At 42.9% G+C, this 132,694-nt stretch overlaps 8 protein-coding genes across 14 annotated transcripts; 4 read left to right on the top strand and 4 right to left on the bottom strand.

Annotated features, from left to right (window-relative positions):
* Window positions 1–18,744: 18,744 nt before the first annotated feature.
* LOC139365552 (bromodomain-containing protein 2-like) lies at window positions 18,745–27,513 on the bottom strand. Of its 2 annotated transcripts, none has more exons than XM_071102818.1 (12): window positions 27,377–27,513; window positions 25,363–25,654; window positions 25,011–25,148; window positions 24,706–24,847; window positions 24,335–24,492; window positions 23,656–24,165; window positions 23,309–23,437; window positions 22,715–22,966; window positions 22,005–22,279; window positions 21,151–21,476; window positions 20,766–20,891; window positions 18,745–20,669 (listed from the first exon to the last, which is right to left on the bottom strand). In XM_071102818.1, exons 1-12 carry the CDS (start codon window positions 27,406–27,408, stop codon window positions 20,542–20,544), a joined length of 2,508 nt encoding a protein of 835 aa, XP_070958919.1. In that variant the 5' UTR covers window positions 27,409–27,513; the 3' UTR covers window positions 18,745–20,541. The 2 variants fall into 2 exon arrangements, with proteins under 2 accessions (XP_070958919.1, XP_070958920.1); XM_071102819.1 differs by having other exon boundaries at window positions 22,727–22,966.
* A 4,404-nt stretch (window positions 27,514–31,917) lies between these two features.
* Window positions 31,918–39,727, bottom strand: LOC139365536 (transporter 1, ATP-binding cassette, sub-family B (MDR/TAP)). Its single transcript, XM_071102817.1, has 12 exons — window positions 39,332–39,727; window positions 38,557–38,886; window positions 38,148–38,455; window positions 37,829–37,959; window positions 35,187–35,392; window positions 34,662–34,859; window positions 34,251–34,379; window positions 33,816–34,004; window positions 33,545–33,718; window positions 33,222–33,381; window positions 32,855–32,991; window positions 31,918–32,633 (listed from the first exon to the last, which is right to left on the bottom strand). The coding sequence occupies exons 2-12, from the start codon at window positions 38,872–38,874 to the stop codon at window positions 32,406–32,408; spliced, it is 2,178 nt and encodes a 725-aa protein (XP_070958918.1). The 5' UTR covers window positions 38,875–38,886; window positions 39,332–39,727; the 3' UTR covers window positions 31,918–32,405.
* Window positions 39,728–40,711: 984 nt separating this feature from the next.
* On the top strand, window positions 40,712–46,819 carry LOC139365484 (neurogenic locus notch homolog protein 1-like). 3 transcript variants are annotated; one of them, XM_071102814.1, is made up of 11 exons: window positions 40,712–41,056; window positions 42,068–42,218; window positions 42,526–42,858; window positions 42,968–43,197; window positions 43,380–43,713; window positions 43,959–44,107; window positions 44,249–44,322; window positions 44,436–44,565; window positions 45,284–45,381; window positions 45,568–45,899; window positions 46,015–46,819. In XM_071102814.1, the coding sequence occupies exons 1-11, from the start codon at window positions 41,002–41,004 to the stop codon at window positions 46,535–46,537; spliced, it is 2,409 nt and encodes an 802-aa protein (XP_070958915.1). In that variant the 5' UTR covers window positions 40,712–41,001; the 3' UTR covers window positions 46,538–46,819. The 3 variants fall into 3 exon arrangements, with proteins under 3 accessions (XP_070958915.1, XP_070958914.1, XP_070958916.1); XM_071102813.1 differs by having other exon boundaries at window positions 40,757–41,056; window positions 42,065–42,218; window positions 46,015–46,734; XM_071102815.1 differs by having other exon boundaries at window positions 40,786–41,056; window positions 42,065–42,218; window positions 44,261–44,322; window positions 46,015–46,734.
* Window positions 46,812–53,189, bottom strand: LOC139365520 (pre-B-cell leukemia transcription factor 1-like). Its single transcript, XM_071102816.1, has 8 exons — window positions 52,663–53,189; window positions 51,788–51,861; window positions 50,194–50,438; window positions 49,565–49,755; window positions 48,683–48,818; window positions 48,441–48,582; window positions 47,659–47,747; window positions 46,812–47,477 (listed from the first exon to the last, which is right to left on the bottom strand). The coding sequence occupies exons 1-8, from the start codon at window positions 52,899–52,901 to the stop codon at window positions 47,397–47,399; spliced, it is 1,197 nt and encodes a 398-aa protein (XP_070958917.1). The 5' UTR covers window positions 52,902–53,189; the 3' UTR covers window positions 46,812–47,396.
* A 4,184-nt stretch (window positions 53,190–57,373) lies between these two features.
* Window positions 57,374–60,738, top strand: LOC139380610 (uncharacterized). Its single transcript, XM_071123471.1, has 5 exons — window positions 57,374–57,573; window positions 57,914–58,445; window positions 58,760–58,919; window positions 59,247–59,473; window positions 60,122–60,738. The coding sequence occupies exons 2-5, from the start codon at window positions 57,936–57,938 to the stop codon at window positions 60,260–60,262; spliced, it is 1,038 nt and encodes a 345-aa protein (XP_070979572.1). The 5' UTR covers window positions 57,374–57,573; window positions 57,914–57,935; the 3' UTR covers window positions 60,263–60,738.
* Window positions 60,739–66,058: 5,320 nt separating this feature from the next.
* Window positions 66,059–77,806, top strand: LOC139365458 (deoxyribonuclease-2-alpha-like). Of its 2 annotated transcripts, none has more exons than XM_071102810.1 (7): window positions 66,059–66,333; window positions 66,882–66,976; window positions 67,155–67,323; window positions 70,236–70,335; window positions 70,525–70,689; window positions 75,144–75,368; window positions 75,527–77,806. In XM_071102810.1, the coding sequence occupies exons 2-7, from the start codon at window positions 66,882–66,884 to the stop codon at window positions 75,943–75,945; spliced, it is 1,173 nt and encodes a 390-aa protein (XP_070958911.1). In that variant the 5' UTR covers window positions 66,059–66,333; the 3' UTR covers window positions 75,946–77,806. The 2 variants fall into 2 exon arrangements, with proteins under 2 accessions (XP_070958911.1, XP_070958912.1); XM_071102811.1 differs by having other exon boundaries at window positions 66,224–66,333; window positions 70,525–72,409; window positions 75,527–76,419.
* LOC139365432 (ral guanine nucleotide dissociation stimulator-like 2) lies at window positions 76,492–101,213 on the bottom strand. Of its 2 annotated transcripts, XM_071102808.1 has the most exons (20): window positions 100,928–101,213; window positions 99,051–99,220; window positions 87,533–87,580; window positions 87,317–87,400; window positions 87,026–87,189; window positions 86,755–86,811; window positions 86,361–86,554; window positions 85,944–86,050; window positions 85,366–85,581; window positions 84,500–84,603; window positions 83,728–83,812; window positions 82,412–82,471; window positions 81,983–82,069; window positions 81,828–81,860; window positions 81,407–81,528; window positions 81,187–81,276; window positions 79,747–79,840; window positions 79,180–79,404; window positions 78,834–78,948; window positions 76,492–78,738 (listed from the first exon to the last, which is right to left on the bottom strand). In XM_071102808.1, exons 2-20 carry the CDS (start codon window positions 99,207–99,209, stop codon window positions 78,560–78,562), a joined length of 2,223 nt encoding a protein of 740 aa, XP_070958909.1. In that variant the 5' UTR covers window positions 99,210–99,220; window positions 100,928–101,213; the 3' UTR covers window positions 76,492–78,559. The 2 variants fall into 2 exon arrangements, with proteins under 2 accessions (XP_070958909.1, XP_070958910.1); XM_071102809.1 differs by lacking the exons at window positions 99,051–99,220; window positions 100,928–101,213 and adding an exon at window positions 88,949–89,150.
* A 5,857-nt stretch (window positions 101,214–107,070) lies between these two features.
* On the top strand, window positions 107,071–122,409 carry LOC139365405 (PHD finger protein 1-like). 2 transcript variants are annotated; one of them, XM_071102807.1, is made up of 15 exons: window positions 107,071–107,468; window positions 108,036–108,114; window positions 108,218–108,299; window positions 108,983–109,069; window positions 109,582–109,676; window positions 110,226–110,374; window positions 111,826–111,921; window positions 112,408–112,476; window positions 112,700–112,823; window positions 113,201–113,268; window positions 113,530–113,661; window positions 115,712–115,790; window positions 118,676–118,788; window positions 119,078–119,161; window positions 119,298–122,405. In XM_071102807.1, the coding sequence occupies exons 2-15, from the start codon at window positions 108,037–108,039 to the stop codon at window positions 119,596–119,598; spliced, it is 1,557 nt and encodes a 518-aa protein (XP_070958908.1). In that variant the 5' UTR covers window positions 107,071–107,468; window position 108,036; the 3' UTR covers window positions 119,599–122,405. The 2 variants fall into 2 exon arrangements, with proteins under 2 accessions (XP_070958908.1, XP_070958907.1); XM_071102806.1 differs by having other exon boundaries at window positions 107,072–107,468; window positions 113,530–113,667; window positions 119,298–122,409.
* The last annotated feature ends 10,285 nt before the right edge of the window (window positions 122,410–132,694 follow it).

Raw genomic sequence — 132,694 nt, 5'->3', positions numbered from 1 at the left:
TCAAATAGCAGATTTGATATGAAGTCAGGATCTTTTTTTTATTTTGTGATATTATCTGTGGTATTGTTTTTCTCCAGCGACACTTCGCCTTAGGCGATTACGAGCTTTAATAAGCACTTGTTGTATTCAACATATTTTATTTAGCTTTGTGGGTCGCAGCTAGGGAGAGAATATAAATGACTTGTCAGTTTTAATATTTGTGTGGCTAGGACGAATATGAGTAAGAAATGTAAATCGTAAACACCCCTCTGTGATAACTGTAGAGATTATCTGGACCTGAGACAGATTTCCCCATTGGCTTCTTATCAAGTCATTTTTTCTCTTTAGATTTAAACAAATCGCTTTTTGCCCAGATATAAGATCACGTAGGACTGTCATATTTGCTTATTCATACATTGTTTATTATGTGTTCATCAGTTCTGTTGTTCATACCAATTTGAGTCCTTTTTTTTATATCTGTGATCCTTGTTCCTTTGTATATTATTTTACAAGAAGACAATACTGCCTGTTCAAGTACAATGTACATCAAGTTATGGTAGGAAAGTGTGGATAAATACAGCCAGGAACTATCAGGTGATCTCATCCTTTACATCATTGTATTTTAACACCTACAGCATTCCGGTAGGACACCATTAACATGGACAACTGTAACCTCCACAGAGTTGGGTCAAATGACACCAGGTCCTGTATCCGTTTGTATTACCTGGGGGGTCGTGAACTCCATGCCCTCATCTCTCGTGATAAGAGATGATTTGTGATTGTACATTTGCTCAGCTTTGACATAAGTAGACTCTGGGGAGAGTGGGTATGCTACATTTTTCCTGATACTGAAAAACAAGGATATGGAGAGAAGGTGAAGCAGGATCTGGCACTTCATCAGTTAAATGATGCTGAATGTTGTTTACTTACTCTTCCTTGACGATCCCTCATCCTGGGACTAACTAACCTCAGCCTTGTCTAGAACAAGCGCCTCCAACCCACTCATGGAAAAAAGGTAATCTACTATTTCCTGTCTTTATGTAACCATAATTGTCTAAAGCTCAGCAGTCAGTGGCAGTGCAATTGTTCTTGATAATGTTGTGCAAAATGTGTGTTCCAGGGTTCATTTCCTGTGTGTTATGATGTGAAATGGACAGATTAGAAATGACAGAAACATGATACAGTAGGAGGGCAATCTCTTTATGTTGTCACTTTAGCTTGCTCGTGGCCTCTGGAATTGTATTGTTAGGTTTCATCTCCGATGTTACTGTTTTCATCACCTGCGCTGCCATTTTGAATGTTGAGTGTCTTTGGTCATCGGCTACCGTCATGCACTGCAGTCTTTGTAAAAACGAAGGTATTCTTTGTATTCGCTTTTCATGGAAATGTCTACATCCCTACTGTTCATGACTGTACAATTTGTATATTATAAAATTATTTATATTTAATGTGCACCTGTGGTGTTTTATGTTCCTAGGGGAATTCTGAAAACCAATGCATTTTGCCATGTTTGGGGTCATTCCTAAACTCAAATCATTACCCAGCACTACACATTTCGCTCATCAGTGGTCTTTCAATTTTCAAGTCTCTTGTAAAGTTTTATGTGCAACCTTCAATGTCTTAGATTCCGTAAACACTAAAATGCACCATTAGACATTAGAATCACACGGGTGGTTAAACATGACATTGGCCAGTGAGAAAAACAAGCTGAGACATGTTTTGTTCAGGTTCAGCTCTAAGGGCCCGATTCACTCTCAGAAAATCTATTCTTTTTTTGATTCATTAAGCACTTCTCGGTAGTTGGTATCCATACTTACCGTATGCAGGTGTGTAACAAGCTTTGCAGGTGTGTAACAAGCTTTGCAGGTGTGGCTACCTTGCACGCACTGAATAAATATAATTCAACTGCTGAAAACACTCCCACTTGCTGGCCAACAGATTTTCTCGTGGAGTTTTCATTCGGAAGGGTTTTCAGTACATATATCTAAAGCCATCCCATTAAATATGGTGTACCTTTAATTCAAATTTTCTCGACAGACAGTGAGTGTACAAAAAATTGGGAACACCTTCCTAATATTGAGTTGCACCTCCTTTTATCCTCAGAACAGCTTCAATTCATCAGGGCATGGACTCTACAAGGTGTCAAGTGTTCCACAGGGATGCTGGCCCATGTTGATGCCAATTGCTTCCCACAATTGTGTAAAGTTGGCTGGATGTCCTTTGGGTGGTGGACCATTCTTGATACAAATGGGAAACTATTGTGAGTGGAAAAATCCAGCAGTGTTGCAGTTCTTGACACACTCAAACTGGTGCACCTGGCACCTACTACCATATCACATTCAAAGGCACTTAAATATATTGGTCTTGCCCATTCACCCTCTACATGGCACACATACACAATCCATGTCTTGATTGTCTCAAGGCTTAAAAATACTTATTTAACCTGTCTCCTCCCCTTCATCTACACTGATTTTAATGGATTTAATACATTTCCCCAATAAGAGATCATAGCTTTCACCTGGAATCACCTGGTCAGTCTGTGATGGAAAAAGGTGTTCCTAATGTTTTGTACACTCAGTGTAATTGAGAGAATTGGTTCAGAATGAGGATTAATGAAAGAGCCATCTTAATACACACATATTTATCTCCTTTCCACCACCAGTTAGTAGATTTTAAAATACTCTGATCTTGTGTATTATTTAGGGTTAGGAAACGATTGTCATTTATATTTACAATCCCCTTATCCAAACGTCTTACTCATTTACCTAGCTCTTATCAATTTGTAAATTACAGTGCATGGAGAATGGTGTTATTTCTATCGGCGGAAAAAATAAAGTAGATGTTGACCTTATTCATTGTTTCATCATGTGTAAAGATGGTGTAATTATGAGGGAATTAAGTCGGGGTTAGAATACGGCATATCTGTAGACACACCTCCACCACACCTTCATTTATTTGATCGCCACCCAAAACGAATAGCGGTTGAATAGCATGCTATTCTCAAGTTCAAGGTCAGAATACCCATAGAGAGAAAGGTGCATAGAAAGGGAATTACATTCCATTTACACACGCTTAACTCGGGTTGGAATCGGCCCCCGAATGAAGGGCTCTTGTAGGTTGGCCTTGGAGTGCTGAAAGAATGTAAAGAGGTAAATGCAGAAAACTTCAGTCCCTCACAGTCTACAGTACAAGGACTCTCCATTGTTGGATCAGGCTGGACCTGAGTGCTGTAGCTATGCGCTTACAGACAATATAAATTTTCTTAGGGGGCACAAGGGGGTAAAAAAAACGAACATAACTATTGTTTAAAATCTGTCGTATCTACTTATTACATTTTCAGTACCATGAAGGGGTCACAGTTGATCAGATGTATAGGCATTATGCTGCTGTATTAAAATACATTACGTGGGCCCCATGTGTTCATAACTCATGGAAATGGTGCTTGTGAAAACAAGCCTATTTACGTAGAGTTTCGCGGTCAGGGGTGATCTATACATCATGAGAGCTAGGAGCCCTGGGGAGGACAGGGTCATTGTAACAAGGGCTATGAACCCACAACCACATCATATCCATGTTGTCCACTACAGGAAGCATTATTAGATCTTAAATGACCAAGGGGACGAGGTGGACCACTAGAGCGTGTCAAAAATCCTCATTTCCACCCTGCAGTTGTAGTATTGAACAACTGTACTTATGGCCTAAAGCACTGTGGCCCATGGGGTTTACCACTAAGACCTGAACTGGTGTTTGGTTTGGGATAAAACTGCTGAATGTGGCATACTGAATGTCTGGAGAATTTTGGTAATCTTGTTTTAAGATCTGATTTTATCAGACTAAATATTTATATAATGATAGGCCAAGGTTAACTCAAGGAATACCATTCTGTGCCCAGAGGGCCATAAAGGTTCATTGATTTACTGCAAACTGTAAGAGGACATTCAAACGGATCACTTAATCATTTCTATTCATCCTCATTGTGTATACTGTTATTTTTACTGGTTTTCATCTAGTTGGTTCTGTCATACCCCTTAAACTGAACTCTGGACCTCGAGGCCAGCCCCATTGCTTTTCCCTCCATTGTTCCCCTCTTACCAAGAACTGATTTATACCTGGGACACCAGGTGGATGCAATTAATTATCCTGCAGAACAGAAAGCCAGCAGGCACCGGACCTCGTAGAGTAAGAGTTGAATACCCCTGTGTCATACCATCCATCCACTGAACCATGTCAATTCACCTCTAAGATAACACTGCCATCTAGTGGTCATGCCAGTCACCTGCTCATCTGATTGGATGTACCTACCTCTGATGCTCCTTATGACTCAGCAAACAAATGCATATTTTGTCTGCATTTAAACACTTCATGGTCTTATAAGGTTCCTTTTAAAGTATCAACATACATATACAGATGACCTATGTCATCACTCTTTACTATCACTCCAATCTAACCCACACTAAATGAAAGTATTGTGTACCAAGAGGCAAATAAGTTTGAACTTAACTTGGAGTTCACCAGAAGTTCACTCATTAGCATGAAATAGAAACTCCAGAGCAGTGAATTATGGGCCATTATATGTATGCATCCATTGCCTCATGTTTGATTATCTGGTGAAAACCATTGCGGAGCAGCTTGATAAAGTCACACGGTCCTTCACTGCGTTTGCAGATTACACATTAACACAATCACCTCTGTGTATGCCAATCACCGCCTTATCGAACCCCGTCAGGCCTTTAAACTGTAAATTAATTAATAACCCTTGTCATTTCTTAATTAGCTCCATTTCTAGGAGGATAAATGCATGTGTCAGCACCTCCATTTTGTGCACACTTGTTATGACTTTGCTTTTGAGTTTATTGGTTCATTAGAGACGCTCTATGAAAACATGCTGTTCTCATGCTGATGAGGATTTCAGTGTGTATTGTGGAGTGATCTAGGGGGGGTGGGGGGGGGGGGGGTGGGGGTCTTCAGCTGAGATGAGTGGGTTATATTCAGTAGGAGCTAATGTCATTTGTTTCAGCCTCACTGAACGAAGGAGCCATAAAGACACAGTTGAATGATTTATTAGGTTTGAACCAGTGGTAGATTCAGATATTGAGTGTAGATTGGCTTGAATGGACCATGGGTCAGTGCCTGTGTGTTGACAGGTCTGGGCTGTTTGGTCCAGAAGAGGTATCTCCCTCAGATTATTACAGTGAAGATAAGACAAAAGAATACCAGAGGGTTAGAAAATGAGTGATATACCTTGTTCCAGAGCTGCCATGACATCAATATAATACACAAGACGCTCTATGATAAATGATCCAGTATCACAACCATCTTATCTCACCTGCTGGAGTTTGGCACAACAGTCATTGAGAGATGAGTTATCCAGACTGTGCTGGTATTCGTCCATTTTGGTCTCGATGCCACAGATTCCGCCATCGCCACAATCCTGGGCTCCAGAGGCTGTACTCGCCGTAGTCCAGGCCAGCGCCTGTGAGGGTGGGGTTGCTGCTGCAGCGGAACCTGATGTTGTTGGCGGCCCTGGTGGGGCTCAAAACGCAGCTGGAATCAAATCAAATTTATTTATATAGCCCTTCGTACATCAGCTGATATCTCAAAGTGTTGTACAGAAACCCAGCCTAAAACCCCAAACAGCAAGCAATGCAGGTGTTGAAGCACGTTGGCTAGGAAAAACTCCCTAGAAAGGCCAAAACCTAGGTAGAAACCTCTTCTGGCTGTGCCGGGTGGAGATTATAACAGAACATGGCCAAGATGTTCAAATGTTCATAAATGACCAGCATGGTCAAATAATAGGTCTGGGACAGGTAGCACGTCCGGTGAACAGGTCAGGATTCCATAACCGCAGGCAGAACAGTTGAAACTGGAGCAGCAGCAGCACGGCCAGGTGGACTGGGGACAGCAAGGAGTCATCATGCCAGGTAGTCCTGAGGCATGATCCTAGGGCTCAGGTCCTCCAAGAGAGAGAAAGAAAGAGAGAAAATTAGAGAGAGCATACTTAAATTCACACAGGACACCGGATAAGACAGGAGAAGTACTCCAGATATAACAAACTGACCCTAGCCCACCGACACATAAACTACTGCAGCATAAATACTGGAGGCTGAGACAGGAGGGGTCAGGAGACACTGTGGCCCCATCCAATGATACCCCTGGACAGGGAAAAACAGAAAGGCTATAACCCCACCCACTTTGCCAAAGCACAGCCCCCACACCACTAGAGGGATATCTTCAACCACCAATTTACCATCCTGAGACAAGGCCGAGTATAGCCCACAAAAATCTCCGCCACTGCACAACCCAAGGGGGGGGGCGCCAACCCAGACAGGAAGATCACATCAGTGACTCAACCCACTCTAGTGACGCACCCCTCCTAGGGACGGCATGAAAGACCACCAGTAAGCCAGTGACTCAGCCCCTGTAATAGGGTTAGAGGCAGAGAATCCCAGTGGAAAGAGGGGAACCGGCCAGGCAGAGACAGCAAGGGCGGTTTGTTGCTCCAGAGCCTTTCCGTTCACATTCACACTCCTGGGACAGACTACACTCAATCATAGGACCTACTGAAAAGATGAGTCTTCAGTAAAGACTTAAAGGTTGAGACCGAGTTTGCGTCTCTCACATGGGTAGGCAGACCATTCCATAAAAATGGAGCTCTATAGGAGAAAGCCCTGCCTCCAGCTGTTTGCTTAGAAATTCTAGGGACAATTAGGAGGCCCGGGTCTTGTGACCCGTGTAGGTATGTACGGCAGGACCAAATCAGAGAGATAGGTAGGAGCAACTATTTATCAAAATAGATCAGTTAATTTACATTGACTTCAAAATGTTCCTTTTCTTACCTCACATAAAGAGCCTTTATGTTATCGCTGTGCATGTGCAGTCCCAAGGCAACTGAAGTAATCATTGTCATTCAACAGGACTTGCATAATGAGTAGCTTTTTCCTCACGTTTGGTATAACAGAGCTGTGATATTCTATGATTTCTTTTGCTATAAATCGACATTCAAACAATTCTATGGATGTTAATGAGTCAACATTACCAATTAAATAAAGACAGAAAAATGACCTTGTTGTATAACCTCTTGTATCCCCTGTATCTAGCTAGCATTATTGTCTGAAATGCACATCAATTACCTGCACACATGTTAACATTACATACAGCCAGGTCCATAATTACCAGCACCCTTGATAAAGAGGAGCATATACACACACACACACACACACACACACACACACACACACACACACACACACACACAACCTATTAAAAAAATAATTATACTAACACAATAGCATAAAGACATTTTGTTCAACAAGTAATACAAATCTAAAAAAGATAGCGCCCAAAAACTTTTTGGGTACTTTTTGTACTCCTGTTTTCAGTACTCCAAGCACCCTGTTCTTGCAAGGACAACACAGTATTTTTCTAAAATATTCTATGAGATTGGAGAACACATTGGGAGGGATCTTTTTTATTGGTAGGCCAGTTGAGAACAAGTTCTCATTTACAACTGCGACCTGGCCTAGATAAAGCAAAACAGTGTGACAAAAAACAGAGTTACACATGGGATAAACAAACGTACAGTCAATAACACAATAGAAAATCTGTATAAAGTGCGAGCAAAGTGAGGTAAGGCAATGAATATGCCAATAGTGGCAAAGTAATAACAATTTAGCTGGAGTGATAGATGTGCAAGTAGAAATTCTGGTGTGCAAAAGAGCAGGAAAAACTCAGAACAAATATGGGGATGATGTAGGTAGTTGGTTGGATGGGCTATTTACAGATGGGCTTTGTACAGCTGCAGCGATCGGTAAGCTGCTCTGACAGCCGATGCTTGAAGTGAGTGAGGGAGATAAGTCTCCAACTTCAATGATTTTTGCTATTTGTTCCAGTCATTGGCAGCAGAGAACTGGAATGAAAGGCAGCCAAAAGAGGTGTTGGCTTTGGGGATGACCAGTGAAATATACCTGCTGGAGCGCGTGCTACGGGTGGGTGTTGCTATGGTGACCAGTGAGCAGAGATAAGGCAGAGCTTTACCTAGCAAAGACTTAGATGACCTGGAGCCAGTGGGTTTGGCAACGAATATGTAGTGAGGGCCAGCCAACGAGAACATACAGGTCGCAGTGGTGGGTAGTATATGGGGCTTTGGTGACAAAACAGATGGCACTGTGATAGACTGCATCCAATTTGCTGAGTAGAGTGTTGGAGGCTACTGTGTAAATGAGGTCACCGAAGTCAAGGGTCGGCAGGATAGTCAGTTTTACAAGGGTATGTTTGGCAGCATGAGTGAAGGAGGCTTTGTTGCGAAATAGGAAGATTAAATTCTAGATTTAATATTGAATTGGAGATGCTTAATATGAGTCTGGAAGGAGAGTTTACAGTCTAGCCAGACACCTAGGTATTTATAGTTGTCCACATATTCTAAGTCAGAACTGTTCAGAGTAGTGATGCTAGGCGGGCAGGATGCATTTTGTTTTACTAGCGTTTAAGAGCAGTTGGAGGCCACGGAAGGAGAGTTGTATGGTATTGAAGCTTGTCTGGAGGGTTGTTAACACAGTGTCCAAAGAAGGGCCAGAAGTATACAGAATGGTGTCGTCTGCGTAGAGGTGGATCAGAGACTCACCAGCAGCAAGAGCGCCATCATTGATATATACAGAGAAGAGAGTCGGTCCAAGAATTGAACCCCATAGAAACTGCCAGGGTCCCGGACAACAGGCCCTCCGGATTTGACACACTGAACTCTATCAGAGAAGTAGTTGGTGAACCAGGTGAGGCAATCATTTGGGAAACCAAGGCTATTGAGTCTGCCGATGAGGATATGGTGATTGACAGAGTCAAAAGCCTTGGCCAGGTCAATGAATAGAGCTGCACAGTATTGTTTCTTATCGATGGCGGTTAAGATATCGTTTAGGACCTTGAGCGTGGCTGAAGTGCACCCATGACCAGCTCTGAAACCAGATTGCATAGCGGAGAAGGTATGGTGGGATTCGAAATGGTCGGTAATCTGTTTGTTGACTTGGCTTTCAAAGACCTTAGAAAGGCAGGGTAGGATAGATATAGGTCTGTAGCAGTTTGGGTCAAGGGTGTCCCCCCCTTTGAAGAGGGGGATGACCGCAGCTGCTTTCCAATCTTTGGGAATCTCAGATGACACGAAAGAGAGGTTGAACAGGCTAGTAATAGGGGTTGCAAAAATTTCGGCAGATCATTTTAGAAAGAAAGAGTCCATATTGTCTAGCCCGGCTGATTTGTGGGGGTCCAGATTTTGCAGCTCTTTCAGAACATCAGCTGACTGGATTTGGGAGAAGGAGAAATGGGGGAAGGCTTGGGCGAGTTGCTGTGGGGGGTGCAGTGCTGTTGACCGGGGTTGGGGTAGCCAGGTGGAAAGCATGGCCAGTCGTAGAAAAATGCTTATTGAAATTCTCAATTATATTGGATTTATCGGTGGTGACAGTGTTTCCTATCCTCAGTGCAGTGGGCAGCTGGGAGGAGGCGTTCTTATTCTCCATGGACTTTACAGTGTCCCAGAACTTTGAGTTTGTGTTGCGGGAAGAAAAAAAACAAAACAGGCATCCTCTACTGACGGGATGAGATCAATATCCTTCCAGGATACCCCGGCCAGGTCGATTAGAAAGGCCTGCTCGCTGAAGTGTTTCAGGGAGCGTTTGACAGTGATGAGGGGAGGTCGTTTGACCGCTGACCCATTACGGATGCAGGCAATCAGGCAGTGATCGCTGATATCTTGGTTGAAAACAGCAGAGGTGTATTTAGAGGGCACGTTGGTTAGGATGATATCTTTGAGGGTGCCCGTGTTATGGCTTTGGGGTGATACCTTGTAGGTTCATTGATAATTTGTGTGAGATTGAGGGCATCAAGTTTAGATTGTAGGATGGCTGGGGTGTTAAGCATGTTCCAGTTTAGGTCGCCTAGCAGCACGAGCTCTGAAGATAGATGGGGGGCAATCAGTTCACATATGGTGTCCAGAGCACAGCTGGGGGCAGAGGGTGGTCTATAGCAGGTGGCAACGGTAAGAGACTTGTTTTTAGAGAGGTGTTTAGAAGTAGAAGTTCAAATTGTTTGGGTACAGACCTGGATAGTAGGACAGAACTCTGCAGGCTATCTTTGCAGTAGATTACAACACCGCCCCCTTTGGCCGTTCTATCTTGTCTGAAAATGTTTTAGTTAGGGATGAAGATTTCAGAATTTTTGGTGGTCTTCCTTAGCCAGGATTCAGACACGGCTAGAACATCCGGGTTGGCAGAGTGTGCTAAAGCAGTGAATAAAACAAACTTAGGGAGGAGGCTTCTAATGTTAACATGCATGAAACCAAGGCTATTGCAGTTACAGAAGTCATCCAAAGAGAGCGCCTGGGGAATAGGAGTGGAGCTAGGCACTGCAGGGCCTGGATTCACCTCTACATCACCAAAGGAACAGAGGGAGAGTAGGATAAGGGCACGGCTAAAAGCTATGAGAATTGGTCGTCTAGAATGTCCGGAACAGAGAGTAAAAGGAGGTTTCTGGGGGCGATAAAATAGCTTCAAGGTATAATGTACAGACAAAGGTATGGTAGGATGTGAATACAGTGGAGGTAAACCTAGGTATTGAGTGATGAGAGAGATATTGTCTCTAGAAACATAATTGAAACCAGGTGATGTCATCGCATGTGTGGGTGGTCGAACTGAAAGGTTGGATAAGGTATAATGAGCAGGGCTAGAGGCTCTACAGTGAAATAAGCTAATAAACACTAACCAGAATAGCAATGGACAAGGCATATTGACATTAAGGAGAGGCAATTTTAGTCGAGTGATCATAAGGGTCCAGTGAGTAGTGAGGTTGGTTGGGGTCAGGGCGATTCAGACAGCTAGACGGGCCATCGGTAGCAAGCTAGCATTGGATGGAGGTCTGTTTTTAGCCACCTTGTGCGTTTCCGTAGGTAGATTAGGGTTCCGTGTGGTAGAGGGGATCAATCCAATTGGCAAAATAGATATAGATATAGTGACCCAAGAAAAATTGTCCAATAGACCTATTCAGATTGCAGCCGATAAGACAGCTAACGATTAGCGGGCCGCAGATGGCCGTTCAGGTAACGTCGTGACGGAGAGGCCAGTTGGATAACTCCCTTGGGCAGATAATGTCAGTAGTCCAGTCGTGAAGGACCGGTGGGGCTCCGCATCGGTAGTAAAATGGGTCCGGATAGGTGATTGTAGCCCAGGAGTGGCTGATGGTACTCTTCAGCTGGCTAGCTCCGGAATAATTTATGTTTGCTCCGGGGATCGACGTAAGCCAATAGTCACACGGATAGCAGCTAGCTAGCTGCGAGATCCAGGTGTAAATGTCCAGAGCTTGCGGTTGAAATCCGGGGATATGGAGAGAAAATAGGTCCGGTATGTTCTGGTCTGAGACGCGTTGTACAAAACTGGCGATAGCTTTTCGAGCTAAAGGATAGCTGATGACCACAAACCGTGTTTTGCTGAATACTAACATTAGCCAGTAAACTGGCTAGCTTCTGGCTAGCTACCTTTGATGATCTTCATCAGAATGCACTCCCAGGAATCCCAGTTCCACAATAAATGTTTGATTTGTTCGATAAAGTTCATAATTTATGTCCAAATAGATTCTTTTGTTAGGGCGTTTGGTAAACAAATCCAAAGGCGCGTTCAGGTCCAGCCGAACGTCGGACGAAAAGTTCAAAAAGTTATATTACAGGTCGTAGAAACCATTGTCTGTAGAAAAGCAATGGAACGAGTGCTAACTCTCTCGTGACCGCGCGAAGGCTACCGTTTATTTTTGGAAACACTCAGTTTTTTGTCTTTTACAAACAAACACACTTCAAAATACACAATTTGTTACTTGGTTACACACAGCGTTAATCAAAAACATGCAAATGCCTTAATGCTCTATAATGCCTGGTACAATGATAACACTTATCTCTAATAAAATATAATATTTCAACTTAATTACCTTTAAAAGATGACAGGGAGACCCACGGTATCAGGAGCAGAGTTTCAGTCGGTCAGAGTTCTTTTAAGAATTTAGGTAGGTAGCGACTCCCCTCTACTGGCTGAGAGGTTGAATTGGAGTCGGTGCTTTACTAAATTTAGAGATTCAAGTTTGGACTGGATGAGAGAACCCGCTGGTGATTCCCTGCCCCACTGGAATATCGAATAGTCTGTGCCATGCAACGAGGGCGAGGTACTGAGCTCAATCGAGAGGTTACGTTTTTTAGACTTTCTCTGGATGTAATTTGCATCAGTATACAAGCACCAAGGCCACAGGCGACAGAACAGCTGTTCAATAGTTAAACGGTATATCGGAGAGACACTTCTCAGATCCAACAAGTTAGAATCTTTAAGTCATTTGAGTCAGGTGCCAATTACCCTAAGTCAAATGGTTGTCTAAATGAATTCAGAATTCAAGAAGGCAGCGCCGAAGTATCGGCAGTTTCTCTATATATACCTTTTTTATCTCTCACTCGAGGTCACGTGAGTGTCCTCCCCTCTACAAACTTGGAGGACACACAGCTGCATTACCACATATTAACAACAGTTGATATATGGGCATCCGTTTATGATAGTGCCCTTACTCTATCAGCAATGAGTCTAACAGCTGTTCCCATTCAGAGGTGTCACTTGAGGCAGAGGGTGGTTCTTCCTGACACCAGTCTTGTTCAGTAGTGGGTTGGCTTGAGTCATCTTCTGGTGACGCTGTCCAATCCGGCATTTCAGTAGGCGTGGTCATCTCTGTCTCTACCATTGGTGGGTAAGGCAGGGGAAGAGGGCCAGGAGGTAGATCCATTTGATGACACTGATGTCCATTTACTACAGGCCCAACCAGACCTCTTGGCTTTTTTGATAAACCAGACTCCTGTCGCTACTCCCACCACTCCTCTAGTCACACTTCCAACACACACTGCTGTCTCTACAGTCTGGTGGGCCGTGTGCACTTCAACCTCTGTGGACACATATAGTGAAGAAACAACTGATGTATTAGTGTCCCTAATAAAGTATCAACAACCTCCCACCTTTCTCTGTGTCATACCCTACAGTATAAGGTCACACCAGCAGTGACTCACCCCAGTTCCTGGTGAACGGTTCCTGCAGGCTGACGTGACCCACACTACAGGAGTAGATGTCCCCCTCCTGAGGTGTGATGCTCAGATAGGAGAAGATCCTGAAGCTGAAGTCTTCATTGGAGTAGTACTGGGTCTGACTGACGGTCCTCTCTCCCACCGGTTGCTCGTTAATGGTCCAAGTCACATGCACGGGTGTTGGGTGGAAATTAATGACCTGGTAGATGAGTGTGTTGGGGACTCCCAGTTCCACCTTTCTCTGGGACTATATGTGGGAGGCTCTGTTGTTCACTCCCAAGTGAGGATAGTGTTCACACCAGTCCAAATGACCTGAACTAAGGGGCTAAATGCACCAGAGTTTGTGAGAAAAAAAAACGCACCAAACAGAGCGTTTTATTGATGCTGAGAACAGAATGTATATGTTTTTAAATAACATTATTAGAACGTTACGAACATTTTCCTGTGGTTTTTTTATGGAACATTTTTTTAACATTCTCTGAACAATTTGAGAACATGACTTTAAGTAGAACCATGAGGAAACGTTTTGCTGAAGTACTGAAATTCACACAGAAGAATGTTGTTTCTTAACCTTCTCTGAACTATTTGAGAACATTCCCAATATCAAACCACTTCGTCAAGTTCCTTAAATGTGCTGAGAATGTTCCAAAGCCAAGCAACTTCCCTGTACCATTCCCATAAAGTTGTGGTAAGGTTATATAACCATAGGAAACCACACTCTCACCAAGCTCTAAAAAACAGATAATGATGTGCTAGCTGGGGTGCGACTTTACAGAAACAGCACTCACCTATTGCCTCCTGCGGGCTCTTAAAAAAAATACAATAATAATAATATTTAACCTTTTTTTAACTAGGCAAGTCAGTTAAGAACAAATTCTTATTTACAATGACGGCCTAGATAATGGGTTAAGTGCCTTGTTCAGGGGCAGAACGACCGATTCATACCTTATCAGCTCAGAGATTTGATCTTGCAACCTTTCGGTTACCGGCCCAATGCTCTAACCACTAGGCTACCTGCCGCCCCAAATTGTCTCCCACAATGCAGTGGGGGATATTGTACTGGCAGGTTCTGAGGGACACGTACACTTAGTGAGGCAGTCCTGGGTCAGGGGTCCACTACTGGGCGAACTCTGACAGTCACTGCTCTACCCGGTAGGTCATGGGGTCAACGTAAAAGAGCTCATCTCCATCAAACTCCACTTCATACTCTTTGTCGCTAGTGATGTTTTTTTGGCAGAAGGTCAAAAACCGCAGCAAATGGTTGCCCGTGTTCAATAACACAAGTTGAGATGGAAAATGACAAACATGACAATCTTGCTCTCTGGTACGAGAGTAGTTGAATGCAATATAATTAATTTGGTTATGCCTTTCAGTAAATGTTGTTTTAATAACAATGCGAACTGATATAAAGCAGCTGTCTGCATCTATGGGTTTACGGAATAGAATACTGGAACCCAGTATACTGCTAAAGTGATTCTTGCAAGCAAAATAATGCCCAGTCTGCTTCCTTCCTCTAATCACATTCCTGTCTCTCATATGAAATTAGTAAAAGTGGACTTACTTTGGCGGTGTGACAGTAGACAAACACCCAGTATTAAAGCCAGGAACACTCTGCACCCCATCCCAAGTACACTTGTCCAGTGAGGCTTATCAGTAATGTACCAATGTTTTTGTTCCGAATCTAGTGTTGTACTCCAAACAGTCCTGCTGAAGGTGTCAGGTGACTTCCTCAATATCATCAGTTAATCAAATCTTTTATCTGGATGACACTGATGTGTATTACCATATCTATGGTTACTACATAGAACATGTTAGACATTCTGAGTATGCATGGCACACCTTACACACAACTAGCATGTATCAAATAGGTGAAATATGCAGAACTTTGCAGCTAGAAACGCAATAAATAGAGCTGAGACATGACTCCCTATTCTACGCAAAACATTTCTATCTGAATGATCAGCATCGCCCTGACATAGCCCATGTCTGACTGCTGCCACCTACTGTGGAGTCATGATCATTACAGTGTCTGCCCTTAGTCATACTGTATGTCCAACCCGCTTCACAACCGCAGACCATGGGTAACCACGCCAGCCCAGGACCTCCACATCTGGCTTCTTCACCTGCGGGATCGTCTGAGAACAGCCACCCGGACATTTATGAAACTGTGGGTTTGAACAACCAAAGTATTTCTTCGCAGGGAAGCTCATCTGCATACTCGTTGTCCTCACCAGGGTCTTGACCTGACTGCAGTTTGGTGTCGTCACTGACTTTAGTGGGCAAATGCTCACCTTCGATGGCCACTCATGCTGAAGAAGTGTCTTCTTCACGGATTAATCCCACTTTCAACTATACCAGGCAGACAACATATATGGCGTTGTGTGGTCGAGCGGTTTGTTGTTGTGAACAGAGTGCCCCATGGTAGCAGTGGGGTTACGGTATGGGCAGGCACAAGCTACAGATAACACAATTGCATTTTATCACTAGTAATTTCAATGCACATTACAGGAGGTTGGCGACACCTTAATTGGGGAGGATGGCCTTGTGGTAATGACTGGAGCAGAATCGTAGGAATGGTATCAAATACATCAAACACACGGTTTCCATGGTTTCCAGGTGTTTGATGCCATGCCATTTTCTCAGTTCCACCCATTGTTATGAGCCGTTTTCCCCTCAGCAGCCTCCACTGATAGAGATACTGCGACGAGATCCCGAGGCCCTTTGTCCTTTCATTCATCCAACGCCATCACCTCATGTTTCAGCATGATAATGCACAGCCTCATGTCGCAAGGTTCTGCACATAATTCCTGGATGCTGGAAATGTCCCAGTTCTTCCATTGCCTGCATACTCACCAGATGTCACCCGTTGAGCATGTTTGGGATGCTCTCTATCGACGTATACGACAGCGTGTTTCAGTTCCCGCCAATATCCAGCAACTTGGCACAGCCATTGAAGAGGAGTGGGACAACATTCCACAATCAACAGCCTGAAAACGTGCAGCGAGGCAAATGGTGGACACACCAGATATGGACTGGTTTTCTGACCCATACTAACATGCTGACCAGACCGGACACGTCGTGTGTGCGAGCATTGCAAAATACATTTAGAAATCCATGTTATTCAATTTTTGCACCCATACTGCTCCCGCTCGCCAAAGAGCGTCTGCTTTGCCAAGGGCTAAAATAGAAGTCCTTTCTATTTCTGACGTAGATCACACAGCAAGTCCTACCTCTCCCATCTCCTCATTGGTTTATAGAAGCAGGTACCCAACATGCCATCCTCATTGGTTATACCCACATGGGTGATTGAAAGACCAACTGTTTTGCCAGTTGTCGTGGTAATACTATGAAAGTTTAGATGCCAATCACCATATAAGTTCAAAGATGAAAAAGCCTGGAAGGAGATGACTAGAAACGATTCGCTTGAGTCTCTTTTTGCACGCCCAATTTTTCAGTTTTTGATTTGTTAAAAAAGTTTGAAATATCCAATAAATGTCGTTCCACTTCATGATTGTGTCCCACTTGTTGTTGATTCTTCACAAAAAAATACAGTTTTATATCTTTATGTTTGAAGCCTGAAATGTGGCAAAAGGTCGCAAAGTTCAAGGGGGCCGAATACTTTCTCAAGGCACTGTATATACAGTTGAAGCCGGAAGTTTACATGCACTTAGGTTGGAGTCATTAAAACTCGTTTTTCAACCACTCCACAAATTTCTTGTTATTACACTCATAAGGACCTTGTGAAGATGCTGGAGGAAACGGGTACAAAAGTATCTATATCCACAGTAAAACGAGTCGTATATCGACATAACTGCTCAAAACCGCCATAAAAAAAGCCATAAAAAAAGCCAGACTATGGTCCTCTGGTTTGATGAAACAAAAATAGAACTGTTTGGCCATAATGACCATCATTATGTTTGGAGGAAAAAGGGGAAGGCTTGCAAGCCGAAGAACACCATCCCAACCCTGAAGCACAGGGGTGGCAGCATCATGTTGTGGGGGTGCTTTGCTGCAGGAGGGACTGGTGCACTTCACAAAATAGATGGCATCAGGAGGGAGGAAAATGATGTGGATATATAGAAGCAAGAGATCAGTCAGGAAGTTAAAGCTTGGTCGCAAATGGGTCCTCCAAATGGACAATGACCCCAAGCATATTTCCAAAGTTGTGGAAAAATGGCTAAAGGACAACAAAGTCAAGGTATTGGAGTGGCCATCACAAAGCCCTGACATCAATCCTATAGACAATTTGTGGACAGAACTCAAAAAGCATGTGCGAGCAAGGAGGCCTACAAACCTGACTCAGTTACAGCAGCTCTGTCACAAGGAATGTGCCAAAATTCACCCAACTTAATGTGGGAAGCTTGTGGAAGGCTACTCGAAACGTTTGACCCAAGTTAAACAATTTAAAGGCAATGCTACCAAATACTAATTGAGTGTATGTAAACTTCTGACCCACTGGGAATGTGATGAAAGATTTTTCCATGTCAAGCAAAGAGGTACAAAGTTTGAAGGTAGGCCTTGAAATACATCCACAGGTACACCTCCAATTGACTCAAATTATGTCAATTAGCCTATCATACACCTTAGCCTATCAGAAGCTTCTAAAGCCATGACATCATTTTCTGGAATTTTCCAAGCTGTTTAAAGACAGTCAACTTAGTGTATGTAAAATTCTGACCCACTGGAATTGTGATACAGTGAATTATAAATTAAATAATCTGTCTGTAAACAATTGTTGGAAAAATTCCTTGTGTCATACACAAAGTAGATGTCCCAACCGACTTGCAAAACCATAGTTTGTGGAGTGGTTAAAAAACGAGTTTTAATGACTCCAACCTGTGTATGTAAACTTCCGACTTTAACCGTACATGACAGCCCATTTGGAGTTTTCCAAAAGGCATCTGGAGACTCAGACCATAAGAAACCAGATTATCTGGTCTGATGAAACCAATTTTGAATTATTTGGCCTGAATGCCAAGCGTCACGTCTGGAGGAAACATGGCACCATCCCTATGGTAAAGCATGGTGGTGGCAGCATCATGCTGTGGGGATGTTTTTCTGCGACAGGGAATGGCAGACTAGTCAGGATTGAGGAAAAGACAAACAGATCAAAGTACAGAGTTCCTTGATGAAAACCTGCTCCAGAGCTCTCAGGACCTCAGACTGGGGTTGAAGGTTCACCTTCCAACAGGACAACGATCCTAAGCACAGGCCAAGACAACGCAGGAGTAGCTTCGGAATAAGTCTCTGAATGTCCCAGCCAGAGCCTGGACTTGAACCCGATCAAACATCTCTGGAGAGACCTGAAAATATTTGTGCAGCAATGTTCCCCATCTAACCTGACAGAGCTTGAGAGGATCTGCGGAGAAGAATTGTAGCATCATACCCAATAAGACTCAAGACTGGAGTTGCTGCCAAAGGTGCTTCAACAAAGTAAAGGATCTGAATATTTATGTAAATGTGATTTTTTAAATTATTATAAATTGGCAAACATTTCTAACAACCACTTTGTCATTATGGGGTATTGTGTGTAGATTGATTAAATTGTTTGTTTTCCTCATCAATTTTAGAATAAGGCTGTGATGTAAGAAAATGTGGAACAGGTTAAGGGGTCGGAATACTTTCCATAGGCACTGTATAAATAATAGGAGTGTACTGCGTATACATTATCGCAAACAAATATAAAAGGCTTTATAGAAGAGGTCTCATTTTAATATATACAGTTTTCAAATGAGTGGCATGCTCCTGAGGCAGCAATTCAGTCAACCAGGAGGCAAAACAATGTCCCGGACATGTTCTGGAATAAAAGCTTGACTAAGTGGAGGAGGATAAAAATAGAGTATAAAAGAAAAGACTGGGGGAAAAAAAATACTCACTGGTAGAAAGAAGCATGATCATTTGACCACTGAAATACAGTACTATATATATATATATATATATATATACACACACACACACATTTCCTTCGATATCTAACAGCCTAGCTTCTGTACATCTCATCTGGTGTATCTCTTGGTCCAAACTTCAACTTAGGACGTCTACTCCTGTGTGCATGATGATTTAACATCCAACCAACAGTTAGCTTGCAAAGCGCATCATACTGTGACACTTTCTGTATTTTGAAAGTTCTGTTGAAAACTTGATGGCTGACATGCAAAACATTGTGGGACTGCATCAACAGTGGACTAATGAAACAAATACCAAATGATTGATTGGGATTTTCCTTTAAGCAGAGTTAACAGAATTGCTTAGAACTGAAGAACCAATCAGCTTCTACGACCGCTGTGATTGTAAGACTGCAGTGTCACCATCAAGAAACCTACTAATTTCCTGAGAAATGACACCCGGGCTGTTTCTTAAATGGTGAGTGTCGTACATGTAGTAGGACAAATCTCACTGTCAAGGAAAACCGTTTCAGTAGTTAGATCTCTTAAGAGTAACATATGGAATGGAAATAAAACTCTCCTTTTGCCTCTGAACTTTATGTCCAGCTGAACGTAGGTCAGAACAGCGGTTAGAACAGATGTCAAATGAAACACAGACAGCAACAACAAAAATGTACTGACTCGTGCCTGCAGCTATAAGACTTGACAGAAAATACATAAGTCTGAAAATCTGATCTGAAAATCAACCACTAGACAGTGACGGCCTCGTAGTGAACAAACAGATAAGTGTGAATCATTACAATACTCACTCCACATAGCTTCTGGGAGGGCAAGTGGGCTTTCTGCCATACTGCTTATACCCATTCAGTTCTTATCAATCTATGAGTGCATATCAAGAAGTGTCCAACATGGTGCTGGGCACATCTCACATCCTTTCACTACTCCACAGTCTCCCTCTTTGGGGGATCACCATAAAATTCTTCTTTATAAAAGAAACATAGATCAATTGTACAAGTATTTACACAGGGAGGAGAGGGATGACAATGCATTTGTGTTGGGGGGTCTTGAGCAGAGTCAAAGAGTTGGGCCGATGCGGTTTCTGTCTGAACGTTCTGAGAGCCACTTCCTCCTCCATAGCTGTTGCTAAGTGATAGACGCTTCTCCGCTGTGCTGTTGATTCCTGATAGTTTCAAAACCTATGAAGATGTTCAGCGAAAGCAGATATGCAATTTGTTGACACCAGTAAAGACTTGGATACACTATCCTGAATGGTCATTTCATTGCGAACGGTCAGAGGCGCTCTCGTATTGTTACATTACCAACATTGAGAATAAAGGTGCTAACATGGCAGCTGTTCTTGAACCTGGCTGATCTCTATGTTTCTGGTCTTGAGTATCCTTAGTGACCTTCACGCGTCCTCCACCCTGCATACAAATCCCACCATCATCATCAATCATCTTGGAGTGTTCGTGCTGGGGTGCCATTCGAGGGAGGGGCACTCTTCTTCCTCCCTAGACCGTCCCAGGAGACCTCGTCCTGGGGCTGCTGCATGTCCCTGAGCTCTACGGGGGGTTCCCTCCCTCTCCCACTGTCTCATCAACCCGAGTCTGATTCACTGGTGTCAGAGGAGGAGGATGACGAGGAGGAGGAAGAGTCTGAGCTGGAGCTGCTACCGCTGAGGCGGGAGGGCTGGGCATGGGGCTCCACGCCGCTGAGCTTCTCCGCTGCGAGAGAGAGACAAAGTGGGAATAGGATTAGCATTTATCTCAATGCTAAATGCTACATGTGCAAAAGCAGCTCCGTGTGTCTGTGGTTCTCACCCTTGGGTTTCTGGGGTTTCTTGCCAGAGTTGAGCTGTCCGCTGACATCCTGCAGCCTCCTCTCCAGCTCCCTCTTCTTCTCCAGGGTCAGTTCTTCTCTGGACTTGCCGGGGCCCCCTTTCTTCACTGTTAAGACACAGACAGGAGGACAGGTTACATACCCTGCCCACACATACATATAAAAACATTCCATAGTGAAAGACTGGTTCCTTTTGTATGGTATTAGTCAACCAGAGCGCTAGCATGTAGCATTATCACCACAGCACCAGTTCGTAGCATAACATGGCATTAGCAAGTGTCTGCAGCGACAACATGACACATTCCCTTTTACACCATACTAGCTAACCACAGCTAGCATTAGCTATCGCTATTTGTTCCCTCTCACCATAGGGCTTACGGGGCTTCTTCCTCAAGCACATCATGACGTAGCGCTCCAGCTCACGCAGCGTCGACGGTTTGAGCGTCTCAAAGTCGATTTCGATTTCCTCGGGGTTGGTGTCGCGCAGCGAGGGCTCGCGGGACTGGATGATGTGGACGACGCGGCCCAGCTTTTCGCCGGGCAGCTTGTTGATGTCCAGGCTCAGCTGGCGCTTCTCGTCGTACGACATGGGAGACGTCTCCTCCTCTTCCTCGGAGTCGTAGTGGGGCAGCATGGAGAAAGTAGGCGAAGCGTAGTAGGGCATGGTAGCAGCCTGGGACTTCTTGGTGTTTCTAAGGGGGGGGGGGGGGGGGGGGGGTGTTAGAGACTGTGGAGTAGTACTAAAGAAGTTGTATGCAAAATTTTCCAGCAGGGAGACCATTTTTTCGTGCCCGAACTTGTGGGGACCCAATTATTTCTCGTGATCCCACCCAAAATATAATGACAACCTACATTTCAGTACATTTACATTTTTACATCAACATATCACCTTCAATTAATTACATTTTCATCTCTTATCAAAATGAACTTGATATACGGTCCCATACAATAATCTGTACTTTGTGACCCCACTGCAGTTTCTAGAGACAAACAGGTCAAGTTGGAAATTGGAATGTGATGAAAGAGTGGAAGTAGAAAATGGTGTAAGAAACATGAAAAGGAAAGGAAACAGAAAAGGTGGAAAGAGGAAGCAATGTGAAAGTCTACAAAATGAGAGACTGAAACAAGCAAGGTAGGAGAAATAGAGGACATGGATCACAGATCGAAAAGTTGAGTAAAAGCAAAGAGAAAGGTCATGTTTGAGGTCAATGTGTACTTACTTGCTGCCCTTCTTCTTGCCGGGGCCTCTCTTGCCCTGTGAGGAGGCGGGAGCTGAGCTCCTGCTACTGGATTTACTCTTCGGAGTCCTCATCGGTTTGGCCGTCGGCATCTCCCAGTCCTCACCCCCTATCTCCGCACTGGGCCGTCCTCGGCTTCGCTTCTCCGGCTTCTTCTTCTTCTTTTTCTCCTTCTTGTCTTTCTTCTCTCTCTTCTTCTTGTTCTTGACAATTGGACCCTGGGAGAGGGCTGCCAGCTGCTCGTGTACGGCTCGGAGCTGTGACCGGGGGTCAGACCAGAGGTGGAGTGTTCAACTGCACAAATACACTTCACGTATATGGCTAGGTCATGATGGAATACTGTGATATTTTTTTATTTAACAAGGCAAGTCAGTAGGTAACAAATCCTTATTTACAATGATGGCCTACCTTAGTGTAATAGTGAGAAAATACAGCAAATGGCAGGCTTATGTACATGCATGTTTGAACACAGACAGAGTACTTGTATAAACATGTACACCAAATGAGTGAAAGTATGTATACGAGCATGGATTTGTCAGAATATTAGAAAACCCTGTGTCGGACAGAAGTCTAAACTCTTGATGCAGTCTATGCTTGTGATGTGTAGATGAAAGCAGGCCTGTTATGTGTGTGGTACAGTGTGTTAGGTGTGTGTTGTGCAGTGTTAGGTGAACGGGGGGGGTTGAGTCTACCTGTGTACACACCTGGTCCTGTAACTCGGCCAGGCGGTGTGCTCGCTCCTCCTCGCTGTCCGAGCTGGGGCTGCTCTCGCTCTCGCTGCTGGGCTCGCTCTCTGACGAGGAGGAGGACGACGACGACGAAGACGAGGAGTCACCTCCACCGTGAGCGTGAGTGCCCATGATGCCGCCCATGCCACGGGACTTGGGGGGAGCCTGCTGGAGGGGCTCGTCCGGCATCTTGGCGAAGCGGAACTCAAACACGTCCTGGATGGACGGACAAAACGGAGTGAGTGAGAGCTTGTTTTTAACACCATTGTGGATCATGTTCCTTTTTGTTTTGTTACACAACAATAACACTTATCACGAGAGACAAAGTTGTAGGGACAGAACAGAGGAAATGGAGACCAAAACGATTGACATATTAGTCATTAAGTAGACTAATCCAGCGTGCCTTGCAGTCAGTGCCTTCAGCCACGGTAGGTAAGACGACCACATACCGCAGTCATTGCAAGTAAAACCCACTGAGCATGAAATGGACATAGAGGTCTGGCAACAAAGGTGAACTAAGGGTTCCAGGGTGAGTTGTGGTGACGGAACCAAGCTCACCTGCAGTTTGCGGGCCATGCCCACTACGTCATGGTCGGGGGGGTTGTATTTGTAGCAGTTGGAAAACATGAGTCGGACGTCAGCGGAAAACTGTTGTGAATCCCTGTACTCCCGACTGTCCATCCTCCTCTGAGAGAAAGATAGGAGAGAAAAGAGACTGTTTTAAACTCCAACAGATAAAGGAGAGGACTCCAGATCAGGATAAGCCCCCTTAGTTTCATACTGTGACAGATATCCACGCAAAACAAATCTGAGAAGATATGAGGTAATCTATGAACTGTGTATTTCAGCCACATTCAGTTCTCATTGAGTCACGGCAGTGCGACATCTCTATCTTGCAAGCTGACCTTGATGTTGCTGAGGTCCATGGGGCACTTGATTATGTCGTGATAGTCGTGCAGGCCCAGGGCCGAGGCGTCCACTGGCTTGTAGAAGGGCCAGGCGTAGGCCGCGTGTTTCTTGGACAGCAGATCCTTCAGTACACTGTTACAGTAACGCAGCTGTTGGCTCAACTTGGCCCGCCGCGGCGCCTTGGGCTTCACAGAGTCCGGCAGATCCTTTTTGGGGGGCTTGATGGGGCGTCCACTGCCCCCGCGCCGAGCCAAGGTCTTCCCACCTCCGGCCATCATTGGCTGGAGCAGAACGGGGCCTCCTGGGCCCATGGGTCCTCTAACCAGGCTGGGAGGGGGGTCCATGTCCCCCAGGGAGGTGAGGGAGAGAGTGGAGGGGTCGTGGCTCAGGCCTTGCCCGTGGCCTCCTTTCCCCAGGCCCACCATCCGACCCCCTCCTACGGCCAGGGGCATGGTCATCATGTTGGAGGGAGTGGTGGTGTCCGCCTTCCGCTTCACTCCCTTCTTCTGTACACAGAGAGAGAGAGAGAGAAGTTACAGTATGGTATTCTGTTTGTCAATGGAGGTTCTGTAGCCTATATACAGTGTGAAGGCAGCAACAAGTGTGTAGCATCAATACAATGTACAATACAATGGCAAGTTCCTATTCAGGTCTTAGTGAAGTGAGGTGTGGTACCTTAGCGGTGGGCAGTGTGGGGGGCAGGCTCAACAGCTGTGTGGGGGGCAGACTCTTGGGCAGCATGGTCTGAGGGGGGGTGTCGGAGTCACCCGTGTCAGAGGAGGAGGGGGAGTATGCTGACTGGGACACCGCAGGGACCTGGTGAGCTTTCCACACTGAAAGATGGACAGAGAAAAATCAGACACAAGAACACATACATAATGGTAATACTACCAAGAATATTATGGCCAAAAATGTACAGTGAACTACACGTTAAACACGGTTGTTCCAACTCATATTTAACCAAACATACACAGTACATTCACCAACTCTTCATTGAACATTGCCCTTACGTTCTTTTCCCCACCACATTCTCCAGAGTGACTCACCGTTGGACTTGCGGCCTCCTTTGCCAGGCTTGCCCCTGGGGGCAGGAGGGGGCAGCTCAATCTCCTCCTGGGGCATCTGGGCCACCTTCTGCAGGAACACCTTCTCCAGGGACTGGGCCATCAGCACTATGTCATCTGTGGGCTGGGAGAGGAGAAGAGGCCACTGGCACTTTATAATCTAAATCCAGTTAACACCGGTACATCTACAGTTGCTGTGAATATGGAAAGACCTTATGATAAACATATTCGGTCCGTTGTCATTGATGCATTAGCCTGACCTACACATGTAAATATTATGGCCATACCTTGTTGTAGATGTAACAGTTGGTGAACATGGTGTTGAAGTCCTGCATGCACTCACTGGCGCTGCGGTAGTAGTTGTTCTCCAGCCGCTTCTTGATGGTGCCCATGTCCATGGGCTGCTTGATGATCTTGTGATAATCCTAGTAGAGCAAGAAAGAACAGAATAAAGAAAACGAGAGTAACGACTGTTGAATGGTGGTGTGACAAGGATGTCAACTATGGACAAACACTCATAGGTGTAGGCCTACATGGTGGTGGGTTGTAACAAAAGCTTGCAACCCTTATGGCTCTCTAGGACCAATGTTGGTGACCACTAATCTCTACACTTATTTATAGACAAACAGTGTAACTCACTGGGAGGTTGAGTCTGAAGGCATCCACTGGCTCATGGAAAGGCCAGGCAAAATGGTGCCTCCACAGGGACTTGATCATAGCCTTCTGGAGGAACTGCAGCTGGTTGGTCATGCAACCCTGCCGGCCGGGGTCCCTGACGGGGGGCTGGACCGGGGGAGGGGGCGGCGCATGTGGCAACTGGGGGCTCTCAAAGCCTTCATACAGCAGCGAGGGCTTCCGCATGCGCTTGCCTGGGCCCGAGACATGGTGCTCCATCCCGCCGCCAGACAGCCCAACCACTCCCAGAGAGATGCTGACCAGGAGAGAGGAACAGAGGGTGGGAGAAGTAGTGGGATAGACAGGACAGGCCGTGGGAAGAAGTGGGATAGACAGGACAGGCCGTGGGAAGACAGAAAGGGGTGTATTAGGGGAGAGATACATTTGGGCAGAAAACTCATTCATATGCTAAAATTATCCCTCAGCCCTGGCATTTCAAAAGTAGTAAGCTACAATGTGCTTGATATTTGCGATATTTCATCATTGCCCTACAATTCAAGCAGGAAAGCATTAGGAAGGAACCCTTCGCCAACACAGGCCCTTCGCCATCTTCTCCCTCACCAATGCAATGAGGATTCTATCAATAGGCTGCCACTTTTGGCACAGCCCCGGCAACACAGATCACTGGATGGGAAAATCACTGGGGCAGCATTGAAGCACTACTGTACTAAGCACAAGTACTGTACAGCACTTATGGCAGTTAAACTTGCATTCGGTGATAGAATAGTGAAAACATGCAGGTTCTCCCTCTATTCGCTTCCATCTTTTGCACTGGACAAGATTTTGATGATTTTTATCCCAGTCACCCCAGGGCTCACAGCAAGCACATGCCATCCCACTGACACAAAAGTAGGCAATGCTCATGAGCTGATTTTTCATCTCAGGACTTACACACCAACACAACATGGCTTTGTTAAGTTAACCCCTTTGAAGAAAAGGGAAAGAGCTGCAGAGTATCTGTCAACATATTAGTAATATTATTCCTTGATAACCCGGAAAAAGACGGATAGATAGTATGTTGACCAGTTTACTGCCCTCTCTATGCGTGTTTGTTATACTTAGCCTAACCTCCCAAGTATTTTCGTTGAATTAACATTGATTTGTGGGTGTTAACCGGTAATAGGCTATAATCAAAGGCATTAGCTAGTTAAATTGTGATATGCTTTAATTCTTAACTGTGGCAATCACTTCAGCCGGCAGAGAGGCGAGGCTTCTGCGCTTATTGCGTGGGGTCAGTGTCGTCGCCCCGCCTTTTATGAGTGTTTGTAAACACACCGACGCCAAAACAGACCCTCAGGATCGTCAGTCAAAACCTTCAAACTCCTGTGACTTAAACCCTTGCACAACTATCCAATCAGCTCCTCTTGTTACTAGCTTGTTTATGTGAGACCCCATTTGTGGAAACGCTAACTTAGCTGGCTAGCTTGGAACCATCGCATCGTTTGTCAACAACTGAATCCAGCTAGCTACCAAGCTAGTTAGCCAGGATGCTAACGTTTGCTAGCGAACATCAGAAAGTAAACAAACGGGTTAGGGCAACGGAATAAGCTACAAATAAATTGCACATCTGCGGCCCTATCTCGGTTTATTTCTCTGTCATTAAGATTTATAGCAGGAAAATGGCGGTGGCGCAGTGCCGCTCAGTGAAGCGTTTCATCACCACAGCCAATTTTAAACAATCCCCCAGCACTAAGTTATTGAGTAGGCTGACCCACATTATGGCAATATCCACCCTCGCTGCATAACTAATTAAGGGGTTGTTCGGAACAAAAACATCTCTATATGTACATCTTACTAGCCAAGGGAATATTTTAATTGTTTGGTGTCCAAGTTGAGTAAAGACTAGTTAGCTAGATAATGCACCGACAGTGAATACTAGCTAACTAGGTTTAGCCATTCAGTCCCGATTCGTGTTCATTTTCAAGCCTGCAAAATCAGTTCCGACCCGAGCCTGAAGGTACAATGTTCCTAAAGGTACCTGTCAAGGGGCGGGTTAACGGCCGTTTCCATCAGGATGGATCCGGATTCTTTTTATGTTCCAAATTTGTCCACTGTTATGGTTCCACTAAATAAAAACCGAACAGTTCTACAATGAAATGGCGCCGAAAAGCTTTCGGCCTGCCGCTTTATAAACATATCACGTGTCGTTTCCGTGCAATTCCTGTCGTACTTCTCGTAATACTTGCTTCCGATTGGCTACTCCGCATAGGTGCTAGATTATGTTTGGCTATCCACGCTGTCTGTAATTTAATATGCCACACCCTGCAAGAAAAACATCCTGTTCCTTTAGTTTGGCGGCTAATCTAGCTAGTTAGATAAATACAACACAGATGATTTGTTTATATAACCGTTACAATCTTTACGTTTACGAAACCGAATGCTTATTACGAGCTACTCCGAATTCTAAATACAAAACAATTATTACCGGTGGTAGGTCTTCCTCATGTCATGACTGCGTACTAATTTCCCAATGTTTAGCCCCAAGTAGCTAACGGTAGCTAGCTAAAATAGCCAGAAAATCACCAGCCTTTTATGGGACAAGGCCCCTGCCAAACGTTAGAATTGCAATGTATTGGATGAATAAAACGCAACCTCCCCTGGGTGCATCTTAAAAGTCTAGCAGCCTCAGTCCCCACTCCATTGGCTGTATCAGCCAGTAGGTTTTATTCAGTCACTAGGTTGGAGCATAACTCAGGTTTTTTATTTGAAGTGGAAGTTATGCAATTTGTCACATCAGGGGGAGTGTGGGGCAGTTCAGCCATAACATGATGATTCTGAAATTTAAAGAAGTTGTTCTCAACATCTTGGCCCAGAGTCAATACTATAATTGTAACCCTGGATGTGCCAGTTTATAAAGTTTAGGCCAGGGTTTTCCCATGAGTTGCACTACTGAACAGATATGCTAGAGTAGCCCACAAGCTTCCAGTATATATTTATATATTATATATATGCAGTGAAATATATTTTTCCAGGGCTATTAAAGTTGGGGGCGGCAGGTAGCCTAGTGGTGAGAACGTTGGGCCAGTGACCGAAAGGTTGCTGGATTGAATCCCGGAGCTGACAATATCTGTTGTTCTGCCCTGAACAAGGCAATTAACCCACTGTTCCCCGGTAGGCTGCCATTGTAAATAAGAATTTATTCTTAACTGACTTGCCTAGTTAAATAAAGGTTAAGTTGAAAGTGAATGTTTTTAAACCTGACATTTAGCCAAAAGTCACATGATTAATTAGGATAGGAAAATCAGGCTTTGTCCTTATGGTAGACTGAAGGTTCCACAATCAATGGGCAAAATGGTCTAAGACAATGCATCTCAGTGCAAGAGGGCTTACTGCAGTACCTGGTTCAAATCCAGGCTGCATTGAATCCATGCTGCTCTCAATCACCGGCTGTGATTGGGAGTTATATAGGGTGGCGCGCAATTGGCAGTCTTTGTAAATAATAATTTGTTCTTAACTGACTTGCCATGATAAAATAAAAAATCTATGGCATTTTAGCAATTGCAGTTGCCTGCTGCAAGATGATGATAAACTAAGTCCACGTGAGATGATGACAGTACTGTATGTGAATGATAATTACAGATACATATCTAGAGGGACAATCCAAGAGGAATAACATTGTTGTGGATGGTGTTCCAGTCTCCACATGAGACCTTGATGGAGAAAGTGAGAAAAATCACCAAAAAGCTGCAGATGGACCATAAGAAGATTGCAAATTCATCTGCCTCATCTAAATATGTGCGCAATGCTTGATAGTGTGTGCGATGTTAACAGATAGGTATTTTTCCTGGCTGCTCTGAAGGGGAAGCTGTCCTCTCAAGGGGAAGCTTCTAACTGTGGCTAATGCCTGTAATATGACTCAGGCGTATTACTCAACCAACTAGAGTGCATATCAATAGTGTTGGATCTGTGACATCCACTTGTATTGATCATATCTTCAATAATGATGCAGGGCTTTGCTCTAAAGCAATATCAGTTCCCATTGATGTGTATGAAGAAGTGAATCCACTGGAAGTTATTCGTGCCAATTGTTGACAAGCATGCACCTGTTAAGAAATTAACTGTGAGAACTGTTGGAGCCCTCTGGATTGATGATGAATTGAAAAATTGTATAGTTCAAAGAAATGGTGTAAAAGAGGTGGCAAACAAGTCAGGCTGGTCAGCTGATTCGTTGGCGTACTGTAAATTGGGAAATGTACAAAAATAAGAAACTACCAAACCAAGATAAATGACATAAAACACAGTGAAATTTTTTTTTAAGACTTTGAGTACCTTAAATTACATGGGCAGAATACCCAATTAATCTTCATCATTTATTGAAGTTGATGGGTAATTTATAACTAAATCTTTTGATATTGGCAATCATTTCAATGACTGTTTCACTAGTGAAGTGGAAAAACTCAGAAGTGAAATGAAAACATTGGTCAGTGAACCATCATATTTTTGTGTAAAATGTATAATAATGAAAGAGAATGATGGCTGTTTTGAATTTGGTGAAGTTAGTGTAACTATTGTTATCATCAATAATGATAAGCCAACCGGTATAGAAAACCTTGATGAGAAAATATTGAGAATCGTAGCAGACTGTATTGTCACCCCTATTTGCTATATCTTTAACCAAAGCCTAAAAAGGGTGTCCACGGGCATAGAAGGAAGCTAAAGTAATTCCACTGCCTAAAAATAGTAAAACAGCCTTTTTTGGCTCTAATAGCCACCTAATCAGTTTTGCTGCCTGCTCTTAGTAAACTGATTTTTCAGAGAACAAGTTAACTACTGACTTTCAGCATGCATAGAGAAGGGCACTCAACTTGTACTGCACTGACTCAGATGACAGATGATTGCTTAAAATAAATGGATAATATGATAGTTGGAGCTGTATTATTTTCAGTGCAGTCTTTGAGTTTCTTCAATAACTATTTAGGATCAATAACATCACTTGCTTTGGCTTTACATCACCTGAAACAATATGGTTGGAGAGTTATTTATCCAATAGACCCCAGGGAGTGTTCTTCAATGGAAGCTTCTCTAGCATCATAGTGTCCCTTAGGGCAGCTGCATTGAGCCATTACTCTTCCCTATTTTGAAAATAATTTGCAACTGGTCTGTTATGAAAATATGTTAGATGTTCTGCGTTTTTTTTTTACACAAAAATCAACTGTACTAGTTGTTCAGACTCTGGTCTTTTCCCATCTTGATTAGTGCCTGGTAATATGGTCAAGTGCTGCAAAGAAAGACCTAGCACAGCTGGCTCAAAACAGAGCAATACGCCAAATCCAGATTGTCTGCATAATCAAATAACATTCAGCTCAGACACCCATACATACCCACAAGACATGCCACCAGGGGTCTCTTCACAATATCCAAAACGAATTCACGACAATGCACAGGTTTACACAGAGCTAGGATTCCATTCTCCAATTACTCAAGCTAACAGCAAAATTAAATTTAAAAAAAAGAATAAACATGTCGTGGATCGGCGTTGACAAACACATGCACACACAACTTATTTGTTTTACTTGTATTGTTTGAATTATTGTACTTTTATTGTTTATATATCGTTGTGTTTAAAATGTGTGCGACTGTCTATCAGTGTACCAGTGTTTTGTTACTTCTCATGTTTTGTGTTTTTTCGGACCCCATGGAATAGTTTCTGCCTCAACAAAAGCTAATGGGGAAACAAATACTGTTGCTATGGTGTTACAACAGTTTAGCTGTGATGGACCCGCTACCAAATATATTTATTACTAACCCAAGTCGTTTACAGTGTGAGCAAATTAAATTGTGCGCAGAACAAGGTGGGCAAAGCCACGAGCTAGCGAGATCCTATTTGGTACGTTTGTTTCATGGATTTGCATATTTTCGTTAGTGTACATTCTGTGAAGTGCGCATGGACCGAGACCGACTCAATTCGACCGTGCACTCCTAAACAATGTTTTTTAATTTACGCTAAGCGTCAAGTCTATAACACATAGTGCACTATGTTCGTAACATTTCAGTTTTGGGAACAGCTAAAAGGGTTGAGATCAGATGTTTAATCGATGAGAACATTTGCAGAATGTCAGCACATTTTCACCTAGTTCCATCCTCTCCCTCTACCAGCGACTGGATTTATTTGGTGTTGACATACGTTTTAAACAGATGCTTCAGATTTTCAGCCCCTGTGACATGTTTGGGTTACCCCTTGTCTGTGCTGCTACTGCTGCAGGGTCTGGCTGCTCCAGCAGTGTGTACGTTTGTGGACCTAAAACTATGCTATTGCAACTGTTATGAAACTGCCACTGTGTTAAGCATCGTATTGCCTTATCGTATTGCCTTCATTGAAATACCCTCTAAACAGTAACAGTATTGCTGGAGGTCATTGTATGCGATTCGACTTTGATATCATTATCTAGGCCTGTAGCAAAGAAAATAAAAAGTAAAAGCATGAGATGTGGAGTTTCCCACTGTAATACAGATCAACTGCAAAACTTGCGGGTATTATGTAACCATTCCCCCACATACAGATACTAAATGAAGAAATGATTTCAGAGAGCAGAATGTTTATTGTCATTAACACAGAACAGAAAACTGCTAATGTATTGTACTGCCTTAGAGACAATGTACACAGAAAACAAAACATTATTTGGGATCCCTATTTACATAGTTATAACATAAATGTGGGAGAACAATTCAACAAAAATAAATGTACAAATAAATACAAAATGCATTTGGGGCATTAAGAATACTTAAGTTGCAGTATAGTGCAAATAGAAAGTTGAACATAGAAATGTGCTCTTTGCATGAAACCTTTTATATTACAGGACTGTTCTTGTAATTCGTTTTTTCTTTGAGTACCTCAAAATCACTTAGGGGAGATAATTAAACTAAAGTTTGATGCTATGATCTCAGAGTATTTGCAAAGCATATGTGATACAGTAGAAATAGTAGGTAATAATGTTGAAAATGTGAGATGGTGGCAGAGTGGGATTTCAGTGTAAATTGAGAAGTGTCATGGGATTGGAGCCTCTGTTTTAGTTTTTCAGCTCCTCCCCTTCTTTGCGCTGGAAGCCAGTGTTCTGCTTGTTCACCAGGTCAGCATAGGTTCCACCTTTCTCCAGCAGCTCAACATGGCTCCCCTCCTCTAGCACCTTTCCCTCCTCAAGAACGACAATGTGATTGGCCTTCTCCACAGTGCTCAGCTTATGAGCAATCAGCAGCACTGAGCAGGGGTTTGAGTCCTTGAGCAGAGCTTGGTGGACCTAAGGACATGGAGAGAAACATGATGAGTATGTTTGAATTAAAGCCACTGAACTGTCAGAGATTAGCTGAGATTACAATACATTGTAAATAAATTATTCATGTTAGGGAAGGAAACAGCCTCCATTGGGTTATATTATGAGTAGATGATCAACAGAAACTGGTTAACCCCCCAAAAAATAGACCTGTCAGTGAAAGATAACAAGATTCAGAGTTATCTTACCAAATGCTCGCTCTCTGTGTCCAAGTTACTGGTGGCATCGTCCAGCACTAGAATCCGAGGCTTTCTGATCAAAGCTCTGGCAATGGCTATGCGTTGCTTCTGCCCTCCTGAAACCTGGCCTCCCTTCTCCCCGGCATCTGGAATAAAGAACAACCATTAAGTATGAACAGTAGAGCTGAATAACACACATACACTACAATCGTGTCATCAGTAGTTTAAGGAAGGAAAAGTACTAACAGTTCAAAGTCAAAACTATGCAGAGAAAAGTGTAACTTTCTATCAGTAAGGACTAAACAAAGCCCCAAAGAAACAATATTACCAATCCTATCAGGATGAAGTAGATATGAGTTCATCTTTTGGGACATACCTGTATCATAGCCATTGGGCAGGTCAGAGATGAACTTGTGGGCATTGGCCAGCTCAGCAGCCCGGTACATCTCCTCATCAGTGGCATCATCTCTGCCATATTTGATGTTCTCCTTGACAGAACGAGCAAACAACACCGGCTCCTGACTCACCACACTGATCTGAGAGAAATTATTCATTTAGATAATGCATTTAGTTGGTTAATAACTTCTTTGCAAACATTGTGATCATGTACTTTTCTTTAAAGGCTGGTAGCTAATTATGTTATGCACTAATATGGCTTAGGAGAAGAGTAACATTGCTTCCATTGCTGTTCATAATGACCTTGTCGTGTAGGTACTGGTTCTTGTAGCTGTGCAGTGGCTGTCCATCCAATAGGATCTCTCCTTCCTGGGGCAGGTAGAACCTCTCCAGCAGGCTCACACAGGTGCTTTTCCCTGCTCCAGAAGCCCCCACCAAGGCAGTGATCTGCCCAGGCCTCAGCTCCAGAGACAGGCCCTGAGAGATTAAGAGAAATTATAATTGAATGTATATGTAATTTTAATTCATATCCAGTATATGTGTATACAGTATACTGTAAATATACTGTAGATACCTTGAGCACCGGTGTATCTTCCCTGGTAGGGTAGGTAAATGTGACATTCTTGAACTCAACATGTCCCTCAAGATTCTGTGGGGCAAGGGTGCCTTCTGGAGGAACTTGGGGCTGTCGGTCCACATACTCGAATATCTTCTCAGAGCCACCGATTGCCCTCATCACACTTGGGTAATACGACATCACGGCCTGTCAGACAGGACGTGTAAAAGCGACACCAGTAAGTGACTGTCAAAATGTTGCTACTCAAAACTCAAGTTATGATTAAAATGTTGTGATACTAATGAATCATTTTGACACCTATTTTACTGTAGAACAACTTGGCAGTGCCTTGTTAGGGTGTGTACATTTAGGTCTGTTTGGATTTGGCAGTAGGCATTAAACATAAGATGGCTGCGGATAGATTGGATGGAGATTGTTAATCTATGGCCTTACCTCCACAGCAGAGGAGAATTGGAGCTCGTAGAGCACAAAGGCCACCAGGTCCCCACTGCTGACGGTCCCCCCTGTCACCAGACTACCGCCATAGTACAGGATACTGACCTTCAGGAACAGGCTTGACATCTGAGAGGGAGACAGATGGGGTTACTATTGATTATGACCAGGGCTCTGAGTTTTCCAGGTCATGTAACCAGGAAAAACTCTGTGACCTACAGTAGTTATAGTCTATAACAATTGTCCAGAGCTTTCCCTTGTCAGTTCACAAGGCCAGGAAAAACTCAGGGCCCATATTACAGACAAATTCATGTACCCTCATGAATCAATGTGCAATCCAAGCTCTTTGGAACTGAATTAGGATAAATTGCTCACACCCTGTGACCGTTTACAATTGAAGCTGAGACTCACACTATTGGTCCAGGTTGAAGCTGCGTAGGCTGCTGCTTCCTCTTTATTCAGAGAGTAGGTCTTCTCCAGCCTCTTCCTGTAGCGCTCCGTCTCGCCCTCCTCGTTGGCAAAGCTGCGTACTGTCTTCATAGAGGAGAAGGTCTCCGTGGCAACGTCATTGGCCTGGGCTAGTGACTTTTGAACCTTCGCACCGAGCTCCTGGGACAAAAACAAAATTCACAGTTACCTTCTGATTGGTCAGGTAACGTTCTGTCTGCTCTCTAGTGCTATTTTTGGTGACTGTAACTTGTAGAATCAAGATGTATGCAAACACAAAACTGCAACTCTCAGACAAGGTTACTCATGGGAGTGTTCAGTAGTTCACAAAACTACCCCCACTATAGCCTGGTCCCAGATCTGTTTATGCAGTCTAGCCAACTCTTGTTGTCATTGTCACCCCATACATTTAGCCAAGAAGACGCAAACAGATCTGGGACCAGGCTACTTCCACTACAATACGTTAGAAAAAGGTCTGATTTCCTGTACCTGGTACCACTTGCCGGATATCTTTGGTATGACCCAGATGATAGGAAGCCCCATAGCGGTGAAGAGGGACAACTTCCAGGAGAGATTGAGCATGAAGATGAAGAGGAAAGTGACCCGCATGAAGTACCACATCAGCAGACTCAACTTCTCACTCAGAGACTCACTCATGTCGTTGGTGTCTGTGGTGATGCGTGACACAAGGTCACCTGGAACAAAGGTCATAGGTTAAGTTAGCCCCTTGGAGGGGACGGTGTGCAAATATATATATCATATATATAGCGTAAAGCATAAATATATAGCATAAAGGTATCCTCTTCACTTTGAAGAAAAGAAAGATCCGCACAATACTCTTGACCTGATCACTCATGTTTATTAAGATAATCTCCTTTTCATTTAAAAATAACTGGGGTATATCCTTTGGACATACAGTATGTGTTTATCAATTAGCTTAATCAATTAATAACCCAACAAAAATATATTTAAGAAAGGTGAAGTACAGGTAACTGCCAAAATTGTCACAGCCTGATCTGTTTCACCTGTCTTTGTGATTGTCTCCACCCCCCTCCAGGTGTCGCCCATCTACCACATTATCCCCTGGTATAATGCCTGACCCTGACCCTGTCTACCGTCCTGTACCTTTACCCCACCTCTGGATTACCAACATCTGGGTGAGCCTGCCTGCCGTGCTGTACCTTTACCCCACCTCTGGATTACCAACATCTGGGTGAGCCTGCCTGCCGTGCTGTACCTTTACCCCACCTCTGGATTACCAACATCTGGGTGAGCCTGCCTGCCGTGCTGTACCTTTACCCCACCTCTGGATTACCAACATCTGGGTGAGCCTGCCTGCCGTGCTGTACCTTTACCCCACTCCTCTGGTTATCGACCCCATGCCTGACTTGACCTGTCGTTTGCCTGCCCTGTTGCTGTAATAAACACTGTTCCTCCGACACAGTCTGCATCTGGGTCTTACCTTCAAACCTGATAAAAATAAAGAAATCACTTGAGTAAATGAGGAATACATAGTATATTGAAAGCAGGTGCTTCCCCACAGGCGTGGTTCCTGAGTTAATTAAGCAATGAACATCCTTAGGGTCATGTATAAATATGTCCAGCTGCCCATTATTTTGGCTACCATGGCTAGAAGAAGAGATCTTAGTGACTTTGAAAGAGAGGTCTCAAAGAGCATAGGAGGTTTATGTGTGTGTCTCAGTCACCAGATCTCAGCCCAATTAGACACGCATAAGACAGCGTTTTCCACCACCATCAACAAAACAAGAAATTAGGGATGCACCGGAATTGGCCGATTTTAGCCCAAAATGCCAACATCTAGTTTAACGCCGAGGTCAAAGCTGAAGTGCAGGTGACGTAAGGATGCCACGAAAAATACAGCGCTACATGTTCAACACAGCGTTCCTAACCTAGGCCACGATGACTGCGCTGTGAATCTATTTCAAAGTTTCAAAGGAAGATAACAAAAAGGTTTGTGCTGCTAGTATTTCCAGAGGAGGGGAGGAAGTGAAATCTTTTAATACCACAAACCTAATTACTCATTTGAAAGTGCATCACCCCAGACGTTCAGCGACTACTTGGAACAAAAGCAGAAAAAAAAGTTCAAGTCGAGCAGTCGTTTGAAAGAGTAAGAGAATTTCAGCGAGACAACTCAAAGGCGGAATGCATTAATGCCAAGATAATGGAATTCATTACCCTTGATAATCAACCGTTCTCTGTTGTGGATGATGTTGGCTTTCACCGACTGGTCAAGCATCTCGAGCCCCGGTACACACTACCAAGTAGACGCTATTTTTCAGATGTTGCACTACCGGAGTTACACAGTATTGCTGAATTGCACATCCACGAGCTACTTGCTATGGGCGTCGCTGCTATTAGCTTCACGACTGGCATTTGGACCAGCGACATCAGCCCCATGAGCATGCTGAGTCTGACAGCACAGTGGGTCGATGAGGATTTCCTATTGAGGAAAGCCGTATTGCATGCTCAAGAATGTGCTGCTTCTCATACCGCTGCTGCCATTTCAATGGCATTTGAGAAAATGTTTGAAACTTGGAAAATCCCCAAGAACAAAGTACACGCTGTGCTACGTGATAATGCACGTAACATGACAAAGGCTTCGGAAGAATGCGGAGTCGCCAGTTTGCCATGCATGGCACACACGCTGCAACTGGCTGTGAACGAAGGTGTTTTGGTCCAATGCAGCATTTCTGACACAGTGGCAACAGGTAGGAAGATAGTTGGTCATTTTAAACACTCACAGCTAGCATACAGCCTGCTAGCATACAGCCTGCAAGCAATACAGGAGCGGCTTGGAGTGAAAACGAAAAGGCATAAAAGCAAGACGTTTCCACCAGATGGAACAGTACTTTTTACATGATGGAGAACCTGCTGGAACAAAAATGAGTGCTTGTCATATCGGTGCATCCCTACAACAAATTATGGAATTTCTCATGGAAGAATGGTGCCAATCCCGCCAATAAAGTTCCAGACACTTGTAGAATCTATGCCAGGGCACACTGAAGCTATTCTGGCGGATAGTTGTGGCCCAACGCCCTATTAAGACACTTTATGTTGGTGTTTAATTTATTTAGGCAGTTACCTGTAGATTGCAATGAGATGTGACTCACCTGTCTGTGCTGTGTCAAAGAAAGCAATCTCCTGCTTCAGCACCGACTGGAAGACTAGGCTCTGGATGGAGGTGTGTATGCGACTCATGGTGATGTTGTAGATGAGGTCACACACAAACTCACACACAGCACTGAATGATAGAGATGGGAGAAGGAGGGCAAATAAACACGTTACTACAGTATCATACAATAAATGCCCTGTGGAAGTGATTAGGACCCTTGAAACCTCCAAATTAAACAGTAGTATCAAACACTGAGCATCAATTGGAAGGACTCAAGAGTATCGTATCACCAATGATTGATATATGCTGTACTATACCTCATGACTGTAATCAGAGACATGACCGTGATGGCGTGAGTAAAGGCTTCAGGCTCGTCTTCATTCATAATCCAGTCTGTCATTCGGCCGGTGTAGTGGGGAATAGCCATCTCACCAAGGGAGGAGATGACGACAAGACTCAGCACGGCTCCAAAGCGTATGAAATAAGGCTTCATGTATCCCATCAGTTTCTCTAGAGAGGCCCCAGTCTTCTTCTGTGGTTCCTTGGTGGGCTTGGTAAGAAGAGAAGGGACGTAGCGTGTCCAGTACAAACATGCTACGACTGTTACGCAGTAGCCCTGAAGTAGCTGAAAAACAAGTGATTTTAGTCTGTTTGGTTTGTCAATTTTTAAAACAAAAAGGGGTATATATATTAACATAATTATAGCAATATAGACTTGTCACCCACCCCCTGCCAGGAGTGCCATCCCCATAGTTGCCCCAGGATGGACTGGCCACATGCCCAGAGAAGGCTGATGTAGAGTGGGCAATGGAAGCAGAGGACCCCCATGCTCTGGAGCCCCTCAAAGCTGCTCATCCATGGGGTACTTCCAGGAAATTTGAAGGTGAGAAAGAGGTGGAGGCCGGCACGGAGCAGGCTTCCACCCCACAAGGTGATGAGGGGATGGTGGAGGAGAAGAGGGGAGAGTTGGGCCAAGCGGACTGTCTGCACCACACACACATCCATGCACAGGAAGAGCAGCGGAGAGAAGTTCATTTTCGGCATCCTGAACAGGCTCTAGAACAGGAGGTTGGGAGAGACAGATAATGAGGTTGAGGAACATCATATCCAGGGGTTAAATTGAGGAGGACTAAGTGGGATAGCATATGGAACATGAAATGTGCACATAGACCTATTTATAGCATATTATGGAAAAAGTGGCAATTTGGGAATTAGTTCTCACAAAATCCAAATTAAACCCCTGGGACATAGATTATCTGAATATATTGGAGGGAGTGTGACCATTTAATGAAAAACAGCTGACCGACTAATAAGGGACAACATTGGGTGCTAGCGTGTTATCTTACGCTTCAATTTTTACTTTCACAATTAGGTGAATTTCAAAGTCTTTTTGGCTTCATGAAGGATATGACGAATTGTAACAACACATTACAATACATTCTGTAATATATAACACAATATAACACGTTTAAATAGCTTTAAAAAAATATAAACTACTCACGTTTGCATGTGGGCTCTTACGAATGAGGTTGCAATTTCTTCTGAATGTCAAGGAAACGATAGGCTAGATCTATTCTTAATAGATATAGGCTATGTTCTATGTTACACACGCATATCATATAAAGGGCAATCTTCGTATTAATTTAGTTATACAGCAACAGCCTGCGACTAGACTTGAGGACCCCACGTTCGAGTTGATGATTGTGCTTCGTAATAAAACCGAAAGTACACAACTGGAAAGTCCCTTTTGAACGACCCGCCCCTTCTTGACATTGGCAAATGCCGATTTTATATTAATTATACTATGCTAAACTTTATGTGAAACGAGTAGGTGATTACTGTGTAAGGGCTTGATATATATGAAAATGTTGTACAGGAAATTACTTACTGGCTGATTAACCTTTGAACTTGAAAGGAATCTAATGCAGAATAGCGACATCGTGTGGAATGCTTGATGACCTACACGAGGATAATCATAATCATCATCACTACCATCATTGAACATTATTTCCATGACCATCTTTTGCATATTCCCCTTGACAATGCACAGCAGCCTAATGTTTCTATATATAAACGCATCATATAAATAAAAACTATTTTAGGTTTTTGCCCAGATAATGAGTAAGTAGTATGCCTTAGCCTGAAATAGACCCCCCCCCCTCCCCCCTCCCCCACCAACACTTGAAAAGGCACACAATCTTTGTTGTACCACCTGCTGTGAAGCTGTTTCTTGGCATAATTGATGAGTCCTGAGGTTAAGGATGAAAGTAGAACCCCCTAGTTTCCTGTTCCTGGATCCATCCTTTCATTTGAGACAGATGACATAAGGTGCTGCAGCTGTATCTGTCTAGTTTAACACCCACCACATTCCTGGAGGTTATTATCCCTTCTTTGAGATTTTGAAATAGTTTTATTTGTCGTTTGCAGTAGTTAAGATTATATAAATATTTTTTAATGCAGAGAGCATGCTCCTGCATGGGAAGTTAAAAAGAAGTGATATATGCAGGCCTACTCCAGGGCCTGTATTCATAATAAGTTTCAGAGAAGAAGTACTGATTTATGATCAGTTTAGCCTTTTTTAACGTAATTAGTATGATTGCATGAACAGGGGGCACCTAGATTGCTTCATGAATACAGGGCCTGGTTCATTTGAAAGATTACATCCTGAGGCATTATAAACAGTAGAAAAACAGACTGCAGACTCACACACACACACACACACACACACACACACACACACACACACACACACACACACACACACACACACACACACACACACACACACACACACACACACACACACACACCGCTCCTATTGTTTTCCACACAGTGTCAGGAAGTTGTCCACATATCCGCAGTGCTTCTGAAAAATAATTAGAGAGAGAGAGGTGGGTGGTAGCAGCACTGGAAGTTGGGGTGTACCACTTTAGATATAAACTGTTCACATGGTCCCATTGCGAACATGGTCAGGAGCGCAGTGAGACAATAAGTTCTCCAGAAGAGACCCAGAGAGATACCCCACAACACTGTAGCGGAGTACAGTCCTGCCGGACCTGCCATAGCTGGACCAAGGCATTGGACCTAGTAACCGCACTGGTACAGCTGGGAGGATAGTGAGAGAGAGTAGGCTACTGCCATCTCCATCCTCTCTGGGACCTGCCTGCCTTAATGATGCTGGTGCTGTGGACGGCTGTTCTGTTGGGTTTGAGCAGGTGCTGTCAAGGTGAGTCCATCTTCCAGCTATTATCTTGTTGATATGATGTTCGATACCTGTGAGAGTGAGGTAAAGTCTCTACTAGGTAATTGACTAAAGAGAGGAAGTCCTACATGGTACTTCCTAGCAACCCTGAGGAATGCACAGTGATGCCGAAACGTTGATAAATACCCATTAAATTGATGGGAGTTTATACATGGAGTGTGCGACTTTCTTTATTTTGAAACCCAGGAACAAAACATACTTTTTTTTTTACATTGATGTTCTCACTTCTATGTTTTATAGATTTCTGAGGATATATCATTAGGAGAAAATACTGTGACGTACTTGACATATACTGCTCTCACATCCTTTCATCATCACTTTATAAGATGCTGCGTGAATGTGTCACTGATTTAAAGATATGACTGACCAAAAAGTGCTTTGCTTGCACAAGAGTCAAAGATTGTACTGTGTTTCCTTGAATGTTCACTGCTATACAGTACACCATGTCCAATCCCAACTCTCCTGTGCTATACTTTTATTGTCCCTCACACACCTGCCAAGCCTCTCCATTGTCCCATTCCATTCCTCATCGCCAGGGTGACGACCTCCGACCTTCATCCAGTCCCAGCCCACTCCATTTCCTGTTGCTATTCGCTTCTCCTGGAAACTTCCTGTTTGTGTCAGGCCTCCTATTTCCCGTTTCATGGTTCATGCCAAGGACACACCTTTCATAGCCTGCCTGGCTGGCACGGTACCAAGCATTGTTAACAATGAATGCTTGGTGGTGATAGATACACCTAGGCCTATACAATACACAGCTTGAAAATGTAGGTCAAAGCACAGGTTCTTGCTTGATACAGTAATACAGTATTGTAATTAATAGATGCTTTTATCAAAAGTGATTCAGTTTAAGTTAGTATATTAGTATTAAGTGGGAATCCAACCTTTGTGTCTGTGTGTGTGTGTGTGTGTGTGTGTGTGCGTGCGTGCGTGTGCGTGTGCGTGTGTGTGTGTGTGTGATTCCTCCCCAAGTAGCAGCAGCGTCTCCTGGTGGTGACCCCTGGGCCCAGTGTCCGTCCAGACAGTGTGAGGCCAAGTTTAGAGATGGGTCATGTGATAAAGAGTGCACCGAGCCCGAGTGTCTGAGAGACGGGTTCGACTGTCTGAGGGACAAAGGACGCTGCAAGTAAGACACTGTAGCAGCAGGGAGATCTGAGCTGCATTTCATTCCAGGAAGATGTTCCATCCCCTCTTCCATTTGTTCACTCTCCTTCATGGATCTGACAGGACTGGATATGTGAAAGCAATATGGTGACTTACTCTTACCCAGTAGTCTCATATTCATGGTGAGGGGAGTGAATAAGAGCAGAGGGGAGAGCATTTTCCTGGAATGAAACGCACCCTGCTCTTTCACTTTCCTTTTTGTATACATCCAGATGTTTCAGCTGGGGTTCACGCTTTCTCTGCATCCTTCTAACTATCCCCTCTCTCAGTTCAGGTCACATCCACTACTGCCGAGACCACTATTCCAACTCTTACTGTGACCAGGGCTGTGAAAGTGCCGCCTGTGGCTGGGATGGGAGTGACTGTCACAGGCACCACAGCCCTCTGTGGGCTAAGGGTACCCTGCTCCTGCACACCCACGTCCCCCTGCAACACGGCACATTTTCCAACAGTTCCCTTCTCTGGGCCCTCAGCACCCTCCTGCAGACACCCCTCAAACTGCGCGGCACGGTGCCCCTTGACCCCAGCAAGGACCTCTTCACCTTTAATCCCCAGCAGCTCGAAAACCTGCTGGCTCAAGCTTCTTCTGATGACTCAAACGGGTAACTATGAAGAGATTGTGATTTTGCTTCCCCTATTTTTATTAACTTTAACCTAGTCTCTTTTGTTAACATCTCATCAATGTTCTCACTCCCCATCTCTCTGAAACAGTTCACTCCTATTCCTGCAAGTGGATAACAGGCCGTGCTCCCGTCTTCCTTCTACCTGTTTCCCGTACGCCATCGAAGCAGCTAACTTCCTGCGGGCTGCTACATCATCGACTCGTGTGTCGGTCCCCTCTCACCCAGAATTAAAGGCCATTATTAGTGTAAGAGGGGTTGGGGAGGAAATAGGAGGGAGAGAGGAGGACCCAGTTGAGGAAAAGGAGGACACTAATGATGGTATGTATCCTATTACATAGTTTGTGTGTGTGTGTGTGTGTGTGTGTGTGTGTGTGTGTGTGTGTGTGTGTGTGTGTGTGTGTGTGTGTGTGTGTGTGTGTGTGTGTGTGTGTGTGTGTGTGTGTGTGTGTGTGTGTGTGAGTGAGTACCACCTAATATCTCTGCCCCCCATCTCCACACAGGAGCAACACCTCCATGGATATGGGCTGTGATCGGCGTGGCAACGGGCCTGGTACTGGCTTTGGTCTTGATGGTTGTCTTGGTGATCAGAAGGGTGAGACGACGACGAGCGGAGAGGGAGGGTGGAGGAGAGAGGGTTAGGCACAGATCCACTGTCACTGAGAATGACAGCGGAGCCAATGTGGCCAAGGCATGGGCACAGCACACACCCCACCGAGAGCAGAGGGGCAGGACAGGGAGAGAGAAAGGCAGGAATGGGATAAAGAAGAAGAAAGCGAAGGAGGCTGAGAAGAAAAGACGCAGAGAGCCACTGGGGGAGGATGCCCTTCGACTGCGGTGAGTGAAGATGAATGATTATGGGAGAAGTTAGAGGATGTTCAGTCTAGTAAATCAACAGCGCTGTGATCAGATAACAGTTTGCTTCATTGTAATGGGTTGTATGGCTTTCAGTTTTACTCTGTCTGTTAGATAAAACTGTTGTGTTGGACTATCTCTAATTTACACAATACTAGTGATACTGTAGTCATATCACTAAGTATGCACAAAGTACTGCTATTCAGAGCATAAACGTATGATTTCAGGCCCCTGAAAAAGGACCTGGATATTGGAAGTGACACTGACTTTACCCAGAGTTCTATGGAGGACATCAACAGGTCCATCTGTGACCACCGAACGCAAGAGCAGAAGCACTACCGCAGCCCCCCGAGCCACCCACAATCACCCATACAACGTAACGTCACCTCCTGATCATGGTTAACATACTGTATTAATATGCTTGTAAAATGACTCATTGTTCCTTTACATTAATTTGTCACAGAATAATTTACGGTTTGCACAACGTAACTACGCAAGTAACTAAATTGACTTTCAGCTCCACTTTTAGCCCCTCCAAGAGGATGGGAGAGAAATGCTGTCCTGTCGACACATCACAGAACACCCAATCAAGTGAGTTCCATACATATTCTACATAAATGTCAATATGTTTATTTCAATTGTAGATTACGATGGTTGTTATTTACAGTATTCCATTTTGACTGTACCAAACATTATTATGACAGTCTGCTTCGGTTCAATGGTGTGGTCCAGATGGGTCAGTGGTCCTGATTCGTGCGGTCCGGAGTGGGCTTGACCGTGTGGTTCTGGAGCTGCTACGAGCTGGGGTGCCGGTCAACAACACAGACCACACTGGTATCACTTTACTCTCCCAATTTCCCAATTACATTATGAACCAAAATTTAGGCTAGACGGTAAAAAAAACAGGTTAACTGAACTTCCCTGTAGAGTGTCATGGGATGATTATTGTGCAAATGTATTTTAAAAATCAATATTGCATGGAACAAATGTCCATAAATGTTATGTAGCTTCCGTGGGTGTAATAACGACCTTATAAACACACTGACTCACATACATATTACTATATTGTATTACTTTGAGGGTTTGAGTAACCAGTGTAACTGACCTCATCTCTCTCTGATCCTCCCCATGTGCCCCTTCTCTTCTCTTCTGTTCTGGTAAAACCTCCATGGCTTCCCACTCTTCCCTTCCATTCCTCTCTACAGCACCCCTGCTGCCCCCCTCTCAAACTGATACAGAAGTTAATGTGCCCTAGTGCCCAGGCAGTGTGGATGTACCATATTAACCTTCATTGCCCTTCTCTCTCTCTCTCTCTCACACACACACTATCTCTCGCTCTCTCCCTCTCGGGCTGATTCCCTAGTCCCTCACTATCATTTTAATTCTCATTTCCTCCCTTTCAAAATCTCCCTCTTCCCCATCTTTCACCATTTGGGCTTGACTCTGTTGTATAATGTTTGTTCACTGGCTGACTTACTCCCTCTCTTTCTGTGCTGAACTCCCACCTTCCTTCCCTTACCTTCCTCCACTTGAAATGCACTCTCTCTCCCAGGGAGATCAGCCCTCCACTGGGCATGCTCAGTTAACCACCTCTCCTTGACAAGAACCCTCACTCGCTACGGTGCTGCGGTGGACCTACAGGACAACAAGGTACCAAGGCCAGCAGAAGCCTCTGCTTTAATGATTCTTCACATACTTGTATGAAGATTTAGGAAGAGGAACTTCGAAGAAACTATGTTCAGATAAATCTGCGTAGAATGTTTAAACTTTAGGGTACTCCAATATTATTGCTTCGACACTCCCATTCTGATATATACCACTCCCATTATCTGATAGGGTGAGACTGCTCTGTTCCTCTCCGCCCTTCACGGTTGCTACGACACCGCCCGGTTCCTGCTCCTGAACGGGGCAAATCAGGATCTGTCTGATCGCAGAGGACGCCGGGCACTGGATGTTGCCCGAGAGGGCATGCATCATCAAGTCCTGGAGCTCCTATTAGCTCACAGGGTCCAGAGAGGGCCTATTCCTATGGAGCAAGCCAATGATATGCTGTGGGATGAGCATGCCTTTCTGTATAGCCAATGGGTGAATTCCCCTGGGCTCCCTGGGAGAAGTGCCTCCTTCTCTGGTGTCATAGGGCATCGGGATATGTCTTCGCCTCCACCAAGGTAAAGTCTTGTGGCATTTGGCACATCTACTCACAATAACATTTAGCAATTTACTCATCTTGATAAGGCAAATTCATCACTGCCTACTCGTATGATCTTCCTCTTCTTTTGACAGTGATTTATCAATGGGCAGAGTGCAGTGCCCTTCCCCTCAGAACTGGCGGCCACAGCTCAACCAATCAGCAACCGCATTGGTTACCCCAAGAATCATGGGGCGTCCACCAAGACCAATCAGCACTCTACAGGAGGTTACCTCAGAGGACGAAGATCGTGAAAGGCCCCAGGAAGTCCCGAGAGCAGCGACACCGCACTTCCTGTTACCCCAGCCTGCTCCTCGACAGCGGTCCTTCTCCTGTACCCAGAATGCACTGCAGCGTCGCTCCAGTTCACAGCAGCCCGAACCAACTTATGTTGCCTTATCAGAGAAAATAGCCACTGAGCCCATAGAAAGAGTGATCGTAGTCCCTCCTACAGATGCTCCCACCCAATCAGATCGCAGATCAATAGTCGATAGTAGCGACAACCCCAGGAGGGCAGCGCCAGAGATTGAGGCAGCAAGTTTTAAAAAGGCAGAACAGAAAGCCCGAAGTGAGAAGCTAAATAACCACATGCCTGACTCTAACCAAACAGCTTTGTAAGGGGGCTCTGCTGTGAGATATCATGCTGAAATTACCCCAAATACCATCATGTCAATCATGTGCTGTTTACATTTTCTGTAAAAGGTCCCTTGCTCCTAAATAACAGTAGATTGACAGAAGGGATATAAACTCAGTCAATAAATGAGTAACTTCAATTACTCTAAATATCTAAATCAATAAACGATTAATGTGCAATTTTTTCTTCTTCTGCCATATTAGGAGGTGACCTGTCTCTCTTATGCTAATATCAACCAATCAAGACAAACCAACTGACTGTGAATACAGAGTCTTTATTGTAAAAGAGGTAGAGAGAATACAGGTGTTTTTCACTCACTGTACAGAATGACAGCACTGTTGATATACTCATTCAAACTGTTAACATAACCAGCACACATACTTCATTCATGATATAGACACACACAGACAAACAAGCCCAGTAGAAAAGAGAAAACAAACACACAAAATCTTTGGATTTTCTCTATTGCCCCCACATCCTCTAAATGCAACTATATCTGACCTTTAAACTAAAATCCTAAAATATTTGTAACAGCATTAATAATATAGCCTAATAAAACAATGGTAATGCAATTTCCCAAGCCTCCCTGCCCACATACCACAGTAACATATAAAGTAGTGGAAAACAAAACCCATGATCCCAATACAAAACATCACACACACACACACACACACACACACACACACACACACACACACATAATGAACATGGACATAATATAATTGGACAGTAAGAAACAGAAAAGACATACAAAAACTGCAGCCAAGTAAGAGTGATATCATTCTTTCAGTCTTTTTCCGTTTTCTTTCCATCTATGTCATCGACACAAAGTGGACGGGGCCATCAGTCAGACTCCCCTGAGTGGTCGTTTCCTGGGGAAGTGGCAGAGGGGGGTGTGTTTTGCCCTTGCCAGTTCCCATTAGTCTGCCAAAGAGAAAAAGACATGTGGTGACTTGTAGTGGCATTAACCTACATTAACCCCTCTCCACTCCAATACAACTCCTCCACAAGGTTGTTGTTGTGAATGAGAATGTGCTCTCAATTAGTTACGAGCTAAAATAAAGATGATATGTAACATGATGTGAATGACAGTGAAGTTCCATACTTGTGCTCCCATGTAGACAGGCTGCTCTCCATTCATTGGTGGAACACCCAGGAAAAGGTCTGGTCCAGTGAGTGAGAAGCCCCCCGATCCTGTGGAGGAACAAAAGGGGAGACGTCTTTAATAAAGGCTATTAGGCCTAAATCAACCTGGTCCCAGATCTGATCCTGTGGAGGAACAAAAGGGGAGACGTCTTTAATAAGGGCTATTAGGCCTACAACATCAGCCTGGTCCCAGATCTGATCCTGTGGAGGAACAAAAGGGGAGACGTCTTTAATAAGGGCTATTAGGCCTACAACATCAGCCTCGTCCCAGATCTGATTGCGCTGTAAAACCAAATTCTATTGTTGGGCAAGGAGTTGGCAAGACAGAACAAAAGGCCCAATTCCAACTTAGAAAATGACACCTTTCTCAAGCAGGCCTTTCCAATGCACTTCTCAGTAGTTGTAATTCAGACATATCTTATTCAGTTGCGTAACGGGCTTTGCAGACATGGTTCCCTTGCGTGTGCTGATTAAATGTAATTCAACCGCTGAAAACCCTCCCACTTGCTGGTCAACAGATGTTTCATTCAATAGGGGTTTCAGCACATTTATTTTAAGCCATCCCTTTAAATATGGTGTACCCTTTAAGTTCAGTGACAGACTCAACAGAATATATATATATTCCTCTTGCTGCTCCGTAACAGAAAAACACTAACAACCCATCCATTTCTACTACCAAATGAACCATAAACTCAAAACAGTTTGTATCACTAGGCCTGGCTTCCTTTCCTCAGCTCTTACCTGTTGAGTTGGGCGTGTGTGGAGAGTCCTCGCTCTGTGTCGCCACGATGGCCGTCTTCATGGCATAGATGTTGGCCTCCTCTTGGAACTTCCCAATGTTCTTCTTGTAGCGGATTCTCTTGTTTCCAAACCAGTTGCACACCTGTTCAGTTAACAAGCCAGTAAGAGGCTGGTCAATGGAGTCAACTGTATATGGGCGTATCAACGGGTGAGCTAATAGTAAATATATGACACAAGGTTACCTGAGAGACAGTGATGCTACACTGTTTGGCTAGTTCTTCTTTGGCCTCTTCACTGGGGTAAGGGTTGGCGAGATGGGAGTAGAAATACTCATTCAGGACTTCCGTCGCCTGCTTGCTGAAGTTTCGTCTCTTACGCCTGACAACACAAAGGTGAGTGTGTTGAGAGTAGTCATGCAACCCAGGCAGAAGTATACGTTTCACAACTACAGTAACAACTGATATTGACACACAATAGTCATTCACAACCTGCACTGTAATAACATGATTATGCTCTGCAAATAATCATGGGAATTGATGTAAAATATATCACTAGCCACTTTAAACAATGCTACTTAATATAACGTTTACATACCCTACATTATTCATCTCATATGTATGTATACGTATATACTGTACTCTATATCATCTACTGCATCTTTATGTAATACATGTATCACTAGCCACTTTAAACTATGCCACTTTGTTTACATACTCATCTCATATGTATATACTGTACTCGATACCATCTACTGCATCTTGCCTATGCCGCTCTGTACCATCACTCATTCATATATCTTTATATACATATTCTTTATCCCTTTACACTTGTGTGTATAAGGTAGTAGTTTTGGAATTGTTAGTTAGATTACTTGTTGGTTATTACTGCATTGTCGGAACTAGAAGCACAAGCATTTCGCTACACTCGCATTAACATCTGCTAACCATGTGTATGTGACAAATAAATTTGATTTGAAATATGACTGGTATGACCATGAACCACTGTTTATTTATGGAATGTTTTATTCTTCATTAAAAATACTACCTGTATATGAATTGTCATTCACTGTCATGGCAAGTTTTGACAGGTGTTATGTCACCCCAATAACAGTGTTACACGCTGACCTGGCGTCGAGGAAGCGGGACCTCAGGATCATGACGGCCTCGCAGGTGCTCTGCTTGAGTTGTGTCTGGATGGAGCTGAACTTGCGGTGGATGATGGCCACCATGCGCTCAATCTCCCTCGGTGACACCGGCCGCGTACGTGACTGCTCCCTCAGCAGGTTCATCACGTGGGTAGTGAACTCACTACAGGCCTACAGGAGACACGGAGAGAGAGAGCGAGAGGGGGGATTGGAGACAGATATGACAGTCAGTTGAGCTCAAAGGATGGAAGTCAACAGCGGGCCGACACTGTTGACGTCGGTAATTTATGTTCATGTTCAATTATCTCACCTAAATTATAACATCACCTCATTTTAGTTTACTTCGCTAAAGGGTGTAATTTTCAGTGTGTGCAAAGTGTCAAGTCCCTCCACCTCAAATCAAGTACAGCCACTGACCCCAGCACACATGTACAGTGTATGTCAGAGTCGATATGAGTTTGAATCCGGCCCACTGCTCTTTGACTCACCCTCCCTCTATCTTCCCCGTCTTTCCAACACTTTACTATCTCTTCAATAAAGCAAAAAAACAATACAAAAGGATTGGGACTGCCCCACTGCTTGAAAAAAAAACAACAACTAGAAAAGTACCTGGTCATATTTCTCCATCTCAGTGTGATAGATGTTGCGAATCTGGCTCAACTTGCTTTTGTAGTCTGAGTGTTCCAGTGAGCTGTCTGGAGACATGCCTCCAGAGCTGGTGGCTGCGGACACCGCCGCTGCCGCCCCGCCACCTTTCTCCGGCCCAGCCACACCCTCCGCCAGCAGCATGTTATCCAATCGCACCAGCTGTGGGTCCTGTGATTCTTCCTCCTGAGCATTTCGCATTGATAGGCCTGCAACAAAAGAGGTCTGTCAATCTGATTCATGGTAAACTAAGTTGCAATGTCTCCTATTACACTGAACAAAAATATAAATGCAGCATGCAACAATTTCAAATATGTTACTGAGTTACAGTTCATATAAGGATCCTTGTGACATGGGGCCTTACATTATCATGCGAAACATGAGATGATGGCGGCATATGAATGGCACGACAATGGGCCTCAGGATCTCGCCATGGTATCTCTGTGCATTCAAATTTCCATATATAATTGTGTTCGTTGTTCGTAGCTTATGCCTGCCCATACCATAATCACACCGCCACCATAGGGTGCTCTGTTCACAACGCACAACAGCAAACCACTCGCCCACATGACACCATACACACTGTCTGCCATCTGCCCGGTACAGTGAAAACTGGGATTCATCCGCGAAGAGCACACTTCTCCTGCGTGCCAAATCCAATGAAGGTGAGCATTTGCCCACTGAAGTCGATTACGCCGCCGAACTGAAGTCAGGTAAAGAAATTATTCTGTTGTACATTCCCACAGTTTCATCACCAGTCCGGATGGCTGTTCTCAGACAATCCCGCAGGTGAAGAAGCCGGATGTGGAGGTCATGGGCTGGCGTTGTTACACATTGTCTGCTTTGTGAGGCTGGTTGGATGTACCGCCAAATTCTCTAAAACAACGTTAGAGGCAGCTTATGGTAGAGAAATTAACAGTACTTTCTCTGGCAACAGCTCTGGTGGACATTCCTGCAGTCTGCATACCAATTGCACACTACCTAAAGTTATCTGTGACATAACTGCACATTTTAGAGTGGCCTTTTACTGTCCTCCGCACATGGTGCACCTGTGTAATGATCATGCAGTTTAATCAGCTTCCTGATATGCCACACCTGTCAGGTGGATTGATTATCTTGGCAAAGGAGAAATGCTCACTAACAGGGATGTAAACAAATTTGTGCACAAAAATTTGTATGGAAAATTTATGGGATATTTTATTTCAGCTCATGAAACATGGGACACTTTACATGTTGTGTTTACATTTTTGTTCAGTGTATATTAAAATATTATCCCTCTGAGGTACAGACTTGGAGAAGCACTTTGTGGATGAAACAAATAAAGGAAGGGTCATCTTGTTGAAAAGTCATCATACACAATACATCTTTGTTGAAAATGTAAAATAGCTAAATAATTTTCTAACTGTCATCTAACTGCATGGATTATGCGCAACTCATTATTATTGTGATGGAGCCAACATCTTCTTCTGTTTCATCACAGATGGCCAGAAACTTTTAAACGAATTAGCAACAAGTTTAAAATCAAACAAAGGGTTTCAATTAGTGAAAATTAACTTACCTGTTTTCTCTTTGATCTCACATAAGACGCTGAACAAAGCTGGTTTCATTCGATGGCAATTCAATGCGTGTTTTCTGACGATTGGAAAAACATATTATTGTTATTGTTAGCTAGCTAACTAACGTTAGCTACTGTAGCTGTATATCTAGTCAGCTATTTAGCAACGAGCCATTAGCACGAACAAAATATTTGTTAGTTAGCTAGCTATTTGTTTGTTAGCTAGCTCCCTGCTTTCACACGCTTTATTTAGCTAGCTAACGTTAACTAGATGTCATTCACAACAACAAACATCGGCTCTGTTGTTCGTGACCTTTTGACTGGAGTTCACTGTAGCCTGCTATGCTAACGTTGGCTACGTAATGCTATGGCTAGCTAGCAGCAAGCTACAATATGTAGCTAATATGTTAACATTTTATTCGTAGAACAAATGTAGCATGAAATAGATAATGCCAAGATTATGGCCACAATCCGTTTATAATATCTTGCAATTCATATACATGTAAATCTAACTGGCTAACGCGTTAGTAGTAACACATTAGCAAGCTAACAATAAAGCAAGAGCATAGCTAGATAACTGGCCAGTTTTAGCTTAGCAAGAATTCACCCTCTTCATCGAGTTAGCCACAAAAAAAATCACAACAACAGGCGTGTAAATAGCCCAAAAGAATAAGTAATAACTATTTAATAAACAACATATCATGACATAAAGCCAATTAGCTAGCTAGCAACGTTGGCTACCTAGCTAGCTTATTAAAAAACTTCAAAGTAGAAAAAAATTGAAAACTTCTGAAAACTTTAGCTAACTCTTGGCCATTGAGCAAATTTGCAGAAATGTGTGACTAAATCTGAATAAGTTATAAACAATTGTGACTAACTTTGCTTGTGCTTCGTCCAAACTTTGGTCGGTGATGGTCATGATTTGCTGCAATATGTCGCCAATGTCTCTGCGGCTTTCATGTCCATTTTCTGCACCTTCGTGGCCCGTGTCTCCGTCGGAGCGGTGGTGGGAAGATGGATGAACCGAGTTTAGAGGATGCATACCGGGGTGAGAGCTCAGGCCAAGGCCCCGGCCGTTAGAGGGCCCGTTGCCAGTGAGAGGCTGCTGCTGCAACATCCTGAGCCGCACACAGTGGCGCGGACGAGTAATCACACCCTTCAAAACTCAAACACTATAGCAGGCCTGCACTAGAGTCCCCTAGCGATTGACAAAGAAAGTCTCGAACAAGAATGTTAATAAAATTCGAATTGTACTCCAGACAGAGCCCATAGGCTACTGTACTAGGGATATTCATAGCTATGACTTTAAACAAAGTAATTATTCTGAACAATCAGGTAAATGGATATAACTATGAGGCAACGGCGTGTGTAGGCCTATGTGTATGTGTAAAAGAGAAACAGAAACAGAAAAAGAGAGAAGAGGGGGATCTTTCATTCTGCAAGTAGCCTAATACATTGAGCATTTGCATCCATGATGGGGGCGGGATCATCTTCTGATTTCATATTAGTTAATGTAATAATGCATCAGCTTCATAATAAGGTCACAGGTCTTCACCAATCAAATCATCAACAATTTTTTCCATCACATTTTATTTGTCATGCTTCGTAAACAACAGATGTAGACTAACAGTGAAATCCTAACTCTCGGGCCCTTTGTCACATGCTTTGTAAACAACAGGTGTAGACTAACAGTGAAATTCTTACTTTCGGGCCCATCCCAACAATGTAGAGACAAAAATAGAAAAATAATAACACAAAGAATAAATACACCATGGGTAATGATAACTTGGTAACACGGGTTACCAGTACAGAGTTTATTTTTTAATTTCATTTAATTTCACATTTGTTTAACCAGGTAGGCCAGTTGAGAACAAGTTCGCATTTACAACTGTGACCTGGCCAAGATAAAGCAAAGCAGTGCGACACAAACAACAACACAGAGTTACACATGGAATAAACAAACGTACAGTCAATAACACAATAGAAGAAATAAAAAAAGTCTATATAAAGTGTGCACAACTGGCGTGAGGAGGTAAGGCAATAAATAGGCCATAGTAGCGAAGTAATTACAATTTAGCAAATGAACACTGGGGTGATAGATGAGCAGATGATGATGTGCAAGTAGAAAATACTGGTGTGCAAAAGAGAAAAAGGTAAATAAAAACAATATGGGGATGAGATAGGTAAATTGGATGGGCTATTTACAGATGGGCTGTGTACAGCTGCAGCGATCAGTTAGCTGCTCCGAAAGCTGATGTTTAAAGTTAGTGAGGGAGATATAAGTCTCCAACTTCAGCGATTTTTTTCAGTCATTGTCAGCAGAGAACTGGAAGGAAAGGCAGCCGAAGGAGGAATTGGCTTTGGGGGTGACCAGTGAAATATACCTGCTGGAGCACGTGCTACGGGTGGGTGTTGTTATCGTGACCAGTGAGCTGAGATAAGGCGGAGCTTTACCTAGCAAAGACTTATAGATGACCTGGAGCCTGTGGGTCTGGCGACGAATATGTATCGAGGGCCAGCCAACGAGAGCATACAGGTCGCAGTGGTGGGTGGTATATGGGGCTTTGGTGACGAAACGGATGGCACTGCGATAGACTGCATCCAGTTTGCTGAGTAGAGTGTTGGAGTCTATTTTGTAAATGATATCGCCGGATCGGTAGGATAGTCAGTTTACGATTCTAGATTTCATTTTGGATTGGAGATGTTTAATACGAGTCTGGAAAGAAAGTTTACAGTCTAGCCAGACACCTAGGTATTTGTAGTTGTCCACATATTTTAAGTCAGAACCGTCCAGAGTAGTGATGCTAGTCGGACGGGCGGGTGCGGGCAGCGATCGGTTGAAAAGCATGCATTTAGTTTTACTAGTGTTTAAGAGCAGTTGGAGGCCACGGAAGGAGTGTTGTATGGCATTGAAGCTCGTTTGGAGGTTCGTTAACACAGTGTCCAAAGAAGGGCCAGATGTATACAGAATGGTGTCGTCTGCGTAGAAGTGGATCAGGGAATCACCCGCAGCAAGAGCGACATCATTGATATATACAGAGAAAAGAGTCAGCCCGAGAATTGAACCCTGTTGAGTTGACATGCAGGGGTTACTAGGAGGTAACTGAGGTAGATTTACATATACATTTGAAGTCGGAAGTTTAAATACTCTTAGGTTGGAGTCATTAAAAATCGTTTTTCAACCACTCCACAAATTTCTTGTTAACAAACTGTAGTTTTGGCAAGTCGGTTAGGACATCTACTTTGTGCATGACCCAAGGAATTTTTACGATCTAGAAGAAAAAGAAATGCACACCTATTTAGGCGAGGTGCTGGCTAGCGGAGTAGAAAACTTGAAAATAAGAATAAAAGAGAGCCGCACACTCTAGAAGCTCAGATGCAAAAATTGAATTACCAACGTTTCGAAATTACATTTTTGCATCTGAGCTCCTAGAGTGTGCGGCTCTCTTTTATTCTTATTTACAAGGAATTTTTCCAACACTTGTTTACAGACAGATTATTTAACTTATAATTCACTGCATCACAATTCCAGTGGGTCAGAAGTTTACATACACTAAGTTGACTGTGCATTTAAACAGCTTGGAAAATTCCAGAAAATGTCATGGCTTTAGAAGCTTCTGATAGGCAAATTGACATAATTTGAGTCAATTGGAGGTGTACCTGTGGATGTATTTCAAGGCCTACCTTCAAACTTACCCCTTTGCTTGACATCATGGGAAAATCAAAAGAAATCAGCCAAGACCTCAGAAAAAAATTGTAGACCTCCACAAGTCTGGTTCATCCTTGGGAGCAATTTCCAAATGCTTGAAGGTACCACGTTCATCTGAACAAACAATAGTACGCAAGTATAAACACCATGGGACCACGCAGCCATCATACCCCTCAGGAAGGAGACGTGTTCTGTCTCCTAGAGGTGAACGTACTTTGGTGCGAAAAGTGCAAATCAATCCCAGAACAACAGCAAAGGTTTGCAACTGCACATGGGGACAAAAATCATACTTTTTGGAGAAATGTCCTCTGGTCTGATGAAACAAAAATAGAACTGTTTGGCCATAATGACCATTGTTATGTTTGGAGGAATAAGGGGAAGGCTTGCAAGCCAAAGAACACCATCCCAACTGTGAAGCACAGGGGTGGCAGCATCATGTGGTGGAGTGCTTTGCTGCAGGAGGACCTGGTGCACTTCACAAAATAGATGTCATGAGGTAGGAAAATTATGTGGATATATTGAAGCAACATCGCAAGACATCAGTCAGGAAGTTAAAGCTTGGTCGCAAATGGGTCTTCCAAGTGGACAATGACCCCAAGTATTCTTCCAAAGTTGTTGCAAAATGGCTTAAGGACAACAAAGTCAAGGTATTGGAGTGGCCATCACAAAGCCCTGACCTCAATCCCATAGAACATTTGTGGGCAGAACTGAAAAAGCATGTGCGAGCAAGGAGGCCTACAAACCTGACTCAGTTACACCAGCTCTGTCAGGAGGAATGGGCCAAAATTCAACCAACTTATTGTGGGAAGCTTGTGGAAGGCTACCTGGAACGTTTGACTCAAGTTAAACAATTTAAAGGCAACGCTACCAAATACCAATTGAGTGTATGTAAACTTCTGACCCACCGGGAATGTGATGAAAGAAATAAAGCTGAAATAACTCATTCTCTCTACTATTATTCTGACATTTGAAATTCTTAAAATAAACTGGTGATCCTAACTGACCTAAGACAGGGAATTTTTACTAGGATTAAATGTCAGTAATTGTGAAAAACTGAGTTTAAATATATTTGGCTAAGGTGTATGTACACTTCCGACTTCAACTGTAGGTTGGGGTAAAATTACTAGGCAAGAGGATAGATAATAAGCAGTAGCAGCTGTGTATGTGATGAGTCAAAAGAGTTTGAGAGTCAGCGTGGCAGATGTGTTGTTGCCTACTCTCACCACACAGGACAATACAGACAATACATGCACTCCATGATATTAATAGATTTGACAAATTTGACAAATTAATTCACCGTGATCAAGTTTCATACACAACAGCAGAACACTTTTTGAACTACAGAATAGTTCAGACAAGTCATATATGAATATACCCAAATTAACAATTACCCTCCCCGCTGTTCTCTCACTTCACCAAAAAGAATCAACATCTCACATCTCACATCTGACTCTCTCTTCCTTCCTTCCTTTCTCTCTCTCTCTCTCTCTCTCTCTCTCTCTCTCTCTCTCTCTCTCTCTCTCTCTCTTTCTCTCTCTCACACTTTGTCTACTTCTCCTTTAGCTGCAAGTCAACAGGAAGTATGTCAAACCACAGCCCCTGTCAGAATAACAGTGGGCCTGTTTCAACATGTTGCTGTTTCTGACTGTATGCTGTTCGGCTGAAAATGCAACATGAGCAGAGCAAAACTTCATAGCCATTTCCCCCTTTCTGATGTTCATCTCAAATTATGAGATTTGGCTTTGTTTAAAAACAAGACTATTTGATATCATCACACCACTGGCTATAACATCGCACCACTTCACTTTTTAAGGTAATATCTCATAATGCCATGACGTAAAGAGATAGGGGACAAATAAATAGGGGTGGGTTGGGGTAAGAGGAACAGGAAGAGACTAGAGGGCTGACAGGCAGGCAGAGAGAGAGAGTGAGAAAGAGCTCGTCACGGTGATATGTGAAGCATAACTGATAGCAATTAGTTCTCACGAAGAAAACTGTCGTGAATCAGTGATGCCATCCCTAATCAGTGTGGACACAAGAAGCTGATGTTTATCAGAAACTGAACTCCAGCCAAACACAGGTACGATAGACTTATTGAGAGCGTGGGTGGGTAAGGTAATGATTAGCAGGCGGGCAAGTACAATCCAAGATAGGAATTTAGTGCCTTAAAGAAGTGAGCAGGAAACCAGTACTGGTTTTTCATAAACACCCCTCTTGAGATTCTACTATATTATGCTTACAGATACAGTGGCCGTTCAGTCTGTGTCAAACTAGAGGTCTTCTACATGTGTTGTTGCGAGTTAACATTTTAAGAAACTCTATTAGATTACCTAAAACATTTTCTTACAACCAGTTAAACAATCCTAATAATGTACAACAGAACTTCAGTTGATATATTTGTCTTATCTCATTTCTGTCAGGTTTACACTGAGACAGACGTGAATGGAGGTTGTCATGGAATACCCAGGGGTCAAAGTTGAAACAGTAGAAGAGGAGCATTTGGAGGATCTAATCATTATTAAGGAGGGGGATGTTGGGAGAGTTGTTGAGGGAGGGACAGAGCCAATAACAGGCAAGAGCAACGATGAAGACTCCAGTGCGGAAGAGGATGCCACTGCCAGACATGGACAGATTGGAAAAGCCAACACTGAAAGTGGAGATGGAGACAAAAGAAAAAAGGATAACCAAATAAATCAAGCAAAAGGAGAGACTGGGACAGAGGAGGGGGTTGAGCACATTAAAGGGATGGATGAATTGGTAATGGATAGACAGAAAATGGAATGCAAGAAAGAGGGGATGGTGATGGTGGATATAACAGAAAAATACAAAACAACAGAACATGATTTGGAGACGGACAAACCATCACAAGGATTACAAGTTGGCACAAATATACATCTTCCCTCTGACCAGTTGCCCAAAGATACGCTGAGCCCAGAGCATGCCCAAAAACAGGTTTATAACATTTGCTTTCACAAAAAAATACAGACATTTCCCTTGTGCCCACAATTACAATAATTCCGTTAGTGACCGAATACCAGTCTAAACATTTTTGATGTAGCATTAGTTTGATGTAGAAGGGTTTTCTTTCGTATATAGAAAAAGAACAAACAACACCCCAGTGGTGGAAGAATGAGGGGTTCATTTTGTGGTTACAGAATTTGTAGGTGTGGAAATGCCAGCGTGTTTGAAATGAGTAGTGATACCACCCATTTTGAAATCCTTGATAATGGCTACTCTTTCTGCCACCTGCCACCTGTCTTTCCCAGGCTCAACGGTTAACCCCTTACTTCCCAGACGCTCTGTATGACCTGGTTTTTACTCTGCAAGAAGGAAGACGACTCAATGACCAACGGTGCTCGTTCAGAGGGAGGAGAAGGTGCCATTCTGAACCCAACACCTACATTCCGGCCCACAGAGCCCACAGAGGTGATAGAATGTGAAAAAAACTCCCTGTAATCATAACTAACTAAGTGACTGTGGTAAACATAAAAGCTGTTGCAATTAGCTTCCCTTGTTTCCCCATAAACACGCTGACTCATGAAGGGGAAAAGCTGTAAATAACTGTACGGTACCAACATCCATTGAAGCACTTCTATCATATAACGGTGGCAGAGACAGATATTAGGATGTCTTCTGTACATTAGTGAAATATTGAAATAAAATTGCTTGAATGATTAACTAGGACACCAACTGAACTAGGCCACTAAATGTAGCATGTCTCCACTCTCTTTCCTCCCCTTCCATTCCCAACAGTGCATTTCTCCTCAATGACCTCGCTGCAGAAAGATGAGTTCTTTGACTTGCTGGCTACCTCCCAAGGCCGTCGGCTTGACGACCAGCGGGCGGAACTACATGACACCCCACCCCCTAAGCCGAAAGCCAATAAGAAGAGGAGCAGCGTAAAAGATACAAAGCCCAAAAAGTCTGCTCCAATTGCAGTGCAGAACGAGGACTTGTACAATATGATTCTCATGTCGCAGGTAAGTAACTGGCCATCATAAATAATTAAGAATGTGTTCTTAAATTACTTGTCTAATTAAAAAAAGGTTAAATAAAAAATAATAATAACTGTAATCACCCAAGCTGCCCGTAGTCAATTTGACCAAAACACTATTTTGTTATTGTCATAAGCAAAATATAATGTAGGCATCATGTCATATGGTGTTACGTTGATATCATGTTACAGTGCTACATTGTCATTACAGATGAAGGATCTTCATTTGACCACTCTGTTGTTGCTGAGAATTTTCCTGCACCCCAAAAAATGCAGATGAGCTTTGGGATTTAAATAAATGAACAAAAACCAGCACTAACACAGTTATATTAACAGTATTGTAATTTTCATGTAGCTTAATTTTGGCCAGTTTATAGCCTAACCACCGATCATGCAACATTATGGACTAAACATTCAAATGCTGTTGCTGCAGGATTATTTTACTGGTCAAATGAATATCCTACACCTGTGTGTCATGTGCTGTAACATGGGCTTTAGGTATTATGTTGTATGGTGTAACAACATACCATTTCATATGGTGTTACGTAGATGTAATGTCTTGTCTCCGTACCTCAGGTCCAGTGTAAAATTGGCATCAAGCCATGTGGTGTTTCTGTCTGTCTCTGTACTTCAGGCCCAAGGTAGGCTGGAGGAGCAGCGCAGTGCGGCCCCGGGCCCTATGGATGATGAAGACTTCTTTTCCTTACTGCTGAGTGTCCAGGGAGGACGCATGGAAGACCAGAGGACTGAGCTGCCTGGGATTCTGGGAACCTGAGAGATACACATGCTGGAGAGATGGGCTCAAATGGCTCAGAGCATGTGGTGTAGCCCTATAGTGCAATGGCTTTTGCTTCTTATTCACCTGGCCAGACCAGGCATGACCATTTTGTTCTGTTATGGTCTGAGCTGACAGTACCATCTGTATCGATGACTGCATCAGTAATTTAAAAGAAAATATTGTATGTGAATAACAGAGGTGTCAATTCAGTTGCATAATGCTATAAAAACTAATTCCAATGTTTGTTGTATGATATTAAGCTTACAGAGTGGGCAGATTTGTATGTTGACTGCACAATCATTTGGATGATATTCAAAACCCCAAAAGCTTTTGGGTGCTTTAAATGTGTTTATTGCAATTTGAGGAAATTAGTTTTGCCCAACACAGCAGTGAATGAGTATGAATGAGAGTGTTTGTGTTTCCATGTTATATTTCAATACAGCTCCTCACGAGAATAAACTATGTGTTAAAGACTTGCATCAAGAGTGTTTCTAGTTGTTCCCCGAGAACGCTTACTATAAAGTCCCTCAGCCTTTCTCTACTGGACCACTCAATATTCATTATTCATTTGTCAAACAAAAGATATCTGCCTTTACATTACAGTGTTGCAATGCACTAGTGCTGTTTACATACTAAAAGGTCTGGTATGTAATGACATTTAATTCAAAGTAAACGTAAATTCTTTATTTTTATGTAGTTGTGTGGGAAAGCCATATGTTCAGTTCATGCCTATGATTTCAGAGTTCACAAGAGTGTGCAATATAGAAGGGTATATTGCACACTCTTGTGAACTCTGAAATCATAGGCATGAACTGAACATATGGCTTTCCCACACAACTACATAAAAATAAAGAATTTACATTTACTTTGAATTAAATGTCATTACATACCAGACCTTTTAGTATATCCTCAGTCATTTCTTTTCGCAGTTGCTCCATGTGTTTTTGAAAGTTCCATATCACTTTGGGAGGGGATGATACCCTTTTCGTGGTATCCAATTGTTAGTAGTTACTATCTTGTCTCATCGCTACAACTCCCATACGGGCTCTGGAGAGACGAAGGTCGAAAGCCATGCGTCCTCCGAAACACAACCCAACCAAGCCGCACTGCTTCTTAACACAGCGCGCATCCAACCCGGAAGCCAGCCGCACCAATGTGTCGGAGGAAACACCGTGCACCTGGCGACCTGGTTAGCGTGCACTGCACCCGGGACTCGCTAGTGCACGATGAGACAAGGATATCCCTACCGGCCAAACCCTCCCTAACCCAGACGACGCTAGGCCAATTGTGCGTCGCCCCACTGACCACCCGGTCGCGAACCCAGAGTCTCTGGTGGCACAGCTAGCACTGCGATGCAGTGCCCTAGACCACTCCGCCACCCAGGAGGCCCATAAAATAGAGTTTTTGACCTAATTGTCACATAACAGCTAACCATTCATTATTGAAAATATAACTATCAAACCTGCATTACAAAGACCTCACAGCTGAAGGTGTCCTGCTGCATGGTGTGAGTTAATACCCCTCCTTTCCACTTTATGTCCACCCAGTTGTCTTATCCATGGCAGGATCTTCTCATTTTGAAGTATTCTCTTTTTTGTGTAAACATAAGGGAATTCTGATTAGTTATAGGCAAATGAATACACAAGCCAAATGTGTATGCTGATTTCCTTATCACTATAATCTAGTAGTAATTTAGTAGTAAAGGTCATTTCATTTATGCCCCATTCTACACACAGCCTAAATTATAGGCACTGAACCATTTACAGGACAATAATAAAAGTAGCATATAGGATCCAACCCTATCACAGAGTGAATGAATGTAGAGCGTTTATAGACTTTAAGAAAAAAATATGAAGTAACAGTTTCATCAGTACGTGCTTAAAAGAAAGTCATATCACAAATATCACAGATGACAGTGCCCACCAAATCTTTGACAATAGAGAATGAATTGTAAGCACCAAAGTGCGTTTGTAAAAATAATATCTGAAAATGTCAGCTGTTGAACGTAATACTTCTATTTGCAATAGCAATTTATGATATATGCAGTTGAGGAATATTCCATGTACCAACACTACATGAAGGACGGACATAAGACATTCCCACATACAGTATTTACATTTTTTTTTTATTGAAACTTTATTCAACCAGGTAAGCCAGTTGAGAACAAGTTCTCATTTACAACTGCGTGTCACACGGGACTAGGTGTGTGAGGTAAGAATCATTCGCAGAGAGCAGAGAGTTCCAAGGGAGAAGTGCACTTTAATACGGACCAACCTAAAACACAGGGTACCCAGTCGGAGCGCGAACACACCCAACAACACAACCCGTAACACAAGAATAATCCCACACAAAACAAGGGCAGGTTTACTAGCCTTAAATAAGGAAGCCCATCAGGAAAACATAATAGGACACAGGTGCAACTAATAAGACAAAACAAACAGAAAAAGGGATCGGTGGCAGCTAGTAGGCCGGTGACGACGACCCCCGAGCACCGCCCGAAAAGGCAGGGGAGCCAACTTCTGCGGAAGTCGTGACACAGCGACCTGGCCAAGATAAAGCAAAGCAGTGTGACACAAACAACAACACAGAGTTACACATGGAATAAACAATCCTACAGTCAATAGCACAGTAGAAAAGTCTGTATACAGTGTGCGCAAATGAAGTAAGATTAGGGAGGTAAGGCAATAAATAGGCCGTAGTGGCGAAATAATTACAATTTCGCAAATAAAAACTGGAGTGAAGGATGTGCAGAAGATGAATGTGCAAGTAGAGATACTGGGGTGCAAAGGGGCAAAAAATAAAAAATAAATAACAGTATGGGGATGAGATAGTTGGATGGGCTATTTACAGATGGGTTATGTACAGTTGCAATGATCTGTAAGCTGCTCTGATGCTTAAAGATAGTGAGGGAGATATGGGTCTCCAGATTAGATTTTTGCAATTCGTTACAGTCATTTTGCAGTAGAGAACTGGAAGGAAAGGCGGCCAAAGGAGGAATTGGCTTTGGGGGTGACCAGTGAAATATACCTGCTGGAGCGCGTGCTGCGGGTGGGTGTTGCTATGGTGACCAGTGAGCAGAGATAAGGCGGGGCTTTACCTAGCAAGGACTTATAGATAACATGGAGCCAGTGGATTTGGCGACGAATATGAAGTGAGGGCCAGCCAACGAGAGCATACAGGTCGCAGTGGTGGGTGGTATATGGGGCTTTGGTGATGAAACGGATGGCACTGTGATAGACTGCATCCAATTTGCTGAGTAGAGAGTTGGAGGTTATTTTGTAAATGACATCGCCAAAGTCAAGGATCGGTAGGATAGTCAGTTTTACGAGGGTATGTTTGGCAGCATGAGTGAAGAATGCTTTGTTGCGAAATAGGAAGCTGATTCTAGATGTAATTTTGGATTGGAGATGCTTAATGTGAGTCTGGAAGGAGAGTTTACAGTCTAACCAGACACCTACGTATTTGTAGTTGTCCACATATTCTAAGTCAGTACCATCCAGAGTAGTGATGCTGGACGGGCGGGCAGGCAGGTGGGGGCAGCGATCGGTTGAAGAGCATGCAATTAGTTTTACTTGCATTTAAGAGCAGTTGGAGGCCATGGAAGGAGAGTTGTATGGCATTGAAGCTCGTCTGGAGGTTAGTTAACACAGTGTCTGGAGAGAACCAAGGGCTATATCTGTTCCTGGTTATTTTTTTTTGAATGGGGCATGCTTATTTGAGATGGTGAGGAAAGCACTTTTAAAGAATAACCAGGCATCCTCTACTGACGGAATGAGGTCAATATCTTTCCAGGACGATTAGAAAGGCCTGCTCGCTGAAGTGTTTTAGGGAGTGTTTGACTGTGATGAGGGGTGGCCGTTTGACCGCAGACCCATTACAGATGCAGGGTGCCCGTGTTTACGGATTTGGGGTTGTACCTGGTAGGTTCCATGATAATTTGGGTGAGATTGAGGGCATCTAGCTTAGATTGTAGGACGGCCGGGGTGTTAAGCATATCCCTGTTCAGGTCACCTAACAGTACAAACTCTGAAGATAAATGGGGGGCAATTAATTCACATATGGTGTCCAGGGCACAGCTGGGGGCTGAGGGGGCTCTGTAACAAGCGGCAACAGTGAGAGACTTATTTCTGGAAAGGTGGATTTTTAAAAGTAGAAGCTTGAACTGTTTGGGTACAGACCTGAATAGCATGACAGAACTCTGCAGGCTGTCTCTGCAGTAGATTGCAACTCCACCCTCTTTGGCAGTTCTGTCTTGGCAGAAAATGTATACACATACATAGAGGCATTTTTCAGCTCTGATTTTAACACTCAGAATCCAGAATGGATATGACATTGGGGCCAGCACAGGATGTAATACACCCTTACAACAATCTACTTTTTGATCTTCTTGACTTCTTATCTGTTAAACTGCTACTGTGTGTCAAGAAAAGAGCTCCAATTAGGGGTTAGTGTACTCCAGTAAAAAAGGTCTGGTTTAGATGAAAAACTATTGCCCTGTGTCCCCGTTCATAGGGGCATGAGAGACTAGTCAGTGGTAGAATTGAGTTGGCACTTTATTGTCCCAAACACCCACAGACCCACAAGGTTGAGGTTGCTCATGGACAGTAATTAGTATTCTTTTTGTTGTTGTTGCATTGATGCATTGTGTCTTCTAACTGTCCAAGAATAGGATCCAAAGTGTCAACGGTGCCAATTCAAAGTCAAGGGGTGTCTGTGCCTTTCGGATTACTCTCTCTTTACAGAGAACCCCTGTGGTTCAAGTCAAGAGCTACCCTTCCCCTTTCAGTCTGCTCTGCGCATGTCTGAAAGTGACAGAGCCAGCAGCCAAGAGAGTTTTTCACAGTATGTCATAAAAAATTATTACACTTATGAATGTATGTGAAATGCTAATATGTATTAGATCCGGTACAATGGAATAACTAAGACCTGAATTTGAATGCAGAGTGTTCCGATTCCTCCTTCTCTTTCTGTCCAGCAGGGTCAAGCAAAAACACTTGGCCTGGTGGTTCATGCAGATACTGGGGAAGCAATATAGAAATGTACTGATCCCTGAAATGATTTGACCCATATCACAGCTCTCAAAAATCTACCTACATCAATTTTGGAAAAAGGATTTTACTCACAAAAGACGTAGGAAAATGGACAAACTAAAGGGTGTGCAATATAGAAGGGTAGTCAGTGGACATTCTGAACCTTGTTTGAAGTCAGTAGGTCACATGACCAAGGAGCGATTGAAATTTTAAATGTAGAAAAATTCATGTAGAAACATGTGAGATGAAAATGGACAAACTAAAGGGTGTGCAATCTGTAGGCCCACTCAGTGGACATTCTGAATCATGTTTGAAGTCACTAGGTCACATGACCAAGGAGCTATTGAAATTCTACATTTTGAAAAGTTTATGTAAAATCATGTGAGATGAAAATTGACAAACTAAAGGGTGTGCAATATAGAAGGGTAGTCATTGGACATTCTGGATTGTTGTTTGAATTGTTGTTTGAAGTCACTAGGTCATATGACCAATGAGCTATTGAAATTAAAAAATGTAAATAAATAATTTAAAATGGTGCAAGTTGTAAATCAACAAAAATAAGTGTGTGCAATGTGTGTCTATGCCATCGGGTTAGCTACAACCAGTTTTGAAGGTTTTAGGAGTAATGGTTAATAAAGAGCTATTGAAATATGAAAATGTTGATTTGTCACTATGTTGACGGTCCCTAACTGCTATTGGTTAACGTAAGGAAAACTACAGGCGAATATCCAATCTGAAGCTGTCTTCACCTCGGTTGTTCCCCATGTGTAAAAGGCAGAAGAGTGCCTCTGGTCCAGGGCGTTAGTGCGAGATCCTCCACTAGGCGTTGAAGGCGCCCTGGAACAGAGCTAGCAGAAGGGTAGCTAAAGCAAACTATTGTCATTAACTCGTGACCGTAAGCCCGCCCCGTGACATCGTACTTCAAAACAAGGATGCATCTCGATTTTAGAAATGGAATAGTTCGCCACAATCAAAGATCACGTGGATACGGAAAAGCTGTAGAATCAGCATAATTGTCAAGTTCTTATCTACTCAAAGGTAGGATAAGTGTTGATGTAGAATTTTCAATGGGGCACATTTGGCATAGGCTATAACGTTAGCAGGTGTATTCAACTCTTTCTTATTCTACGAGGTCTGGAGCCTGTTGGGTTTCTGTTCTATCTGATCATTATTTGCGCAGACCTGGGTCTGAATCAGTCCCTCCTCCTGATTAGAGGGGAACAAAAAAACGCAGTGGAACTGGCTTCGAGGTCCAGAGTTGAGTTTGACGGGGCTATACGTTTCGTTTGCATGGGTTATGCTTCATTCTAATTATTTCTAAAGCAATTGACAAATCAATTAGATATCAACTCAATGAAAAATCGGATACTTTGTGTTAGTTTACTTCTGATACATTATAACAACATTGTAACATAATTGTAACACCAACTTTCGGCTACTGATGCAATTTGTAATGCATCGCTGAGTTCTCTTCTTGTTCTAAAGCCACCCTTTTCCATTTTAGTCAACAAATGTTGAAGTTGCCATTTTGGCAATAGTTTTTCACAGTTCCTAAAACTATTTTGACCTCATTGCTTTCGCTTCAGATGTTGTCACTTGTCCTGCTGATCCTGTTTCAACCAGGAGAGGGAGGCACCTCACCTATCTCCTGTTACAATGATCAAGGGGAAGCTGTTGACTGGTGAGAAAACAGCTTTGGGCAGACTGAAGATTGAACTGATATGACCTTCTTCCCTTAGGTCTGTTAGCTACTTAGTCACAGACAGTGTGCATAGCAAGGTGTGCAAGAACAACCCAAAGTACTGAGAATCAAACTCTATCTCTCCTCCTCTCTCTATCTCTCTGTTGCTTTCTCTCAGGTTCTATCTCTACAAACTCCCCCATGTTGATCGTGAATTTCCCAACGATGGACAGAGTTATCTACTGATGGACAAAGGGAGCGAGGGATGGACGGATGGAGAAGTGTTGGTGAATGACAGCACTGGAGCCCTGGGGAGGACAGTGGGCCAGCTGTATGAGCAGGGGAAGGTCTGGTTCCTTCTATTATTAATATCTGACCACATCTGAATGAGCTGTGAAACTTAAAGGGAAAATCCACTCAAATACTACCTGTTGATACAGGCTCAAAATGTTTTTTTCATGTTGATATGGCCAGTGACACTTTGTTTCCTGGAAGTCCAATATCTTGAAACTTGACTGCTGACATGCAAACCATTTTGGGACTGTATCAACAGTGGACTAATGATAAAAAATACCAAAAGATAGTTTTTTAGTGTTTTCAAATGAAAGTTTATTTGTCACGTGAAATCCTTACTTACAGGCTCTAACCAATAGTGCAAAAAAGGTGTTAGGTGAACAATAAAACAACAGTAAAAGACAGGGTATATACAGCAGCGAGACTACTAGTTAGGCAGGCTGATTGAGGTAGTATGTACATGTAGATATTGTTAAAGTGACTATGCATATATGATGAACTGAGAGTAGCAGTAGCGTAAAAGAGGGGTTGGTGGGTGGCGGTACACAATGCAGATAGCCCGGTTAGCCAATGTGCGGGCGCACTGGTTGGTCGGCCCAATTGAGGTAGTATGTACATGAATGTATAGTTAAAGTGTCTATGCATATATGATAAACAGAGTAGCAGCAGCGTAAAAGAGGGGTTGGGGGGGGGGAACACAATGCAAATAGTCCGGGTAGACATTTGATTACCTGTTAAGTAGTCTTATGGCTTGGGGGTAAAAATTGTTGAGAAGCCTTTTTGTCCTAGACTTGGCACTCCGGTACCGCTTGCCATGCGGTAGTAGAGAGAACAGTCTATGACTGGAGTAGCTGGGGTCTTTGACAATTTTTCGGGCCTTCCTCTGACACCACCTGGTGTAGAGGTCCTGGATGGCAGGCAGCTTAGCCCCAGTGATGTACTGGGCCGTACACACTACCCTCTGTCGTGCCTTGCGGTCAGAGGCCGAGCAATTGCCGTACCAGGCAATGACGCAACCAGTCAGGATGCTCTCGATGTTGCAGCTGTTGAACCTTTTGAGGATCTCAGGACCCATGCCAAATCTTTTTCATTTCTTGTGGGAGAATAGGCTTTGTCGTGCCCTCTACACGACTGTCTTGGTGTGTTTGGACCATTCTAGTTTGTTGTTGATGTGGACACAGAGGAACTTGAAGCTCTCAACCTGCTTCAATACAGCCCCGTCGATGAGAATGGGGGGCGTGCTCGGTCCTCCTTTTCCTGTAGTCCACAATTATCTCCTTAGTCTTGGTTACGTTGAGGGATAGGTTGTTATTCCGGCACAACACGGCCAGGTTTCTGACCTCCTCCTTATAGGCTGTCTCGTCGTTGTCTGTGATCAGGCCTACCACTGTTGTGTTGTCTGCAAACTTAATGATGGTGTTGGAGTTGTGCCTGGCCATGCAGTCGTGGGTGAACAGGGAGTACAGGAGGGGACTGAGCATGAACACCTGTGGAGCTCCAGTGTTGAGGATCAGCGTGGCAGATGTGTTGCTACCTACCCTCACCACCTGGGCGCGGCCCATCAGGAAGTCCAGGATCCAGTTGCAGAGGGAGGTGTTTAGTCCCAGAATCCTTAGCGTAGTGATGAGCTTTGAGGGTACTATGGTGTTGAACGCTGAGCTGTAGTCAATGAATAGCATTCTCACAGAAGTGTTCCTTTTGTCCAGGTGGGAAAGGGCAGTGTGGAGTGCAATAGAGATTGCATCATCTGTGGATCTGTTTTGGCGGTATGCAAATTGGAGTGGGTCTAGGGTTTCTGGGATAATGGTGTTGATGTGAGCCGTTACCAGCCTTTCAAAGCACTTCATGGCTACGGACGTGAGAGTTACAGGTCTGTAGTCATTTAGGCAGGTTGCCTTTGTGTTCTTGGGAAAAGGGACAATGGTGGTCTGCTTGAAACCTGTTGGTATTACAGACTCAATCAGGGACATGTTGAAAATGTCAGTGAAGACACCTGCCAGTTGGTCAGCACATGCCCGGAGCACACATCCTGGTAATCCGTCTTGCCCCGCACCCTTGTATATGTTGACTTGTTTAAAGGTCTTACTCATATCGGCTACGGAGAGCGTGTTCACACAGTCGTCCGGAACAGTTGATGCTCTCATGCATGCCTCAGTGTTGCTTGCCCTCGAAGCGAGCATAGAAGTAATTTAGCTTGGAACATGTTCCAGTCTGTGCTAGCAAAACAGTCCTGTAGCTTAGCATCTGCTTCATCTGACCAACCACTTTTTTAATAGACTGAGTCACTGGTGCTTCCTGCTTTAATTTTTGCTTGTAAGCAGGAATCAGGAGGATAGAGTTGTGGTTGGATTGACCAAATAGAGGGCGAGGGAGAGCTTTGCACGCGTCTCTGTGTGTGGAGTACAGGTGATCTAGATTTTTTTTCCCTCTGGTTGCACATTTAACATGTTGATAGAAATTTGGTAGAACTGATTTAAGTTTCCCTGCATTAAAGTCTCCGGCCACTAGGAGCGCCGCCTCTGGGTGAGTGGTTTCCTGTTAGCTTATTTCCTTATACAGTTGAATGAGTGCGGTCTTAGTGCCAGCATCTGTCTGTGGTGGTAAATACACAGCCTTAACAGTTTCATTTGCAGTAACACATAGCAGTATTTATTTAGCAGCTATTTTTGGTAGCTGGCCGCTCAGAATGTTTTTTTGTCACAGTGGAATGAGACAGAATGACACAGAAAATAGAAATGTGGAACTATAACTTTTTGTGGGTTGTGTGTTTCACTGTCTAATTTTCACTAAGGAGCAATTGGAGTTTTCTTTTCACCCAGACAGCCATGCTAAATAAATACAGCACATGACGTTATCAAAGAACTAACACTATTGACACTATAACCCTTGTTTCTGAGTTTAGAGTTTACAATATGCATGGAAGTGTATATCTTCTGATGATGAGTGTGTCTACTTTCCCTTGCAGAATGAAGACATTGCATACATCCTGTATAATGACCAGAGACCACCCGAGGAGGGAGAAAGAGGATTTGGTTTCCTTAGTAGCCGAGGTGGCCACACAAAAGGTCAGGACAATATAAACCTCAGCTGTATACTATATACAGGCATCATATTATAATGTTAATCTCAGCACCCAGGCATCTGGCCAGCTACTCCATTTGTAGTATGTTAATGTTTTTGTCAGACAAGAAAGTACTGTTGTGAAATGACTTAGTTTTCAATGAGTGACTGGTATCTCCCTCTCTCCATCTCAGGTGTTGTCTTATTGGACAAGACACAGGGCTACTGGTTGGTCCACAGCACCCCTCATTTCCCCCCTGTAAAGGAAATGGGGCAATATTCCTACCCAGGTAGTGGTGTACATAACGGACAGAACTTCATCTGTGTGACCTACCCACTGGAACGCTTTCAGGCCATTGGTAAGACTGTAATCCAGTATAAGTCATTTGGAATACTATAGGTTTACCATAGAATTCTGAAAAAGGATATTGGATTATCCACCCTGTTATAATGCATGAAACTGTGAATTGTTTCTATTTCATGCGACTGTTTCATGCTGAGGCAGACTCTCTGTGCGTACAACCCGATCCGACTGGGATATGTTCCCCATAGCGTCGGATAATAACGTTGATGAATACGCTGATTCGGTGAGCGAGTTTATTAGCAAGTGCATCGGTGATGTTGTACCCACAGCGTCTATTAAAACCTTCTCCAGCCAGAGACCGTGGATTGGTGGCAGCATTCGTGCAAAACTGAAAGTGCGAACCACTTCTTTAAATCAGGGCAAGGCGACTGGAAACATGACCGAATACAAACAGTGTAGCTATTCCCTCCGCATGGCAATCAAACAAGCTAAGCGTCAGTATAGAGACAAAGTAGAGTTGCAATTCAATGGCTCAGACACGAGAGGTATGTGGCAGGGTCTACAGTCAATCATGGACTACAAAAAGAAAACCATCCCCGTCGCAGACCAGGATGTCCTGCTCCCAGACAAACTAAAAAACTTCTTTGCTCGCTTTGAGGACAATACAGTGCCAACGACACTGTCCATTACCAAAACTAAAATGACTATCGCCCCATAGCATTCACCTCCGTCATCATGAAGTGCTTTGAGAGACTAGTCAATGATCATATCACCTCCACCCTACCTGACACCCTAGACCCACTCCGATTTGCTTACCGCCCCAATAGGTCCACGGATGACGCAATCGCAATCACACTGCCCCAACCCATCTGGACAAGAGGAATACCTATGTAAGAATGCTGTTCAGCGACTACAGCTCAGCATTTAACACCATAGTACCCTCCAAACTAGTCATCAAGCTCGAGACCCTGGGTCTCGACTCCGCCCTGTGCATCTGGGTCCTGGACTTCCTGACGGCCGCCCCCAGGTGTTGAGGGTAGGAAACATCTCCACCCGCTGATCCTCAACACTGGGGACCCACAAGAGTGCGTTCTCAGCCCTCTCCTGTACTCCCTGTTCACCCATGACTGCGTGGCCATGCTCGCCTCCAACTCAATCATCAAGTTTGCAGACGACACTACAGTGGTAGGCTTGATTACCAACAACGATGAGATGGCCTACAGGGAGGAGGTGAGGGCCCCTCGGAGTGTGGTGTCAGGAAAATAACCTCACACTCAACGTCAACAAAACAAAGGAGATGATCGTGGACTTCAGGAAACAGCAGAGGGAGCACCCCCCCCCCCCCCCTATCCACATCGACGGGACAGTAGTGGAGAAGGTGGAACGTTTTAAGTTCCTCGGCGTACACATTACGGACAAACTGAAATGGTCCACCCACACAGACAGCGTGGTGAAGAAGGCGCAACAGTGCCTCTTCAACCTCAGGAGGCTGAAGAAATTTGGCTTGTCACCAAAAACACTCACAAACTTTTACAGATGCACAATCGATAGCATCCTGTCGGGCTATATCACCACCTGGTACGGCAACTGCTCCGCCCACAACCGTAAGGCTGTCCAGAGGGTAGTGAGGTCTGCACAACACATCATCGGGGGCAAACTACCTGCTCTCCAGGACACCTACACCACCCAATGTCACAAGAAGGCCGAAAAGATCATCAAGGACAACAACCACCCGAGCCACTGCCTGTTCACCCCGCTATCATCCAGAAGGCAAGGTCAGTAAAAGGTGCATCAAAGCTGGGACAGAGAGAATGAAAAACAGCTTCTATCTCAAGGCCATCCGACTGTTAAACAGCCATCACTAACATTGAGTGGCTGCTGCCAACATACTGACTCAATCTCTAGCCACTTCAATAATTAATAATTGGATGTAATAAATGTATCACTAGTCACTTTAAACAATGCCACTTTATATAATGTTTGCATACCCTACACTACTCATCTCATATGTATATACTGTACTCTATACCATCTACTGCATCTTGCCTATGCCGTTCGGCCGTCGCTCATCCATAATATTTTTAAGTACATATACTTATTCATTACTTTACACTTGTGTGTATAAGGTAGTTGTTGTGAAATTGTTAGCTTACTTGTTATATATTACTGCATGGTTGGAACTAGAAGCACAAGCATTTCACTACACTCATATTACAGTAACATCTGCTAACCATGTGTATGTGACAAATAACATTTGATTTGATTTGACAAGGTGGGAAATCCGTCGACGTGCCCTTGAGCAAGGCACTTGACCCTCATTTTCCCCAGGGGTGCCTTACTATTATTGCTGACCCTAAACACTTCTCCACAGTAATAGTGGGTCTCTAATGATAAAGTACTGCTGACCCTATCACTGAAAAACCTGCATGCAGTGAACAAAGAAAATACAATGAACTCATTATTACGCAACAGTTAATAAAGCCACATTAATGTTGACACAACAATTGTGAACCAAAAATAACATTTGCATAAACAATTTAGGTTATTAGCATTTTAGCATAGTGTAGTAGCAAGTGCCACTACAACCTGGCTAGCAAATGGTGCTGTTACCATAGTGACAGATAGGGTTATCCTCTATGGCACTGTAACTATAGACGCCGTACTCCTCCCGCTGTGCGATGTTTGCTTTGTAAGTTCCATGTCTCTTGTGGAGTTATACTGAACAGAAATATAAACGCAGCATGCAACGTCTGGTGAGTATGCAGGCCATGGAAGAACTGGGCCATTTTCAGCTTCCAGGAATTGTTTACATATCCTTGTAACATGGGTCTGTGCATTATCATGCTGAAACATGAGGTGATGGCGGTGGATGAATGGTATGACAATGGGCCTCAGGATCTCGTCATGGTATCTCTGTGCATTCAAATTGCCATTGTTAAAGTGCAATTGTGTTTGTTGTCCATAGCTTATGCCTGCCCTTACCATAACCCCACTGCCACCATGGGATAAGGCGTAAGGCGCTACCGAGGGTAGTGCGAAGGGCCCAGTACATCACTGGGACCAAGCTTCCTGCCATCCAGGACCTATATAGTAGGCGGTGTCAGAGGAAAGCCACATAAAATTGTCAGAGACTCCAGTCACCCAAGTTATAGACTGTTTTCTCTGCTACCGCATGGCAAGCGATACCGGAGCGCCAAGTCTAGGACCAAAAGGCTCCTCAACAGCTTCTACCCCCAAGCCATTAGACTGCTGAACAATTCATAAATATCGCCACAGGACAACATTGACCCCCCACCCTTACCCCCTCTTGTACACTGCTACTACTCGCTGTTTGTTTGTTACATATTCATAGTCACCTTGCCCCCACCTACATGTACAGATTACCTCAACTAGCCTGTACCCCCCCACACTGACTCAGTACCGGTGCCCCCTGTATATAGCCTTGTTATTGTTATTCTTATTGTGTTACTTTTTATTATTACTTTTTATTTTAGCCTACCTGGTAAATATTTTCTTCTTCTTGAACTGCACTGTTGGTTAAGGGCTTGTAAGTAACATTTCACGGTAAAGTCTACACTTGTTGTATTCGGCGCATAAAGTTTGAATTGATTTGATACTCTGTTCACAACGTTGACATCAACAAACCTCTCGCCCACACAACGCCATATATGTGGTCTGCAGTTGTGAAGCCGGTTGAACATACTGCCAAATTCTCTAAAATGACGTTGGATGCCGCTTATGGTAGAGAAATTAACATTAAATTATCTAGTAACAGCTCTGGTGGATATTCCTGCAGTCAGCATGACAATTGCATGCTCCATCAAAACTTGAGACATTTGTGGCATTGTAATGTGTGAAAAAACTGCACATCTTAGAGTGGCATTTTATTGTCCCCAGTACAAGGTGCACCTGTGTAATGATCATGCTGTTTAATCAGCTTCTTGATATGCCACACCTGTCAAGTGGATGGATTATCTTTGCAAAGGAGAAATGCTCACTAACAGTGCACAACATTTGAGAGAAAAAAGCATTTTGTGTGTATGGAACATTTCTGGGATCTTTTATTTCAGCTCATGAAACATGGGACCAACACTTCACGTGTTGTGTATATATTTTTGTTCAGCTTAAGATGAGTGTCATTAAATTGTGATGGGAGTTCTCAGTGGAGGCCAACTTTCATCGTCCTCAAAGCATTGTCTTTTCAATCTTTTTAATCTCATCTTAGCCACAGTCAGTGGTCTAATACGTACGGGCATTTGTCTGCTACTCTGTTTGAAAATTTTGAAAAGTCATCATACTAATAAGTCATGTAATAAGTCATAGATTAAGATAGTACTTGTCTTGAAGCTTGGTGCCTATTGAATCAGACAGACAGACAGACAGACAGACAGACAGACAGACAGACAGATTGATCAGTCAATTCATAATGATTTGCTTTACTTTTTACAAAATCCATTGATTGAAATGTTTGAAGTGTTCAATTGACATGTATTATGTTTTACATTGCAGGAGAGCAGTTGCAGATCAACCAGCCCAATGTGTATGACTGTGGTGTCCCTGCTTCCTTGGCCTCTCTGGTGCCCGCACTGGCTGACGTCTGTAACAACAGCCAAGGGCAGATGGCCTATAGCAGCTTACCGCACACCCAACCCGCATCCAATCGCAGCGTGTCCCTCACCTCATTGGGTGGAACCGAGTTCATCAGCTTTGCCAAGGGGAGATCATTCAATAATGGTAAGGAACAATTTAGAAACTATTTGTTTGTCATTTTTTAAACAGTTGAAGTGTTGTTTAATTTTTAGAATGACCATTCATGTCATTGCTGTTTTGTAGTTGTGAATGACCCAACATTTAACCACAATATCCCCATTTACGCTCCTGTCTCCCATTAGAACTGTACCACTCCTGGGTGGCTCCCTCCCTCCAGTCAGACCTCCTAGTCCAGTTCTGGATCCGCTCCACTGGCATCCTGCCCTCTGACTGCTCCCTGGGCTGGAAGGTCCTGGACATCCAGCTTATCTCCCCAGGCGGGAGGATCACCTTCAAGGCCTCCAACGACCACTCCAAGTGGGCCGTGAGTACCACCGGGGGTGGGGTGGATGGAGCTGCTGGCTGGGTGTGTGTGGGCGACATCAACCGGAACGAGGCTGAGGAGAAGAGAGGGGGCGGGACAGTGTGCCTGCAGGACGCCACGGTGTGGAAGGCCTATCGGACAGCGGCGCTGGAGTGTGAGATGTGCGGGGGAGGGACTAGCGGGTGTGATGTGGACGTAGAGGATGCAAGGCACTACCAGGGAGATATGAAGCAGTAAGCATCAGTGTAAAGTTACTAGTATGCATACAGTTCACAAGGTACCCCTCAAGGTACCCCATAGAATGTTGATTAATAAGGTACCAGCATCTAATTCACTCTTTTTATGGCAGTTTTGGAGTTTTTCATAAATTGCCATGAATAGAAACATATTTGAAAGGGAAGTGGCACTCCTGTAATAATTCAACAATGAGCACTTTGCTACATTCTGTGTAGTTCTATAAGTTGCTAATGACTGTAGGAAATGTTGATTGTGATCTCAGGTACATTTTATATGCTTCTGTTTTCAACCTTTTTTTTTTTATGTAGAATTTTTTTTATTTTTATGATCGTTAAAGTATGTATAATGTTTTTTCTTTATTTCTCTTTTACTTTTTAGTCAAATGTTTGGTGACGTTTTCAGCTTTTAGCTTGAAACAGGCAAAGATACTGTCTTCTGTCCCAATAAAGAAAGGACTGTTGCGGGGTGCACAAATATTTTGCGTACCGTTCTTCATTAAACCTCCTCACCCACCAACAAGCCAGATACTAAACCACAGTCTGAATCTTTTATATGTACATCTTTGTACATTTATTTGATAAGAAATGACACAGCAGAATTACAGCACACATCCTGGGAGTTGCATAGAAATTCCTCATATTACTGTCACGTCAAAATGCATAGAAAAGGGAAATGTATCGCACAAAAACAACAGGGCATATGTAGTGCATAAACATGCCAGCTTATACAGCACTGTGAATGTACATCATATGTACTGTACATTCCAATGCATACATCACAGAGGCTTCATGTCAAATAGCACCCTATTAAGCCCACTACTTTTGACCAGGTCCCATAGGGCTCTGGTGAAAAGTAATACACTATATAGGGAATAGGGTGACATTTGGGACACTTCAAGTGGTTCAAGCACCAATGAGAGAAAGGCACTAAACAATCAGTAGCTTAGCCTGGCGCTAACACTTCATCAAAGTACGTTACCCAGAAGCCTCTCTCCTCTCCCTGGAACTACCGTATCTATGCTTCAGCCTTAGTAGAGACTTCAACAGCACTGGCCAGAGTTCACAAGAGTTCACCAGTTAGGGCCTCCGACAACGTGTCCCCCATGCGCCCTTATGCGTGCAGGTTTTCCTTCCTACTGGTCTCATCCTCATGGGATAGAAGCAGAGCCTTCTGCAAAACCCGCTACATTCAGTTCCTGGACTAAAGACATTGCATAATGAAACCTTAATAGCTGTCAGATCTCTATCAAACGCCAGAGAAAATATAAATTAAACATCATTCGGGGATTGGTGAGAATCCCTCACTAACCTCGCATGGGTCTTTGAGGACTGACTTTGGGAGTCCTGGATGAAATACTCTTCAGACAGACTTCCATTCCAGCTACCAACTAAACCCACTCAGAGACCATTGATAAAGATGAGCTTATGCTGTATTAGAAAAGTATAGCATTAAGGTGCGATGGTAGACATCTTTTCAATACGCACAACATAGTCTGGACTTTCATTAGTGTCTTCACATGAATTGTTTAGGATAGAGTTTGTGGGTTGATGCTGTTATGCCTAATGGTTAGTACTCAAAATATGACGCTATTCTGTATGGGAGTGGCAAGGCTGTATATGTAAATGTGTTGTATTTTACACAAGATACTACCAGAACTATCATTCAATATGTATGCAGAAAGCCCAAGCGAAATGATCATGTATATCTTTGACACGTCTTGACCCATTTGAAATGGTTGCAGTTTGAGGCAATTTCATACATTTCATGTCACTTCACAATGAATAACATGTCATTCTGACACTTGTTGATAGCTCCTTGGGAATGTAAACACAATCATGACATCGACCATACATAAAAAAAACATATGTATACATACAAAGTACATAGTTAAAACATTTTGATGAGCCCCCGTGCTTTGCTATAATGAGAGGTTTCGGTGACTCTGTCTGTCATTCAGATGCATTACGTCATAATGTCAGCCCAGTGCTCCTCCCCGTCATTCATATTCCTGCTTGTGTCCACTCTCTATGGAGAAATGTAAAACTTTGTTGTGGTCATGGTCAATTCAAATAGGGTCATATCACCCAAACTACTTTGATTTAATGAAGTTCTCTACTACCAACTCATTTTTAGGATGGCACCTGAGGCACATTCCTCAAATACTCAAGATGATTTGGATTCCTCCGTTGCTCTTGGTTACAAGGCTATTCCATTTGGTTAAATAGGAAATGAGATGCCAATGGTCAGAGAGACTTAAAAAAACAGCATCATTCACCATCGGTTAAATATTTGCATTGGTCTTGTTCTAGGTGTATATTTCCAGTAGTATGCATTGCCAACGAGAGAGACATGCACCCTTCTACACTAATGGACTTTCCTGGTGTACACAAACAGGCAGCATATTTATTGAAATGTCCCAGATAAGAATATGTTCATCAAACAAGTTCAGACAGGTTTCAGGATACATTTTGCTAGAACAAGCTCGGTCAGAATGTGTTTCCACTTCGAAAAAAGATTAGGAAAGACAAGGCCACATCTCACTGAGATATCTGCCTGCATTCTTATCGTGTCCTGTCCTTGAGAAGCACTAGCCAAATTATGTCTCAGATATAGCCTATTTGGGAAAGAGCTGTCTCCGCCCCTTGGCTTTGATTCGAGGGAAGGTGGCACTAGTTTCTGTGCTGATTGGTTGAGAGCGAAAAGGGGTGTTTCCTCCTTGTCTGCGCAGCAGGAAGTCCACACTAGAGGAAGTCATGGCATAGAAGACGTTTCCTGTGGCAGGGATGACCAACTCTACAGGGCAGAACAAGAAAATTCATCACTACAATCAATATGAACAGATAACTGTTAAAGGAATTTCGTATGGTCGGGTTGAGAAATGTTTTTACCTTTTCCCTCGGGCAATAGTTGGATCAGCTCATATCTGGATGCTTGTTTGGGGTCCTGACTGTGTTTTTCTAAGGCAGAACTGATCACAGTGGGCGTCTTGTCATTGCTTGTCACCTGAGGAAACAGAGAAGAAGGACAATGTTACCAGACAGCTTGACTCCTAGTTATAATATCCTGTGTACAACCTGAGGAAATGTTTTGGATTACTATCATTAACGGATATTTGTGGATTAAAGTAAATAGTCATGAGTGCAGGGTGCAGTGCAGTGTATAATTTGAAACCAAAAAAAGGCAAATATCTCTAATCAAATCTCAACTCAATATGTCATTATCTCAGCTCAGTACCAGTATGCTTCTGTACATATTCCCATCTTGTAAATCCATCCGTATCCTGACGATCCGCATATCAGGCTCAGACCCTTTGTTGTTATTGGTGGGATTGTTGCCACAGGAGACTGATCGACGATGTGATTTAATGGGAGTGGATGGTGTCAATGCAGACGGGATGGGGTCATTGGTGGGAGGGGAGGAGTCAACATCCAGACAGGAAACTGAGGGGGATTTCATATGCTGAAATAATAATAGTGATGAAAATAATTTTAAAAAACATTATACTTACTGATATGACAAGATAAAAAGTGGCTGTTGCATGAAGGCCAAAGCAAATAAAAAGACACAGAAGAGAATTAAAAGATCAAAGCTTTTCCTCTTTTAAAAGTGCTCTTCTGTATGTTTTTACGACATTTGTTTTAAACCAATCATATTTGATTACTTAGCAATACTTAGCAATAACTACGAGTATTTGCGCATGAATAGTAATTGCATGTTCTGCAATTCTAGCTGGCAATGCAAATATATTTTTGGGAAAGTATGTAAAATAACTGGAAATATTAGGTCTTATTTTGTAATTACCTTGGTGAATTTGGAAAGAAAGTGACAGACGGGGGAGGGGAAGTCAAAAAGACCGTCACTGTCAGCAACAAGGCTGGTCCTGGAGGAATTCAGGCTGTAAGGAGGTGAGAGAATCATATCATGTATGTTCATCATGCACCGTAATCTGCATGACAACAACCTACAAAACATCTTACTCAGCCCCTGAGAAATACATAGTAAATGTACAAGATTGGCTTTCAGCTCTTTCCAATGTTGCATGTTAACTTACCAGCTCTTGCACTGTGTGAGGATATTTTTAATGGAAAAAAAGTACGGAGGACTTACCCCCAGACCCCCCCAAGTCAATTTTCCACAACTGATTACTTATGGCCACATTACTACAAATTTGACAGTCAAATAGTCAAGATAGTCACTATATATACAGTATATAGTATGTGGACACCCCTTCAAATTAGTGGATTCGGCTATTTCAGCCACACCCGTTGCTGACAGGTGTATAAAATCGAGCACACTGCCATGCAATCTCCGTAGACAAACATTACCAGTAGAATGGCCCATACAGAAGAGCTTAGTGACTTTCAATGTGGCACTGTCATAGGATGTCACCTTTCCCACAAGTCAGTTCACCAAATTTCTGTCCCGCTAGAGCTGCCCCGGTCAACTGTAAGTGCGGTTTTTGTGAAGTGGAAACATCTAGGAGCAACAACGGCTCAGCCACGAAGTTGTAGGCCACACAAGCTTACAGAACCGGACTGCCAAGTGCTGAAAACATTTTCTGTCCTCGGTTGCAACACTCTCTGCCGAGTTCCAAACTGCCTCTGGAAGCAACGTCAGCACAATAACTGTTCATTGGGAGCTTCCTGAAATGGGTTTCTTAATCTTAATGTTTTAGCACACAATGACATTCTAGACAATTCTGTGCTTCCAGTTTTGGGAAGGCCCTTTCCTGTTTCAGCATGACAATGCCCCCGTGTACAAAGCGAGGTCCATACAGAAGTGGTTTGTCGAGATCAGTATGGAAGAACTTGACTGGCCTGCACAGAGCCCTGATCTCAACCCCATTGAACACCTTTGGGATGAATTGGAGCGCCAACTGCGAGCCAGGCCTAATCGCCCAACATCAGTGCTCTTGTGGCTGAATGGAAGCAAGTCCCCGCAGCAATGTTCCTACATCTAGTGGAAAGCCTTCCCAAAAGAGTGGAGGATGTGATAGCAGCAAAGGGGGGACCAACTCCATATTAATGCCCATGATTTTGGAAGGAGATGTTTGACGAGCAGGTGTCCACATACTTTTGGGTCATGTAGTGTAGTATAGTTCACAGAAAATGCTGACTGGCCATTCTTTTACAATAGTACTGAGCCCATATAACCAATGTATTTCACTATACATAGTGAAAGGTATCTGCAGTGAATACTACCGGCATGTTGTGTGTAGAGTGTAATAATAGGCCTCATTACTTTGGGCACCGTGTGATGATCACTGTAGGGTTCTGGGTACGACCAGAGCTCGGTTCGCACGGCACCTCAATTTCATTGGACAGTCTGTAACTGCAGACATCATGTAATGTGATTAGCGATTCATCATAATTGTAGAGTTCCGTTTGAAATAACATGTTTGTACAAATGTGAATGTTTTGATTGTAAAATGAATAAAAACCAACAGAGAATCACGGCTTACCTTTCTTCTTCATTTAACGAGGGTACACTTTGGTACCACTGTAGGAATGCCTCGTCGGTGAGGAAAACACAGTTTTTACAGGAGGACTGCAGTAGTCGGATCTGAGCTAAAACCTCAAACTCCTGCAAAGAGAAAAACAAATCATTATCATCAAATGACTCTCCAGTACTAATTGCACATTATCAGTTGAAATGCTAGAAGTTAAACATGAATATGTGCATGAATGCACTGCTTCAGAATTCAATACACTGCCACACGTTTAATGAGTGGCACAACAGAAAAGCAATTTATGAAGACCATCTGCTATGTTGAGCCAGAGGCTAATGAATTAGTCTGGATCCTGGAATAACTCAACATGTGGACAACGGGTGAGGAGGAATTTAAACAGCAGCCGTGCAAAGGCCCTGACCGCATCACTCACTCGTCTCCTCTTGTCAAAGTTGATGTAGCCGTTCTGAAATGGAGGAACAGGATATTATGTCACTGTCAATGCAACTTCACCACCAGAGCTTATGACCAACTTCCTGTTGCTGGACACATGATGGGGGATAAATGACAGTACATGAAGGGACTCACCTCTAGTCTGTCTTTGACGGCCGTGTCCAGCATGGTGAGGTCTGTGAGGAAGATCCCCAAGTAGGGTACTGTGCCCTGGGCACTGGACTGTGTGAGAGAGGGGAGGGGTGGAGAATTATGAAAAACAGAGGCATAGGACTTCAGGCTTCCCAGACACAGATGAAGTCTACTCAATGCATGCTCAACGGAGAACCTTGGGTTAAGATGGAGAACCTTGGGTTAAGACCGGCGAATGTGCTGTATATCAAGTTGTCCTTACTTAACCATCAACAATTCCTCTATTGAAGAAATACCAGCATTGCATTACGTTACATCAGCAAAGGGTTATCTGATGCCCTTTGTACAGGTTATTCCGTGCTTCTTCCTTCAAGGACAAAAATGATTATGAGCTTTGTGAGTGACTTCAAACTCGCTAAAAAGAGCACTTACCCCTATCTGTCTCCTGTTGGTCATCTTTCCGTCCAGGTTGGCGAACTTCGAAGTGCCCTCCTGAAAAACACAGACAAACATCTAAGCGTGACAATGCTTAGGTGCATGACAATCTGGAACACAATCTAGAATTTAGAACTGTCACATTCTGACCTTAGTTCTTTTCTTATGTCTTTGTTTTAGTATGGTCAGGGCGTGAGTTGGGTGGGTTGTCTATGTTCCTTTTTCTATGTTTTGGGATTTCTGTGTTTGGCCTGGTATGGTTCTCAATCAGAGGCAGCTGTCAATCGTTGAGAACCATATTTAGGTAGCCTGGTTTCACTTTTGAGTTGTGGGTGATTGTTTCCTGTGTCAGTGTTTGTTCCACACGGAACTGTTTCGTCTGTTTCGGTTATTTACGTTGTTATTTTGTAGTTTAGTGTTCATGTAAATAAAGTATCGTTATGGACACTTACAAAGCTGCACATTGGTCCGACATCTCTTACTCCTCGTCAGAAGAAGAGGACAATCGCTACAAGAACCATGGCTATGTGCTCTAAAACCCTGTGTAGTAACTGTGTAGGCCCTCAATTCCAGACAAACTGAGAGGGTAAGGAAGCAGCTTGCTTAGTAAGTTATCAAAGCACAGCAGAAGGCAGTGTGAGATTTTTCCAACATCAAAGTCTGGAGTGAAGCTTTCAAATGAAAGCTCCGGCATATGTTTTGATGAATTCCTGCGTGGATGCCTTGGTGAAATTGCAGCTAATATAAAGTATTGATGCATGCACAACGCATAACAGTGAATTAAAATGCTGCTAATCCTACCGATTTCCAGCCCACCCCCGTCAGAAATTCACAATGCATCCTAAACGCAATACATGTTGAGAAACGGGTGAATTTAGATTGACAGGACGTTGACATTGAGAGGCTGTACACTCCCAGATTAAGCCTTCCTCTAGGTTGTAAGGCATGATTCATGATTCAAAGTGATTTTTAGCCCTGGAGTAGTGCTTAATCTGGATCTGTGTAGCGCAACCGCTCTTGCATATATATTCATTTGAGTTGAGTTAAACACGTTTGGTGTGATCTCCGATGACACTTCACATGAGACCTGTCCTCATCTCATACCGCTTGTATTATGGGATGGCTGTCAGTGCACTGTGTGTGTCTGTGTCTCTCTGTGTGTGTGTACATGTGTATGTACATACAGTACGTATGTGTGTGTGTGTGTGTGTGTGTGTGTGTGTGTGTGTGTGTGTGTGTGTGTGTGTGTGTGTGTGTGTGTGTGTGTGTGTGTGTGTGTGTGTGTGCAGTAACTCTCAATCACTGTGACTCACCTCTTTCAGCAGCTCCCTGCTCTGGGAGTAGTTGTCCTTCTCAGAGAAAATGTTGGACAGCTCCTCGTATCTCCTCACTGCTTCCCTGTCAGACAGAGTCACATGACAACAACAATGAGCCATGCACCCAAAGAGGGTATTAGGGGCCTGGACTGACATTTCTCTGCTGTCTACTGGGCCTCACTATAATCCACATCCAAGAGAATCAGCTAGCCATGATTAGTTTAGCTATGATTGGGGAAATTATAACAAGATGAGATGATCAATGCGCGGTAGTGTTTTGGAGGTTAAATGTGTTTGACTATGGGAAAGGATGGTGTTATATCAATGACAACGTGATTAAATTCCTGAGTTTTTGAAATGGCTGTGTTGAGAAAAAAAAGACAGTTATGACAATGATAGTGTTACGAGAATGACAATGTTATGGGAATGACAATACTTTGAAAACATCTGCCACAGAAGTACGTTTTGCTGTGGTCAAGTGGTCAAGGCCGCTGCCTCCAGTGCATATGTACTGCTGTAGCATGGGTTCAAATCAGGCTGCCCATTTCAGCACACTCTCCTTTACCTAGAACCAAAAGGGTTTTTCAGCTTTCAGCATAGCGGAACCCTTAGAAGAACCCCTTTTGGTTCCAGGTAGAACCCTTTTGGAACCCTTTTTTTCTAAGAGTGTATCGCTCTCTATCCAATAAACATACAAAGACAAAAAAATAAGATAATAATAATAAGTATGTTTTTCTGTTATACCAATCGGAATGCTTCCTCCACCAACCTGTCAGTTTCTAGCCACGTCCTCCTTAGTCTGTGTACTGGGTTACTCTGCAGGGCAGACACGATGGCATAGAGAGATGAAAAGTTTTTCCTGGCTCTGCATTCCTGTTGAAACACACACAGTGCAGCATTGTCTGAGAATACCTGCCGCCGGATCAATGGGGTTGTTTGGCACTCGCTATCTGACATGGTCAACTATGTACATTCCTAAAGTGACTTCTCCCATAAAAACCTGTTGATGAGGGGACGTGAGTGTTTTGGCAACAAACCATGGTATCTAGCCTGAGAGTGTGTGGGAGATTGTGTGTGTTCCAAACAAGTTCCTTCACACACACAGGAGCTAGCTAGGCTTTTAGTTGTGAAGGAGAAAGAGGTCTGGCAGTGACTCAGCTTGCTCATGTGTCCATAACAACCTGAGGACGGTGTGAGTGTGTGTGGGTGTGTGTGTGTGTGTGGATGTGTGTGTGTGTGTGTGTGTGTGGGGGGGGGGGGGGGGGGAGCGTGTAAGCAAGTAAGCAAGAAAGTGTGTGTGATTGTGTGTGCGGAGTCAGCAGGAACAGCCCTGCTGCAAACTGCTAATGTTCTCCTAAGTTACAGGATGGCAGTACTACATCTACTATGAGCACCTTTATAGAGAGAGGGCAGTATAATGCAGAAAGTCAAGTACAGTGTAGTCTTGTTAATGTTTTGAGAAAGACAGCTTAGTTTTCTGCTCCCCACTCTCTACTTCAACTCAAAATCCCAAACCTATTGCTGTTGTGCCCTTGAGCGAGGTATTTAACCTCAAAATTCCTCCAGAGGCATGCTGCCTCCAAACGGATGTGTGTGGACAATAAAGTTATTCTATTGTAATGATGACCGGCTGACCTCTGCCACGCTGATCCATTTCTCCAGGAGGCAGGCTCTCTGCTGGCTGCGGAGCTGCGTGGGCCACAAGCACGAAGCCATTACGGCATTGGCCAGCCGGTTGAACTGGCGTACAGTGGCCCGGACGGACCAACATACACCCTCGCGGCCCTTCTTGTCTCTCTGAGACCACAGGGAGCCCAGGCAGTGGTACGGGACCAGACGCACAAACAGCTCCTGTTAGGAGAGAGTGGGGGAAGAGGTAAGTAGTGAGTGAGTGAGGGACCAGGATTGAGGGAATTAGAGGTAGAGAGTGAGTAAAGATAGAGAGAGAGAGAGAGAGAGAGACACCAAGAGAGGCAGAGACAGAGAGAGAGAGACACTGAGAGAGAAAACGAGAGAGACAGTCAGACAGAGAGAGAGAGAGAGAGAGCAAGGCATAGCCAGAGAGACTGCAAGTGGCAAACATGTCCAGTATGAGTAAGAAAGGGTCAGAGAGAGAGAGAACACAATTAAGACTGTGGTAAAGTGCATGTTCCCATGATCTATATAAGGTTAGGCGGAGTAACGATACTGTAGGGGTCAGAGGTTAAACCCACCGTCTCTATCTTGGTGAGCTGCTCAGCAATCAGCCCAGCAGGGAAGCCCAGGATATTGGTGGGATCAAACTTAGTGGGGTCAGCAGGAGGGCTGGCGATGGTCCTATCTAAACGACAGAGATGATGCAACACTAATCCCAATGAATGTAGGTCTATATTAACTGATACAAAAGAAAGGCGTAGTCAGTCGGGTTGGCAGTGGAAAGAGACATTAGGGTGGTCGTTACAGAAGCAGGTTCCACCAGATTTGGATGGTGGACAGCAGACAGTGGGAATAGAACACTGAAGAAAACTCCTGGAAACAATTTGGAGGAGAGTTCTGCCCATATATATCTATGGTTATGCCACCCACAAAATCCTCATATAACCTCAGGTTGGCAGTGCCATGACTGTCATAATCCCAGAGTGTATAGTGACCTGAACTAGAGTCAGGCAGTAGGGCCTGTTCACTGAGCTCCTCTGCCAGTCTGAGGAGGCGACCCCTGATCTCTGTCCCAGAGGGGTCGGAGGGCAGCAGGGGGGCCAGGCGCAGCAGAAGACCAGGCTCTCCCAAAGAGCGGAAGTCCTCAGGATACTCTGACAGCCACATACTGAACACCATACACACCGCTCTGGGAGAGGGAGAGAGGAATAGGAGAAATACAAATGCAAGAAGTGTGCGCGCCCACACGCACGCACACACACACACACACACACACACACACACACACACACACACACACACACACACACACACACACACACACACACACACACACACACACACACACACACAAGGGATCATACAGTATATATATAGTATCAGACTCACCTGTTGAAGGGTTGCCTAGTCTGACTCCTTGTACTTTCTCCTGGTGGATGTTGCAATCTGGAGAAAGAGGGAAGAAAAGAGAAAAAAATAGATAGACAAAAGTTCCTTTGAGAGAAAAAAAAAGCTGAATAAGAGATGGTTTCTTCAGGGCAATGCAGAGGCATCACAACGTCTCCTTTCCTTCCCTTGGTCTTTCTACAGCACTTCAAAAAGGTTTCGGAACACTACATACAACCGGTGTGCAATGCATTGTTTCCTCTGACTTCCCCACCTGTCGATGAGGATGTCCAGCACTCTCTTGGTGGAGGTAAAGGAGCGATAGGTGGAGAGGAAGATGTTGATGAAGGAGGAGTCGCCCATGGCGAAGGAGTGGAGGAGGTGCTGAACCAGCTTCTCCTCTGTTCCCGCCTTCACACACTGCGAACGAGAGCCGGACTGGAGGGAGAGAGAGATTCATAACAACACTACCATGACAATACAGACTTACAAAGATAACGTGTAAGGATGTAAGGTGTAATTATACTGTAATTTCTGTGCATTGTATAATGGTATGTATTCTCACTGTTGCACTGGTGGGGGCGCCATGCTGTTGCTTCACCACTACATTGTATATCACTCCGTCCTCTTTCTCCTCCAACACAGTAGACTGAGGAAGAGAGAAAGAGTATGATTAAGACTATGATTCAGAAAACAATTGCATAATTCATACTCTGGCACAAATTTCCCACTGTCACCAAAATCAAGTTATTCATGCTTATCTCAAGTTGCATTGACCTACCAAATCCAGAGGACAGTACCACGTTGTCTTCATGGGGGAAGTCTCCCCCTGTGGAATACAATAACATACAATAAAAATAAGTACTGTCACATGACCAGCACCAGAACCTCAGGTTTTAACATAAAGCCCCGACGTGCCCATGGAGCATATTATGTTATTAGACATGTACAATAATAAACATCAATATTTAGGAGTTTCAAAGGAGCGAAGCAGTTTTAACAGGAAATTTCTGAATGGGTTGAAAAGAGAAAAGAAACAAACATGGGTGAAATATCACCAAAAATCTGATAAGGTTGTAAGTGGAGTACGTCCTAATAACACAAAACAATCCACAGTCAGTTGTAAATGCAGCGAAACCTATGGATCACAACATCTTTCATATGTTTTGGAAAACAAACAACGCATCACTTCAACAGAAAGGATAACATTACATGAAATAAACCATCTGAATACTAGCAAAACAACTGTGATACTGTACTGAAATGACCTGCTCACAGTTTCACTGAGCCATTCCATGAAACAGGCCTACCATGAGTACAATAGCAATGTACCTGGGGGGGGGTTAATGCCTTAGTGGATATATCCGTTTACACTTCCCCTGACATTTACACCCATGAAAATGTGATTTTCCATGCTGAAGAAAATGCATGAGAAAACACAGTGACATCATCGTTAGTCTGACATCAACAATCCATACCAGTGACCCAAGCAGAAGACCGACATGTAACACCACAACTACCTCAACACGTTTAAAAGCTATTTAGGGCATTGTACTGCCTCCTTTCAGTTGAGATCCAACCATAATAAGCAATATCCAGGTCAACATATACATGCAAAAGCATTAAGCACAAAGCAGGTCATTTTGGACCACTGACCAGACATCACAGTTACGCAACAACTGCTGTATCCTATAACGTGTCTATCAGTTTCCTGTTTGACATGCGGAGGTGCCTTCAGTAATCACTAATTCAAATCAATTGGAGTACTGAAGGTCCATGCTCAGTTAATGTAATGAAAGGATCTTATTTTGGGCTCCCGAGTGGCGCAGCGGTCTAAGGCACTGCATCTCAGTGCTAGAGGCGTCACTACAGACTCTGGTTGGATTCCAGGCTGTATCACAACCGGACGTGATTGGGAGTCCCATAGGGCGGCGGAAAATTGGCTCAGCATCGTCTGTGATAGGGTTTGGCCGGGGTAGGCCATCATTGTAAATAAGAATTTGTTCTTAACTGAATTGCCTAGTTTAACAAAGGATGAATAAAAAATCCATAGTCCGTCTATTATCGTGACATAGGTTCAGAACATGTTGGTCTACCTACTGCAGCATGTTTCTGTTGTTGATCTCATGTCTGTTGCTCTTTCTCTTTCCCCCCTATCTGTACCTGATTGACATTGACCCAAAAAAACACAAGTTACCTTTGTCTCGACAAGTCCAGACAGGCTACAAGCCTTTAGCTTCTTTGAGAACTTCACAAGAAAGCCACAAACACCATCTTGTCCACTTTCTTTCATCTGTCTTTTTAGTTTCCTATTGTCTCCTTGACCGTCGTTTTTCAATGACCGAGGGATTGTTTGTCTTTGTCTTTCAGTTTGTCTGGCTCTCGGACTTAACACACATAAACACACCTGAAGCCGTCATTAGGTAGGACCACTCCCCCTGTGTGCCTGCGTCACATGAACACACCCATAACACACACAGAGATAGACGTATACACACTCACTTACTCACTCGTACCCAGGCATACACTCACTCATTCACTCACTCACTCACTCACTCACTCACTCACTCACTCACTCACTCACTCACTCACTCACTCACTCGCACCCAGGCAGGCAGGCAGGCATGCAGGCAGGCAGGCAGGCAGGCAGGCAGGCAGGCAGGCAGGCAGGCAGGCAGGCAGGCAGGCGAGGGATGATATAATATTATACTCACCTGTTGAACACACAGGGGACTCACGTAGCCTACACACAATGAGAAGGCCTGCAGCTATTGGCTGAACAATACCTTCCTTCTTTCAATCCCCTCTTCCCCCTCTCCTACTCTCTTTAACTGTGTGAATGACCTACATTTGTAACTAAACCTGTTTGACTATATCTCTTCCCACAATGAATAGAGTACATTTAGAGACAGACCTAATTGACTAAACTCATCCTCCATCATCAACATTTCAACAAACCTGCTCTGAGGATCATTACATCCTCTGACACTGACCTATTAATATGTGACATATGCTAATGACTTCATAAATGTTCCTAGTCAACGAATAAAGCAGGAAGCACGCCCTGTTTACTCAAGGGGCTAACAACACTAGCGGGTGAGCACATGTTGACACACAGGTGAAGACTTTCACAGCCTCACAATGATAGACTGGTTCAGGCTACAGCCTGTTAGCACTAGTAGAAGCTAGGTCTGGCTGTTAGCATGTTAACCAACTGAACTCCTCCTGCAGGGTGGAGGTCAGAGACCTGGCAGTATGGTGCCAGGACAACCACATCTCCCTCAATGTGAGCAAGACAAAGGAGCTGATCGTGGACTACAGGAAAAGAAGGGCCGAACAGACCCCCATTAACATTGACGGGGCTGTAGTGGAGCGGGTCGAGAGTTTCAAGTTCCTTGGTGTCCACATCACCAACAAACTATCATGGTCCAAACATACCAAGACAGTCGTGAAGAGGGCACGACAACACCTTTCGTCCTGACGAGACTGAAAAGATTTGGCATGGGTCCCCAGATCCTCAAAAAGTTCTACAGCTGCACCATCGAGAGCATCCTGGGCCGATTGCATCACTGCCTGGTATGGCAACTGCTCGGCATCCGACCGACCGTAAGGCGCTACAGAGGGTAGTCCGTATGGCCGACTGCATCACTGGGGCCAAGCTTCCTGCCATCCAGGACCTATATACTAGGCGGTGTCAGAAGAAGGCCCAAACAATTGTCAAAGACTCCAGTCAACCAAGTCATAGGTTGTTCTCTCTGCTACCGCACGGCAAGCGGTACCGGAGCACCAAGTCTAGGTCCAAAAGGCTCCTTAACAACTTAAGACTGCTGAACCCCCCCCCCCCCCCCCCCCCCCCCCGCTACTCGCTGTTTATTATCTATGCATAGTCACTTTACCCTTACCTAGATTTACAATTACCTCGACTAACCTGTGCCCGCGTCGATATAGCCTCGTTATTGTTATTGTTATTTTATTGTGTTACTTTATTTTTATTTTTTTACTTTAGGTCATTTAGTAAATATTTTCTTAACTCTATTTCTTGAGCTGCATTGTTGGTTAAGGGCTTGTAAGTAAGCATTTCATGGTAAGGTCCATTGTATTCGGCAGTTGTGAAAAAAGTCATACTTGAGTAAAAGTGAAGAAACCTAGAAAATGAATCAAGTAATAGTAAAAGTCACCTAGTAAAATTCTACTTGAGTAAAAGTCTAAAAGTATTTGGTTTATAATATACTTAAGTATTAAAAGTAAAATAATAAATCATTTCAAATTCCTTATATTAAGCAAACCAGATGGCCCCATTTTCTTGTTTTTTTTTATTTATGGAAATCCATTTACATCATTTACAAACAAAGCATGTTGGTTAGTGAGTCCGCCAGATCAGAGGCAGTAGGGGTGACCAGGGATGTTTGTTTGATAAGTGTGTGAATTTGACTATTGTCCTGTCCTGCTAAGCACTCAAAATGTAACGAGTACTTTTGGGTGTTAAGAATGGAGTAAAACGTACAATATTTTCTTAAGGAATATAGTGAAGTAAAAGTAGTCAAAAATATAAATAGTAAAGTTCAGATATCCACAAAAAAGACTTAAGTAGTACTTTAAAGTATTTTTACTTAAGTACTTTACACCATTGGTATCCGGCGCCTGTGACAAATAAAATTTGATTTGAACTCTAGCTAGCATAGACTACTAGCCTTTGTTAGCCTGTGCTTACCGGCACCTATAACCACACTGTCTGCACACATATGACTCTATGCAACAGACAGAAGGAAGGTTGAGGAAATACATGGACTGCAAACCAGTTGAAGATGATTTATAGCCTTGGTTTATTCACCTTAATGTACACAGAAAGAATATAATACACAGGACTTATAGAGATTATTATTTATGTGTTGTCATCAATGCTAGCCTACATCAGGTCACACAAAACAGTGACTACAGGCTTTGTACTGTAGGCCTACAGTAGCACTGTGCATTCAACTAATCAGGGTGTTACAAACTAGGCTAACAGCACAGTCTCTGTTTCTAAGAGACTGCAGTTGTAAAAGTAAGGCAAAATACAACTTGTTTACATTTTTAACATAGGTCTACTGTAGGCCTACTTTTCTATGGTATTATGTTTTTGTCTCAAGCAGTAGGTCTAAGGTTAAGTTTACCCACAACTCTTCCTGGTACAGTTACCTACAGTAGAACCACTTACTTGGGACCATCCGTGTCAACCTCAACCAACTACAATCACCACATCTCAGTCTGTGAGTGGCGATGGAACAGGGAGGCACCAATGAGGATGTCTAATATTGTGGCATGTAACAACCCCTACAGTGTTTCTGTTCTACCAAATGCACAAAATCTTTGAATCTGTTTGAGTGCATTTTCCCCAACAATCAATACAAGGACTTGGCTGCTCCGCTGTAAGGAAAAGCTGGCTCACGGAGCAGATGATAATAATCATGGGAGTAAGTGGCTGAGGTTCATTCCATGAGAAACATCTTGATAAGGAAATTTGCTTGACTCTCCTCAGATACCGCATCATTCAAATCTCCCATTTTGTCTGCTCATGTTTACAGATTTTGTCCCATGTTTTCTTTCGTTTGCCCACTTTTTCCATCGCTGCTAGTTTAACTCATCGCTGCTAGTTAACTCAATGTTTATACTCTTTATGTGGAACCTCTCTCATGATTCAACATGCTCCTTGTCTCTATATTTCCATCTTTTTTCTCCATAGAGGAAGTACATAATGAGCGGAGACAAACACAGGAAGCACAACGTGCGGTTGTGACGAGCTGCTATTTTTTCTCTTTCTCTTTCCCTCACAACCCGGCCTCCTCTGACCACTACGATAGGCATCGGTGCAGGGGGGGAAAGCAGGAAGAGCCTCACAATCTCACAATCTCCCCCCCCCCTGCCTTTACACAGTCTCAAGTTCTACCTCCGTCACTTATTCGTCAACATCAGACATTTTGGGCTATGTCTCTTTAAATAAGTATCTATGGTTGTTATACAGTATGATCAAATGGGTATGTGAGCAAATGGGAGCGTATTGTCATGTGAAAACGTAATCCCACCACTGAAACCAGTATTGTTGACTCCTTTACACAGCAGTACAATTGGGGCTCGTAAATATATCCTCTGAAGTTTTATTTAAAGATGCCTATTGTTGTTTTTTTTCGCTCCCTACTCTCCCTCTCAGGCTCCCACCCCTTCCTTCCCATCCTTCCCCGCTCTTCTTCTCACGCTTTCATCAGTGCATCCCATGGTACCCTCTCTACTCTTTAAAGTGAGCGCTGGTGGTATTCTAGAGCTGCTCTATGTCCTTATATCAAAGTCTTATCTGAAATCTCTTTTAAATCTTTGGTTCATAAGGTTGTTTTAACTATCAGGGTCATATTGGTTTTGTTCAGAATGAATATTCAGTAGACTACATGGGTCACCACAGCACTATATGACAAACCATAGGCCCCATTTTAAGATATGTGGAAATACTACTGTAATGATTCCACCAAGCTACAGTATACCAGCAAAACAAATGTTGCTGCTGGTAGCTCATATCTATGAAAACCGACCTAAAGAACATGTTGCCCTGTGTGGAAAAGTTTCATTGCCTGCAGGGGGGGATGGATTGTCATTGTGAGGCCTGACCCCATTGTCTAAATCCATTCACATGCATCTAAGTTTCCCTCATTAAAGAGTGAACAAGTGGCTTGATTCAATTCCACTTGATAGAATGTCCTCTGAAACCCGGCCTATGATATCTGAGTGGAGTGGGGGATGTGGCAGCTGTACAACACACAACACATAGACCCACTGGCTGGTGGCCACCCATGGATTATTTAACACGAGACACATAGTACAGTGGTCATGTCATGTGCCACAAACAGAGCAAGAGGGAAGTTACCACTGCAGCTGGTGCCTGAGTCAGTGTGACTTCTTTTAATAGCCCCGGGGAGTTTCTTGAGACTGCATGCTAAGTGAAGTCAAAGCCAAGGAGACGAGCATCATGTGCACTACGCACTAAAGCCAAGTAGCAAGTGTATGAGAGTTAGTCAGTGGAAAATTTTGGAGTTAATTGACATGTAATTAAGAGACAATCAAATAAATGGCAATCACGTTTTCATCTTAATTTGAACTGATACGGTCTGCAATTATTGGGTGAATATAATGATTTGTCATATCAAAGTGATGACATTACATTGGCCTAAGTGTCATATAATTGTGGCCCCCTCCCAGTTAGGGGGAGTGATGAGCTCTACAGCAGTCTCACAACTCAATTGCTGGTTGGAAACTGTTTTCTGCTCCCAAAAGATAGAATTTGTAGATAATTGGCCCACTTTCTGGGACTCACCCACAAACAGGACCAAGCCTGGCCTGTTGAGGAGTGACAGACTCCATCCTAGCTGGAAGGGTGCTCTCATCTTATCTACGAACATAGACAGGGCTCTAACTCCCCTAGCTCCACAATGAGAAAGGGTGCAGGCCAGGTAGCAGGCTGTTAGCCAGCCTGCCATCTTAGTGGAGTCTGCCACTAGCACAGTCAGTGTAGTCAGCTCAGCTATCCCCATTGAGACCGTGTCTGTGCCTCGACCTAGGTTGGGCAAAACTAAACATGGTGGTGTTCGCCTTAGCAATCTCACTGGAATAAAGACCTCCTCCATTCCTGCCATTATTGAAAGAGATTGTGATACCTCACATCTCAAAATAGGGCTACTTAATTTGAGATCCCTCACTTCCAAGGCAGTTATAGTCACTGAACTAATCACTGATCATAATGTTGATGTGATAGGCCTGACTGAAACATGGCTTAAGCCTGATGAAGCCTGATGAATGTACTGTGTTAAATGAGGCCTCCCCGCCTACTCAATCACTTTTTATAGCTACTGTTTACAGGCCTCCTGGGTCATATACAGCGTTCCTCACTGAGTTCCCTGAATTCCTATCGGACCTTGTAGTCATGGCAGATAATATTCAAATGTTTGATGACTTTAATATTCACATGGAAAAGTCCACAGACCCCCTACAAAAGGCTTTCGGAGCCATCATCGACTCAGTGGGTTTTGTCCAACATGTCTCCGGACCTACTCACTGCCACAGTCATACTCTGGACCTAGTTTTGTTCCGTGGAATAAATGTTGTGGATCTTAATGTTTTTCCTCATAATCGTGGACTATCGGACCACCATTTTATTATGTTTGCAATCACAACAAATAATCTGCTCAGACCCCAACCAAGGATCATCAAAGGTCGTGCTATAAATTCTCGGACAACCCAAAAACTCCTAGATGCCCTTCCAGACTCCCTCCGCCTACCCAAGGACGTCAGAGGACAAAAAATCAGTTAACCACCTAACTGAGGAACTCAATTTAACCTTGCGGAATACCCTAGATGCAGTCGCACCCCTATAAAAAAAAACATTTGTCATAAGAAACTAGCTCCCTGCTATACAGAAAATACCTGAAGCAAGCTTCCAGAAAATTGGAACGGAAATGGCGCTACACCAAATTGGAAAACTTCCGTGCAGTATCGAAGAGCCCTCACTGCTGCTCGATCATCCTATTTTCCAACTTAATTGAGGAAAATAAGAACAATCCAAAATGTATTTTTGATACTGTCGCAAAGCTAACTAAAAAGCAGCATTCCCCAAGAGAGGATGGCTTTCACTTCAGCAGTGATAAATTCATGAACTTCTTTGAGGAAAAGATCATGATCATTAAAGAAAATTACGGACTCCTCTTTAAATCTGTGTATTCCTCCAATGCTCAGTTGTCCCAAGTCTGCACAACTCTGCCAGGACCTAGGATCAAGGGAGACACTCAAGTTTCTTAGTACTAAATCTCTTGACACATTGATGAAAATAATCATGGCCTCTAAACCTTCAAGCTGCATACTGGACTCTATTCCAAAAAAACTACTGAAAGAGCTGCTTCCTGTGCTTGGCCCTCCTATGTTGAATATAATGAATGGCTCTCTATCCACCGGATGTGTACCAAACTCACTAAAAGTAGAAATAAATAAAGCCTCTCTTGAAAAAGCCAAACCTTGACCCAGAAAATATACAAAAATATCGGCCTATATCGAATCTCCCATTCATCTCAAAACATTTTAAAAAAGCTGTTGCACAGCAACTCACTGCCTTCCTGAAGACAAACAATGTATATGAAATGCTTCCATCTGGTTTGAGACCCCATCATATCACTGAGACTGCACTTGTGAAGGGGGTAAATTACCTTTTAATGGCATCAGACTGAGGCTCTGTATCTGTCCTCGTGCTCCTAGACCTCAGTGCTGCTTTTGATACCATCGATAACCACATTCTTTTGGAGAGATACATAGATTCCATCTATGTAACATTGCAAAAATCATGAACTTTCTGTCAAAAATTATGCAAAAAAATGAATCCATGTTTTTATCACTTCTAGGTTAGACTACCGCAATGCTCTACTTTCCGGCAAAAGCACAAAATACACAAAATACACAAAAGCACAAAATACACTTCAGTTAGTGCTAAACACGGCTGCTAGAATCTTGACTAGAACCCCCCCCCAAATTTGATCATATTACTCCAGTGCTAGCCTCTCTACACTGGCTTCCTGTTAAGGCAAGGGCTGATTTCATGGTTTTACAGCTAACCTACAAAGCATTATATGGGCTTACTCCTACCTATCTTTCCGATTTGGTCCTGCCATACATACCTACAAGTATGCTACGGTCACAAGACGTAGGCCTCCTTACTGTCCCTAAAATTTCTAAGCAAACAGCTGGAGGCAGGGCTTTCTCCTGTGGAGCTCCATTTTTATGGAATGGTCTGCCTACCAATTTGAGAGAAGTAGACTTTACCTCAACCTTTAAGTCTTTATTGAAGACTCATCTCTTCAGTAGGTCCTATGATTGAGTGTAGTCTGGCTCAGGAGTGTGAAGGTAAACGGAAAGGCACTGGAGCAACGAACGGCCCTTGCTGTCTCTGCCTGGTTGGTTCCCCTCTCTCCACTGGGATTCTCTGCCTCTAACCCTATTACATGGGCTGAGTCACTGGTTTACTGGTGCTCTTCCATGCCGTCCCTAGGAGGGGTGCGTCACTTGAGTGGGTTGAGTCACTGACGTGATCTTCCTGTCCAGGTAGGCGCCCCCCCCTTGGGTTGTGTTGTGGCAGAGATCTTTGTGGGCTATACTCGGCCTTGTCTCAGGATGGTAAGTTGGTGGTTGAAGATATCCCTCTAGTGGTGTGGGGGCTGTGCTTTGGCAAAGTGGGTGGGGTTATATCCTGCCTGTTTGGCCCTGTCCGGGGGTATCGTCAGACGGGGCCACAGTGTCTCCCGACCCCTCCTGTCTCAGCCTTCAGTATTTATGCTGCAGTAGTTTATGTGATGGGTGGCTAGGGTCAGTCTGTTATATCTGGAGTATTTCTCCTGTCTTATCCGGTGTCCTGTGTGAATTTAAGTATGCTCTCTCTAATTCTTTCTCTCTCTCTCTCTCCCTCTCTTTCTCTCTTTCTTTCTCTCTCTCGGAGGACCTGGGCCCTTGGACCATGCCTCAGGACTACCTGGCCTGATGACACCTTGCTGTCCCCAGTCCACCTGGCTGTGCTGCTGCTCCAGTTTCAACTGTTCTGCCTGTGGCTATGGAACCCTGACTTGTTCACCGGACGTGCTACCTGTCCCAGACCTGCTGTTTTCAACTCTCTAGAGACAGCAGGAGTGGTAGAGATACTCTGAATGATCGGCTATGAAGAGCTAACTGACATTTACTCCTGAGGTGCTGACCTGTTTCACCCTCAACAACCACTGTGATTATTATTACTTGACCCTGCTGGTCATCTATGAACATTTGAACATATTGGCCATGTTCTGTTATAATCTCCACCCGGCACAGCCAGAAGGGGACTGGCCACCCCTCATAGCCTGGTTCCTCTCTAGGTTTCTTCCTAGGTTCTGGCCTTTCTAGGGAGTTTTTCCTAGCCAACGTGCTTCTACACCTGCATTGCTTGCTGTTTGGGGTTTTAGGTTGGGTTTCTGTACAGCACGTTGTGACATCAGCTGATGTAAAAAGGGATTTATAAATACATTTGATTGATTGATAAATTAAGTAGTATAATATCTCACAAACACAATCTTTCCTATAAAAGAGGCGAGAATTTACAATGGAAACAATTATCTGCGTACTTTAGGGTTGAAAAGGAGTAAAACCCAGACATGTGTGAGTATAGAATAACCCAGTAATAATGGACTGCCACAACTAGTCTGATAAAACCTTTACAGCCTCTGTCTCGGCCAATGGAACATAAACAAAGGTTATACATCATGAGAAAAACACGCATGCTGTCAACCTGTCCAGGTTTGCACACTTTCAAAACAACCAACACAACCCTTTCTGTTTCAGGGGAATTCAACTGGATATAAATAGTGAATTATATTAGAAAATACATGTAATATGGTCATAAAAGTAATGCTCAAGAAATGCTCAAGAAAGCAACATCTTAGCAAAAATGTTACAGTAGTCTACTTGAAAATCTCAAGACATGAGCATTTTATTCAATGCTTGGTGATCAAACATCATCTAATTCACTGGCATGCCTTGATGGAAAGTACCTCCTCTTTAGTGTCCGTCTTCGAAATCAAAATGACTGAAATCCCTGAGGTTCTTTGAAAACCAACCGACCGCATCTGCTGTTTACTCAAGGAACTGGTAGGGGAGCCCTGTTACCACGGTTTCACAGACCACCGCTCTAATACCCTAACCCCCTACCCTGGTTGGTCTGAGGAATGTGATCATTAAAGCTTGATGGTGAGTTGGTTATTTGAATCAGCTATGTAGTGTTAGGGCAAAAAACAACATTTGCACCCAGGGGGCCCCAGGACAGTTTCTGTATCAAATCAGCCATTTGTTGCATTCCCCATAGATGAATTTATTTAATATGAGACCACTGGAGAAAGTTTGCTATATGAGAGAACAGGAAACAGTGCTCTCCATAACTTTACTGGTATTAAAGTGCAACTGCGCCTTGATGTATCCTTCATCACAATTTTCTTCGCCTTTATTTAACTAGGCAAGTCAGTTAAGAACAAATTCTTATTTTTAATGACAGCCTAGGAACAGTGGGTTAACTGCCTTGTTCAGGGGCAGAACAACAGATGTTTACCTTGTCAGCATAGGGATTTGATCTTGCAACCTTTTGATTACTAGTCCAACACTCTAACCACTAGAATACCTGTCGCCCTAGATGAAACTACTAGTGCAGTTAATTGCTGTGAATTAGTTACTTACAGTACATGTTCCTAATCAAGTTAATCAAATATAAAATCCCTTCCAACCTCAGAGGAGTCCAGTCCAGTACTCTCAGTCACTTGTCCTGATTGGCTGCTGAGGCGAACATCGTCAGACGCTAAAGGCCGGTAGCCAATGAGGGGTACATCCCTTGACTCCACCCCTGGCAGGTCCATCCCACCTGTTCGCATACTACGAGGGATCATGGTGCCGACGGCTAGAGACACAAAATAAACAATAGGCACTTAAGGGGTTAATTGGTTATAATTTAAATTTTCTACTCAGAAAATGAGAGTCAATGGCACAGGACCAAAATAATTTTATAGTTCATGGACTTTAACTCGGAAAGGCATAAAAAAAGAAACACAATAGTATATATACTGTACAATAAAAATAATAATTGTGTACCAAAGCTTTGGTGGTAGCAGTTCATTTGTTTACATGATGATTTATATTTCACTGTGCCCTGCTCCAGCATTGAATTTGAATGCCAACTCTTCCTTCCTTTTCCCTTCTCCCTCCCTGAGATGTGGATTGCCATGATGATGGAAATCTAGAAAACACTGTTACACCGTAGGGCAGGAAGAGGATGTTGACATGTACCACTATTTTATTTTATTTTACCTTTATTTAACTAGCCAAGTCAGTTAAGAACAAATTCTTATTTTCAATGATGGCCTAGGAACAGTGGGTTAACTGCCTGTTCAGGGGCAGAGCGACAGATTTGTACCTTGTCAGCTCTGGGATTTTCGGTAACTAGTCGAACTCTCTAACCACTAGGCTACCCTGCCGCCCCATTGGACTATATATATTTAGAGACAGCAGATATTCATGTGACCATGCATTGCTGATTCACATTAGTGAAACTGTTTCAGAAAAAAAAAATGCCAAGCAAGTGTGGTGTAGGTTACTGTATATGAATGTACAGCATATGGATATGTCAGAAGACTTCCTGTTCTTGTATGGTTCTTGTCATTACTTCAGTAATGATGCTAAAGGTGTTTAAATAGGTGGAACAAACATTTTATGTTTACTCTTTATCTGTATAATTAAGGGTTTGCTATTGTTATTTTATTTTACTGCTGCTCTTTAATTATTTGTTACTTTATTTCTTATTATTTTAGGTATTTTTCTTAAAACTGCCTTGTTGGTTATTAAGGGCTCGTAAGTAAGCATTTCACTGTAAGGTCTACTACACCTGTTGTATTCGGCACATGTGACAAATACAATTAGATTAGATTTGGGCTACCTGTTATACATAGTTTTTTGTCTGTGAAATGAAATGCACTTTTCAACCCTACATGCATTGTTATACAATAGGCTGGAACACTAATCAACTCAATCACATCATCTTTGGGAACATGGTACTAAACTTTGAAGTGTATCTCAGTCTTGAGGGCCTACATATAATTAGGCCTAGTGTTATTAAATATATATATATATTGGTTATAGGAAAACATATCTGTAAAATGTGTCTATATACTGACTGTTAGTTTGTCATCATAAACAACCAACGGTTATCCACTGGTCTGAATAACTTCCATTCATGACATTGCTGCCTTTTTGAGGAAGGTAAACATTACATGTTGGTCTGCATGAGTGAGTCCACACTGTAACTAGGCTACAGATGGTCACACCCCAATTGCATATGTTCTCTTTCAATTCAACCAACCGATGGGTGGTGCTGTATTGACTTCTCAACCAAATTGTGTTCACCTTCAATCATAGGAAACAAGACACTATAGGGGTTAAGCGGAATATGATGATAAAGTTTGCGTGTAAAGCATTTGTTTCTTTAGTAACCAAATACACAAGGTTTAGGCCTATTTGTAGAAGGCCATATATATTAAATGTTATGAATTAATATGAATTAATATGAAATTACAAAATGTCATTCAAGTCAATATCGTATGAACGAACTTACTGAATGTTGCGTGTCCAACTACGGTCAGCTAAATTCCGCCAGCATTGGATAGCTGTTGTGTTTGCCGCCGTGGAATATACCGTTACCGGTTAGTGGACGAATGTCGCGCCCATCCGTTCCAGCACCGACGTCGGAAGAGAGTCTCTCACCCCCTCTATCAGTATCAGTGTCCCCCTCTGGTCGCCTGTCAAGCTTCTAGTGCTGATAGCAGCACTGAGCACATTCGTGTGCCGCACACTCCCTCACTGCTTTCTGTGCTCTGGCGGCGCAGTTCCTGTAGACGTGTGCTCAGTGCGTTTAGCAACATAGCCTACACTTGTCTCACTGGCTGAGAGAGGGGGGGGGAAAGTGGTCGTCTTGGAAATATAGTCTATTTGGACTGTGTGTTTGGTGTACAATATCAAAAATGTCAAGTCATCTATGGGCTCCTAAAATTAGGGTTTAAGAACAAAACCAATATATCCCTATGGAAAGCACACACACACACACACACACACACACACACACACACACACACACACACACACACACACACACACACACACACACACACACGTGATTGAACCTAATATTTTATCTGCTGGATTTTAAAAACATTTTCTTTTGGCTATCTGCCACCTTTTTTTCCTCCAATGCTGACAGTAGCGGAAAACATTTCCAAAAGGAAATTGAACCAAACACTGCTGGAAGGCATTACAGTGTGTCATGTCCATAGGGGCCACAAGGGTATGAGCCCCTCAGATTTGTCCTTCTTTTTTTTTTCTTTTTTTTTTTTCATGTAAAAAAAAAATAAATCCTTCCAAGGTGCACCACAGAGTACAGATATGCTAAGCCGAAAGCTGGGTACTCTAGTTCAGGGATCATCAACTAGATTCAGCCGCGGGACGATTGTCACGTTCTGACCTTAGTTCTTTTGTTATGTCTTTGTTTTAGTATGGTCAGGGCGTGAGTTGGGTGGATTGTCTATGTTCTTTTTTCTATGATTTGGGATTTCTGTGTTTGGCCTGGTATGCTTCTCAACCAGAGGCAGCTGTCAATCGTTGTCCCTGATTGAGAACCATACTTAGGTAGCCTGGTTTCACTTTTGAGTTGTGGGTGCTTATTTTCTGTTCTGTGTTTTGTTTCACCGTTCAGGACTGTTCGTTTTGTCGTTTTATTGTTTTGTTCAGTGTTCAGTATTTCTTATTAAAACAAGATGAACACTTAACACGCTGCACGTTGATCCTCCTCTCTTTCTCCCAACGACGAATGTTACAACAATTTTTTCTTGAGCGGATGGTCAGGGTGCCAGAACACAATTAAAAATCAAATCTAGACTGCAAATTGACCGCAAGAAGCACAACTAGATATTATATTTGACTAAAAAATGTTAATTTAAAACCTGGCTTACATTTGCATACCATCACATATATATCTTTATTATGCATGGTAATACATTGGAACAGATTTCCAAAATGAAAATCACTTGGAGCTGATTTGCTGACTTTTAGCCCCCCCAGGTTTGAAAACTTGGGGGGACAAATAAAATCACTCACGGTCCAAATTTGTCCTGTTGAGGAACCCTGCTCTAGTGTGTGTGTAGTCAGTATCGTCAGTGGAGGAGAGAGAGAGAGTGTAGAGTAACACACATAGCGTTTCCTTTGATTTTATCTGCCGGCGATGGACTCGTAGGAGGAATGTTTGTAAATTAATTTGATCAATCTATTTAGACTATTGATCCTTCTTGATGAATAAATAAAACAAATTTAGCCACTTAGCGATTTTATGAAGTTGGCTTTCACTAGCCAGCTAAATACACTACATGGCCAAAAGAATGTTAACTCCACTTCAAATGAGTGGATTCAGCTATTTCAGCCACACCCGTTGCTGACAGGTGTATAAAATCGAGCACACAGCCATGCAATCTCCATAGACAAACATTGGCAGTAGAATGGCCCATACTGAAGAGATCAGTGTCTTTCAACGTCTTTCTGCCCTGCTAGAGCTGCCCCGGTTGTGAAGTGGAAACATCTAGGAGCAACAACAGCTCAGCCACAAAGTGGTAGGCCACACAAGCTCACAGAACAGGACGTCTGAGTACTGAAGCGCGTAGTGCATAAAAATCGTCTGTCCTCGGTTGCACCACTCACTACCGAGTTCCAAACTGCCTCTGTAAGCAACCTCAGCATGAGAACTGTTCGTTAAGCAACATTAAGGCATTTATATACAATTTAAAATATTGCATAATTCATAACACTTTACCGAATACATTTAGTGTGTTCCCTCAGGCCACTACTCCACTATCACATATTTACAATTCAACATCCGTGTGTAGAGTGCGTATCTTATCATGTGTATGTGTGCCTGTGCCTGTGCCTGTGCCAGTGTTTGTGTTTCTTCACAGTCCCCGCTGTTCCATAAGGTGTATTTTTATCTGGTTTTTTAAATTACATTTTACTGCTTACATGAGTTACTTGATGTGGAATAGAGTTCCATGTAGTCATGGCTCTCTGTAGTACTGTTCACCTCCCATAATCTGTTCTTGATTTGGGGACTGTGAAGAGATCTCTGGTGGCATGTCTTGTAGGGTATGCATGGGTAGCTACCAAGCCATTTCAGGCTATTAATCAAGTCAGAGAAGCTTGTCTAACTATCTTAGCTAGCATGCCTGCTGGCAAGGTTGCTAGACTTTAGAAAAGCAAGCAATTACTAATGACTCAAATTCCTTTCAATCTTTTACCCAGATTTTAGTGGAGATGCAGAGCAGCATATTTATGGCTATGATACTCTATACCCGTGTGGTAGTTGTACTAAACTCCTAAGGTATAAAAGGTCTTGAAGAATCAATGTGCATCGTTCATTAAAATAACAATTGAATAGTTAAAGATGTATGCTTAGATAACCTATTCAGATAAATATATTTTTAACATAGTCATAATTATTATGGCTCTAGATTGAAGGAAAAACATTTTCAGGTGTTTGAAAAATGCAAAATGCTCCAACTCAGGGGGACGACGACAACCCCCTTCTATAATAATGGGTGCATAACCAAAGTTCCCTCATGACCAAAGTTCCCTCATGACCAAAGTTCCCTCTAAGCTGCGTGTGTGCAGGCTTGCAGTATCCCTGAGACTGCCACACAGACAGAAGAAATATGAGCCCATGGAGAGAAGCAAAATATTTCACTTCATTCAACTTTCTAGAGTTTTCCCTGTTAGTTAACACTATTAATATTTCCCTTTACTGTGGCAATGGTGATTGAATCAATGCAATATTAGCCACTTTCAATGCAACATACCAAAACAAAACGAACCATAGTAAAACTAACTTTGCAAGAGATTTTGCTGTAGGCAAAACACACCAGAGTAGGATTCTATTACATTAATACGCATGACTCAGCCCGTACTCTAAACAGACCTGTGTGGCATAACCAATCAGAGCTGCAGTAGGCCTATATGCAAATAGACAATTCCATATATGGATCTGTGCCATTTAATTTGAACTGAACTGTGTTTACAGCATGAGCGATCGTGAGCAGATGTGCTTGTTTTGAGATCAAGGCGAGAGTTACATGTAGCCATGTGAGCACATTTTGTTAATATCCTTTGCTAGTTAGTGAGTTAGCACAGTTATAGATCATTTGTAGTCAGCAATAGGGGAGTGATTGTTTCCTACAAGAGCACAAAACGTGTACAATTCTAGACTTCTTTGAAAAACTAGCCAGGCAAACAGCAATTATTTTGTCTTAAAGGGGCAGTGTTGTATTTTGAGGCATGCTTGAATAAACTCTTGTTGCCAATAGGCAGGGGGTAGCATAATTTGTCTGATTCTCTGTAATAATGGTATGGGAATAATAATGCATTTTATTTTGTAAAGTGGTTTCTTGCATCAAACAATACAACAACATTTTCAGTCACCTCCTTGTCTGAAGGACAAGTGGATGAACAGGTTAATGTCAAGCCCTGTATGTTTTTTTTTCTTCAAAAGTCTCATGGAATGTAGACCTACATTGAACAGCACACAATGGCTGCTACTATAGGCAGAATGATTAAACAGCAATTTCCATGTTAATATGCTATGGGATGCTTTTTCTTCATTGTTTTTGATGGTAGGCCACTCTGGTAGGCCTACATTATAATCAAATAGCCACAGTAGTCTACTTGGACACTGTTAAAACTGTAACTTAAAGCGGGTACAGCCTCAGGGCTCATAGTAAATGTTCACAATGTTCAAGTTTGCGCTCATCAGACCTGAAATTTGCTCAGTGCTCAATTATAGGGAACATTGTCCATGACACCCCTGGATGTAGTATCACATTATCCTAATAATGGTGCTTGTTTCCTTCTTTCTCTGTAAGCTTACTCTAATATTCTTAATGAAATCCTTCTATTGACACTAGCCACACTGAGCTTTTATCAGAAGCTCACTGAGTTTTTATCAGAAGCTCATGACTGTCTGCTTCCCCTCCTCTCTGTCTCATGACAGAACTGCTCACAAAGCCCCGGCTGTGTGTGTGTGAGAGGCATCTTTATTCCAAAAGGGAGAGCACATGAAAGGCATCAAGTTGTCACCCTTATGACCTCTGCACAAGCCCCGTATTAACATGAATAGGGGTCCTTTTTTTCTTCTGTGATGATACTTAAGTTGGGCTAACGGGCTCACTATCCTTTCTTGGTAAATAGTGAATCTTGCTGTGAGACTGCTGGAAGCATAATTCCGTTTTGCCATTATTCAAAGTGATCCTCATCCAAATGCTAATGATACATTTCAAAATATCTCTGTCATCACACAGTTATGTATATTGAACTGTAGTTCAGCTAAATGCCACCACTGCATTTTTTTTAGCCTACCACTACACTACAGTACTGACAAAGCAGTGCATTAGAAGGTGTAGTGTGCTCGCCATCTAGTGTTGTCAATGGAAACTCATTGTCATCCTTTAGAAATGCCAGTGGCCATTTTGAGCACAAAATTACCATATGCTTGATAAATTCAAATGACAACAACAAGCAAATGAACAAATACATATCATCTAACGATAAAAATAACATATGAAACACCTCATCACTTGTTGTTTTGACTATTAAACTATAGACTATGTTGCCTACTCGTAGAATTGTCAGTGCTAAGTTATGGTATGACACTTAAATGCCCTTTAATCTTCCGTTCATAAATGATACACATGAACATGTGTGAAATTTCTAGGGCTCCTAATTAACCAATGGTAAATAAGTACAATTGTTACTCATTCTGACATTGGTTATTACCATGTTATGTTATCACCCAGTTGTTGTGAGAATTGAAAGCTTGTGTGACCAGTGATATTCATGGTGATAGTGATGACATTATTGAGCGTAGGTATATATTACCCGAGCAGTAAAGAATTGAATCATAAATAACCAATATTTTACACACAATATGTATATTAAGAGGAAATGTATAGGACAATTATAGACTATTGTAAATCACATTCAACAATTCCCTTTGATGACTACAGTGACAAGTGCTCAAAGTAATCCAAGCCTTAAATTATCCTTAATTACTTAGGCATAATAGGCTAGCTTTGTATAGTCCAAAACCTGAAAATAGGCTTATCTGGCAAGGGGACCACAAAGACTGCACAAAGTAACTCTATATAAACAATCACAATGTTTATTATACATATTGTATATTGCAGCCTAGGCTATATAATCAAAATGTGTAGTAATTTTAAGAAATTAGATAATTTATGATTACATTATGATTATAGTTTTATTTTAGCTGGAAGGAAATAAAAATGCTTACTATAGCAAGAAAACTATTTATTGTGCAATTTACTGAATGGTAAAAAAAAAAGGGAAAAAAAGTGAAAAACACGTGTGAGCGCAGCTTCCACTTGCCCTTCTAAAACTTTCTCCAGGACTCCAAACTTGCAGCACCCTTCTTTGGGAGGTACCAATTAATGAGGTATGTAAACTTCCACTAATTTCCCACTTAAACTCCAGTGACTATCGTCGTCGGCTGATTTTTAACTGGCTTTTATCACAATTTGGTTAATTCTTCAGAAAACACAGCTTGCCTTGTCATAACGGTTTAGAGGTAATTTCTTCGGATGTTAAGGTGTTCCCGCCGCTGTTGACCCGGTCCCCACTATCTCCCTCCCACTCTATCTCTCGGTGTTTTATGTCTGCGTCACAACAAGTCGGTCGAGAAAGAGGCAGGGATGATGGCGTCTCTCGCGGGTTGATTCGCGTGCTGCTCTGACAAACACGCTTAATAGCATCAATAGGTGGAGAAAAGAGAGCAAATGCACCGGAACATGACGAAACTACGTCGCGGAGGACAGACAGACCATACAGACCGAGAGAAAGACGGACGTACCGACGGTGTCTCACTGACGACTTGACAGACATACGCGCTTGGCACAGACACATACATGCACATCCACTTTGGCACACACGTAGGCTTCACATCCAACCGGGCAGTAATTGAGACGAGAGGAAAACAGAAGGGAGAAAATATTTAATGTCAAGCCGGCACAGGAATCGCTGTGACCCCAACGGAGAGGAGTTCGACTTGACAGGTAGCAATGGCTCTCTGTTCATCCAGCAACACTGTCTATGTTAATTTTTATTGATCTGAAAACGCTATTATGTATCATGTGTCTCTTTGACTTGAGTGCCTGCACTGGAACAACCGCTGGATGTGCAGAGATTATGTCCATAGGCTACAGCGATTCCTTTCTATTCAAGTTTGTCGTTTTCGATTTTCAAAGAGGATACAACACAGAAGTGCATGAGAAAGCAAAGTATAGAGGCGTACAGTGGTGTTACAATCAAACTACAGTGCAGTCATCATGCAGTGGTGAATGCATTTTCTCACATGTGTTGTGTCATAATGGTTTGTCCTGCTCCATGCATGGGCATTTACACTCATCATTGAACCTGCTGGATTCTGACTGTGGCTATGCTGGGTTTGTGAGAATGTAACCCCTTATCCACTCCAGCCCAGTGCCCATGGAACGATAAGGCCATAAACCTCTGTCGGCAATGGCAGCAAAGTATCCAGTAAATAAATTGGATTTCCATTTCACATGAGCCCCCTCCTCTTCCTCACCCCTTCTCTCTCTATCTCTCTCACTTCTCTTCAGGATGGGGGGAGTAAGTGAAGGGGATGATGTGTTAGCTCGATGGAGTGATGGACTACTGTACCTCGGCAATGTGAAAAGAGTAAGTGTGTGTGTGTGTGCGTACATGCATGCATGTGCGCATTTGGAAAGTATTACATTTAGGTTTGAGTGAACAATTCCACTGTTTCCATCCCTCTCCTCAGGTAGATGGAGTCAAGCAATGTTGTCTGGTGAGATTTGAGGACAACTCTGAATTCTGGGTCCTAAGAAAAGACATCCACTCTTGTAAGACTTACAACTTACTCTTGTTTTCCTCAGTTAACACAAAACATTTAACAGAGGGTTTTTGGGCACTGTGGAATTACTTTGAATCAAAGAAATATCCCCTAAAATGCTGATACAAATATTTCATACATATCTAGCCTTTCTATAGATAGGGGGCTAATTGAGGATGCTCCAACTATTATCATATTTGAATCATCTTTACTTTTACCCTACCTTGATTCACTTCAGAGAGGTTTAAAGAAATTCATAAAATGTTTTTAGATTTTTCTCTCCGCTTTGAAAAGTTTGTTCTTAATTTGATGCTCTCTCTCCATTCCGATCCATTGTAGTTCAACAGAATGTTGCGCAATTAATTTCTCTAGTCAAGGTTGAAATACAACATTCCCTGGAAATGTTGGCAATTCTGATGGGGTACTTTTAGGTGTAATTGGTGTATTTATGAATTTATTAGTGTAATGACTCCATAGGGAAATGGCACCCCCACGTAGGTAGTGTAAAGTGAAGGGAAGCACAGCCAAATATCCACATGTCAAAAGGAGTGAAATCTGAAAGGGTGCAGGAGACATTGAAATCAATGAAGTGGCAAGGAAATGAATCAATATACATAAATTAACACTGTTGAGTGATCTCTCTCTCTTTCTCCCCCTCTCTCTGTTACTCACTCATTTTCTCTCTTGCTTAAGTCTCAGTTGGAGTGGAAGAAGTTTGCTGTATCTGTGATGCCCCACCTCTTAAAGAACCTCTCATCAATTGTCTTAAATGTCGTCACGGTAAGAAAACACAGCATACTCTTCATAGAGGTATTTTCAAAGAATAACTTATGACGGATAGGCACAACTATTTTAAATCAAGTTTAAAAAAAACAATGGCATCTATTTTTTGTCTTCAGGTTTTCTACCAGATAATATACACTGAGTGTACAAAACATTAGGAACACCTTCCTAATATTGAGTTGCAACCCTTTTGCCCTCACAATAGCCTCAGTTGTCGGGGGAAATGGACTCTACAAGGTGTTGAAAGCATCCCACATAGATGCTGGCCTATGTTGACTCCAATACTTCCCAGAGTTGTGTCAAGTTGGCTGGATGTCCTTTGGGTGGTGGACCATTCTTGATACACACAGGAAACTGTTGAGCGTGAAAAACCCAGCAGCGTTGCCGTTTCTAATGTTTTGTACACTCAGTGTATAATATCTCATGAAAAGAGACAAGGAAAAGGCCTCCATCAGTAACATATCCTCAGTATGTGAATTACAGTAAACACTCTCTCCATTCCATAAAAGGTTATCATCCGGAGTGCCACACTCCGTCCATTGAGCCGGAAGCTGACAGCAATTCTTGGATATGTCGGCAATGTGTCTTTGCAGTGGCAACCAAGGTTAGACTGCTAATCTTTGTTTCGCACTCTGCCTCTTGGCTCAGGGAAAATATCCAATTCAGACTTGTAAAAAAATTTTTTTAATCTATCCAGAGGATTTCAATACCAGTGTTGTGTTAAACATTGTTGTCAATGGATATATCTGAAGGAAACCACAGAAATGTTACAACTCTGTATTATTCACCATAGGGATTAGATACTCCTCTACGTTGTGCCTGGACATCTGACCAGTTCGTCAATGCAGATTGTTTCAAGATTATACTGTATTATAGTCATTATGGTCAGTAATTCATGTATGCTCCAATTCTGTACTGTAGGTGTTAGATGAGGGAGCACTGTGGTTAAGGGCTAATTGCTCATCGGTCAATGTCAATCTCATTGACCTGACTTTTCTTAAAATATTATCTCACTCAGCTGACCTACAATAAAAAGAGATGAATTGCTTTTCCTGGATAGTTCCCATCCAATGTCATCTATCTTGAATGTACTGACATGACCGTGAGTGGAGAGGTCGCTGTAGTGAATCGATTTGTCAAAATTGTCTTTCAGAGAGGGGGAGCCATCAAACGAGGACGGTTTGCCCGGCTCATGCAAATCATGAAACTTCGGCTGCCCTATCAGCTGTCATCTTTAGACTGGGACCCACAGCATCTGACCAACCAGCAGCAGTGTTACTGCTACTGTGCCGGACCTGGAGAGTGAGTGACAATTTATAGCTTCTAACAGATGCCCTCAATAGATAAATTATGTTATACAAGGGGTGGGTCTAATCATGAATGCTGATTGGTTAAAACCGCATTCCAGATGGTGTCTATTCTACAAGTTACCACTGGCTACGTCTATGATGTTAAAATGCCTATTTACTCTGTTCCATCTGACTGCGCAATCCACTGATCTCCGCTATAAAAAGCATCTAGACATTATCTCACATTTCTTTGAGACCAACATTTAGTTTTTAACATCAGAGATTTGTATGAACCTTGGTGTCTGTCTCTCCAACATTTGCAACATTGTTTCAACATTCAAATTCTATCTCCAGCTGTCCCATAGTAACAAACGTGTTTGGAGTCGGGATGAGACAGACATGCAGGCAGCTTTTCTCAGCCAGTTGAAATTATGAATCAGCATCATTTATATATATATATATCAATAGAAAACAGGTAAAACGAAACAAAGTGCAGCTAGTTTGCTGCTTTTCCATCTTCAGTTTGAAGTGATTGTGTTAGCTGTGGCGTTGGCCAGCTCCTCTGAACAGCAGTGTCCTAACGAGAGAGCACATTTTCTATGCCAGGCGAAATCGTGCATCATTAGCTCAATGTTATGGATGTATCCAAATAAATGACACTAGAAAACAGCTTAAACAAACGCAAATGCAGCGACTTTGCTCTTATTCTGGCTGCACTGTTTGACATGACTGTAAGTTAGCCGTAGTTGGCTAGCTAGCAAGCAAGAATAACAATGTTGCAAGTCAGTATTTCAATGGAACATTCAGAACAAACGACTGGGTTGCATCCATAGATACAGAACAAAAAGACTGAACGACTGGGTCGCTTCTCTGGCAACCGAACCGATAGAACGAACGACCAGCTTGCTTGGGTATCAACCCTAGATTTGTGTCGGGACTATATCTTGTGGAAGGATGAAATAGTATGAATAAATTAATCAAAATAACGTTTATAAGGAAAATATGTCAATCATTATTTGAACATGTTGTTAACCCGTTGTATAAAAGTGATAATGCCCTCAAAGCCTGTGTTTGGAGGATATATTGGCATGATTTGCCCGGCCTTCGACTTCGTCTCAGTTTTAACAATACCCATACTAATATATCCTCCAAACACTGTTCCTCGGGCATTATCACTTAATAATAACATTATATAACTAGTGTTTACCACATGTATTGGTCAATAAGATTTACTATTCATTTTCCTTACCGACAAAAACACATAGAATATTAATGTCGGAACCCTGTATGTCCTTTTCAACATTATACAGCTCTCCTGTCAAGACATAATGTGTTTTTCAGTTGAGTATTGCAGCCTCTTTGAAAAATACATAATATACTGTACTCTTGTCAGGTGGCCACCAGATGTTAGCTATGTTTTGGCCATTGGGGAGTGTGGTTAATGTTTATATTTATCAACTGCAGGTGGAACCTGAAAATGTTGCAGTGTGGAAGTTGTGGTCAGTGGTTTCATGAAGCTTGCACACAGTGTCTGACCAAGCCGTTGTTATATGGAGACAGGTGAGTCAGAGTATTGTTATCTATAACCTTGTACTGCTCCTTTGCATTACCATTGTCAAACCATAACAGAGAGGTTATAAAACTGGCAGTGGTAGGGCTAATGCTGTTAGTGTTCATTGCTAATAGCAGTGCAGTTGTTATTCTGCCTCTCTGGTGTCCAATGTAATGTGGTAGATGTAAAAATGAATTCAAATTAGTCCAGTCCGCTACACCATTATTGTCACATTAACCATCTGTATTATCCTACTGGTTTAATGTCCATGATATATTATATGACTCTTTGTTTCTGCATAGAAAAATCATTTTTGAGATTGATGGTGAGGTAGAATGTGGTGGGGTTGTTATATCTGCTAAACAAGTGATGGAAACTGGGAAGAATTTGCTGACAGCAGCAACCACGTGCCTTGTTATGTTTCCATTGACTTTTATATCTGGTCAATCACAGACAAAAATAGAATCATCTGTGTTTCCTTTTTTTTCTGAAAGGTTTTATGAGTTCCAGTGCTCAGTCTGTGCAAACGGACCAGAGACAATTCAACGGCTACCCATGAGCTGGTAAAGCTATACAGTATCTGCTAAGAGACGATTACATAATTTAAACTGCAGGGATTATCACACTGAAGCACTCTTGAAAACCATTTTCTTGTGACAGGTTTATTGAGTCATGTGGGTTACAATATGTTAATTCCTCTTACTCAATGATGTAATGAAAAGCTTTGTGGTGTGAAAAATGATGAACTAACTGTGTCTTTTCCTGGTGTGTTTATTGTAAATACAGGGTAGATTTGGCCCATTTGGTGCTCTACCACCTCTCCTTGTGCTGCAAGAGAAAATACTTTGATTTCGACCATGAAATCATGTCGTTTGCCAATGAGAATTGGGACTCTTTGCTTCTAGGCTCGGTATAAACATTTCCTCACTTATGTGCTATGATGAAACGATGTGAAAGTGTTAGCTAGCGTAATTTTTAGCGGTCATGTGGTAATTATGTGCTTTGAGTTCATTAGCTACTTGTCATTGTTATTTAGCACATTTTAAATGGTAAATATCACTTGTATTTTATGTGGCTCTCAGGTACTACAGTTGCATTTAAATCTGTTATACACTTTTTTTAATGAACTGTTCACAAATCACATGAATAACTAACTACGTTATCCATGGAAATGTTTACCTTTCACCAATGAATGTCAATGTGTCTCTAAATGTATTAGCATTTGTTTCAGGCTACCATCCACAGTGTTAATCAAGCTCTTGATTTTCATTCCTCCCTGTCCTCCAGCTCTCTGACACACCAAGGCAAGATCGCTGTCACAATCTGCTCAACGCTTTGAACTCCAACAAAGACAGGTGAGAGTCTGCATATGATGCGAAGAATAAACAGAAGCCACAGCTATGCTTGACCAGATTTATGATAGCGTTGCTTCTGGAATTGTACATAAGGGTAAAGAAAATACAGTTAGTTAATTGTTTCTTAACTCTTTGATATTGTCAATAGAACAATAAGAAAACATGGACAATAATGATAACTTGTTTTAAAAAGAACGATGACCTGACTTTACAAAGTTGTTGTCTTTTGAAAGTTGTCTTTTTCTCTGTGATGTCATCCAGGTTTGTCTCTGGTAAAGAGATCAAGAAGAAGAAGTGTCTTTTTGGGCTCCAGGTCCGAGCTCCGCCTCCCCTGACCTCTGATTCGTCCCCCCTCATCACTGACCCGCCCATCAACATCACCCAAAGGAGAAGGTCAGAGTAAGGACAACTTCTGTGATTATTATTCTCTCATCATCACAAACACAAGCCTCAGGACCCAACTCTTTATATGGATACATTCATTCTAGTAATGAATTACACATTTACAATAGTGAAAAAGAGCGGCACCTTGTAGACAGTGGTCCTTCTAGCTGGATAGGAACAACTGTTCCTAACTAAACAGGCACCTGTGTGCCTCATTAAGTCATTTAAGGGAAGGACTCACTTATTTCACACTGGTGAATATGTTTATAACTAATATTTTCATCAATAAATACATCATCTATAGTGTGTGTGCATATGTGCGTGTGCGCATTCGCATGTGGACATTGATTCTCTTGCTAAACATTCTCAACACCATCTTCTCTTTTATTCTCTATGGGCTTAAAATAAAAAACACCACATTTATACCCTGACATATAGTACCAGTCAAAAGTTCGGACACACTTACTCATTCCAGTGTTTTTCTTTATTTTTTACTATTTTCTACATTGTGAAATAATATGGAAGACATCAAACTATGAAATAACACATATGGAATCGCGTAGTAACCAAAAAAGTGTTAAACAAATCAAAATATATTTTATATTTGAGATTCTTCAAAGTAGCCATCCTTTGCCTTGATGACAGCGTTGCACACTCTTGGCATTCTCTCAACCAGCTTCACCTGAAATGCTTTTCCAACAGCCTTGAAGGTGTTCCCACATATGCTGAGCACTTGTTGGCTGCTTTTCCTTCACTCTGCGGTCCAACTCATCCAAAATAATCTCAATTGGGTTGAGGTCGGGTGATTGTGGAGGCCAGGTCATTTGATGCAGTGCTCCATCACTCTCCTTCTTGGTCAAATAGCCTTTACACAGCCTGGAGGTGTGTTGGGTCATAGTTCTGTTGAAAAACAAATGATAGTCCCACAAAGCGCAAACCAGATGGGATGGCATATCGCTGCAGAATGCTGTGGTGGCCATGCTGGTTAAGTGTGCCTTGAATTCTAAATAAATCACTGACAGTGTCACCAGAAAAGCACCTTCACACCATCACACCTCCTCCATGCTTCACGGTGGGAACCGCACATGCAAGGATCATCCATTCACCTACTCTGCGTCTCAAAGACAAGACATGGCGGTTGGAACCAAAAATCTCAAATTTGGACTCATCAGACGAAAGGACAGATTTCTACCGGTCTAATGTCCATTGCTTGTGTTTTTTGGCCCAAGCAATTCTCATCTTCTTATTGGTGTCCTTTAGTAGTGATTTCTTTGCACCAATCGACCATGAAGGCCAGGTTCACACAGTCTCCTCTGAACATTTGATGTTGAGATGTCTCTTACTTGAACTCTGAAGCATTTATTTGGGCTGCAATCTGAGGTGCAGTTAACTCTCATGAACTTATCCTCTGCAGCAGAGTTAACTCTGAGTCTTCCTTTCCTGTGGCGGTCCTCATGAGAGCCAGTTTCATCATAGCGCTTGATGGTTTTTGCGACTGCACTTGAAGAAACGTTAAAAGTTTTTGAAATGTTTCCGTATTGACTGACCTTCATGTCGTTTTTCTTTGCTTAATTGAGCTGTTCTTCCCATAATATGTACTTGGTCTTTTACCAGATAGGGCTATCTTCTGTTTACCAACTCTACCTTGTCACAACACAACTGATTGGCTCAAACGCATTAAGAAGGAAAGGAATTCCAAAAATGTACTTTTAGCAAGGCACACCTGTTAATTGAAATACATTCCAGGCGACTACCTCATGAAGCTGGTTGAGAGAATGCCAAGAGTATGTAAAGGGTGGCTATTTGAAGAATCTCAAATGTAAAATATATTTGGATTTGTTTAACACTTTTTTGGTTACTACATGATTTCATATCTGTTATTTAATAGTTTTGATGTCTTCACTATTATTCTACAATGTAGAAAATAGTCAAAATAAAGAGAAACCCTGGAATGAGTAGGTGTGTCCAAACTTTTGACTCGTACTGTAGTTTTCTAAGTAAAAACATTGCACCACTCCTCAAGTTATTGACTGTGTCTCTGTGTTGTTGTGTGGAGCAGCCCATTGTCACTGCCCTGCCAGAGGAGAGCGATGGGGCCAGAGTCACGCAAATCAAAGCGGCGCATCATGGAGACACAGGTCAGTGCTTCTGCCTCGAACCAGGCATCAAGGGAGAGATCAGCCATCAGCCGCCTCCTCACTGCATAGCAAAGAGCTGCCTGACACTGGAATGACTTGTCAGTCACAGTCAGTCAGTGGGTGGAGAAAAGGTTCTCCTTATAGCCAGTGTTGTCTGTTTACATGTTCTTCAAAGCCCAGCCTACCCCTCATACACTATTGAATTGAAGCTGGTTTATCGTTTATGACTCGATCGAATATGACAACATGTTATGGTCACGGGTTTAGAAATATATATTTTAATATTAATAGAAAATACACATCCTTTTATACTACTGCTCAGGCTTCCTCCCTTATCCTGAGACAATAAATGTTATAGACTGGTCGTATTTCAGCAGGCAGCACTTCCAGCAGACTGTTGTATCCTGAGCGGACATGAATCATCTGCCATCTTGGGGCAGGTTGGTTATCCCAGGGAAAGTGAGAGGGGAAGGTACGCTGATATGCGGCATCTGGGAGCACTTCCAAGTGCACTTTGCAGTCGATTACAGTTTGGCCAGGTGGCGCTGGCGCTTTGACAGTGCAGCATTGACAGAGCACCTCGATTTAAAGGGACAGCGCGCTAGTAAGGGGAGGGGATAATGCTAGTATACCACTGCTGTATTTACTGTATATGTTGTGGGTCACAGTCCAGCATTGGAGGTTGACAGAGCTGAGGGTGTGCTAAGAACTGAGGAAGCAAAGGATAGATGTGATAGAGTACTGATGCTTTTGTTGTTATGGTAGCAAGCTCACACTGTAAGAAATGGTACCTGACATGCTGACCAGACCGGACACGTCGCGTGCGCGAGCGTCGCAAAATAAATTTAGAAATCCTTGTTATTCAATTATTGCACCCACACTGCTCTCGCGCGCCAACGAGCATCTGCGACGCCATATAAGTTAAACGATGAAAAAGCCTGGAAGGAGGAGAGATGACTAGAAACGATTCGGTTGGCCGTTTTATGTGTGGATTAATTGTCGGAGTAGAGGTCCTTGTGCATTTCAGGTAAAATAACAACTCAATGTTTATATCCCAGGACAAATTAGCTAGCAACAGCAAGCTAGCTAAACCGGACAAATTAACGTTAGCTAGCAAAAGCAAGCTAACTAGCTAAATTGCCATACATGTGATTTTCGACCTGTCCCCAAATTAATGTCATTGGTTCAGAGTTTGTTTTGATATTTTAACCTGCGTGTCGTGATCGCGTTTGGTGTGGGTGGGGGGGGGGCAAAATAGATTTATGCACGATGGCGCACGTGCGTAGCCGGTTTTGGTTCCGTGTCAGTCTCCACAATATGAATCTACTTATCATAGGCAATGGAGGTGACAGATATACACTATATATATACAAAAGTATGTGGACACGGCTATTTCAGCCACACCTGTTGCTGAACATCACACAGCCATGAAATCTCTATAGACAAACATTGACCGTGGATAAGAGCTCAATGACTTTCAACGTGGCACCGTCACAGGATGCCACCTTTCCAACAAGTCAGTTTGTCAGATTTCTGCCCTACTAAAGCAGCCCTGGTCAACTGTAAGTGCTGTTACTGTGAAGTGGAAACATCTAGGGGCAACAACGGCTCAGCCACAAAGTGGTAGGCCACACAAGCTCACAGAATGGGACCTCCGAGTGCTGAAGCTTGTAGCACTAAAAATTGTCTGTCCTCGGTTGTAACACTCACTACCGAGTTCCAAACTGCCTCTGGAAGCAGCGTTGGCACAATAACTGTTCGTCAGGAGCTTCATGAAATGGGTTTCCATGGCCGAGCAGATCACCATTCGCAATGCCAAGCGTCCGATGGAGTGTTACTAAGCTTACCGCCATTTGACTCTGGAGCAGTGGAAACGCGTTCTCTGGCGTGATGAATCGCGCTTCACCATCTGGCTGTCTGATGGATGAATCTGGGTTTGGCAGATGCCAGGAGAACGCTACCTGCCAAAATGCATAATGACAACTGTAAAGTTTGGTGGAGGAGGAATAATGAACTGGGACTGTTTTCATGGTTCAAGCCACTTTTTATCCAGTGAAGAGAAATCTTAACGCGCATACGATTACATTCTCAACTATTCTGTGCTTCCAACTTTGTGGCAACAGATTGGGCAAGGCCCTTTCCTGTTTCAGTATGGGCTATGCCCCCATGCACAAAGCAAGGTCCATACAGAAATGGTTTGTCGAGATCGGTGTGGAAGAACTTGACTGGCCTGCTCAGAGCCAGGCCTAATCGCCCAACATCATTGCCCGACCTCACTAATGCAAGTCCCCGTAGCAATGTTCCTACATCTAGTGGAAAGCCTTCCCAGAAGAGTGGAGGCTGTTATAGCAGCAAAGGGAGGACCAACTCCATATTAATGCCCATGATTTTGGACTGAGATGTTCGACGAGCAGGTGTCCACAAACTTTTGGTCGTGTAGGACATGGATCATGCTATGCCTTGATGACACCTAGTAAGTGATGATAATTAAGTGAATCGTGATACGATAGCAATATCACACTGTAAATAATGTAAAAGTTGCTGCAGCAGTGTGTTCGCGGCATACAATACAAGTGTGGGATGTGGAATTGTAATGCAGGTTTAAAGCTGTCACGTGAAAATATATATTTCCTTTTGGAAAGACTAGCCCTTTGTACTAACAAAGTTCCAGCGTCCGGCCTTTTTAAAAGTGAAATGCAATGTATCAAAACATACAGTATGTTAACAGACCTTTGGTTTTTATTTAGATGTATTCACAAGCAGTATGGATTCTTCTGTAAAGATAACATGAAAGGGCATGAACTGGAGTATCATGTCTAATGTGTGTTTGGATCCACTGATTTGGCGTCAGAACACTAGCTAATCAGTGTTTCTCCTGTGTCCAGCCTTGTCCGCCCCCGGTCCCAGCCACCCCAATAGATCTGGTGCCATGTTGCCATGGCTACGTAGGTGGAACTAACCTCTACAACTCCAGGAAGGAGGAGGAGCTGAATTTGGGGTTCGTACTGTTATTGTATTGGTAACACTTTACACTTTACATACTGTATAACAAGTAATAATGCATTGTACTATATTTACAGAGTGTTACCGTTTTTTTTTTACATTACATCCTCACTGATACCCTTATCAAATCAAATCAAATTATTGGTCACATACACATGTTTAGCAGATGTTATTGCGGGCATAGCGAAATGCTTGTATTAGGCAGTGTGTCAGTGGAAATCCATGCATTGTTGCTCTTTGTCCGTTTAAAAAAAAGTATGTTTATATCCCTGCTCTTTCCACAGCTCTCCACCTAAGAGGATGTTTGCCCTGTATCACCCCACCTATAACGGAGCCCCAGCCATCTCTAGAACCCTGCATCACTATAGGTCAGTATTAACCACAGCTCCTCCTGCTCTCCGGGGACTACCCTCAATCTAGACATACAGAGAGGAAACCAGAGCTGTGCCTGGATGACAATGACAAAAAGTATGATGTGAAATATTCATCTCTCTCTTTCTTCAGTGCGGAAGACCCTTGTCGAGTGCCGCCCCCCTGCCTCCCCTTCTCCCTGTCATCCTCCCACCATCACCATCACAACAACCAGCAGCACCACCAGCACCAGCCTGGCCAGAAGTTGGATCCCTGCCCCTCCCTCATGCTGCGTGACGTCCCTTCCTATCCGGGCGGCGTGGGGGTCGGGGGGGATGGGTCAGCTGCCAGGGGCTGGGGGGGCGGGGACGGGGTGAGGATTTTGGCGAGGCGAGTAACGCCAGACGGCAAGGTCCAGTACCTCGTGGAGTGGGGGAACGTGAGTGTGTACTGAGAGAAAATGAGAGAGATGGGGGGGGGGGGGGGGTGGAGGGAGGATCAACACACCAGAGTGCTTGGCAGCAAAGAGGGGATATTGGGGAGAGAGAGAGAAAGAAAGACTGTCGTGCAGGCGCCACATCAGAAATGTGTGGCAACTTCAAGTACAAGCAAAACAAAAACCCCACACAAGGCAAATCAAGGTTGCTCAAACAATATCGCCTCCATTCTATATCATCACACTACGTGTTACTATATCTCCCTCTTTGCTAGTGTTTCCCCTATATTTGTACTGTATACCTTTGGAATATGCCTTTGCATTTATCATGTTTACGTTTGAAGATTGTATATACAGTATTTGATTATAGGCAATTTGTTATGTTACCTATTGTCATACTTGATTTACATGATATTATGTAATAGAAATATATTAGGAGCCGCAACAGGGCTTTTGTTTTATAGTTAGATTTATATATTCACAATATATTATTATAGAATGATTTGATGATGTGGTTGCATAGTGCCTATCTGGATTGTGCATCTGCAGATTGAGAAGTTGACCTGAATCCAGGGATCAGGTGATTGAAATGTATGATAACTATTCTATAAGGTTTTCTTCCTCATCCACCAATTGCAATTGAAGAGTCACGACAATGTTGTGTAGGCTTTCACACACAGAATTAGTGTAAAATACATTCCAAACAAATATCAAAACACCTCAAGATTACTGATCAAAATCTTTGATCAGATAGTCATGGAAAATGGCCGCTCGTTGAGCCAGATTTCACTGTCAATTTGTTGAGCGGTGCTTTACATTCTTTTAGGGAAGAGAAGTCAACAAATTATGGTATTATGTGCAGGTGAAACTATTTGTACTGTTTTCCATTTTCAGGTCATAGACAGAGGAGTCAGCTCCTATCTTCCAGGTTTACACTGAGGATGAGAGATAGCGTTAACTCTGGCCCACTTCAATGCTGATACCTAAAGCCCTAGTCTGGACACTGTAGATCTGACAAGATTGGATAGATATGAGCAATATGGCTTATGTTTCATCCGACCTATCAGAGGGAAAGGTGCAGCTTTCATCATATTTCTCATATATCTGATCCTTTCAGATGTACCCAAGTGTCTAAGGGGTAAGGGCTATGGGTTTGTGTTTGATTTGGAACTGGGCCCCGGAGATCATAGTGGAACAGGAGGTTGTGTATAGAACTCTAGAATATCATAGTGCAAGGTTCAGAGTTTATATTTATACAGATCCTTTATTTCTGCCTTTTGTGGGATAAAATACAGATAAGAGTAAATGTGTGTGTTGTATCCCCCAGAAGACAGATTGTGTTACAGGTGTAGTTACAGTAAATAACACAATAGGCAGTTATACTGTTATAATCATGTCAACAGAAACCATGTTCAGTCATTTTTTTTAAAACCACAACAAGATGTCGCCCATTCCCCAGATTGAATGATGTGAAATATGCCATCTCTTACTTAAGCAATAAGGCCTGAGCGGGTGTGGTATATGGCAAATATACCACGGCTAAGGGCTGTTCTTAAGCACAACCAAACGCGGAGTGCCTGGATACAGCCCATAGCCATTGTATATTGGCCATATACCACAAACCCCAGAGGTGCCTTATTGCTATTGGTTAACAACGTAATTAGAACAGAAAACCTAGTAATTTTGTGTCATACCTGTGGTATACAGTCTGATATACCACATCTTTCAGCCAATCAGCATTCAGTGCTCGAATGACCCGGTTTCTAATAGTGAATAGATGATTGCTCAGCCTGGTCTCATAGACTAGACGTAACATAGTAAATGTAAATCCAGAACACTCAAATTAGTATGATATGTTACATTTGGTATGGTTAGATAAGACAGAAGGTTACTTAAGGCAAAAAGGAAAGTAATGTGATTGGTCAGAGTGGATGGGTATATAACGCAGATGACTAGCAACCCAAAGGTTGCGTGTTCGAATCTCATCACGGACTTTAGCATTTTAGTTTATTAGCAACTTTGCAACTACTTACTACTTTTTAGCTACTTTGCACCTACTTAGCATGTTAGCTAACCCATCCCCTAGCCCTAACCATAACCCTTTAACTTAACTCCTCACCTTAACCCCTAGTGTAGTTAACGTTAGCAACCTAGCTAACTTTAGCGTTAGTCACCTAGATAACATTAGCCACAAGTTGGAATTCGTAACATATCATACGTTTTGCAAATTCGTAACATGTACAAATTACAATTCCTAACATCTAATTCGAAATGGATAATGGACATCCACAAATTAATACATATCTAATTGGAGTGTCACAGATTTACATTTACTATGTTACGTCTACCCCTGAGTCCAGGTTGGATTGCTAAGTGTGTGGCACGTTTCTAAATGGCAGTGCAGGTCAAATGAACCTCCCAACTCAGTCCTTCCCATCCCAGTTTAGGATTTAGATCATTCTCAGTGAATTTGGCTGTAGTTGAATAGGAAGAGGTCTGTGGAACCATCAGTTCGATGGTAATGAATGTATCTGTATGTTTTTTATGGTAAAGTATGTCTATAGACCCGTCAAGTGTTCGTTACTGTAGGTTATAGATGGAACTATACAAAATTACTTCAAAGGACTGGGGTAAATCTGATTTTGAGTTGAGGAATAAGAAGCTAAGAGAGTCTCTATAGTCTTCTCTTTTTTATTTGTAGTCAAGTCCAAGTTTGGTTTGATGTATTTTTGGACTTTTGGTCAAATTACGTTTATACATGTATAACCTAGGCTGACACAGCCCATGTAAAATTAAAAACATTAAAAGTTGCCCTTCACATCTTACCAATGTGCTTTGAGTGTTTTCAGTCCATTTCTTGTTTAACTTACAATATGTATAGGCCCCATTGTATTTACAGTAGGCTAGCCAATAATAATATATGTTGAATTGCACTTCAGAGAGTTATTTTCTATTCTATTCCATTTTATTCTATTGGTATAGCAATAGATTTCACACCCCATTCACATGTAGGTATTTTGTGATGAATCAATAGCCCTTCTGCCAGGAAAACCAACTGGCTAGTCCTTATGGCTCTGTTGCCAAGAATCTCTTTGCCATGGCATGTCAAGAGCAGTTGATTCATTGCAGTGACATTTCAGATAGCCTACTGAATCTTAGAGGGCTATGATGATGCCTACTGCAGTAACTGTATGTTATACTGTATAGATGGTGTCATTCTAATTAGCAGATCACTATTGGCCTTTACATAGGTCGTTAGGCTGAAATGTATATTCAGCATGAAAGCTTTGGATGTAATTATGTATAATGCATGTACTTACTTACATGTCCCACTAGGAGGAGGTGTAAAGGAAAGATTAAAGGGCATTACCGTTCGGTCTCCAACTGCAGCTGCAAGAGTCTACCGCCAGGTGGTAGCCATAATCCAAGTTTGACACCGTACTGTGCAGGCAGGTGAAGCAACTGAGCCGATCAGGACGCCATGTTGGCTCTATGGACCACGATTGGATCCAAGAGGAAATCATCAGCTTCCAACTGCACACGTGATGCCATTCTTGAGCCTGATAATGTGTAGGTAGACTCCAAATCAATTTGTGCATGTGTACATTAGACGAATACAATGCACATGTATAGCTAATTTTAGCTTTGTTCCTTTTAGGACACCAGCAACTTAAAATGTGGCGCTAAAAATGATCAATAGCTTTATCAATAATTTTGCCCATAATCTTTGTATTGGAACAAAAAAGTTCAGGAATAAAGATGAAACCATTTTGCTCTGAATTTAGTGCCTACGGCCAAATGTGTGGTTCGTTTTGACATTTGAGATGAGTTGGTGGAAGTCATTCTCGAAAACCATTCAATTAGCCTACCCCTTGAAAATATTTCCATTGACCATGTCACCAGACGTAGGCCTACAGCCTAAAATAAGTTTCAGACTTCCCAATAGTCTAGTTTATAGCCTACCACCAAAACGAGAGAATTATAGCGAACTGTATTGTAGGATACCGCGTTATTGGCAGCAGCACCAATCGGTGTAGTGTGTTTGTGTGTGTGGCTGCGCGTGCGGTGGCGTGCGCGTTTGATAGCGGTAGAAGGGGCCGTAGTCAATAAGGCGATTTTAGCCATCATTGCTTCTTGAACTTCAAGGAGCAAACATGGAACATACAATGCTTAGATAGGCTATAGATATAATGGAAAGCGCACACACGCGCGCACTCACTCATCCGCCCCCTTTCTCTCTCTCTCTCTCTCTCTCTCTCTCTCTCTCTCTCTCTCTCTCTCTCGTGTTTTCCCCCCACACCTCAATAACGGTGCGTGCGATATATTTGTGCATATATTTTTTATTCACGGGGATACATTTTCAATGGCTTTTGGCGGTCGTGGATTATCATTTATATTTCTGAACAGCAGTGGAATATTGGCTAACATCGACTCCAATTGTGAATAGCGTATTCCTTATTTTCTGACTGGTGTGTGGTATTTTTGTTGCATGCCGAGAGACTGTCAAGACTCGAAGACCACGTTCAATGCCGTTGGAACATGTCCTATGTCCCCTTTCAAGGTAAAATAACAATATTCCACTATTGCATCTCCCTCCCTCCCTCTCATCTCTCTCTCTCTCTCTCTCTCTCTCTCTCTCTCTCTCTCTCCATCATGCAATACAGAATTTAGCAAAGGGGTGCGTTAACGCGGCGTAGTGGAAACACAGGCAGGTACAGCAAGAGGTAGTGTCTTCGAGGTAGCTACCTACCTGGTTTTATCACTGTGTGCCAGTCAATATGTCACTTTGCCTGTGCACGCTGAGTAGGATAGTCCATCGTGTTGCAATGTGCTGAGGTGTGCATGCCTGCTGGTATCACATTCTTGCAAGTCCATTTCCCTGTGTCCTTAGATCATGGTCATGTATCTCCATGACACTGTAACTTTGCCCCTCTAGTATTGAGTCATATATATTCAATGTGTGCAGTAAGGAGCCTGAAGGGGTACTTATTTGCTTGTTTTGGAGACTCAATATTTAATGAGTTTGTAGTGGAGGAATATGGTCCATGAAAGTGTATGTTCAAGTCAGTTCCCTTGGAATTGTGACACCGCAACCATGACTAATGCTGTGTGAACGTGAGCTTTCAAACACTTTGTTTGGGGTAATATATCTTGTTGATTGAGCGATTGACCTTATGTGTAAAATGTTATGGTTACTTGAAAGTTGGGTGGGACTTTGAGAGATCCAAGGGTTGTATGGTACACTGAGTCCAGTCCATTTTACCAAAGTAGCTCTGTACAGCAACTGAACATCTTGTGTGAGGAGAATGTATGTGTGTGTGACAGAGAGCGAGAGAGGGGAAGGAGAGAGAGTGAGAGAAAGAGGTAAAGGGAGAGAGGGGGGGGGGTGAAGGAGAGAGAGAGACTTGAGGCTGCTGAGGTGTGATGTCTTGTAACACCGGGTACAGTAAGCACACTGCTGTACTGCTGTGCTGGTGGTGCATTGACAAAGTTCAAACCCAACTCATGTTCAGCAGCCTATACATGAATGTCTTAAAGTTATCAGTCATTCAAAGAGAATGGCCAGTTCAAACTCTGTAGAATGATGCATTTGGTCATCATCTAACACATCACAAGCGGAAATAGCCCAACAGCCTCTTGTGTGAGCACAGCAATAGAAGTTGGTTGCATAATATTGGTGAGATGTTACGCTACTGTACGCGAGCCCACTCTTGAGAGATCACTGCCAGAAAAATGTGTGCACAGTAGTATTATACCTTCAAAACCCGTGTCAATAGGAATGTACAGGCTATACTCTTTCCACTACAATAGATGGCACCATGAACCTTTTACATGTAACAGGTTTTCTGGGTAGAGGAGTCTGTGTTTGAATCTCAAGGTAATGTTATCAAAATGAAATCAGGTGATCAGTCACATCTTTTTTTAAACTTATGGCTGACTGAACAGTCGTTCCCTATAAGAACACTTGTTTTATCTCTCCTTGACGAACACCATGCCGAAATGCATCAGTTATAAAGTTGTTAGACTGAAAATGCCATAGAAATCATATAGTATTTTGTGAGCCAACCATAGTCATGTCGATTTTACAGTAGTTTGATACAGCAGCTCCTGTCAAGCATGGGCATTTATTTTAAAGAGACAGTGCACCACCAATGCGCTGACTGCAGCACTCCTCTCGTGTGACATAAGGGGCTGTCTTACACCCTCCGCCAATCGAGCTGTGCCAGGAACCATCATCTGTTAGGCTATTACTGTACTGTATGCTCGAGATCTACCGTGTTCAATGATCTGTCAGGGGAAAAGCTCATTCATTTTCCAATGGGTGTTGAGTACATTGGAGTTCTGTTTGCAGCGAATTGAAGTGTTATATAGAATCCATTCTAAAATGAGTAAATGATGCCACTCACCAGATACCGTCTCGTCTGATGTCAATTCATTCTAGTGATTCTGGCATTTTGTGAGTTAAAGTGCCCGCTGTCCAAGTTTCGTGAAGTTGGGAATTCAAACGCCAACTTCCCTCGAGACGTGAAAAGTCAACATTCAAGAGCGTCAAGCGTGACTACGCCTCAGCCTTTTCCAGAGATGCTAACAGCTAGCGTATACATGCAAGCAAAGACAGTGTTGTTCGGTATCCTCAAGGAAATATTATATCGTATTCCTAATTTTGGCCCACAGACGTAAAGTCAAAGTTCAACTGCCCCTCATTTGCTTGTATCTGCATACTGTTTAGCATATTCATGGCACAGTGCAGCGAACGTATGAATAAGCACAGGAGGTGGTGTAGAGCAGTTTGATGGCAAGATTGTTTACACATATTAACATTTACTGGCAGATGTTTAAAGGTCTTTGGTTTTGTACTAGGTCAACCAACGACTTGCCTTTATCATAAAAAGTGTTCATAATACACCAAGGACCATGATGCTATACGGCACAGCGAGATCGGGCCCAGATTGAAACATGTTCCAGGCCAAAAAAGTATATAAAGTATTGTGCCTTGTGTTACATAGCCATGCTTAAGTGAACGTGTCCACTGCAGCATGTGTCATTCTACCAAAGCACAGTATAAAATATACACGGTTTATTACAGGGTATCACAGTGCTCCAATGTCCTTGATGGTTTCTGAGTGTGACATGATCAAGTGTCCTCTGGGTAGTGTCAGCAAAAATGTTATTTTGAGGGCTGCCCCCCATAAGCCATGTTGTCTGGGGGGAAGGACATGTTTGTTGTGGTTGAAAGACCTTACAATGATATTGTAATAATGCTAATAGCAGAAGTCCAAAAATGAAATCAGACAAACTGAATGTTTTTTGCTACTGTAGTTTGCTTGAGTACTGGGCGAGCTCATTAATTATAATAATTCACATTTCCTGGCACAAATTAAGATCCTACATCTGTGGTCTATGGATTTAGGGCCATGTCAGGGAGCTCTCTCCCCCGTGAACAGTTATAGTACAGTGAGTTCAGGCATGCCGCTAAGCCTCAGTCCACGGCTCCACTCCCTCACTATCTCTCTGTTCCCCAGCAGTACAGATTGAACCTGGTGGTGCTGGTGGTGAAAAGGCCCAGACATACCCCATCCGCTAAGAGCCTTACTGCTGATTCTGAGGAAATCTACATAAGGATCCCATCAGAAATGAGTAGCTAGGAGAAATGGTTGCTTAGTGCAGACTACACTATGGGAGGGGGGCCCACTTATTCAATTCCACCGCAAAGCCTGGAGCCCAATGACTCGATGAGTTTGTGTTTAAAGGATGCTCGTCTTTTGATTGATCCTGTCAGGATTCACTCATGGCAAAAGGTCAGGATGAGCTATCTCCTCTCCTATGCCAATCAGAGGGCTGCCAATCCGGGATAATGGTTGGCTCACAGGCCTTCCAGACATTATGTCATTGGATCCCACAGATTCTCATGATGCACAGACAGGTTGTGCCTTCAGACCTGGAGATATTCAACAACTTACTGTACATATGTCACTATATTAGTACCTAATATATGCCTTCAGACCTGGAGATATTCAACAACTTACTGTACATATGTCACTATATTAGTAATAGAAAAAATGATATTAGTCATGGAGTCAAAATGGAGCAGTTATTGGATGTTTGTAGCAGAGGTCCACCGATTATGATTTTTCAACGCCGATACTGATACCGATACCGATTATTGGAGGACCAAAAAAGCCGATACAGATTAATCGGCCGATTTGTATTTATTTATTTATAATAATGACAATTACAACACTACTGAATGAACACTTATTTTAACTTAATATAATACATAAATAAAAATCCATTTAACTTCAAATAAATAATGAAACATGTTCAATTTGGTTTAAATAATGCCAAAACAAAGTGTTGGAGAAGTAAAAGTGCAATATGTGCCATGTAAAAAAGCTAACGTTTGAGTTCCTTGCTCAGAACATGAGATTATATGAAAGTTGGTGGTTCCTTTTAACATGAGACTTCAATATTCCAAGGTAAGAGGTTTTAGGTTGTAGTTACTATAGTATTTATAGGACTATTTCTCTCTATACCATTTGTATTTCATATACCTTGGATGTTCTTACAGGCACTATGTGCATCAGTATAGCTTCCGTCCCCCTCCTCGCCCCTACCTGGGCTTGAACCAGGAACACATCAACAACAGCCACACTCGAAGCAGCATTACCCATCGCTCAACAAAAGCCGCGGCCCTTGCAGAGCAAGGGGAATAACTACTCCAAATAACTACTCATAACTACTCGTTTGAAACAGTATTAGCGCACACCCAGCTAACTAGCTAGCCATTTCACATTGGTTACACCAGCCATTAGGCTGATAGGCTTGAAGTCATAAACAGCGCTGTGCTTGCGAAGAGCTGCTGGCAAAACGCACGAAAGTGCTGTTTAAATGAATGATTACGAGCCTGCTGCTGCCTACCATCGCTCAGTCAGACTGCTCTATCAAATCAGACTTAATTATAACATAATAACACACAGAAATACGAGCCTTTGATCATTACTATGATCAAATCCGGAAACTATCATTTCGAAAACAAAACGTTTATTATTTCAGTGAAATATGGAACCGTTTGGTATTTTATCTAACAGGTGGCATCCCTAAGTCTAAATATTCTTGTTACATTGCACAACCTTCAATCTATGTCATAATTACGTACAATTCCGGCAAATTAGTTCGCAATGAGCCAGGCAGCCCAAACTGTTGCATATACCCTGACTGCGTGCAATGAACGCAAGAGAAATGACACAATTTCACCTGGTCAATATTGCCTGCTAACCTGGATTTCTTTTAGCTTAATATGCAGGTTTAAAAATATATACTTCTGTGTATTTTTTTAAAGAAAGGCATTGGTGTTTATGGTTAGGTACAGTCGTCCAACGATTGTGTTTTTTTTCGCAAATGTGCTTTTGGTTAAATCATTCCCCAGCGCTGCATCGATTATATGCAACGCAAGACACGCTAGATAAACGAGTAATATCAACCATGTGTAGTTATAACTAGTGATTATGATTGATTGTTTTTTATAAGATAAGTTTAATGCAAGCTAGCAACTTACCTTGGCTTCTACTGCATTCGCGTAACAGGCAGGCTCCTCGTGGAGTGCAATGAGAGGCAGGTGGTTAGAGCGTTGGACTAGATCGTTGGACTAGTTAACTGTAAGGTTGCAAGATTGAATCCCCCGAGTTAACAAGGTGAAAATCCATTGTTCTGCCCCTGAACAAGGCAGTTAACCCACCGTTCCTAGGCCGTCATTGAAAATAAGAATGTGTTCTTAACTGACTTGCCTAGTTAAATAAAGGTATAAAAAAAATAATTTTAATTGGCAAAATCGGCGCCCAAAAATACCGATTTCCGATTCTCATGAAAACTTGAAATCGGCCCTAATTAATCGGCCATTCCGATTAATCGGTCGACCTCTAGTTTGTAGGGATGATTGAATGGAATAAAAAGCTGATACCTAAACACACTAGGTTTCACTTGCTTATGTATCATTAAAATATAACATTTAGTAAAGATGTGATGTTAGTTTGTAATGTACAGGTAGGATCTTAATTTGATCAGCCTGTTGCAGGAGTGTATTTGAGGTTTAAAAAGACATTTGTAATTTCCACTTAGAAATCTCAGACTTGATTTTCCCTTACGAAAAATGCATCAACCCCTACAAAAATGTCCATTAATTATAATCCACATAACAATTCAAATTTCCAGCTGCTGCAAGATTATTTTCCTGCTGTAGCAAACTGGCTCAAATTAAGATCCTACATCTGTAAAATTAAACATTACTTTTGTGTTTTTGGTTTATACACATACTCTACATTAATATTATTTAAATGCAATTCAATTATTTTCACAGTATAGGGCTTTTTCAAACAACCCTTTCTGACCCTTTTCCGTCAAAATATCTAAAATAAATGTCCTGACATAGCTTTCGGGCGAGTCTGAATTCCACACCGTGTCATTTGCGATGCTGATAGTCCAGCCTGTGATAAGTGCCCCCTAAAATAATAGATTATTAAAACACTACTGTGGTGCCTCAAGCAGGATTACAAATTGGAGAGTTGGGCTCACAAAGATAATGTTCACTGAAGCCTTGTACGTACCTGGGACCCAGAGTTACAATGAGAACCAAGAGATATTGCACTGTAGGGTAGATAATCAGTCATCTGTTGAGATGTTCAGTCCCAGACATTTTAAGTCTATTTTCAGTGTTATGTGTACATTTCACACTTTTTGGGGGGTTACACTTGATGTAGGATGTCATAATGTATATATTGCATACATATTATACGCAGTTGTAAGAATGACGTGGTGGTCAAATCAGGACATGACAGTAGCATATCACCTCACATTACTCATTATTATACTATAGAACCTGACATTTGAACGTTAGTTTGTTTTCTGATATGGCGTAAGTTTTAGGAGAGTTACAGTAGCCAGTCATGACGCCATAATGTGCTGACAGAACTTCACAGCCATCTTATTACAGTGTTATAAAGGCAGACGGCTAATTCAAATGTGCTCTCAAACCGTCAATACCATGCTAGCGATGGGCTAATTCGTCCCTCCTCTCTTGTGATGCTAATAGGTGGCTGATATATGATATATTTACTGAAGGTGGTGAGAAAGGAGGTCCGAATTTTCACGGGATGTACCTCTCATTCACTTCAGATGCACAGATACTGCAAAGAAGAATGGTGCATTTTAATTAGCTGTAATCAAATACACTGATATGCTGATACTCAACAACAAGGCCATTGGACCCTGACATTTCAGAGTAGTCTATTACCATTTTAAAGTGTTTCACTATTACACATTTAGGGTAGTGTCTACTTCAGAAAAATATTTGTCATTTTACAAGGCTCACAAGAATGTGTGTGTGTGTGTGCCGTGCATGTGCCGTGCATGTTTTTGTGTGTGTGTGTGTGTATGTGTGTGTGTGTGTGTGTGTGTGTGTGTGTGTGTGTGTGTGTGTGTGTGTGTGTGTGTGTGTGTGTGTGAGTGTGCTTGTGTACAGATGTAGGATATTAATTTGATCACCCTGTTGCAGGAGCACTTGTAGTGTATTTGAGGTAAAAAGGCTTCTGAAGTTTGTAATTTCCACTTTGAAATTTCAAACTTGATTTTCCCGTACGGAAAATGTATCAACCCATTCAATATTGTCCATTGATTATAATCCACATTATGTCGCTGCAGGATTATTTTCCTGCTGTAGCAAACTGGCTCAAATTAAGATCCTACACATTTGTGTGTTTGTGCGTGTGTGTGTGTGTGAGAGAGAGAGAGTCTGTGTGTTTTTATTTTAGTGATTAACTTCTACTCTGAAGATCTCATAAAGGTTAGCAGGCTCACTCTGCATGCCTGGCGCTATATTTAGCACCTCATCTCCACCACATTTGAATCTTCACCACACAAAATATAAGTGCATTTCGACTGTATTTGAAGGCATTCATGCAATGTTTAAGTGATATGCCCTTTTGTTATTTCAAATAATGAATCATCTAAATTGGAGTGGATTGTTGAGAGAGACTGGAAATGCAATCCAATTTCTAGTGTTTTTTATGTAAGTTTTCTTTTCAGGAGGAAAGCTCCTGTCCTAGTGGTTTTCAGAGAGCCTATCTTGCAGTTGTTGCTCTGTTTGGCACATCAATGTGGAGTTGAGTTGTATGAGAGTGGAGATAATGGCAGAACATCCTGATCTCTTTGATCAGAGGCAGAGTCTAACTGGTAGAAATGGACTGCTGGAAGAGGAAGGTGTGAGACACCTATGAAACACTTTTAATTGTAGCTTCTCGCTTCAATGCCATGTTTGAAGACTCATTTCCTGCATGAAGATACTACATTGGATTTCACACTCACTTTAACCACAGAACTGGCTTCAAAGTGTCTCAGTTTGTTTGACCTAGCGAGTGGTGAGTGTTCATATTAGCTAGGGGTGAAAAGTTGACTGAGATTGTGTTGACCAAGCAAGCGGGATGTCAGAGCTGGATAACCCCTGGTTTGAGTTGAAGAACATGACACACAGGGTTATATGGACTGAACAAAAATATAAACGCAATATGTAAAGTGTTGGTTCTATGTTTCATGAGCTGAAATATAAATTTTCATACGCACAAGAGCGTATGGAATTTCTCTATAATTTTGTGCACAAATTTGTTTACATCCATGTTAGTGAGCATTTCTCTTTAGCCAAGATAATCCATCCACCTGACAGGTGTGGTATATCAAGAAGCTGATTAAACAGCATGATCATTACACAGGTGCACCTTGTACTGGGGACAATAAAATGGCACTCTAAGATGTGCAGTTTTGCCACACAACACAATGCCACAGCTATCTCAAGTTTTGAGAGAGCGTGCAATTGGCATGCTGACTGCAGGAATGTCCACTAGAGCTGTTACTAGAGAATTTAATGTTAATTTCTCTACCATAAGCCGACTCCAACGTCATTTTAGAGAATTTGGCAGTACGTTTGCATGAGGCAAACGGCTGCGTGAGGCAAATGATGGTACTGGTTTTCTTATCCATGCCCCTAAGGTATCTGTGACACGAGATGCATATCTGTATTCCCAGTTATGTGAATTCCGTAGATTAGGGACCAATACATTTTTTTAAA

Source organism: Oncorhynchus clarkii, chromosome 2 (assembly GCF_045791955.1).
Source record: "Oncorhynchus clarkii lewisi isolate Uvic-CL-2024 chromosome 2, UVic_Ocla_1.0, whole genome shotgun sequence".
In the NCBI taxonomy this organism is placed as follows: Eukaryota; Metazoa; Chordata; class Actinopteri; order Salmoniformes; family Salmonidae; genus Oncorhynchus; species Oncorhynchus clarkii.
Note: the sequence above shows the minus strand (reverse complement) of the source record. Positions and strands in the feature narration are given on the sequence as shown.

Bases quoted from the DNA above. Each gene is read 5' to 3' on its own strand.
- LOC139365552 (XM_071102818.1), bottom strand. From the start codon at position 27,408: ATGGAAACGGCCGTTAACCCGCCCCTTGACAG. The intron at 25,149-25,362 runs GTGAGTTACACT...TTGCTCTACTAG, and splicing joins CCTTCAGACTCAACCTCCCA to GATTATCACAAGATCATCAA. The intron at 20,670-20,765 runs GTGAGAACCACA...TCTCTCTCGCAG, and splicing joins GAAACCCCAGAAACCCAAGG to CGGAGAAGCTCAGCGGCGTG.
- LOC139365536 (XM_071102817.1), bottom strand. From the start codon at position 38,874: ATGCCGAAAATGAACTTCTCTCCGCTGCTCTTCCTGTGCATGGATGTG. The intron at 38,456-38,556 runs GTGGGTGACAAG...CTTGTTTTTCAG, and splicing joins GATGGCACTCCTGGCAGGGG to CTACTTCAGGGCTACTGCGT. The intron at 33,382-33,544 runs GTCATTATGAAC...AATTTCTCTCAG, and splicing joins ACCAGTACCTACACGACAAG to ATCAGTGTGGTGAGTCAGGA.
- LOC139365484 (XM_071102813.1), top strand. From the start codon at position 41,002: ATGATGCTGGTGCTGTGGACGGCTGTTCTGTTGGGTTTGAGCAGGTGC. The intron at 43,714-43,958 runs GTGAGTGAAGAT...GTATGATTTCAG, and splicing joins GAGGATGCCCTTCGACTGCG to GCCCCTGAAAAAGGACCTGG. The intron at 44,108-44,248 runs GTAACGTCACCT...ATTGACTTTCAG, and splicing joins CCCACAATCACCCATACAAC to CTCCACTTTTAGCCCCTCCA.
- LOC139365520 (XM_071102816.1), bottom strand. From the start codon at position 52,901: ATGTTGCAGCAGCAGCCTCTCACTGGCAACGGGCCCTCTAACGGCCGG. The intron at 50,439-51,787 runs GTAAGTTAATTT...CTTTTGTTGCAG, and splicing joins TGAGATCAAAGAGAAAACAG to GCCTATCAATGCGAAATGCT. The intron at 47,478-47,658 runs GTATGGAACTTC...TCTCTTTGGCAG, and splicing joins CTGTCTACATGGGAGCACAA to ACTAATGGGAACTGGCAAGG.
- LOC139380610 (XM_071123471.1), top strand. From the start codon at position 57,936: ATGGAGGTTGTCATGGAATACCCAGGGGTCAAAGTTGAAACAGTAGAA. The intron at 58,446-58,759 runs GTTTATAACATT...TGTCTTTCCCAG, and splicing joins CAGAGCATGCCCAAAAACAG to GCTCAACGGTTAACCCCTTA. The intron at 58,920-59,246 runs GTGATAGAATGT...CATTCCCAACAG, and splicing joins GGCCCACAGAGCCCACAGAG to TGCATTTCTCCTCAATGACC.
- LOC139365458 (XM_071102810.1), top strand. From the start codon at position 66,882: ATGTTGTCACTTGTCCTGCTGATCCTGTTTCAACCAGGAGAGGGAGGC. The intron at 70,336-70,524 runs GTCAGGACAATA...TCTCCATCTCAG, and splicing joins CCGAGGTGGCCACACAAAAG to GTGTTGTCTTATTGGACAAG. The intron at 70,690-75,143 runs GTAAGACTGTAA...TTTACATTGCAG, and splicing joins GGAACGCTTTCAGGCCATTG to GAGAGCAGTTGCAGATCAAC.
- LOC139365432 (XM_071102808.1), bottom strand. From the start codon at position 99,209: ATGATCCCTCGTAGTATGCGAACAGGTGGGATGGACCTGCCAGGGGTG. The intron at 87,581-99,050 runs GTTGGAAGGGAT...TGTATTCCACAG, and splicing joins CTGGACTGGACTCCTCTGAG to GGGGAGACTTCCCCCATGAA. The intron at 81,529-81,827 runs GTGAGTGATGCG...TTCTCTTTGCAG, and splicing joins ACTTTGACAAGAGGAGACGA to GAGTTTGAGGTTTTAGCTCA.
- LOC139365405 (XM_071102806.1), top strand. From the start codon at position 108,037: ATGGGGGGAGTAAGTGAAGGGGATGATGTGTTAGCTCGATGGAGTGAT. The intron at 108,115-108,217 runs GTAAGTGTGTGT...CCCTCTCCTCAG, and splicing joins ACCTCGGCAATGTGAAAAGA to GTAGATGGAGTCAAGCAATG. The intron at 108,300-108,982 runs GTAAGACTTACA...CTCTTGCTTAAG, and splicing joins AAGAAAAGACATCCACTCTT to TCTCAGTTGGAGTGGAAGAA.